The 144,179-nt window shown below is 41.3% G+C and overlaps 1 protein-coding gene across 1 annotated transcript; it reads left to right on the forward strand.

Moving 5' to 3' along the window:
- The first annotated feature begins 3,843 nt into the window (after positions 1 to 3,843).
- On the forward strand, positions 3,844 to 71,744 carry ICE1 (interactor of little elongation complex ELL subunit 1). The gene is made up of 19 exons (XM_054488136.2): positions 3,844 to 4,176; positions 17,477 to 17,535; positions 18,138 to 18,172; positions 20,958 to 20,976; positions 22,259 to 22,370; positions 24,331 to 24,407; positions 25,458 to 25,495; positions 28,629 to 28,711; positions 28,924 to 28,963; positions 29,044 to 29,100; positions 35,742 to 35,828; positions 38,541 to 38,950; positions 41,635 to 46,422; positions 47,540 to 47,708; positions 50,018 to 50,178; positions 54,723 to 54,913; positions 57,139 to 57,245; positions 68,230 to 68,328; positions 70,686 to 71,744. The coding sequence occupies exons 1-19, from the start codon at positions 4,093 to 4,095 to the stop codon at positions 70,865 to 70,867; spliced, it is 6,798 nt and encodes a 2,265-aa protein (XP_054344111.1). The 5' UTR covers positions 3,844 to 4,092; the 3' UTR covers positions 70,868 to 71,744.
- Positions 71,745 to 144,179: the final 72,435 nt, after the last annotated feature.

Raw genomic sequence — 144,179 nt, forward strand, 5'->3', positions numbered from 1 at the left:
GAGTTAGGTGGGACATGCCCTCGCCAACTGCTCTACACAGAATCCCCTCCTCAACACGTGTCACCTCTGAGCACCTGCCTTCTTCTTCCTCCAATCCTGGAAGCTACAGGAAGCTTCTCATGTGACCAACTGTTACAGCCTCCAGGTGTTCACAAATCCAAACTCTTACAGCCGCCAGGTGTTCACAAACCCGCAAGGCAGAGGGGGCTTGTCCTCCTTTACAGAGGGCGACTGCAATGTGAAAGTTGTGAAAGTCCTTTCAAATGTTGCTTTATCTTTTTTTTTTTTTTTTACTTTTCTCAATCAGCTTTCTCAGGTTGAAGAAAATTTTGCTTTAATAATCATATCAGTTTTGCTTTCTATTTCAAACTAATTGTTTCAAAAGTAAATTTTTTTTGTCCAGTTTCTAAGTAACATCAGTGTTTCGGGAAGAAGCAACATGTTTATTCTCTGGCTTCAAATCACTTTGAGGGTAAGAGCTGAGGCTGTGAGCAAACTGCTGATGTCTGAGGACAAGTCGAAACCCTACCACTATAACCCCGAGTATTGAGAAAAACTGGAGCAAAGACAGCTTAGGACTAAGCCTGGTGAAACGTGTGTGGGCGGATAGCAAAGTGGTTCCCACAAGACGCCTTCCACCCCAGGATGCCCCAGAGGATGGACTTTCCCCTTGATAAGAAAGTTCGGTTAAGTCCTAATAGCGTCGGAAATGCTATGTATGTGGAAAACACACAGGGAAAGACAGACATCTTGTGGGCATATGGTAGCATTACATCACAGGTCTGGAAATTAATACCTAATAATCAGATCATATCATTGAATAACACACTGTTAGTCACAAACAATTCCATCAAACATCTCTCCAACTTTTAAAAGAAAAAAAATGAACACATAGTTCATTTTTCTTATGGTTAAATGCATCAATTAAAAGCATAGCCTTGAACTTCTAAAGAATAGATAGCTTTCCATTTTGAGTTCTCCTTGGTTTCTAGACCATATCTATTAGCCATTTCAGTGGAGGTATATGTTAATAAACTAAATCAACAGTTACCTCTCAATGATGCTAATTCCAGAGCTTTCGTTTCAAGCAGATACCAAGTATCTAAGAGGTAATGAGCGTGTGGAGTGAGAAGTGAGACTTTTTGAGTTGGATCCTCCGAACAGCTGGCTGGATTCGACAGGCACTGGGAATCCCAAGACCAGAGTCTGCAATGCAGACATTCCTCCGGGTCTTAGGGCTTCTCTGGCAGAAAAACAACAAGTTTATCTTGGAAGTTTGACAGGAAAAATGCTTTTAAAGAAAAAGCAAATCATCTTTTTCCTATGAGTCAGCTGAAGATATATTTATCTCCTTTCCAAAATGGATATCACCATCAATAAATTATTAATAACTATTCTTTGTCTAGTGAATCCTATAGAGTGAGTCCTATCCTTGTCACTTTTTACTTAAATTACAGTTGGTCCTCTGTAAGGAAACACCAGCACAAATAGGTCATTTGCGTAAGAATTTAAAGACAGATGTGTGGTTCCAAAGCCATAGTTCACCACTTGCAGTATACACACTTGCTTGTTTCCATCGTGATGAAAAAACAGGTGTGGCCCATCATGCGGGAAAGAGAAAAAATGTAATTCTGACCATTCCTCAATTAGTGGCCTACTACATTTTCATTATGACCAATAATCACACCTGTTTTTGTACAGCCTGCATGCTAAGAATGACTTTTACTCTTTAAGTTTCTTAAATAAACAGAAGATGACAAATAGGTGGCACAGACCGGTGTGACCTACAAAGCCTAAAATATTTACCATGTGGCTCTTCAGAGTCTGCCTATCCCTGCATTACATAAACAAGACTCGTTTTCATTAGATGTCTTGAGAACTGGCTTTGAGAAAGGTAGAAGAAAATACACTTTTATTAACATTTTTGAAGGGAAATATTTGTTGTTTCTTATCTTCAATTATTTGCAGTACATTTGATTCCTTCTGACTTTCATTTAACATCTACTATGCAGCACTTTGCAGCATTTAAAGGGAAGACTCATCTCTAAGACATAAAAATCACTATCATCCAACTCAAAATGTGATGTTACTAAAAATTACTCCGTGCTAAGGGGCTTTTTTGCCCCTTAGGTGGCAGATCCTTGGGGTTGTGGAGGTAAACCACGGACCCTGGAGGAGCAGGTAGGATTTCTACACCTAGAGCTAGAAGGAAGCGTGTTCCAGGTGAGGGGAAAACACTAGCAAGGGTGCACAGACAGGGAGACAGCAGTGAGAATTCCAAGTGCCCCTAATCATAAAAGTGCGTCATGGTTGTGGGTGGATGGGTGTAGAGGGAGAGAGAGCTGGTGTCTTCTCCAGTAAGGTACTTTGGAAAAACACACATTTAAGTAACTGTACATAAAAGGGAAGTAATGGTGAAGACAAATTTGTCTGGGATCAGACGCTAGCACCGGGACGATCATGATCCCTACAGATCTTTCTTTAATACCTGCTGCCCCTTTCCCTAATGGGTCACATGGTCTGTCTTCCACTGTATAGCTGCGTCCCGCTATGGATCTGCTCACTTCCCTTTTCTTTTTTAACCTTACCCTTGTTTTCTGCCCACCTGTCTCTAAGAAAAGCTGAGACGTCTATAACCGGCAGGTCCTCAGTTAGGTACACGCCGGTCTTGCTTGGGTGTCAACGACAGGAAACTTAGCTATCCCTGGATGTCTGCCTCCGCCACTCCACAGCAGGTGGTATCCAGAGTGTGTAAGCAAGGTCAGGGTTGCGAAATTGGGGAAGAAAACTCAAGAGAAAAATGCAGACTGCTTTTTTTGGAAGGGGTGTTTTCAGTTGCAATTTCCATACTGAGGAGCTAGAAATTGGCTGGTAAGGTCTAGACATTAACTAAACGTGCATTCCTCCTCTTGAATTTGGACTTTATAAGGAATCTGGATTTTATAACCACACGATGGAAGCTGCGAGAGGCTTCTGAACAAGGTACTGATGGCGACCAGCTGTGATGACTAAAAAGACGATTCTGGTGGTAGTGGATACGGTGGCTGGAGATAAGAAAAACCTCGGTTCAAACGAGATCTGAATTTACCCACTAACTACTGCCACGAGGAATTTATTCCTTTATCTTTCCGTTTTCTCTCTCTCCCGAGAGGTGTCAAAAACAGGACTTGAAGGTGGCAGGATAATGGCCAAATGGGTGGACAAGGTGGCGAACGATTCAACCAGGCTCTGGGCTTGGAGCATGGTGGGCGGTGGCGCCCACACCTGGGCCTGGGAACCCGCCGCTCGGGCATTACGGGCTGCCGCGGCGACCGGCGTGGACACATGACCGAGGAGCGAGAGGTCAGAAGACAAGGGGACTGTTACAGGAGCAGGGCAACCGCCAGTGGCTGCTAAGGCCGTGCAACTGGCGCCGAAGCACACGATCTCCGCCCGCCCCGCAGCGCGTCGAGAACTGTAGTCCCTCCCTCTCCTGCTCCCAGGCCCAGGACGGGCTCCGGGACAGCGCCTATCCCTCTAGTTGTAAATCACGCACTTTCCTGTCCTGGACGCCGGGTCCTTCCACTTCTCAGGCGTCTGGAGCTTACGTCACGGGCGGGTCACCGCCCACATAGCGGAGGCCTTTAGGTGTCTATGGAAAGCCTGTCGTACAGCAAGGTGGCAATAAAGGATCGACCCTTAACAGTGGAAGGAATGCAACTTCGATCCCTCGACTCCTATTGGCTGCTCCTCTGTGGGCGTCTCCCCCGCCGCATAGCACAGCGCCTCTCCCGGTGTTGCTCAGGCAGCGCCTTAGGCAGCCCCGCGCCCAGGGGAGGGGCGGGGCGAGCCAGGGCGGGGCGGGGCCCTGACTGGACTGCGTCGCGCTCGGGGGCCGCGCCGGGTAGCGTTTCTTTTTAGTGCCTGAGGCAGCTCTGGCTCTGAGAGCCTTTTGCTAGCCCCACGGGGACCTCTGTGCACGGATGGACCCGCCCGGACCTGGCGGGAAGCGGCCTGGCAGGCGGCGGCCCCGGCGGCATCAGCAGAGACAGGACGGGGCCGACGCCGCGGGCCCCTGAGGCGTGCGTGTCCACCGGGCCCGGCGGCGGCACCATGATGCCGGGCGAGACCCATTCGGCGGCGCCCGGGACGGCGGCGGACCTGTCGCGATGTCAGGGCTGCGCCTCTCTGCAGCAGGTGCGGCACCTCCCGGGGCCGCGGGCGCGGGGGGCGACTCGGCCCGGCCGGCCAGGAGCGCAGGGATGTGGGATCCGGCCGCGCGGGCTGTGCCTCAGTGCGCTGGTCTCCTTTCCCAACCGTAGCTCTTGCTCGCTCGTCTCTCTGCTCTCTTTTTCCTACATGAGTTTTGGGGACGGCTTCCTTGGCTTTATTTAAGCTTGAAACCCAGAGTTCATTGACTGGAATGCGCGGGTGTAACGGTGGGGGTGGAGTGAGCGAGTTCTGGAGGGCCCCCCACCTTCCCTACCCGGCCTCGGAGCTCCCTAGGGCTGACTCCCTAGGTCTGTGAGGGACAGGTGAGACGCCGAGGGCAGTTATCTCCCTGAGGATAACGCTTTGGTCTTCTGGCCCATCCTGAGTATTTGTTGTTTGGAGGCAGAATTTTACGTGACATGTGGGTTGTCTGAGTCATTAGACTCTAAGAGTCTGGGGAGGCATTTCAGCTTATAGCAGATGTGCCATCCCGAGGCTAATTTTTTAAAAAGCAAGCCAAGTAATTGGTCAAGTAGCTTGTCAGTTGTTTGATAAAAGTAGTTTATTAAAGGCATGCAGAGACTGGAGGTTTCTAACAGTGGCGTGGGCTCTTCTTTAGAGTGACATAAGGGAGAATTGCTAGAGTGTGGCTCCAGATCTTATGGGGTGGTACTTGGGCAATAGTGCCCCTTATTGCCCACGACTCTCCTAGCTGCCTGATGTCGGGGGTCTCTTTTAACTTCCTACTATCGCGGTTTCAGTGATAAAACGGAACTCACCAGCACCTCATCACCTACTCTGCCTAGTGTTCTAGGAACTACGGACATTGTGGTGAACAAAATAGGATCTCTCATAAGTAAGATGCATATGTGTGAATAAGGCCTCAAAAGATTTTAGGTGTTAGAAAATAAAGGAGGATGTTGGAATATTGGTCTTGTCTCTTAGCTAGGGTAGTCAGGTAGGGAATTTTTCAGTCAGTAACTTTCAGATATTTGAATAATGAGAAGGATCGGGCTGTCAGAAGAGATGTGGGAAGAGCTTTCTGGATAGAGGGATTAACAGGTGGAAAGGTTCCTGTGGTGAGAAGGAGCAGGGTGTCTTTGATGAGCAGAACATGGTATGGTTGGCATGAGCGTAGTGCACACAGAAGATGGTTGATGAGACCAGACGGGAGTGCAGGCTAGGTGGGCCATGCCGAGAGACTTGGTTTGCATTTTAAGTGCAATATCGGTGAACCGATTGCGAACATTTTAAGTGTTGAAGGAAGGGGAGGAAGGAAATGTGCTGCTTTTGTGAGTAGAAGGAGAACTAGTAGATCATTGCCTTCACTGAGCTGCATTGTGTAGGTATCTCATAACGCCCGCCCCCCCCCCGCCCCCCCCCCCCCGCCACCACCCCAGGAACGTGATTGGAGTTCTCTCGAATCTTTAATGCATTGTATTATTCGAGCCAATTCGCTCAACAAATATTTATTGATCACCTGCCGTATTTTAGACACTGCAATTATGGCATTAGGGGAGAAAAAGACAAAAATTCTTGATCTCTTGGAGCTTCCATTCTAGCAGGGTGGCAGGATAAATGAAACAAATGTGTTATGTTAGAGGGTAATGTGAAGACGTTGTTGATGAATTGAACAGAGATGGGGAGGGAATGAATGGGTGAGGACTAGGCCAGTGACTGTTGGAATTTAAGTAGGGAGTCCTGGAACGTTTATATTGGAGCAAAGGTGAGAGAATAATAAGCTCTGTTGAAATCTTGGAAGCAAAGTCTCCCATACAGTGGAAACATCAGATGTGAAGAACTGTAGCAGGAGCTGGCTTGGTGTGCTTGGGAAGAGCAAGAAGGCCAGTGAAGCTGGAGCGGAGTGAATGCTGGGAGGCAGGAAGGAGGAGGGCCTGATTGTGTGGGCTCCTGTAGACCATTGTTGGGGTTTGGGCGATGGAAATGGTGAGTCATTGGAGGCTTTTGTGCAGAAGAACTACTGATGTGAACTGTGCTTTTCAGTCATGGATCTGTTATGGTTAAATTTAGCAGCTGTATCCTTCTGGTTGCTTAGGCCAGAAACTAGATGGCATCCTTGATGCAGCTCTTTTTTTCTCACAACCTGTATCCAGTTTATCAGATTGTGTCTGCTCTGCCTTCATTATTCACCCACTTTTCAACATCTCCACTGCTTCCACCGTGGTGTGAACTACTCTAATGTATGGCCTAGAGTTTGAATCTCCTTCCTTCTACCCTTGCCACATTTCCCGCTGTGGGTTCTCAGAACATCAATAAGAGTAATCCTAGATCCAGGGGTCTGCAAACTTTTTCTGTAAGGAGCAAGATCACAAGTATTTAGGCTTTGGGGACTTGCTCAGAACTGCTCAGCTCTGCCATTTTCATGTGAAAGCAGCTGTAGACAATTCATAAAGAAATGAGTATGCCTGTGTTCCATTAAAACATAAACACTGGAGTTGGGCCTCAGTTTACAGGGTTCTTCTCTAGGTCAGGACACTATTGCATTTGGATTTTCTGTGGCCTGGAATTGGATTACCTTTTTAGGGGAAAGTTATGAGTAGAGTCTCTGGAGGAATTCTGTAGTTGTGCAAAGTGAGTCTAGAAAAATAGGTTCCTGGCAGTTTATAGAGAACCTTGAATGGTAACCGTGATAAATTCTTGTACTTGTTTCTGTCAATGTTACGGGATGGTGAAAGTTTTTGCATAGTTACATTAGGGCAGTGCTTGTAGTAGAAGGAACGGTGGTATGCAGGATGGATTGGAGGGGGTGCAACTAGGTATGGTAAATTATTTTACTAATATGTAATAGTGATAACAAAAGTCTGAAGTAATTGAGGGTTCCTGGGAAGGGGAATAAAGAAGAAAAAGGTTCTGAATATGAGACAGTGTAAAGAGTGGGCAGGTCTCATGTCAGGAAATGGAAGGTCCTGAGATTTAAAACTCGAATGACCATGAGAACTGTGGTAGATATAGGAGGAAGAGGAAATCAAGATGGAAGGGACTGAAGTTGGAATGACGTCAGAACTAGGAGTGTTCATCCATTTTCAAATTTAATGTTTGTGGAACACAGTGCTTCCAAGGTGCCCTCATATCCCTCAAGGAAATAGCAGGCCAGGTTAGATGTGCACTTTGTTCAGTGTAAGAATTTTATTTGGGCCGGGAGCAGTGGCTCATGCCTGTAATCCCAACACTTTGGGAGGCCAAGGCAGTGGATCACAAGGTCAGGAGTTCAAGAACAGCTTGGCCAAGATGGTGACACCCCGTCTCTACGAAAAATACAAAAATTAGCCAGGCATGGTGGCATGCACCTGTAATCCCAGCTACTCAGGAGGCTGAGGCAGGAGAATTGCTTGAACCTGGGAGGCCAAGATTGCAGTGGCCAAGATGGTGCCACCACTGCACTGCAGCTTGGGTGACAGAGCAAGACTCCGTTTCAAAAAAAAAAAAAAAAAGCTTATTTGACAGAAGGGAGGTGCGAGGATAGGAAAATGGGGCATTATGTTCTGTCACTTAAAGGAATCTTTGAAACCATGAGGCCAATTTATGGGAATACATGCTATCATTAGAGTCAGTGACGGAAAACCAACTAGCTGATGTGTGGCCTTTGATGAAGGGGAACATGGAATGGTGAGGAAAGGAGAAACAGATAAAGTGTGTTAGAGGTTTAAACAGGGACTGTGTTCCAGAGGGAATCAAGAGTTCCAGAGGGAACTAAGATCGGAAAGAATGACAATTAAGGCAAAGCAATTCTTTTGGTCAATTAGTAGATAACCGCGTTTTGGAAATAATTTTCTGCGTGTATAATAACTACGTCAAGTTCTGTATTTCAATTAAACTTTCCTGTGAGAGAGAAACTAAAGAGGTACAGAGAGAAGATATTCTGCGCTATAGTTTTAGCTTTTTGATCATGCAGAGAATTTACAAGTGTAATATAGGAGTCAGTCTTTCCAATGGTAGGCAACCATATTGGTATTGTGACTTCGTTCTGAACTGTAATGTTAGGCTAACTTGCCTCTCTGTCTTGAATGGCGGTTTGCTTGCACTGAAAATCTTCCTTTCGTTTCTTAATCCTCCCTGTCCTTTTTTTCTTTAGTTGTTGAAGAGATAACAGTACCTTTGCAGAGATCATTATTTGATTCAGAAGTGTACAGATTGACTACGGTTTCGTGTCTTTTGCTCGTAGTCTCACAAATCACTTCGTATCTGTTTTGTTACTCTCATTGATTACAGTAGTTCATTGCTGATGCATAGCCCAATGCCCAAAGTTCTGGGTTGCAGAACTTTGGCAGTCAGATGTAACAGTGTGGGTCCTCACTCTAGTCATATTATGTATTATGTATGATTAAGTAAAGTCTTAAGTTGTGTGTGTTTAAGTCAAGCTAGTGAAGCTGACATAATCTCTTTATTCTGATGAAGGAGAGGCCCATATTTGCTGACTTCACTGCAGTGCAAAACAATTGGATTCTCCTGGGGATCCAGATGAGAGTTTGAAACACGTGATTATATTGTTCATCTCATGTATCTAGATTAGATTCAGTGAGTTTGGTGTATGGTTGTCCTTGGAACAGATTTGAGCCTGTCTGTAAACTTGTGCTGGACTCCCATTGATAATTGCTAGTGATTTAAGTGTCATCGTTTGGAACTTGAAACATTTTATTCCAGACCTATTGATTTATAAATGGTTCTTTTACAAGGAATGCTCACAAAATTGTAATTCATTCATTTACCAAACACATTTATTGAGCGTCGATGTATATGTGATGCTATCCTGTGTTTCGGAATGCAATCATGAACAGAAGAGGCGTGGAGCTCATTCTCGTTGAGGTTACAGTTAAGTAGAAAAGCAACCACAGTATATGTATAATGTAAATATTATGGTAAGGGACATATGAGGTACTCTGGGAGCATGTAGGAGGGACAACTATATAGAAATTGTGCCACCTCTCTGAAGGCTTCATAAAAGTGAATCTAAATTGAGGTCTGAAAGATGATTTGCAGTTAACTAAGAGGGAAAAGATGGAGGGAGAGTGTTGTAGACAGAACAAGTTGTGCCAGTGCCTGGAGGGGAGAAAGCAGTTGACGATAGATGAAGCACACAGTAAAGGTGGGGATAACTGAGGTGGGGCTGGAGAGACTGGGGTTTGCCTTCCCAACACCCAGAAGCCACTCTGCTTGGTTTTGGTGGGTGGGTGTGGTTGGGGCACAGTTAGAGAGAGGTGGACATTCTTGCCTTGTCGCCCTGTTCCAGTCCACGCTGTGCCAGAGGTTCTAACAGGTGAGAAGACACACTCATCTCTGCTAGATACCAGTGTAGGCTTTGATTTTAAATAACAGCAGTTAATAAACAGCAAGCACATCAGAAGTAAGTGGTTTATCAGAGAGGAGTCATGCTGAACAATTAGCCAAATCTCTCCCAGCAAAGCAATAAATGTGAGTAGTGTAATTTTTAAAAATAATTTATTTTGAAGTAATTTCAGACTTACAAGAAAGTTGCCACAATAATACAAATAATCCTGATGTTCTCAAATTCACAAATTGTTAACATGTTATTGCATTTGCTTCATCATTGTCTGCACACATACACTTTGTCTCCTGTACATGTTCCAGGGTATACTTCCTCCAGATATGAACGTTTTCCAACATAATTACCCTACACCCCTCCAAATCAGGATAGTAACATTGATGCAGCTGTAGACCTATTCAGATTTTGCTTGCTGGCCTGGGAGTGGCTTTTTGCTTTCTTACTCAAAGTCATGTCAGGAATATGTGTTATATTTTATTGTAATGTCTCTTCAGCCTCCTTCATTTAGTCTTTGTCTTTCATGTTTGTGAAAGTTTAAACAGCAGAGCCTTGCATTCCTCAGCGAACATTTTACTACTTCTGAAGACATTCTTGGTTGTCAGTGTTGGAGTCCCTAAGACCACACTCAGGTTCAGTACTCATAGGACTTAGCATATAGTTATACTCATGGCTGTGGTTTCTTACAGGGAAAGGATACAGAGTGAAATCGGTAAAGGGAAAAGGCATATGGGGCAAAGTCTAGGGAAATCAGGCACAAGCTTCTGAGAGTGTTTCCCAGTGGAGTCACACAGCACGTGCCTAATTGCTCCAGTATCGTGTTGTAACTGTACTTGTGAAGTGTTGTCTGCCAGGGAATCTCATTAGGGACCTAGTGCCTGAGTTTTTTTTTATTGGGGGCTGGTCTTGTAGGCACCCTCTGCCTAGCAAGCACCAAGATTCCAGACTCCCACAAGGAAAGCAGGTGTTGAGCATAAACCATACATGATGAGCCAGTTTCATCAGTTTGGGGAATGATGGGAAGGAACTCTCCAGAAATCCGAGTCCCCAGGTGATAGCCAATGGCCCGCCTTGCAAGCAGGTCTTGCTAAGGATCGTGTTCTCAGGCCTGCTGTGTTAATTGTTTGCTACACACACACCTTGGGGCTTGGGGAGTGCTACAGCCAGCTGGTAGAGGCCAGGGATTCTGCCGAACATCCTGTCTTCCTTCTAGCCCAAGATGTCAGTAGTGCTGAAGTTAAGAAACTGTCTTCTCTTATGTATTTACTGATTTGTTTGAGCAGACTACATATCCCGTTATCATCTGTATTTGTTTGCTATATTATCTATATACTTACTGCCTTAGCATAACCATTTTCCCGACTGCATTGGCCGTGTCTTCTGTCATGTCCTCTCAGCCGGTAGGCCTGCTAGTTTGCTCCTTGCCCTGTGTGCTCAGCCAGGTGTGATTCTACTTCCCCAAGAAAGGAAGGAATCATGGGCATCAACATTCACAGTGACAATTCAGGAGGGTATTGTATGGATAAAGTTAAAATTGTCTGCTAGAGGGGAGAAGTAAATGGGAAACAAAAAGTCTTGAGTAAGAGAGTGGGCTGCTCTGGGAATTGTGTTAGTGAATTAGTGTAGCTTAAGAAATCACCCAGAAGGCAAAGAAAAACAAAAGATGGTAGTTATGAGAGAAAAGAGGAGAGAATTGAAAATAAGCCTGAACTTTCCAATAGACTATGTAATAGAAGCTCTAGAAGAGGAGAGCAGGGCTGCTAGGAGAAAGCGATAATCAAGGAAACAACCCTTAGTATCTCCTGGAGAGGAAGAACACCTTGAACCTCACTTCTTCCATAGCAGCTGGACCTGTGCAGGATGAATGTGGGTCAGAAGAGCCTGAGCGCCCTTCACCCAGGCACACCCTGCTCACTTTCACAATTGCGAGGTTCATTATTTAGAGGCCTTGGTTTCAGCCAACATAAATGACATTTGAATCTGATTGGAGGAAAAAAATGTTTTATCAGAGTATTACAATATCTGACCACAGATAATACAGTATCTGACCAAATTTGAGCTGATACGCAGCAGGGCCTTGGGAAATAATGTTAGTCAGAGACTAGAATGCTATCGGGTAACTGAGAAATCTTTGTTGTCTCATTATACTGTTTTGTGATCTTGTTTTTTTTTTTTTAATCACAGTTAAATATAAAAAGGCAGCTAGATAAATATACAAGAGTTAAGACAACAAGTCAGCAGCCTCCAGCCCCACTCATCCCTGCTTTCCAAGAGAGAACCATTTTTAATTGCTTCCACTGTGTATTTTACAATGAACTTTCCTGTTGTTAAATAGTAGACTCATTGCTGACTTTGGGAGGTGAGGATTCAGCTCTCTTACTGCCCCATACTCCATCATGCCTAAGCATATCTCTTCTCTCTCCATTTGTTCAGTATAGTTATGATTTCAGTTAGATCAGTATTTGAAGTTGACATTATTAGGACTGTGTTATTTGAAGCTAGGCTGTGGTGTTTTCTGCATGGTTTCTTGTTTTCCCTGATAATGATTGTATCTTTAATTCAGTTTTTCATCCTGAAGATATTAGTGAGTGCTTACTACTATGCCAGGGACTGGATTGAACACTTTATATGGTGCATCTTATTTAATCCTGATAGTATGCCAGTTATTTAAACTCTTTGTGCTTCAGTTTCTCCATCTGTAAAACTGATGAAATAGTTTCGAGGCAGGGGAGAGGTTAAATAAATTTGCCCAAGGTCACTCAGCAGAAAGTGGGAGTGGAATAGGAATGTGAATCTGACTGTGACTCTGGAGCCTGAGGTTTCTTCGGGGTCTCTGCCTAAGTACTTGGCAACTCAAAATGACAATCTGGAAGCATGGGAAAGATGAGCTAGGGTACCAAAGAACTCAAATGAGAATGGGAGAAAAAAGAGGAAGAATCACTTTTATTTTAGAAAAAATAGTAGTTTAAATGCATGTCCAAAAATAATTGCATTCCCTTGCAAGTCTCTTCCAGTTTGGTATAAATACTTGAATGTTTTCAGTCTTTCATTTTCTTCTCCCTTTGAGCTTCGGGGCCTACTCTCATCTGGTACACAGCAGCATTCTGAGGGCTCTCTTCACCCCCATCTCCATTCTGAAGGACCGTGTTCACATCTTTCAGTACCCCCTGAGAAAGGATGTCTGGGAAGTAAGTTTGTAGAGACTTTGCAGATTTGAAAATATTTATTGTGTAGAATTTTATCTTGGAATTACTTGCCCTTTGCCATTTCGAAGGCTTGCTTTCTAGGTCTCTAGTTTTTCGTGTTGCTGTTGAAGTCTGAAGCCGTTCTATCCCCAATTCTTTGTGTATCACTTGATGCCTTTTATTTTGCTCTTGGGATTCTTGTAGGGTCTTTGCTTTGTCTCCAGTGGTCTGAAATTTTGTGTTCTTGTTTCATGGTTTGAATCCTGTTGAAGTCCATATTCCAGGCCCTTTCAATTAGAAATTTCTAGATTTGCTTCTGGGAACTTTTCTTGAATACCAGTATTTTTTTTTAATTAGGTCTCCATCTTCGCCTTATTCTTTATGTGAAACTCTTATTGTTGGGTATGTGGGGCCTCTTGTGTTGATACCCTATTTGTTTTTATTTATTTTCCTTCTTTCTCATGTCTGGGTTTTTATTTTCTGGGTCCTTTTGTTTTTTAACTTTATGGTCAAATATTTTGAGTCTGATTGAAATATAATTTACATATAAAATTCTGTCTTTTATTGTATACAATTCAGTTCAATTCACAGAGTTGTGCGGACATCACCACTACATAGTCCTAAAACATTTTCATCCTCCATCTTCCCCAAAGAAACCCTATACTAGTTACTCGTCATTTCCTGTCTCTGTACTCTTCCTCCAGTCTCTGGCAGCCACTGGATTACTTTTGGCTCTGTTATGGAAAATTCATATGAATGGACTCTAGAATACACCTGGACTTTTGTAACTGGCTTTTTTCACTTAGCATAATGTTTCAAGGTTGGTCCATGTTGTAGCATGTATCATTCGTTTGTTTTCATTGTCAAACAATTCTTGTTGTATGGATATATGACATTGTGTGAATCACTTCATCCTTTGATGGACATTTAATTTGTGTTCACTTTTTGGCTAGTTTGAATAGTGCTGCTATAAATATCAGTGTGTAAGTTTGCCGTGAACTCTGTTTTCACTTCATACCTAGGAATGGGACTGTTGGATCGTTGGGTAACTATTTAACATTTTGAGGAACTGCAAAACTGGTTTCCACAGCAGCTACCCCATTTTGTGTTCCCACCAGCAATGTATGAGGAATGTATTCAGTTTCTCCACATCATCATCAACACTTGTTATTGTCTGTCTTTTAATTTTAGTTATTCTAGAGTGTTCATTTTTAATTTTTAAGTTTTTTCAATTTTAAGAGCTCTGAATATTCCTTTCAAAAATAACTTGTTTCGCAAATATTATTTGTCTCATTCTATTAATAAACATTTTTTAAGTTTTCTTTTCAGTTTTTGTTTACTTCGGATTGCTTTTGCTTGTTTTAGCCTCTTTCACATTGCAGGTCTGTCTCATGTTCGGAAATCCTTGCAAAGAGTGAGTAGCGGATACACTGAGGATGTGGGGCTTCTGGACCCTGAGTGTCAAGGCAGGACAGTCTGGTTGGGCCATTTATTGATTGAAGAATATCTAGTGTCATTACCTTTAGATGTTATCTCTAAGAAGGTATTTCCCTTCTTCTTCCTGGAAGACAGAAAGACTACACTGTTTGGAAGCCTAATGAAGAGAGACAGACAGCCAGTCTTAGACCACTGTGCTTAGGTTTATTTAATCCTTGTGCTTTTGACATAGTACACCTGCCCCAAGGGTCCCTGGTATTACAGAGACCTTCAAAAAGCAAACCTCCTTCTGCTGGATGGGGGAGGAGTGATTTCTCTGAGGCATGGTGGATGGTTGGGGATTGGGATTAAATACTTATGAGAAGGTTTGCAACTAGTGCTTGTTTTAGTTCCATCCCCCTTCACCTTCTCAAAAGAACCCGTGTTACTGATTCTCAAGCTTGTTGAAGTTTTGCAGTATAAATGGAGTTGGTTTTCACTTTTCCCCACTGCTGGCTTTCTTGGGTGCTAAATCAGCACTCTTGAGTCTGCTTTCCAGTTTCCGTTTGTCTTTTATCCTCTTGTCATCCTTGTTGGTTTTGCCTTTTGAAAAAAAAATTTTTGACTGTAGTTTTAGCTGATTTTAGGGAGGGAAATAAAAGCAAATGCATGCATCCACCGTCTCTGCCCAGAAGTCTGGATTAGGGCCCACTCTAGTCCAGTATGACCTCATCTTAACCTGATCATATCTGTAAAGACCCTATTTCTAAATAAGGTCATTCTGAAATACTGGGAGTTAGGACTTCAGCATGTCTTTTGTGGGGCAGGTCATGATTTAACGCTTAACAGATGGTGACCCAACAATTCTGTACCTAGCAAAGTGTTATTCATGCATGAGAGGTGTTCCTAGTTTACTCCCTCCTTACAGTTTTTAGCAAGGGAAAGGCATCCTAGTAATTTTAGTGCAAAAATGGTATAGGCATATCACTTATGAACATAGATGAAAAAAAAAAAACCTAAGTAGGATATTGGGGAATTGAATCCTCAGTGTGTTTAAATAGTATTAACATAGTATTCAATTACTTTTATCCCCAGGAATGTAAGGCTGCTTTATCATTAGAAAATCTATTATAGTTCACTGAAATTAATAAATAAAGGGAGAAAAATAATATTCAAACTAAATAGATACAGAAATTTATTTGATGAAGTTTGATACCTATACATGAAAATCTTTTAGGAGACTGTGTGTAGAAGTTTCATAACGTGATTAAAGGATATCAACCAATAACCTGGAACAGAGCAAATTTAATTAACTAATTCCAACTTTTAAGACAAAGACACCTGTTATTACCCTTACTATTCAATATTGTGCTGAAGCCTTAGTTTAGGAAGGAGGGCAAATGAAATGTAGGCATGAGTAAAGGTAGGAAAAAATTATCAGTGAATGTTACAACTATTCACATAACACACCCAAGAGAATCTGCAGATAAATTATTCACTGCTGGATTTACTTTGCATATATTTTATTTAGATCTTTTGTGTATATGTTTATAAGTGACGTTATAGCAAAAACAGCAACATAAAGATAGTACTCATGCTAGTGGTAAAAACAAATTAACCTTGGGTGTAAAAGCTAACCAGGATGTAGAAAACATCCTTCAGGAATGCATAGAGGAAAAATAGAAAAAATTACCACTGTATGTGTTTTGATTTTATTATATGCTGCCAAAATGCTCTTCAAGTATTACCACCCATAGTATGAATTTTATTTTCCTTACATCCTTACCAATATGTTTATTTCAGTCTAGCCTAGTGGATGAAAAGTAAATTTTTGTTATTTTAGTTTTGCATTTCCTGATATGAAAAAGGTGGAATACCTTTTTTAAAAAATGTCTGTTGTCTATTCCAAATTCTTAATCTGTGAATTGACAGTTTATATCCTTTACCTTTTTCAGTGTAAACCTCTGAAATGCATAAGTCTGGTCCAGCAGTACCAGTATTTGGACTTTATTCTCAGGAAAAATAGAACTGTTTGACAAAGGAATGGGCAAGGAAATTCATGGCATGCTGTCTGTAAAGACTGGAAAAGGACCTAAACCTCCCTCAACAACAATTTGATAGATGGAGTACATCCCAAAATATATTTTATATATGTGGTGGCAGTTCTGAAAGTTGAAAGTTAAAAACACACTAAGTGATTTTTGACAGATGGTGAGATTACAAGAGAAACTGCATTTGACTTTATTTTAATGTGTAGATGTTTTAACAGATATGTAACATAACTGAGAAGAAAAGGCAGACATTATCATAAAGGGAAATATTACTGTAACTATCAAAATCATTTGGATTATCTGGAAAACTATTGGGATAATCAGTGAAAATTGAACATAGTTTGGATAATTTCAAAGTATTACTTGGTGTAATTATTACTTATGAAAGGCTATTGTGGTCATGTTTAAAAGTAAGTCCTTATTTCTGAAGTATTTAGTGATGGAAAAAGGAGACATTAAAGGAAAGAAGTTAATGAAAAGAAAAAATTAGCTCATTTTAAAATCTTAGGAACATTTCAACAGTGTAACTAAGGATGTGTTTCCTTTTGGGTTGATAGCAGTAATTTAGAGCCAAATTTGTGGGGTTTTTTTGTTGTTTTTTTTTTGAGATGGAATCTCACTCAGTCACTGGAGTGCAGTGGCACGATCTCAGCTCACTGCAACCTCTGCCTCTCAGGTTCAAGTGATTCTCCTGCCTCAGCCTCCTGAGTAGCTAGGATTACAGGTGCCCACCACCACACCTGGCTAAATTTAGTATTTTTAGTAGAGACAGGGTTTCACCTTGTTGGTCAGGCTGACCTTGAACTCCTGACCTCAGGTAATCCACCTGCCTCAGCCTCCCAAAGTGCTGGGATTATAGGCATGAGTCACCGCGCCCGGCCTAGATCCTTATATATTTTTTCACTTAATCTTAGTCCATTTTAATATTTCTATTCATCTCCCCCGTGGTTTCTTTTTTGTTGTTATTTTTTATGATTTATGTCTCTTTTGGGGTAGCCTTAAATCCTCTCAGAAACAATGCAGGGTAAAGATCGACGATTAATAGCAAACTAAAAATAGTTAATATTTATTGAGCTCTGTGACTAATTGTACACAGTAAAAGCATATTTACAACTAACTACCTTGCTGTTAAAGGAGTACTATCATTCAGATAAACAAGTTTAGAGAGAGGCAGCATGGGCTCAGATTGTGCTCTACACAATATAAATAATACATTAACATTTCTATGTTTATGTAATTATTAAAATTCTTAGATATGATAATGTTACAGACAATAATTACATTTAAAGTAATTGATAAAAACAAACAGCTGACTGTGGCTTTTTTTCTTTCAGAATTTGAATGAATATGTTGAAGCATTAATTACCTTGAAACAAAAAATTATCAATACAGAGTAAGTATATTTGCATGTTGTTTGGCAGAACTTTGTAAACCTGACAAACTGGCTGAAGCAGGCGGTGCTTTTAGGCCCCCAGGGCTGGAATGAACACTAGAGTTTCTCCTTTGGAGGCCTACATGGTACTGATTATAATTCCCCGTGAGCTTTGGGACTTGAACCTTTTGTTACAGGTTCACAGGCCTTTAAAACAAAGCTCGTGGGTTAGTAGGAAGTTGTTTTTACCCAACTGGACTTTTTAAAAAATCTGTTTTCTATCTTCAAAGCCTTCTTAGCTTTACTGCTGGACCTCAAACCTCCTAACAGTATTTTATAGCCATGGTGTGAGATTTCCTATTTTTTTGTTTTCAGCTTTGTAATAGTCTCATGAATGTACGAGCCAAGATACTACTCAGATCAAAAGGATTCTAAATAAAAGGCTTATATATCAATGTGATGCTTTTGAGAAATTTAGGGTGATATAGCCATTAATTTAGCATGCATTTGTTTCAGGAAATCTAGGAAGTCTAGAGGGTGCCTTGCATGGTTTGAAACATAATTTTAACATAGTATATTTTCTAAATTAAAAAGTAACCTAATTTTTCTTTTCTTTTTTGCAGTAATTTGTTAACAGAATATCAGAAGAAATGTGATGATATCCTTTTACTGGCTTTTTCTGTTGAGTTTTGGAACTAACTTATGTTTAATTCCTGAAAGAGATGTGAAAATTGTTCCTCCTAGGCCTTTTGGAAGATAGTACTTAACAGGCTTCAGTAGGCTTCAGTAGAGAGCATGTCTCACAAGCACAGTAAACAGACAGTCCTTTTATTCTTAATCCATGTTTAATGATGAGTGTTAAAAATGAGATTATTTTTCTTGTTGATTGTGATTTTCTTAACGTCTCATAAGCTTTTTAGTGGATGGGTTTCTCTTAATTTGTGCTGAGGATGTAGCATGTTTTTTAGGTTTACGAATAATGTGAAACTGAATGTGATACTTGCTGAATGTTATTTTTGAATCTGCAAGAAGTACAGTATGGGAAATTCAAAATGTTGGGCAATTGACTTTCATTAATCATTTTTGTGATTTACAGGGAAATGTGTGTGTATATATGTATCTCCAAAATCATATAGAAATAGCATTGCTGTATATTCACGAACGCTGTTGGGCAGTCAGAAGACAATTCTTGGCCTTACAGTCACCATTTGTTCGATAGCCATTTAATGAGTTCGGTTGTGGAGTTAGTGTCTGGTCAGCTATTTTTTTAGCAGTGGGAAAAAGATGTGTGTAATTGATTCTTCCATGTCTTGCAGTGGTAACACCTTGATTTAAATCTCTCCTGTAAAAACATAAAGTTTCTCATAAAAGTAAACATACGTATTCCTTTAGGGAGTCCCTGAAATTTAGCTTCATGTTCGATGTCAGGACAGATTCAGCTGTTCAGCTTTGGCAATAACTTGAGGCCTGCTTCAATATTATTTGTGTCATACCTGAACTTATATGTCATCATCATTTATTTGTGTTGGTACCGTCTGTACTAGTTGATTCTCACGCTGCTATAAAGGACTGCCCGAGACTGGGTAATGCATAAAGGAAAGAGGTTTAATTGACTCAGAGTTGTGCATGGCTGGGAGGCCCCAGGAAACTTACAGTCATGGCAGAAGGGGAAGCAGACACATCCTTCACATGGTGGCAGGAGAGAGAAGTGCAGAGCGAAGCGGGGAAAAGCCCCTTATAAAACCATCAGATCTCATGGGAACTCACTCATTATCAGGAGAACAGCACGGGGGGACTGCCCCCGTGATCTAATCACCTCCACAAGGTTCCACCCCAGCACCTGGGAATCACAGCTCGGTTTGCAATTCCAGATGAGATTTTGGGTGGGGACACAGCCAGAGCATATATCATCATTTCTAATTTGTGTGAAAATCGTAAAATTAAGAGCTATCCTTTAGATTTATTTTTACTATCTGAATTTTTACATTCAAAAATAAAGGTCATTGGAAATCTTCTCATGTGCCTTATTTGTTAAAACCGTCAGTCCATTTAACTATACGTGCATATTATGGCAGAAATGGTATCTTCAATTGTTAGTGAAAGGTGTATGGAAACAATTATCACAACTTTTAGAAGGCGAAATAGGGAAATAGATGGGCAGTTCCAGTATTAGGAGACTATGTGTTCATTGTATCATTCTCGGAAAAAATATGCACACTCTTTGAGTTAACTTATACATGTAACCTAGCAGAGAAATAATTGTTTTACTTTTCTAAAGGTTGGCCAGAAAAATTTTAAAACAAAAATTATCAGAATTCCTTTTCAATGGATAAAACTTTTGATTATTCCTGGATTTTAGAAGTTCATTCTGTAATATGATATTTGGCTTCATTGTCAGCTACAGATAGATACATACCTTTAAAAAAATATGTTTCACATTTGCTCCAAGTATGCATTTGTTGTGCCTCAAGTATGCAGTTGTTTGCTCTGCAACTTGAAGTGCCGATGTCACAGATTTAACATGGCTTTTAAAAATATAATTTGATTCCTTTTGCTACTAAAGTAGCAGTGCATTTTCCCATTTTTTTCAAGATGGGAAAGTTATTTCTTCAATAATTGCACTATGATAATTCAGTATTTCAGCTCTTTTTTGTGTAATTCTGACCACTTTATTATCACCTCTTTCTAAATGGCAGGAAATGTATTTTATTTCATCAGGTATTTTTTGAACTTTCCTATTTTGCAAAGATTACTGTAATTTAGGATGAATAAAATACAGTTCTTGGTCTTCAGAAACCTTCAGAAACTTACATTCTAATGGAGGATGCACCCGTTTTTATGAACGTACGTGTGCTATATTGTGATAAAAATACAGGAATTCCTGGGAGATGAAACATAAAGGAATTGTTTTTTGCTATCTTAGAATATTTTACTAGCAGTATGAGATGGTAAAAAAAGGTTATCAAATTATATAAATTGTAAAAAATGAGAGTTTTGTAGATTTTATGATCTGTTTTCTACAAAGCATGGTTATATATGGTTTTTGTAAGTACATAACTTTTGTTGGAATTATTCTCTGCACTATTTGAAAAATGAAGGACAGGTTGTTTGGGGATTCCGCTATATAGAGAAATCAAGGTATTTTCTATTAGTTGCATATTGCTTTGTCTTTCTTCTTTTAATTCTAATCATACATTTATTCACAGAACTCTAGAGAAACAGATATTTTGACTTTTGATACATGTTATGGTAAATGGAAATAACTCAGTAAAAAGACTTACCACTGTGTTTTAGATTGCATTTTGAATATAGTTTTCTAGTATTTATGATCTTGCCTGTATATATGTTGAACACAAATTATTGAAGATAATTGTAAAGTGAGTTTTATCTCCAGAGAAGTATCAGAAGATAAAATTCTCAGAGTTTTCTTTAATAAGTTTTACAGCTGCAGTTTGCAAGAAGGTGAGCCACCCTGTTTTCATAGTTTATGATACCACCTGTTTGAGTAGTTGATCTGAGATAGACATTTATTGGAGCAGATTTTAAGCAGCTTTGAGCAAAATGTACATAGGATTGACTCATAATATAGAATGCTGCTTTGATGCTCATAGTAAAATAAGACTCAAGTTTTCCTACTATTAAATTTTTCAGATGAATTTGTTACTAAGGTCTTGAATTACAACTGGGTGTTTCACTTTTCTGTAACTTTTACTGACTGCATTGCCATTGAAGTGAAGCTTATTGCTGTCAAATTAACTGTTGTTTACATGGTTCACACTTTAATGTGGTTGTTTATCTTCTGTTACTTTAAACAGTTGAAAATAGGCCTACATAAAATTTTGGGAATGTTTCATTCTCTGATTGGATTCATCACCCAGAAGAAGGCGAAACGTGGTTATAAACAAAGCCATAAAATTGCCTGTCACTTAAATTGAATAAATGGGTATGAGCTCAGGACTCAAGATTGGAACAGCCAGATTCTCAGCCAGGCTGTTTGAGTGATTTTTACTGTAAAGTATTCTTCAGCAAATTAAGAATCTACTTGTTTGTCACAGGGCTTTTTGGTAGACTTTTATCAGAAATAGATTACTAGGCTGGCTGCAATGGCTCATGCCCATAATCCCACCACTTTGGGAGGCCAAATTATAATAATAGTAATAGTACTATTTACTAATAAATAGTAATAGTACTAGTAATTAAACAGTAATTAAATAGTAATAGTACTATTTAATGGTAAATAGTACTATTTAATAGTAAATAGTACTATTTAATAGTAAAATTTTTATACTGTTAAATTTTTTTTTTAATTAGCCAGCTGTGGTGGCACTTAAATAGTAAATAGTACTGCTTAATGGTAAAATATTTTTTAAATTAGCCAGGCGTAGTGGCACATACCTGTAGTCCCAGCTGCTTAAGAGGCTGAGGCAGGAAGATCACTTGAGCCTGGGAGGTTGAGGCTGCAGTGAGCCGTGGTGGTGCCACTATACTCCAGCCATTATATTCCGGCCCAGGAGACAGAGTGAGACCCTGACTAACAAAAATATGAAAAGAAAAAAAAAATACTATGCCTAAGAAATAAAGGCAATGTGAAGATCATGTTGGTGTACAGAGAAATGCATTTAAGAAGATTTTTTCATCCTTTTTTTTGTTCCAAGTTAGAAATAAAATCTGAAATTATAAGCACATACATTTAATAATTCATTATAGATACTTTTCTGTAATAATGTTAATTCATTGTCTTTAGAGAGAATAGTAATCTGCATCACCAAGTGGAAGAGATGCTTCAAAAAATTTCTCCTCTACAGAAATGTCAGGAAGAACTGGGATCTTTAAAAGCAGAGCTAGAAGAGAAAAAGGTATGAACAATAATTTTCTGTGAAGATTTACGGTCAATAAATTAGGATCAGCTTATTCAGTATAATTGGGACAAGGGGGCTTTTGATGTGTTAAAGGAAATAAAGGCTAGTCAAGACTCCCAGTGTATTATTAGCTTTAGAGAACGTTGAACTAACTGCTTAGTACCTTAGTCTTTACAGTGATTATTAGCTCTGCGATACTGTGTTAGTTGCTTATACTTTTTGAGAGGGTCAGCAGAAAACGCTTCTCACTATGAATTTGTGTGGTTTTATGTGTTCTGCATTAATTGATTTTTATACCTTTGTTTTTTGCTTAAATGTAAAATAACATGCAAAAATTCAAACTTTAAATGTAGAGGAATCGTTGTACATAAGAGAGAGGGAGCAGGAGAGAATTTTATTTCTTCAGTGGCTCTGGCCTAGCTTTGGAGAGCCCAGTGGTGAATGAAGCGTGGCGTGTAGGGCTTCTGCTCTGGTATGAGTTAAGATGTCCTTTAAAGAACCTACTCTCAGAATTCATAAACTAGTCAATATTTTAAGCAATGTCTGTATACTTTACCTCTGTAACCCTAACAGCTTTGTTTGGTCCCTTTTTTAAAAAATCTCTTTTTATTTCTTTTTTTTTGGCAATCGTGTATAGTCTCTTGTGGTTTCTCATTGTCTGTGAGAGGTACACAAAAATGAGTCTTTCAATAATGCTTTTATAAGTAAGCGTTCAGGTTAGGGGTTATTTCTTTTAGGGTGTGTTTGATCTTTTTGGGTGATACTTATTAAGCTGAGATGGAGCATTGGGAGAAGATGCCCACTTCAGATATGAAAATCTGATACATATGTCTTTTCATGGAAGCTCTTCTTCTTTTCAAAGTCAAGTTGCAGTAAAACAGTTTGTTAAAAATGCTGTAAACTCGCTTTTCTATGTAAATTGTTGTTTACTCCCTACATGAATCTTAGAATTCATAGCTTTTACAGATAAAAACATTAAAGTCCATAGATTTAAGTGGTTTGCCTGAGCCAAGTAGCAGCCACCTGGAATGATCCTCCCTTCTTAACCTCTTCTCTGTAGGCGCTTCTCACGGTAGTGTTTGTGCCTCTCAGTCTTCCTCAATTTGTGCTATTTTAGTGGTGACACGTAGCTGTCTGAGGTCTTATGTGCTTTAATAGTACATACTTATTTTCCTCTTTATAGAAATTCTTACTATATGTGTAACTATGCTGTCAAAGTTAAACAAACAATCACAGTGTTCAATGACCTCTATTTGGTTATATAATCTTTTCAGCCATATTTGAGAAGAATCATGAACATTGGAGTCAGACCTTAATGATAACCCTCATTAGTTGTTCGGTTACTGTCTTTGGAAGAGTAAGTCAGCCTGTCAAACCCTGAGATTCCTCATTTGTAAAAAAGGAATAATGAAACTGTTGAGATTAAAGAAATCTCTCAGAGCTGTTGAGATTAAAGAAATGTATATTTATCATACCCTGCTAGAACTCTCAATAACAGTGTCTTTCCCATTTTATAGTAGCTGCTAGGGTGTATATATTAGTGTTCACACATTTTCGCCAGTTGTCATTAAGTATAATGATTCATTTTATATTTTTCCGTAGCAATACCATTAGCTCATATTTATTATGCTCTAATATTTCTTCAGGATATATTGAATTTTAATGAGTTGAGGCAAAAATATTAGCTGTTTGATATTTAAACCAATTATGAAGGTTTAGAATTGCAGTAAAATTAGTATATTGTTTTTAAGTTTTATAGTTTTTGTTTGATTATATTGTTAGTCATATTTCATCTATTAAGAATCTGGTTACCTCTATTAAAATATTCAGTGAATATTTTTTCTGCCTAATATCTGTTTATTTGGTTAATAGTTTATCAAAGTCAAAGCAAGTTATGACCAATGGTCAGTGACTTTCATTTTGACAATATCTGTTTTTTTTTTTTTTTTTTTTAAAGAGTTCTTTAAAGTTGTATCAGGATACTCATCAGGAATATGCTCGTGTAAAGGAAGAATGCTTGAAGAGTGATGCTCAGTGAGTAGTTACTAAATTACTATAGAAATACGGTTTTCAGTTTTGAAAATACGTAATTCTTAAGTCAATAGTGTTTTTTTTTTTTACAGTCTTTGGATTTCTTGGCCATAATTAGCTGCATGGTCTTGAACTAGTTAGTCTCTCAACCTTGGTTTCCACATCTGTAAACTGGAAGTTATATCTACTTTGAAGGGTCATAAGGAACATTAAATAAATTGTCATATGTTAAAGGGCTGCACAAAGAAAGAACTCCATAAAGGTGTTTGTCTCTGTATGTATATGCATTATATATGCATGCACATGTGTCTGTGTGTGTCTAAAGGTGTTTGTCTATGTATATAATGCATTATGTACGCATTCACTTGTGTCTGTGTGTCAGAACATAATGACTGACCCCTTGCTTTGTGCCAGTGCTTTAACCGATAGCGTGTGGAATGGGTGTCTTTGTTACTATTCATAAAAAGCGCTGTTCAAAAGCATCCCATTGATCGTTGAGGTTCATACTATAGTCATGTTATTCACAACAAATGTGAGCTATACATAAAACAGTTGAATGTAGATGTAATGAAGCAGTGACTCAGAGAGTTACCCACCTTTTCAGACTCTCAGAAATCCATCTTAAAGCAAGTGCAGCTCTTCAGCCACTGCTTCCCATACGGTGGTGCTGTGACCGCTGTTAACGCTATGCACGCTCCTGAAGAGTAACCTTAACTCATTAGACTCTGGACTGACTCTTAGAGACCATCTAGAAACTTAGCTAGTCTCATGAATGATGCCACTGCAGTTCAGGAAGGGTCCCAGATGTACTTATGGCAGAAATTTGACAGGCCCATGGCATGTGTTTCAAGTGGAAAGAACACAATTTTTTAATCCACTGTAAAGATATTTCATACTAAATAGTATATTATTCTCTCTTAGGATACTAGTTCAGACTGAACATTTGTTATACAAATATTTGTAATTTAAAAAATATGTGCCACAAATTATAAGAGCATATTTTTTCCTGTTCTACTCTTTCTTGCCATTTAACTTATACAATTTCGTTATTAGGAAGAAGAAACTAGAAGCTAAGGTGAAAAAGCTGCAAGGTAAGTGGCACTATTGTTACCTGAAGTTTTCGGTCAGTACAAAAGTCATTGGTAACTGTATGAGGAGGTACTTCTTGATCAAATAGGTGAATTGTTATGGTTTTTGATGGTACATCCATGGATGACTGCATCAAGGGGTCTATTAGAAAGAAGTGTGAATACTACACTCCTCTCAGTTACCAAATGGTAACATACAGATGGAATGTGGCAAATCTCCGAAATGTTACTGCACTCAAAGTAATCGCAGCCCATACTTTTGCTATAAAAAGCAGTAATTAATGAAAGAATTTAATTTGGAAAGTTGAATCTCATAGGGCTTTTTCTTTTTTTCTTAATGAAATAAGTAGCTGGTAGAAAGGGTGGCTACTTTTAGTACCAAGAAACTTGTATTTAGATAGTTATAACACACATACAGAGATTTCGATGAACTTTTGTACATTAGGGATTGTCCAGTTTGTACCTGATCCTCACCCATGCCCCGCCCTCTTGTTACGGGTTCTAGCCTACAGTGAGTAGTTACGAGTGCAGAGGGACCATGCGAGAATCTAAGCCCTCACATTTCAGCTAATAACCTTTCAGGAACCGGTAGGGACTGAACTCAAGATCTTTTTATTTGCTTTTTCCTCCCTTCATTGTGTGGTTGGGACACAGACCTAATACCAAGTAGAGACAAAGGGGCTCTGCCAGATCCATCCTGCACACGATCTTCCTGTCATTCCAGCCTGGACTGCAGCGGGCATCTTACCTGCTGTGGGTTTCGGTTTCTGACCCATTGTCTTGCTAGTGCTCTGCTTCAGAGATGTTTTATGTTCATTTAGAGTATGAAGTAAGAGTTTGAATTTAGTTACATCTGGGCACATAGAATAATAGTTGCTGAAAGTATTTCTAGTCACTAATTTATCTTGATTGAACCAAATTTTTTGGACTGAAACTCTAAATATTTCAGTAACAATTTTTCCTCTGATTTGATTATTGCATGAATACTGACAATATGGCAGTAAGAATGATATTTTGTGTTCTAAGTATTGGCGTCTCTTGTAAGAATATGGAGATAAGTGTCTACTGTATTTAAACAATTTTTTTTTTAATTTTTAAACTTTTTAAATTTTTTATTTGTCATATTTTATTTTATGAGATAGAGTCTCTCTCTGTCACCCAGGCTGAACAGGTGGTGCAATCTTGGCTCACTGCAACCCCTGCCTTCTGAGTTTAAGAGTTTCTCCCACATCACCCTCCTGAGCATCTGGGACTACAGGCACGCACCACCAAACCTAGCTAATTTTTGTATTTTTTGGTACAGACGGGCTTTCACCATGTTGGCCAGACTGGTCTCGAACTCCTGACCTCAAGTGATCTGCCCGCCTCAGCTTCCCAAAGTGCTAGGATTACAGGTGTGAGCCACTGCACCCAGTCACATTTTTTATTTAAAAAAGAATTTTTTTTTTTTTTTTGAGAGGAAGTCTCGTTCTGTCGCCTAGACTGGAGTGCAGTGGCGTGATCTCGGCTCTCTACAACCTCTGTCTCCCGGGTTCTGCTTCAGCCTCCTGAGTAGCTGGGCCTATGTGTCATGTGCCACCACGCCTGGCTAACTTTTTTATATTTTTAGTAGAGATGGGGTTTCACCATGTTGGCCAGGCTGGTCTTGAACTCCTAACCTCAGGTGATCCGCCTGCCTCGGCCTCCCAAAGTGCTGGGATTACAGGCGTGAGCCACCGCGCCTGGCCCACTTCTTTTATTTTTTAGAGACAGGTCTCACTCTGTTGCCTAGGCTGGAGTGCAGTGGCAAAATCATAGCTCACTGTAACTCTGCCTTCAAGTGATCCTCCAGCCTCAGCCTCCAGAGTAGATGGGACTATAGGTGTGTGCTACCACACCTGCCTTTTAAATTTTTTGTAGAGATAGGGTTGCCCAGGCTGGTCTTGAACTCCTTGGCTTGAGTGATTCTCCTGCCTCAGCCTCCCAAAGTGCTGATATTACAGGTCTGAGCCACTGTGCCCAGCTAAGGAAATTATTATTATTTTTTTGAGACAGGGTCTCACTCTGTCACCTAGGCTGGAGTACAGTGGTGCAGTCATGGCTTACTGCAGCCTCAACCTCCCAGACTCAGGTGATTATTCCACCTCCTGAGTAGCTGGGAACTACAGGTGTGCACCACGACACCCGACTAATTTCGACTAATTTTTTGTAGAGACAGAGTTCCACTATGTTGCCCAGGCTGGTCTTGAACTTCTGGGCTCAAGAGACCTGCTCATCCTCCCAAAGTGCTGGGATCACAGTCGTGAGCCACTGCAAGGAAACATTTTTAAAGAAATCTGAAGTGCCAGTGAGACTATATGTACAGGTTTTAGAACAGACTTTCTGTGAAGCAAAATGTCACCTTTATTTTTCATGTATAAAAAGTATTTTTTCTAGTAAAAAAAATTTATCGGTGTGACTTGATTACTGAGAAAAAAAAAATCCAAACTTGTTAGAGGAGTCAGGACAGGATTGTTACTGAGGTGTTTCATGGAGTTTTAGTTAGTAATTGTATATGAGCATATTTATGTAAAATCAGTACTGGTCAGATTCTTAATAGTATGTCTGGACCATTTGAGGCTTCAGAACCAAAAATGAGAATGAAGGATTACCTAAAATAGATCTCTAATAAAGGTCCTAGGGATTATGTTTAGCTAACTTGTTGAAGAGAATTCCAGGGAAGAATAACCATATCTATAATAAGCATTGAGAAAATCGCCTCTCCCCTCCCTAATAAAGATGCTATATTCTGAGATAAAATCGCATTTCTAAAATTTCTAAGACTTTAAGGTTGCCAGTGATTGAAATGGGACGGCAACTCCCTTTTATGCCTTGAATTCTTCCTTAACTAGGAGTTGGGATTGCTGTGCCTGGTTTGGAAAGAATTCTTCAGGCCTGCGCTAGTTCTGTGGTTTAAATGACAGTTAAAGAAAAAAGTATATTGCATTCAGCCGTGACGATAAAATATTGAAGGAGCAATGGCTTTTTACAAAATTTATTTCACAGTTTTAAGAAATGAGAAAAACTTGTAATAGATAAGATTTTCAGTATTTCATTAACCACAGTAGTAAAGTCAGTAAATTATTTTTCTCTCCCTGTTGCTTCATTGGACTTAAAGAGGCTGCTGTCAAGCAAACTCAGGACTTCAAGCAACTGAGAAATGAAAAGAAAATACTTGAAAAGGAATTTAAGAAGACACAGGTACTAGATGAAAGCAGCATACACACACCTTAAGTACGTGGCTCCAGGGTCTCTGTAGTGTCTCTGTGTTGTAACTCACATAGGAGTCAAGCATGAGGCCCCCTGGCGAAAACAGTCCCAGCTGCCTGTTAAGTTGCACCTGTTTTACATTTGGTCTAGAATGGCTGCACTTCTTATTCAGCATAAACACTATTAATGTTTCGTTTTCACAGGAAAGGCTTGACGAATTTTCTAAACAGAAAAATGAAAAGGGTGAGTATTCAGTTAATGCGTACATAAATTTCTTTTTGATATGTAGTATTTTATTAACTGTTTTTTCCCCATGCTTTTAGAGTTGAGACATATTGGAACACAAATTTCAAGTGATTCATATGGAAGCATAGATAAAAGTGAGTATATTGCAACTTTTGTTTTAATGTTGTGTATTGCTCTTAGTGGGTTGTGAGGCTGTGTTTTGCTCCTACATATAATTGTGAAAGTTCCAGGGCTTAGCAGATGTTTCGTTTTAGTAGAAGTCATATATTATTGTGTCTTCATTAGATCCAAATATAATCAGCTTATTGTCTTATAAAATAATACAGTGAATAAAAGAGTCAAAAATCAATATTGTTTGGGATAGGAAAACTAGTTGGAGATATAATGTCTGCTTTTTTCAATTAATGAATACAGATTTTTTCTCTGGATTATAATTTATCAAATTAATTTATTAAATTTCCTAGGTACCAAGTATATAAGAAAATGTTAAAGTCAGGCAGGAAAACTGTAGAGTTAAAGCCTTATAGTATATTATATAGTAAAGCCCTATAGTATAGACAGAAAAGTTTAGGGAAGGCCCACAATTGCAAAGGAAAGTGGTGGTCGTGGAAAAAGGGGATGTAATACAAATGTGGACACACACCGCATTACTGAGCACCGCATCTCGTAGGTGAGAAGCATTAACTGTAGAAGGTGAGAAATGAGAATTTTCACTTTAATCCTTCCATTTTTTGTGTGGCTCTGCCATTTACTTTCCTTTTTTTGTATTTTCATTTTCCTTTTAAAAATGGAAATATGAATTTGAATTTCTGCTCTATCTCACAGGTTTTTTGTGGGGATGCATTTAAAATGTTTAATTAGTAAATAATGGTATTTCATCTCACTAATGTGTTATTTTTTCTCCAAGTGGAAATTATTAAAAACATTTAAATTGTGTGCAGGTGTATGGTGTCTCTTTTAGAAGTCACATTTACCTTTTTTTCTTTAATTTTTAAAAAAAATTCAGAGTACAAGTTCATGTTTTCCTTGGTGTAAGGCTTTAACAGTTCCCACCTTTCAGCTGCCTGGGCATTGGTTGCTCACCTACCACTATCACTAGATATGATTCCATGTGCTTTTGACTAGATTCTTCATCTCTTGTGTATGGAAAGTGAGACTTTAAGTAATAGTTATTGCTGAGAGAAATAGAAGACGTGACAACATTTGTTTTCCCATTCAGTAGTCAGCGGTTGAATGGAATTATCTTCGTTTTTGGACTGACAGATTTGTTTTACAATTCAGCTATTCCCAAGCCTTACTGTTCAAAGCAGAACCCTTCTGTCCTCTTTCTGTAGTTGCTCTCTATCCCTACATTCTGTTGTATTTTTTTCAAATGACTTATTACTATCTCAAGCAAAATTGTTTTATGTTTTGTTTCTATCTACCCTCTTAATCAGGGCAGGGATATGTCTGTTGTATATTTTACTTTTCCCAAATACATAAAGTTTTTGGCAATCTGCTGGTTAGTTAGCTGTGGACCTTGATGGGTTTATCCTTACTTCTTAAGTGTATTGTTAACACTAATACTTGACTTACGGAAAAGATTTGCAAAGTAAGCACCAGAGTATTAGGTTGACTTCACTTTACAAAAAAAGGCTGTCTGAGTGCCACTTTGCCTTTCTTTTCTTTCAAATTCCAACAAAAATTTTCGAGCAGAAAAAAAAAACAAAAACAGCAGCAACTCCTGGATAGTTACAAAGATTACCATCAGTAGAAGAAATGAGGAAGATGCACAGCAGATAGTATCAATTGGTGATGAAACCCGCAATTGCAGAGAAAATAGCAGCTCTCACAAAGTAAGTTTTCATTGCAGAAGCTGCGAGTTTCCCCAAATCAGAGATGGCAGGGAGTGGGAGAAGGAGCAGGACATTAGCATTTTGCCAGGTAATTGATTAAAGGGTGAAAGGAATGCCAACCTTCTGGTTTCAAAAACTGTTTCTGGCCTTTGCTCATAAACTGTGGCCCCAGTTTCGTTTTCTAAAGTTTTAGCTATGACATTGGAGCTCCTCAGAGTGGGCGTGGATATCAGAAAATTGGGTAATTATGGCCACTTGAAGGGCTAGCCCCTCCTGTTCCCAGAAAACAAGATGTTTATATACTCCATGTAAACCCTCACAACTGCATCCACTTTCCACTGCTTCCCCTGTAAGGCAGGGTCCCACAGATTTATGAAATGAGAATCTACATTTACTGCTAAAGGAATAGCACTAAAAATGTAGGCTGAAGAAATATACTTTGTCTACCAAAGATGTTCTGCCTAAACTCTCATCTAAAACTTAGAGAAAAAGCAGTGAGAAAAAAGAGAAAAGCAACAGACGCAAGAAGACTGAGAGAAACAGTTTTTAATTATGAATGAGAAGGAAATGCTGAAAACTGATTACATTTCCTTTAGAGAAAATCTAAGAACATGTCCATAGCCTGCTGCTATGAAATTGAACCAGCTGGGGATCTTGAAAATTAAAAATCCAATTGCATAAATAAAATAAACCCAGTAGAAAGGTGGAAATACTGGATGAACAAATAAAAGATCAATTAAGTTGATCCTAGAGACTGAATCCTAGGCGGTTGAGAACATCATACAAAGGGACAAACAAATTAAAGATATTAGAGAAAATAACAAGATTTCGAGGATAGAGCCAGATGTTTCAATATGCATCTCCCAGGACTTCTCAGAGGGGAGAACAGAAACATAAGGAAAGGAGGTGATCAAGAGATGACAGAAGGGAACTTTCCTGAGCAGAGAACACATGGAATATTCATATTCATAGGGGCCACCAAGTGTTGAGTGTGATTTTTGTGTACAGTCTCCATCTCTGACACCTTCGTAGGAAATATATCTAAAATCAAATGAAACAGACTGAATATTAGAGGGATGGATAAAAATATTCGAAGCAATGCTGACATTAAAGCAGTCATGTAAGGTAAAAAATAATAAAAGCTTAGAAATGAATTTACATGATTGAAATGTTGATTAAAAGTATAGTTTGCCAAGAAGATACTGCTAGTATGTACCTAAGAGTGTGAAACGATGTCAAGCAATACTCTTGGAAATCTAGGGGGACTGGCCAAATTTATTTTCGTCGTGAGAGACTTCACAATGTGTTTTAGAAAGAGAGAGCAAAAGCAGACAAGGGATGGAATTGGAATCACAGTTCCAAATGGATAATTTATATACAACTCTTTGTAAACCACACACCTGGAGTTTGTTAAAATACTTTTCAAACATATAAAAGTTGACTAGTAAGTGAACAATAAAAAATACCTACAATTTAATATGAGCTTTTAATAAAAATCCCCCTCCCTCTGCAAAAACAAAACCTGCAAAACTTACCTAATAACTCACATAAGACACACAAAAAACGTCTCTTTGGTAACAGAGAAGATAAGAACTGAAATACTAAACTGTTTTGAAAGTAAACAGTAGGGCAATATTTATTAAAATCTTTAAGATGTAGCCAATTCCTTCACTATTCAAAGGAATATGTTAAGGCCTTACGTGATACATTGTCACTTTAGAAAATAAATAGGGAGAATGAAGTGTTTAACTGAAGGAAAAAATTGATGAAAATGCAAACTTAATGAAATAGGAAACAAAGCAATTGATTTAGGACAATTAAATCTGATAGCTGGTTCTTTGTAATGCTAGTGAAACCAACAACTCTTTGGTAAACTTTGATTAAACAAACAAACAAAAGAAGGAAAAACAGCACCAGGATTGAGAAACAGGTAAAACTACAGTCGAGAAATTTCGTAATTCACAAGTTCATATTCAGATGTGAAAATGTAAGTAGAATGGTCCATTTTCAAGGAAAACATGCTCAAATTGACTCAGAACAATTGCTGCAAACCTGAACAAAAAATAGGAAGAAATTTTTAACAATAGTTAAAGATCTAACACCATAATAAATCCAGATAATTTATAGGTGAGCTTTGTAAACGTTCAGTGAAAAACTAGTGTCTCTATTAATTTTTTTGTTTCAGAACTTAGAAAATAAGGAATGTTTCCATTTTATTCTCTTAGGCTAGCATAATGCTGTACCAAAATCAAATAGCATGTACACATGTTCTCAAGATTCAGGACTCTTGTGTTGTTAATATAGCTGCAAAAATACTAAATAAAATTTTAAGAAATTAAATCCACAAATAATTTAAGAGTACAGACAAATCATGCTTGAAGATTTATCTCAAGAATACTACAGCTGGGTCAGAGAATGTTGTGATCATCTCAATTCAGCACTTAGTCCCAATTTCAAAAAATTGATGAGGTAATAGAAAAAAATTTTAACTTGAGAAAGGTGGAACATTCAAAGTATAGTTATTACTGTCAAAAACAAGGCAAGCATGCTTTTTGTTTGTTCCATTTTTTTTTTTTTTTTTGTACTGGAGGCCTGAACCAGTGCAACAGAATAAATGCCGAAGAGTAGGATCTGTGAATACTAATGAAGAAAAGTTGAAATTGTCATTATTTCAGGTGATACTACTAATGTAGAGAATTTAAAAGACTCAGCTAAAGTTGGAATTAGAAGTAATAGAGCTTGGTAAAGTGCTGGCATATACAATGAACATATACATTGTACCGTTATTAACCTGTTAGAAAAGGAATGGAATAAGAACAACCCATTCTGAAGTGGCACCTGAACCAGCAGATGTCTAAGAAAAGACCTGAAAGCAGTATACAGTGTTTCTGAGGAAAACTGAAACATTCCTTAAAAGCGTTAAGGAAGACCTGAGTACATAAACATGTTTCTGGATGAGAAGGTTCAAAGCATAAAGATGTAAAATTTCCCTAAATGTATTTATAAATATACAGAAATATTCAAAGTCCCATAAAGGTTTTCTGTGGAAGAGGACAAGCAGATGGTTTATAGGGAAAAGTGTATGTTCAGAATAATACAATTTTTCAACAGGAAAAAACTGAATAAGGATTATGCTCTAACAGATATTCAATAACCTACCCTGATTAAAGAAGTGTGGTATGGATACAGAAAATGACAAAGCAATGAAGTAGAAAATAAATTTCATAAATAAACATGTAAGTCCTTAAATATTCATACATGCCTTAGAGTTTGATAAAGGAAGAATTTTAAAGGATTAGGGAAAGTTGTGCAATTCACTTTAAGGAGGTGTTATCTTCACAACTAAGTATGAAGTTAACGCTGAAGATTTTTTTTCTGCTTTGTTGGGAATAGAGTGCTTTTATTTATTTATTTTTTTGGGTCAGATTAGCAGTAATGAATGCTCAGTTACAAAGGCATAGCTCTGGGTGATAGCCTCCATAAGAATGGAAAAGTAACTTTTTTTCTTTTTTTTTAAGGTTCCTTGTTTGCTGCTTTGGGTATACGTAATAAGCAGGGATCCTGGTCAGGTCATTTAAGCAAAGGGGATTACAGTATTTGGAAGCAGGCTTTTGGGTAGGTTATATCACAATGTAGATAAGCTACTCGATCACAGAATTTTGGAACTGAAAAATGGATATGGCTCACACACAGTGGCAATCAGAAGGTTGTTTTGGCTCAGGAGAGTTGGCAGTGTCCAGCCTTTCACACTTACCTGTGAACTGTCCTCCACAGTTGTCCTGTCCCGTTTCTGTGGACTTCAGTTTTTGGAGCAGTGCAGTCTGCCAGCTTAAGTAGAGCTCATCTCTTACAAAATCTGTGATTCCCTGAGACATTTGGGTTTTTAAAGTTTGATCTTTTAAGCTTCTCTTGAACTAGATTAAAGATTTCACTAATATCAGTAAATGCTTAAGGTTAATTAAAAAACTTGAGTTCAAGGAAACGCTAATAAAACTTTTGAGATGGCCTGAAAGTTGTATACATATACTTAAGCTACTTTTAGTTGAATTTTAATTCGTATGGGTTGTCTTTTAGTGCACATTTCACCACAAGCTATTCATAGTTATATTTTCATAAATGCTTTTTGCTTTAGAAGGTTTTGAAATTTGTGTTAATGTAGAAAAGCTTTAAAACCATAGTATAATATTCTTAATGTTACATTTATTTCATTAGGGCTGTCTTAGTTACAGCATCCCTTGGCCTTTCAATTTGAATTACTGGTTCTTAACTATTTTAGGAATTTACATCTCTTTGAAAATGTGTAAAAATTCCAAAGGTTTTACTTTCCTTATAAAAGTATGTGCTTCTCTGTCTGCTCGTGTGTGTGATGATCGGTTCCTATCCATATGTTCATATGCACACATTCCCGTACCGTCTCCCCTCAAGTCCATTGATGGATTATCTGTAATCCCTGAACTCCCCAGGTTAATTACAGCATGGTTAAGTCTAACCTCTTATAACTGAGGGATGCTTCTCTACTCCTTGTAAAATACATAGAGCCCAGATCCCTTATCAGTTATTAACTGTGCTTCCTTCCCCCATCTCAAAGCACTCTCTGGTGAAGATATGTGGGCCAAAGATTCATTTGTCCCATGCATATATAAAGAGGTAATAAAAGCCTTTAGCAGCAAGTACACATGGTCTTTTGAATCCCCTGCCTCTGCCACCAAATTTTTTTTAGAAAAAGCAAACAAATGTACCTTCAGCCTTCAATTTTTAGCTAAAGTATTGCAGACCTTTTTATCAATAACTGACTGTATTATGTGCAATGGTTGAGTTTGGGGAAGATGTTTATCTAATTTTCTAAGTCCCTAATAAACCCTGATTTCACAGAAGTATGTTTTGGCCTTGTGTACAGTGAGCCAAATGACGTGACTTTAATGCTTTACTCTGTTTCACAGGAAAAGTAAAACTGCTTCTGAAGGAACTCTGGCTCTGTGTAAACACAACACACAGACTACCTGGTGAAGGCAGCAGATGTGTCCCAGGTGAGAGAGAAGCTTACAGAAACGGATTTCATATGTGAAAGTAGAGAGGTTAACCATAGGCATAGCAGCCGTTAGTTTTTAATAGCTCCTGATTCTAACATTGAAAGAATGAAGTAAACTAGAATGAGTACTTTTAATTATACAAAACTCGTTTCCCTTCAGTGTGAATGTTAATCCCAGTAAATACGTTTAGCTTTCATCAGAGAACCTTCAAAAAAAACGAGAAGGTCAAGTAGCAGAGGCATACCTGGCAGGTGGAGAGGGGATACTTGAAGGATGCAGTTTCTTCTGAATCATTTCATGAATTTGATCAATCTGTGAGCACTTTAGCTTCGTTTATTTTTAGTGTAATTTATCAGTTCCTTTGGTTGAACATCTTGACTCTCAGAGTATCATGGGGGCATTCTAGCACATTCCCAGTTACAGTCGATTTAGCTATCCTGAGTAGAAGGGGAGAAGATAGCTGTCTTGTATAAGATTAAAGTGCTTCTTATTTAACTTTTTGTCATTTTACTAATTTCTTATGATTAGCTGCTGTAAATTCACAGGTCATTGAGGTTCTAAATCTATGGAAACCTCCACCTTATTTTCCTCTCAGGCTTCTAAAGACAGTTTCCTTGGAAAAAATGTTAAGGGACAAGTTACTGATTCTTATATGGTAGATTCAGAACTTGTCGAGTGTACGGAGGCATATTTGATGGGGTTTCTTTAGATGTTTCCCTCGGTTCACCTGCCAGGTACCCATTGGTGTTAACCACATGGTGCCCTCAACTCTTAAATTGGTCACCTCAGTTTATAATTTATCAATTCATCTGTTTAGGCAGAAGCAACCGGGGGATGCTTTTTGGCCTTCTATATCAATTAGCATTCTATTTTAAGCATTTGATTTTATGTTGTCAAGCTGTTATTAAAAGAGCTGTTCTTCATTTCATAATCTAATGTTTGCACTTAAAAATATGCTTTTGAGGGGTAAATATATTACGTTAATTTTTCCAAAGTAGAAGGGAAAACATGGTATCTTTGGAATCTTATTATACCATAAGACATATTCTTTTGTTTTAACTTTTTATTTTCATATGAGGATGGTTATAAAAATAGTTCAGAGAATCCCCATGGATCCCTTAGCAGATTGCAGGATTTTTAACATTTTCAGTTACCAATGATCAAAACCAGGACATTTGGTACAACCCTATTAACTAAACTGTGAATTCCACAGTTTTCCCCAGGTATCCTCCTTTCCTTCCAGGATGCAGTACAGGAACCCACGTTGCCTTTAGTAGTCATCTTGCTTTCTCCTCCTCCAGTCCAAAAGTTCCTGTTTTTTTTTTTTTTTTTTTTTATCTCTCATGTCTTTTACACTTTGGGAGAATATTATTTTGTAGAATAATTTTGTAGAAAGCCCATTGTTTTGGCTTATCTGATGTTTTCTCATATCAGATTGAGGTTGTGTATTTGTGGCAAGAACGTCACAGTGGTGATGTTTCTCTTTGCTCAGGGAGTTGTTCTAGGGATAGGTGATGTGGATATGTATTATCGCTGGGCTCTAACCTTGATCACTTGGGTAAGGTGGTATCTGCAAGTTTTTATGTTGTAAAGTTACTCTTTTTTTCCTAATGAATCAACTTGAGAAAGATTCTTTAATGTTGTGCAAATATTCTGTTTCTTTCCAGTTGTCACCTGCTGATTTTAGCCTACAGCAGTGGATCTTGCCTGCTATAATTACTGCTTTAGTGTTTGCCAAATAGTGATTTTTTATTTGTCTCATTTCATCTGCATTCATTAATTGGAATTCTTACGTAAGGAAGAGCTGTTCCTTATCTACCGTTTATTACTTGTTTACATCAGTATAGTCTCATAGATATTTATTGTATTCGTAAATAATAATTCATTGCTATCCTTTTAGCTTTGGTGGGAGCTTCTTCAGATTGGCTCTGGGCCCTTCATAAATACTCCATTTTTTTTGAGTTGTTTACTTCTGGTACCGCAAGATGTTTCCATCTCTGCTTGGATTTTCCCTTCCCAGCTGTATAATCAACCGCTTATCCAAGGAGCCCTGGATCCTCTATAAAACTTACTTTTAAAGCTGGCAAATATAATAAATGGTTATGGAATCAAATGTTTTTGTTAATAATTAGTACACCTGAAGTTCACCAAAATCAAGACGAGGATTAGGTTTTTATAGGAACTTTTCTGTTGCATTATCATACTGAGTATTCATAGACCTCATCAGATCTTTCAGTTAGAGAGCATTGTACAGATTTGGCCATGGGTAGGCTTGATATTAGTTGATTTCAAATCACTTTTTGGACAGAAAATAGTGTTCTGTATCAACCTATAGGCACAAAGTTGTTTCTCTGCCAGATTCTGCTGTTTGTATGGGAGGATTCACCCAGAGACCGAGTGAGCCAGCAAGGCCCGTTTTCATGGCTGTGGATGCCTTTCCAGCTGTGTCATCCATCCACCCACCGGTCCGTCTCACCTGTCTGTCTCACTTTTCTTACTGCAAGGCTAGCATACTTGTATGAAATGTATTGATTTTCTAGGATAATGTTTAGAAAGCGATTGGTTGCCTTTTAAAAAACGTTTCTGCTTACTTGAACTTAATATTTCAAGCATTTTGAACTGTTGTAATAAGGTTTCTTTTTTTTTTTTTTTTTTTAAGTTTTCTTGATATTGTAAATACCTGATACCTCCTTTTGTTCCCCCACACAGAAAAACCTGCCAAAGCAATCACCAGCTCCAGAGTGCCTGGGGAAGATGGTACGCTACCTCCAACACAAGGCAGCCCTCTCAGGACCTCAAATGTGCAGACATGCCTCACAAAACTGTCCATGGAGATAAAGGAGGACTTTTTATGTCAAAATGTGGAAAAACAGAGCTCCAGTGGAACAAATTGTAGTTCTGACCATGTTTTTAATGAGAATGGAAATCTTGAGGTTTTAGTACAAAGTCATCATGACGGTGGCAGCACTGAATTTGTTGATCATGATCATTTTTTTGATGAAGATCTTCAAGCTGCAATTGACTTCTTCAAACTTCCCCCTCCTCTTCTGTCGCCAGTGCCCTCGCCCCCTCCGATGTCATCACCACACCTGGGTTCCTTACCTTCTTCATTTGCACCTGTGAGTTTTGCTCTCTGAATTTGAATTACCAAGTGGGTACATTGTCTATCCTAATATGTCCTTGATGCTCAAAGGATATTAGTGATATTCTTGCACAGATTATTCATTTTAGCCAATTTTGTTAGGGGGTAACATGAGGATTTTAAAAAGCATGCCACTACCCTTTGGATCAACATATATGATATGAATTTTTTCACTTTGTATTAGGGTTGCATTTTGGTAGTCTTTATCCACAGCCAAATTACAAGTTTTCTATAGGAAGGCTGTGTCTTAATTGTTTTTATCTCTTGATATGGAATGACTGAATTAAACACATATTTGTATACGTGGAGTTATATAGTGACAGGAAAATCCATGTATATAGCATCCATGCCCCTTAACCTGGTGTAGCCGAGTTCTCTACCTTTATTTGATGAATTCATCATCTTTTGTGTTTGCTGAATGGTTTATAGTAGTTTCTTAGGAAGTTAGTCTTTATGAAGCAGATGTATATGTTTTTGGCTTAAGGAGCAGATATATGTTTTGCTCCTGGAATCAGTTTCTTTCTTTATGAAAACACCATGTGTGCCTGTTACGTTCCAGGGACCAGGCTAGACACTGGGTGTGCAGAGGTGACGAAAGATGCCATTGCCTCTCAGTGGGCTTCATTGTGTGGAGGTGGGAGCAGTAAAGGAGCAAACAGATTCATTGCTGTGTAGAGCCCTGCAGTGGTGGAAAACACGCGGCTTGGGAGGATAAAGAAAAGCAGCTCAGTCCTGAATGGAGGCCAGGGCAGGTTGGGGGACAGGCAGGATTCTTCTGAAGATTTGATCCCCACACTGAGTTTTAAGGCGTGAGTAGGGGTGCTTCAGGTGGAGGAGCTGTTCTCACAAGAATGTAGAAGCAAGGGTGAGCTCTGTGTGTGGTAGATTCATGCAGGTGACACTGGGAAAGGCCATGTGCATCCTCCCAGGGAGTTCCCACTTTATCCTGAAGTGGGGAATCTTTGATGAATCCAAAGACATAGACTGAAAGATAGATTTTTATTTGAAAGTTTCATTTCAATATGAATGAGTAGGGAGTGGGGGGATAGTCAGAAAATAGACAAGACCACAGGCAGGGTAGCGGCTTAATAAGCAGCTCACTTAAAATTTTTTTTTTTTTTTTTTGAGACAGAGTCTCACTCTGTTGCCCAGACTGGAGCACAGTGGCGTGATCTCAGCTCACTGCAAGCTCCGCCTCCCGGGTTCACGCCATTCTCCTGCCTCAGCCTCCTGAGTAGCTGGGACTACAGGCACCTGCCACCACGCCCGGCTAATTTTTTTGCATTTTCAGTAGAGATGGGGTTTCACCGTGTTAGCCAGGATGGTCTCGATCTCCTGACCTTGTGATCTGCCTGCCTCAGCCTCCCAAAGTGCTGGGATTACAGATGTGAGCCACTGCGTCTGGCCACAGCTCACTTAATTCTTGATACCTGAACCTAAGTTGTGGCATTGGTGTTAAAGAGGTGGGAACTGGTTTGAAAAATGTTACGAGGTCAAATTAGCAGCATTTGGTGACATTTTTAATGTGGCAGGGGAGATGGAGGAGTCAAAGATGTTGAAAAATAGCAAATATAAGAAGAGACCCTGTTTGGGAGAATAATGTATAGAATGTTAGGTATGAGGTATGCATGTACACAGGCGAGATACTGGAGGGAGGCTGTGGTGGTGCACAGACGTTCAGGACCTGCCAGCACTTGAGTGCAGCGGAAGTCATGCAGCTCTGATGTCATCCAGTAAGAGTATGGAAGAGGAGAAGATGGAGTCCCAGTCAGGACCCTGGGGAACCATCCCTATGTAAGTGACAAGTAGAAGAAGTGTGAGGAAAGGAGATTGAAAACAAGGGCAGAATAGATGAAAGCCAGGAGATGGTGGTACTCTGGAGTTCAAGAGGAAAGAATTCTTTCAGTAGGAGCAAGTTGATGTCAGCAGCTGTTAATCTTCACCAGTTCACTGTTCTCTAACAGAATAGAGACAAGGTGGTTGATGCCGTCAGTGCACGCCAAGTGGGCCACATGCTCTAGGCAGTTAACTCAGGAGGAGACGAGTTGGGGGTCAGTGAAAGGTTCTGGAGCAGAGGTGGCTGGAGAACAGGCTGGGAGGGAGAAAGCGTTGTAAGGGTAGCACAGGTGTGGTTGATGACATCAGTCAGGCTGTGAGGACATGTTGGGGAGGAGATATGTGGTGGGAGATACCCACAAGACTGCACCCCTCCCCCACTGCACAAGGCTGTACCGGGCACAAGTCAGACACACCAGAGAGAGAGGAAATAGAGAGTTGTGAAGCCAGAGGCCAGCAACCTGGGTCAGAGCCTTTGTTACTAGATGATGGGGAAGTAACAGTGTGCAAGTAGGAATGTTTGAAAGTTAAGAGAAACATAACCCTGTGTAGAGTGGGGTGTGGCACTTGGAAGCATGTCTGTTATTGGGGGAGGTGTCTCTGCGGGGTGCTGGGCACCCTTAAGGAGAGAGCAGAACAGTGTTGGACCAAAGCTGGAGAACTCCCCACCCACCACAGAGATTCCAGGCCCTAGCCTGCCCCTGCTCAAATGTGATTGTAAAGATTCTTCAGGAAACATGTACTTTTAAAAAATAATGCACTTAATTGATAGTCATGTTAATCTGTTGAATTAGTGTTTGACAAGTATAATTCATATTTTTAAAGGAAACCTACTTTGGAGAGTATACAGATTCCAGCGATAATGACTCAGTCCAGCTTAGAAATTCTGCTGAGTCTGTTTCAGAAGATGATACAACTGAATCACATTATTTTGGCTCATTGAGAAAAAATAAAGGAAGTGGTACAGGGGAGGAAAAGCCCAAATCACACGAAGCTATCCAAGCTCTGAATACATGGGAAGTAAATAAAGTGACAACTGCTGGACTGGAGACTTTCACAGCAACACTGAGAGAATCTTCTGCCACACACTCCTTAGTTGGTGAAAAACACTGGACCACAGCATCTCGATCCATGAGTGATAGAAAAAGAGACATTTTACATGAGACAAAAACACAGATGGAGGTTAGGGAAATAGATAAGTCAGTGCAAACTGAGAAGACCATTCATAAACTCACTCGAGGTCTGTGCGTTGAGAGATTGTCTGCCAGCCCTGCACAAGAGAAGGAAGCTGCCCCTGGGAAGTCTGAGTTGTGTTCTTCTCCTCTTGGCAAAAGGCCATTAAATGAACTCATGGAATCTGAAGGAAAAACCCTATTGTCTAAAATGATAGGATCGCCCAAATCAGAGTTTACTAAGTGGACACGAATTAATGAAATCACTTCTGAACCAGACCGTATCACAGTTTCTGGCCATTTTCACAGACTATCTAGAGAATTGGAAAAGGAAAAAGAAGATACTCAAGGGTTCACTTTAGGAGAATCGCCTGAATCAGAAGATGATGACTCAGGTGATGGCATGGATGTAGCAGGGCTTGACGTTGAAACCAGTTTTTCTTCCTCTTCTACCTTGGTAGCATTGTCTGTTGGCAGTAATCCCCAGTCTTCTTCTGGGTTAGACTGTGGTAATGATACAGATATTACTACTAAAGTATTCTCTACTGAACCGCATCATTCAGAACATAAACTGCAAACTAAAACTTTAAACACATTACATCTGCAGTCTGAGCCACCGGAGTGTTCTGTAGGAGGAAACAACTTGGAGAATAGCTTGTGTGCCTTGAACCCTGAATTGGGAGCATCTAATTTTAATGATCAGAAGAGCAGTGGGATAGAATATACAAAAGTAGTAAAAGGCTTGACCAAAATACATTCACCTCCTCGGTCAGTATTTATGAAAGCAACAAAAGATGGGCAATGTGAAAGTCAAGATCCAAGAATTGAGCTCACACTAAATAAGCCAGATTTCACATCATTAATAGGTTCTCAGGCTGCCTTGATCAAGAGTGGTTTGGGTTTTGTTAAAAGTACTTCATGGCACCATAGTGATTTATTAAGGAAAGGTAGCGAAGAAAGTCTGAGAGCCAAATCAGAACATGAACAGAAGACTAGCCATCAGTTACAAAAGGCAATGCCATGCCTACAAAGTAGAGGACCAACACCCAAGCCTGATCTTCTTAGAGAAAATAACAATCCTGTAGAATTCAAGACCACTGCATCGGTGTTGCCTAATCAAGTATCAGTTATCACAAAACAGACAAGACCTGAAAAGGTTCAGAGTGCCAAATTGGAACACTTGAGGCCACATAGGGATGAGCCTACTTTAGTAACAGAAAATAGTGGCAACAAAACTGGTATGTCAACTATAGCAAAATGTGATGGGGAAAGAGATGATACAACACAAAACATCATGGAGGTGGCTGCTGTGAAAAGCATTTCACCAGAAGTTTCTGCCTCTAGGAGAAAATTAGATTTTAATTCTCCAGGTGGTTCTTCACCAGTAGAAAATTCTGATTGTTCCACAAATAGCAGATTATCTTTCTCTTCTGAAAACATCCTCATCCAAAACCAAGACATTGTGAGAGAAGCTGCAGTGCAGGGAGATGGGCAGAAGCAAAGGCAGCCTCGGACCACAGATCTGGACTCCAGTGGGACACATGGCAGTGAGGTGCTTCCAGCCACAGAAGTGACCATGTCAGGAGGTTTTTCTGTTGAAGAAACCAGCTGTGGAGACACAGGGAGATCTGGTGGTGAGGCCCTGGCTGTTGCAAATGATTCTACTAGCACACCACAAAATGCTAACGGACTTTGGAAATTGAAATCTATAACTCCCGGTGGTGCTTTGCCTGAGTGTTTTGGTACCACAGACACTACTTTTTCTTCAGCATTTTGCAGAAAACATGGAGAGACACAGGATACCTCCCAAAGTAGCCTGCCTGGTACCTTACATTGTTACACAGGCATTCGAGAGGGGGGAGACGACACTGAGGTAGAGAGTGAGGCATTTAGCTGCAGTGAGGGGAGCGAACAGCAAGATGCTCCTGATGACCCACAGAAAAATTTAGGAGATACAGATGCTGGTGTAGCCGAGGTGAGACCTTCCTTAGAGGTAGGTTATTTGACGTCAGCTCTGCAAGATTTTAACATAAGTACTTTTTCTGAGCTGGATAGACTTTCCACATCAGAGGTTGTGATGTTTCTTGAGAGCTGCCAGTTAGGGGATTATAGTTCAGGGGACTCTGTTTCTGAATGTTCTAGTAAAGGAACCTTAAGTAAAGAAATGAACAAAGAATTAAAGGCAAGTGAAATAGGAGAAAAATACAGAAAGCAACCCTGTGAGGAAGAAACACTTGGAACCTGTGAAGAGTGGATTGAATCAGAGGAAGATGATTATTCGTTAAAAAATACAAGTCAGCTCACTCAGTGTTCTTTGGAAACTCTGTCTGAGGTTCTGACCAAGATTAGGCAAGAACTTCAAACAAATTCCGAAGATTGCAATGGTAAAGATACTGGCAGTTTATTGCTCTTAAATATAAATAACAGCATGACCACTGAGAATTTAAAAGAGAAAAGTCCATTTCGGGAAACGACTGGCTCCTCATCACATGCTTCAGAACCAACCCCACAAGCAGCTGCCTTGGACACTGAGGGCAGCTCTCCCATCAGCGGTAGGCCTCAGAATGAAAACACTCAGAGCAGACCAGAGGCCAGTTCAGATGCAGGCAGGCAAACCGATGGTGGGGAAGAAGACCTGCCAGAACCTGTGGAGCCATCAGCCTTGTGCTCTGACTCTGTAATGGAGCCATTGATAGAGCAAAGTTCTAACTGTGAGGCCGAAACAACATTTCAGTGTCAGATAGCAACAGTGACCTCAGAAGTTATAAACGTACTTATAAATAAGGATCAGAATCTGGTCATTGAAAAGGGGGACAACTGGACAATCATCAGTGGTGTGGCTGTCCTGCCACATGTGGACCAGGTCGCACTGTGTGACATTCCTGGAGACATCCCTATTTCTCAGGATCAAGGAGAGCTGGAAGCCGGTTGCATCCCAGTGACTTCTGCTGAGAAGTCCCCAGAGGCCAGTCACACTGGCCCTGCATTTCAGGAGGCTCCATGTGGCAATAATCTTTCATGTCCCCAAGAGGATGTTTCAAGCAGTGGTCAGAGCACCAACTTTGATAAGAGTCGTTTGCGAAATAGACCCGTTAAACCTAGTATATGGATTAGTTCTCAAATCTATGATCAAAACTTCGAGACTCAGATTGTTGCGTCTGATCACACATATTATAACTCAAAACTAGAGCCATCTGGCAAAAATAAGAATCGATCAAAGATTTCAAACAAAGATCAGTCAAACAAACCAGTAAAAACTTCAGCGTCGAGCAGAGGTGAAACTCATCAGAGTGAAGTTGCTCAGTCATTTTCAGGGGAAAAAGCTAATACAAAAACTCAAAGAAGCCAAACTCAGACCATTTTAGCAAATGCTGATACATCCACTCCTACAGATTGTTCTCCTGACACACTGAGTAAAATACGGCAAGAGGTGGGGCCTCCTTTGCCGCCTCTGCTTGCTCCTCTGATAGCTACACCTCCAAGGACTTCACAGCCACTCTCTCCACTGATATCGAGTTCTAGTCCTTCCTCACCAACCTCTCCTGTCGGCCAGATTTCTCCCTTATGTGAAACCCCAGTGCCTCCTGTCATGTCTCCGTGGCCAGAGGACCCCAGACATGCCTCTCCTCCAGATCCTTCTCCATCTCCATCTGCAGTTTCAGCCAGTGAGAGGGTAGTGCCGTCTCCTCTGCAGTTCTGTGCGGCCACACCGAAGCACGCACTTCCTGTGCCTGGCCGACTGCCACCCTGTGCATCTGGCCATGCCGCTGTGGGAGGGCCTCAGGAGAATTCTGTGAAAATCCTTGACACCATGTACCCAGAGTTATCTGCCAGGGCCCGGACCCTCAACATCCTCAAAGGGAATATTCAACTCACACGAGGTCCACCTGCTGACTGTAAGAATTTACCGGGACCTGCCAGTGCTATGATAGGATTCAAAACGATCACTTCAGCAGCAACTGCTTTTGTCAAAACTGGGAGCAGCTCTGGTGGTGACTGTAACGAAGACAAGTCAAGAGATTTGGGGACTCAGCAGGATTCAAGCGGGAAAAGAACACTGTCAACGTCTACACTGAGAAGTGCTAAGAGACTGCGCCTAGACACTGGGTCCCCAGAACCAGAAACCAGGGGAGTCACTGCAGAAGGAATCCACAAGAACCTCCCAAGGAGCCTCCCTCCAGCTGAAGTTGCAACAACAGATGAGGAAAGAAGTTGTTCTAGTCCAGCCATCAGTGCAGTTTCACAGTTGCCTTTAAGCCCAAAAGAAACTGTGGAGTCCCATGATAAAGCCATAGCTAATGCCCTGAAGAAAATTGCAGAGTTTTCTTTTGATCTGTTACCTGTCATTCGTAGTCATGTATATGTGGGAAATATCTCCAAAAAGCCCGTAATGAGAGATCAAGAGAAAGAAGTTGTTTATGAATTTAGCACAACAAAAAAGGTATGTGGCTGCTCTTTTCTAAGTGCATTAGGGATTACATGTCCTCAAAGACAGATGCTGTTTACTGTCAGCAAAATGTGTAGATGACCATGAACAAAAGTTTTACTTCAAGGATAAGAGTTATCCATGTAAACATTACGACTATATTTCTAGCCAGCATTTTACAGATTTAAAATACGATAAGATGCTGGAGATTTGGTCATTTCTATTCATTAAATTGCTTAAAATTTTTTTAAAGTGTCTGTCAGGACTAAAATTACATATATCCACTTGATCCTGGCATGTTTAGAGGCTTAAAATTATTTTCTTCAAAGCTTTAAATTATCACATAATTTTTCTTTTCCTTGAGTTTTTGTTACAAATCAAACAGGAGCAAATGCTTGGTGTCAAGAGAGGGAAAAAAGGGATGGTTTAAATTTAAATACGTAGTTTATTAGGACTTTTATAGTTCTATATTTTCTAAATATCCACTGGTACCTTGCTTGGATGACTTCTAGTGCTAGACAGATCACACTTAGTGCTTATCTGCATATACTTGGAGTCATTTTGGCATAAACATTTATTTTTTTAGATTGCTTACTTGCAGAAAGCATAAGGAGTTCCATAAGTCACTTTGAAAGGAAATGAATGCATATATCAAATTATCATGTAATGCTCCTCTTAGGACGAAAAGTGTTACTTAGTATTTTAAATTTAAACAGTATATAGAGTAAATTAGAGTTTAGAAAACAAGAATGAGAGTAGAATTATATACTGTATTTCATACACTCACATACGCAGATTACATAAGGCAAAACCCAAGAAATTATGATTATTTGACTAGTGGTAGTGACAGTATGTAGCTAGGTCTTTTGAGACTTGCATTCTGGCATCTGCAGCATTTACCAACCATAGGAAACAGACAGGTGTGGGGATTTCTTCAATGCCCCCGACCTCGATTCTCATGATTTACCATGCTAGGTAAGTTCTTACCAGTTACTACTGTGCTCTACCTTCTGATAGCGCAAGTTTTATTTTTTTCAATGGATACTTAAGTTTTGTAACTTTTAGATAATCTTTGATAGGCTAAAGATAAATATGAGTGTACATTGCCTTTTTAATTTTTTTTTCAATCCAGCATTTAGCAGAGTGCTTGCTTCACTCTATTCTCTCAGAACTAAAAATTCAGAAGATATCTATGGACCACAATTACATTCACGCCCTCTGCAGGGTGTATGTGGGTATTTGTCGGCAACTTGGAGACTTGGAAAGAGCTCGTTTGTTTTGCTACAGCCTACTTAAAGAAGGTATGCTTAGATTGTGACAATTTTGTATTGAAAATATACGATTGCCTTTTTCCCTTAAACTGGAGTCTAAATTTTCAGCTCTGATTAGTGTGTGTCTTTTAAAATAATGTTATGTTTTGTCCATTGAATAGCTTTAGCTATACCCAGCTGCACCTGGTCTTTAGTAGGGCTTACTTGTATCAGCACTATATTTCCACTTGTAAATAAATGAGTATCTCTCATTACTGTGTATTTGTTCTGTGCTCTGTGCAGCTGCTTTAGAATTAGATATAGTTGCCTTAAAATATGGGATACTTTAAGTGACAAGCCAAACTGCTGTACCACTAGGTGGAAAGGGCAGCAACTTTAAGATGGAATTGTAAGCTGATGAAAAGAAGTAGATGAGAGAAAGCTGAAAGGAGATGGTGACATGAGGGTTGTCCTTTGATTTCTCTTTTCTCTTTACTATTTCTTCTATCCCTACTAGTGGATCAGACTGGGAATCATTCTTTGCTGTATCAAATTATCAGTATTTTTAAATCATATGATATACAAATGAAACCTAGTATCATATCCGTTTTATCTCAGTGGTAAACATTTACCATCTTTGACTAACATGTTTATGGGGCTTATAAATCAGGATAATTGAGTATATCCATCACTTTTTACTGTTGTGAACGAAGCTGCTAAGTGTTTCATTTGCCCACTTCATTTCTTTGTTTACTCTTTCAGTCATTCATTCAACAGATCATTATGGAGTGAATGTTAGGATTTCTGTGATGATTAAAATCAGATGGAGGTACACTTGTCCAGTGGGACTGACAGCCCATAGTCACATCACAAACACACACATGAAGTTCAGCAGTTGGCAGGTGGTGGGACGGAACGGGTGTGGGCTCGGCCAAGACCACGATGGATTTCTTCTTCTTCCTCAACCACAGCAAGCCCATTCTTAGCTCAAGCTTTTGTGCTGACAGCTTTCTTGCTCTGTTTCCCTCAACTCTTGTGTTTCACTCCATTAATTTCGCATACCTTCCTAGTCATCCTGGATCGCTTATTTTTCTTTATTTGCCTTCATGGCACTTACCACTTCTTAAAGACTAAATATTTTGTTTGCTGTCTCTCTGCTCCTCTAGCTTGTATACTCTGTAAGGAGAGAATTTATTTGTCTTGTTTCTACTCTGAAGTGTCACCAGATAAACATAGGATTCAAAAATTAACAGATCAGGTTTAGTGCAGTGAGTTTGTGCTTTGAGCTATCTATTCTTAGATGTGTCAATGATAGATAAAGCAGAACAAGAAAACTAAAAAGATGTGATTGTACAGCAAACAGGATAAAAATCTTTACTTTGGAAGGCTGTTTGACAGTTTCTTATGAAATTAAAACATTCATTTATCCTATGGCTCAGAAATTCCACTCAGGCACTTATGCAGCAGAAACACAGAGTTAGATCATGACATCATTACATAAACTAGCACACAGATGTAACATCTTGACTCATAGGAGCCCATAACTGGAAACAAATGTCCATCAGCCAGTGAATGGAAAACATTTTGATATATCAAGCAGTTAAATACTACTTGGCTATACAAAGAAATAGACTACCAATGTGTGCAACAACACGGATGAATGTCGAAAACAACATGCTGAGTAGGGAAGCCAGACAGAAGAAAGTACCTACTTCACAAATCCATTAATAAATATTTGAGAAAAGGCAAACTAATGTATAGTGACAATAGATCAGGGCTTCTCTGTATCTGGGGTGAGGTAATTCACTGCAGAGCACGAGAGCGAGAGAAGTTTTGGAATGATGATATTGACTGTTGTGGTGGTGGTTTCGTGGATTTAATCATTTGTCCAAATTCATTGAACTTTATACTTTAAAAGAGTGTATTTTATTGTCTGTAGACTACACTTCAATTAATTTTTAAAAAAGAGACAAAGTCAGAGTGTAGGAGAAAGTATTTACAACAAAAGAATTGTCATCTAGAATTTATTTTAAAAAATTCTTCAAATCAGAAGCTTTATGTGTTCAATGAGTAAATGTAATGCATAAAAACCTATGTAATGTAATGTAAAACCTATGTAATGCATAAAAATTGGCTGTAATGACACATACCAAATGGGAGAATTCTGAGACCAAGGAAGTTGGAGAACGGATTTTGGAAATGACTGTGACTGGAGTCTCATCTGGGCTCCCCATTTACAGCTTCCTCCATTGCAGGATGCCTGCAAGGCACCAGTGAAATTAATACAATTTGTTCTTAATTTGCAATTTATTCACTTGATCATACATTAAAGATTTATTGTATTATTTTATTTCTCATAGATTTTCCGGAGTCTGAAAAATTAACTTTGTTTATTGCAAACATGTGGCATGATATATTTCTCTCTCAATCGGTGATTAATAAAGCAATGCAGTTAGTTGCCAGGCAACGTGCTAAAGGAGAGGTTCTGAACTGCTTGAGAGCTTTTCTTAATTGGGAAAAGGTGAGCTTTATTTCTATTTCTTACAGTACCTTACTTTTAGATACTATGTAAATGTTATTATTTTGTTGTGTATTTAGTTTTCTATTAGTTCATAGGCATTTTCTTCTTTCTAGATCTTTTAAAATTTAATCAGTTTAGCCTGAGCTTATCCATTTTGTTCATTAAGTATGCATGAGACATTGAAGGAAGAATAGTAGACCAAAGGATTGTGTTGATTAACAGTTTGTTTTATACACTAATTTATGACTGATGAAACCCACACATAGGTATATATGTTTAAAAGTCTCAGAGAAGCTACAAAATTATTTGGCTCTTCAATAGATACTTAGGTAAAAATATATATATTTCAGTTTTTTCCTATTAGGATTTTAAAAATCTAATATGCTTTATTTTTCTTTCCAGTTGATAGAATTTGTTTTTATGCTAACTACTTTGTTCCCGTGTTATCTTTTATTATTATTTTTAGTTATTGATAAGTTAAAGTAAGTGTCTAGATGGGTGTTCTTTCATCATTTTATTTCATTCATTCATTTTATCTAATGAGAGTCTAACTACCAGTAGCAAACTTCAAGAAGAGGTACTGAAGCCAGTGATACTGATTTTTAAATTTTATTTTCTATTTTTAATGAGCATGTATTTCCTTTTCTAAAAACTACCCTTGGCTTATGTGTGGAGCAGAATTTTATATGCTCTTCTGCCTTTTTTTATTATTACTTTTGATGTTAGTATTTGTTAGGCTTTTATTTTTTTATAAAACGTAAAGGAAAGAGCTTTTGGTGGTCAAAAGTTAGGTAAATATTAAAAAGCAAGTTTGTAATGATCTCTTCATCAATCTATCTAGACACAACAGAGTAGATCATGTGAGGTATTGTCATAAAGTCTAGTTGGTCATTTTGTGTCAGGAGGGACATCCCGACTCCTACCAGTGGATACCAGCAACTACATATATATCTGCTCCAGAGGGCTGCCAGCCTCCAGAGAGTTACCTGCTTCTGGAAGGTTACCTGCCTCCAGAGAGTTACCTGCTTTGAGGGTTACTGCCTTCAGAGGGTTACCTGTTCCCAGAGAGTTACCTGCCTTGAGCATTACCTGCCCCAAGAGAGTTAACTGTTCCCAGAGAGTTACCTGTTCACAGAGTTACTTGCCTCCAGAGTATTACCTGCCTCCAGAGAGTTACCCGTTCCCAGAGGGTTACCTGCCTACAGGGGGTTACCTGTTCCTAGAGAGTTACTGTGTCTGGAGAGTTACTTGCCTTTAGAGGGTTACCCACCTTCAGAATGTTATTTGTCCAGCCTGCTCCTGCTGTCACTCGGGTCTTTCCGCTTGCACACTAGAGCCCATCTCCTTTCACCTGTTCAGAATTAAGCAGGATATGGTTAAAAAGACATTACTTATGAAGAACATAACATTTTATTAAATGTATTTGCTAAATATTGTATCAAATAAAAATACATAGTCAAAACTTTAAGAAAGGTGAGAAATACTTGGAGAATAAAACCACATTATATTACAGGATTTCCAAATACTCGCTTACAGAATTAAACATTTGGTAAACAAGAATGAGGACATAGTACAGTTCATTAATTTAAAAAGTAAACGTGTATGAAGAATATGTATTTTTTATATATCTATGACACATTTGCACAAATGAATGATGAATTGGCCACATGAAAACATTAATTTCTAAAAGCAAAGATTTCACACCCAAAATTCTCTGGTAATAATTCAGTAAAATTTAACAGAAAAAAAATTCAAAATATTTACATTTACTTTGAAATTGAGATATACATTCTTAGACAATCTGGGAACAAATAAAATATGAAAAGTAAAATCACAGTCTTAAAAGTCAATGAAAAGGTAAACTCAGAATCAAAGATCTCTAGCTTTTTTGGAAAACATGTACTCATTAAAGTATCTTAAATGTCTTAGTTGTTTAGCAGAAAATAAATGAAGTTAACTGCTACTCATCTTCAACATTAGAAATATGACAAGGGAACCAGAGGAAAAGAATAAATTTTAAGAGATAATAGTAATGAAGTGGAAAAGAAACAGAAACACATAGAAGACAAAAATACTACCTTTAAAAAATGCCAGCAACATAGATAGCTGACAGTGCAGATCAGCAAAAACAGAGAAAAGCAAAAATAGTGAAGATTTGAAATGGGAAAGTAGACATATAGGATACAGAATGAGAAGACTACTACCTGCAGTCCTATAGCAGCAGATTTGGAAACAGGGTGATTTCCTGGCAAAATAAAAATGATGAATATTGGCTTTGGGGTAGAAAACTTGAAAAGACTGGTTGAAAAGATGATTAAAACTTTTCTATACAAAGACATGTATAGATTCTACCTGAGTTTTAATCTAATCTTTAAAGAACCAAGTAACTGTAATCTATTTTAAGCATGAGGAAAAATTGAAAGCCTCTGTTCATTTCTAATAATAAAACCCAATTTAAAATGCTATAAGAAAGAGAAAAAAGCCAGTTTTTAGTGAGTCACTTAGATGTAAAAAGTGTCACTAAACAGCAGATTTCAGTAGTGTATTCAAAGAATAATACTTTATAACTAAATAGAGTTTATCCTGATAAAACAAGGAGAATTCAGAATCAGAAAATCAATACATTACTAAATTAAAGAAGAAACCCCCATGGGATTATTCCTAGACTAGGAAATAGAAGGAAACTTATTAAATATGATACTGCTAGTTAACAAGAAATCAGTAGTATTATCTTCAGTGTAAAATTTGAAATTATTGCAGCTTTTAAAATCATGAGTTAGGGATTCCTGCTGTAACCATGATGGGAAGTATTTCCCTGGGTTGGGTTCTTCAAGGTGGTTCTTCCTCCAACTTATTCTGGTGGAGTTGATAAAATCTTAAAGGATGCTCTATATGTAGAAGTGACTTCCTGGTTTAAATTACTGCTGAATTTTAAAGTTGTAAATTTATAAACCTTTTAAAAAAGCATTTAAATTCATGAGTCATGTTTCATTTCTAAATCAATTAATTGTTAACAAAGTAAGAATGTGTTTACTTTGGCCATTGATGAATGTTAGTTAACTCATGTATTTAACAGATTAACATTTCCTAAATAATCTTATTTACAAATTTCAGATTATCTTAAAACTTTAAACGTATTCATAAACTTAAGATGTATTCTTCAGAAACACTTAAAGTAGGCCTTCAAATCTAATAAGCATAATTTTCTAAGCACTTAAGCAACTCTTGAATGTAGAACATGAGTTGTAATAAATATTCAATGTTTACAAACTTAATTACATTCTGTTAAACACGTCTAATTAAAATTATGATTCTAATACCAAATACTTCAATTACAGCCACACCTTAAACATAGGAGATTCTCAGCACTTTATGGAGCGTGTATTGTATACATGCAGATTATCCCATGTTCACAATTACTGCAAAATGTAAAATAGGTACTCAAAAAAGTGAATATATGGATTTGATTTCTTTCATGTCAAAATTTATTTCTGCATCTGCTCAGGTTGTGAAGTCACTGATTTTTCTAAGTGGGAAATATTTACCATACTGGCTGAGTTTTGGTTATCAGGTGTATTACTTTGAACCATGATTTGGCTATGGATTATCTTATAGAAACCTTGAGACTTAGAACCTTTCAGGATATATATGGCTAAGCTACAGGTTCACTTGTTGAGTCCTTCTAGTAATAAAGCAAATTTCCAAGCCCAAGGCTTTTCTTGTATTAAGTATATTGAGTATTATATGTGTATTATTTTTATAATGAAACTCATGCAGTGCTGGTGGAAACGTGAAAAGGCATGACTACTTTGCAAAATTGTTGGGCACCATCTTATAAAGTTAAGCCATTTCTTAGCCAGAGGCCCAGGAGTTCCACTCTTAGGTATTTTCAAGAGAAGTGAAATTTACATCCTCACAAAGGCTTGCACATGAATATTCGTAGCAGCATTAACAGTAGTCAAAAATGAATTGATAAACAGTAATATGTCCATATAATTGGTTATTACTCAGCAGTAAAAAGAAGTTCAAACTACTCTTTCATGCAACACTATGGATAAATATCACAACACATTATACACAGGTGTGAAAAAAGCCAGAAATAAGAATCTATTACTGTCTGATTCAGTTTTATGAATTTCTCGAAAAGGCAGACTGATACTCGATGTCAGAAAAATAATAGAATTTAAATAATTTTTAAAGGTTTATTTTTATAATTATAACTAGCTTTCTAACTTTAATTATCTAATTTGAGTTGATGAAACTGTGAAACTGTGCTTTCCTATCTGGATTACAGGTAAGCTCTTTTCTACCTGATTGGATCCTGCATCCTGCCTATATTGCTTTTTAATCTGGCTCATCCAACTACCGTTGTGTAATCATTCTGTGACTAAGATAAACATGGTTCCTTAGTCAAACTGTTTTAAAAAGGTATTTCAGATTAAATGATTAGTCATCGAATGCTTATTATAGTCTTTTAGAGAACTAAGGTAAGATGCATTCTATTTGAAACTCCAGATTTTATTTTATTTCTTTTCATTTGCTAGAATGCCCCGGTAGATGTTGGCTTCATGGTTTCTAAGCTGCTTTTGACCATACAGTTATGTCCAAAAACAGAATTTCAATCTAGTGAAAAATTTGGTGAAGACCTAAGTGATAACACTTGGGAATACATATTTGCCATTGATCTGCTCTGCTGCCATCAGAAATGGATCTGGACGCATGATAACATCATAAGGTTAGTTATTTTACTAATTTAAATAAAGATGTGTTATTGTAAGGTTGAATTGTTGAACACTGAATTATGGCTTGAATCGTTTTTGTCGTTTAAGCGTGTAAGGCAGATGAAACATTTACAAATGACACTGTTTTTATTTTATAAGAGTTAATAAAACTACCCTTAAGATACCTTCATCACGGCCGGGCATGGTGGCTCACTCCTGTAATCCCAGCACTTTGGGAGGCCGAGGTGGGCAGATCACGAGGTCAGGAGATCGAGACCACCCTGGCTAACATGATGAAATCCTGTCTCTACTAAAAATACAAAAAATTAGCTGGGCGTGGTGGTGGACGCCTGTAGTCTCAGTTACTTAGGAGGCTGAGGCAGGAGAATGGTGTGAGCTCGGGAGGCAGAGCTTGCAGTGAGCGGAGATTGTGCCAATGCACTCCAGCCTGGGTGACAGAGTAAGACTTCATCTCAAAAAAAAAAAAAAACAAAAAAACTACCTTCATCCCTATCACATTTTCTTGCTTTATTTTTCTATAGTACCTGTCACTAGTTTTTGTGCAATTCTGCTATTATCATCTGTCTCCCCAATAGAAATGACTCTGGAGGGGCGGAGGGTGGCCTTGTTTGGCTTGTGGCGTATCCCTAGCATGCAGAACAGTGCCCACACAAGGGGAGCACCTGGCGAATGTATGTTGAATGAAATTAATTATCATTATCGTAACATACAGATGCTCACAAAACCTAAAGGGAAGAGAAATATTCAGAATTATAAATTAGCAGCTTCTGTCACCTGGGAGAAAATTAAGCTCTCAGACATTCATTGTATGTAGTAAATTAACTTTTCTCTGTGCATCTATAATTCTGGCACTAGCTTTGTACCATCTCTGAGAGAATGGAGAAAACTGTCACTCAAATAATTTTTCTGTAGGTCTTAATTTTCTTGTGGAACCCTGGCTGAGAAAGGCTGGTTTAAGGGAGTTGGTGACATTAAAAAGGATGCATCAAAGGTTTGATAATCCATATCCTTGAGATACTTGAAGCTGTGGAAATTACCTTGTCCATGGATCCATGTGTGTCCAAGGATGTCTGTTACTCTTGTTCATCATCTTGACACTAAGGGAAGATTAGACATCTGAATGTCAAACAGTAAGGAATCAAATCATGGCACTCCTCTATGAGATGATAGCTATATTAAAACACATAGCTATGAATGAATTACTATGTATTGACATGGAAAAGTATTTCCCAGTCTGTTAACTAAATAAGAAAATGACAGAACAGTCTGTCCAGTGCCAGTCTGTATAATGATGTGTCAGGGCCTGCTGTGGGCCTCAGCTTTCTGAATCCTCATGGGAACCCATGAGGCAGGGCCCTGCTGGCCCCAGTTATGCATGAAGAGACCAGGGCCGGTGCCCGTCAAAGATGCTTGGTCCATGATCCCTGCACTCGTGAAGACATCATCAAACATGAGGATCTCCACCTGAGCAACTGCCAACCCTGCTCCCTTCCTCAGCACTGGTGGCTCTCTCCAGGTTGTTTACATCCATAGAGAGTGGGGAGTATCTAGAAGAAAAGCCAGAATTAGAAGAGTAGTAATGATCTGAGACTGAGTTTGGAATGCTTTTAATTATCATTTTTCTTTTGTCTACATTAAAGTTTTCTAGTGATTCTTTAAGAATGCCATGAAAGAAGTAGATAGATTTTTGAAAAAACAGATGACAAAGAGGAATTGGCACTGTTTTCAGTCAGTGGAAAGTTTCTTTTATCCATCTAAAGTGTTATTTGATTACTGAAGTTACAATTTTCCTCTGGCTTAGCTCCTTTTGGTTTACATGCACAGCTTTATTTGTCTGTGATCCTGCCGGGTAACTTGGCTTCTAAAACACAGGGGCTGCTTTTGCACCTGGAGAGTCCAAGTGAAAACTCAGGCTCTACCACTTCGTAGTTCTGGGACACTGGGGATGCTGTTCAGCTTCTCTGTCCAAAGCCTTGTTCAGAAGAGTTAGAACAAGATGCAAGCGCTGAATTTGCAGCCACGTTTAAGCTAGCATGGGTACAACTATGCTCTTGGAGAAGATGTGAGCATCCAGTATCTGTTCTCACTTGAACTCACAATGTTAGATCCTCAGCAGTTACCCTCTTTCACTTATTGCTTAAGGATCATTTATAAGATAAATCATTAGTATTATTTGAGTGATGATGAGCATACATCTTTTCATGTCGTTGTTTTATAGTAAGGAGCTGTGGCCTGTGATGGATAAGTGGATAAAATACAGAAAAGGACATGCGAACATTGCGTATACTCCTGATATTATTATAGCCTCAATACTGAGGCTGATTGGTAAGTTGTCTGTTTTATTATTGTTTTTTTCTTGTTATTGATATCTTGATGGAAGGGTAGGGGGTAACTGTATAATAATGTATGCTGACTTTGAAAATTTCTGATTTTACAACCATCAGAGTAGATACTTTTGTACTTAAGTCATTCTCCTTTCTCTCTCCTTGTAAATTAGTGTTTTATTCATCTTTTTCAGAGATTAAGATTTTTCATGTTAGTACATTTTAGTTACAATTGAGTTCTTTTTAGATGCTAATACTAATATACATAAAGACTAGGATATATAAGTTGCTATAAATTATACTGTAGTTTCATTTGGTTTCTAAAATAAGGATTGTATTAAGCCATTCTTGCATTGCTATATAAAACTACCTGAGATGGGATGATTTATAAAGAGGTTTCATTGGCTTCCAGTTCTGCAGGCTTTATAGGAAGTAGAATGCTGGCACCTGCTTGGCTTCTGGGGAAGCCTTAGGGAGCTTTCAATCATGGTTGAAGGTGATGGGGGAACAGATACATCACATATGGAAAGCAGGAGCAAGTGAGGGGTAGCGGGGAGGGGTCACACACTTTTAAATGACCAAATCTCCTGTGAACTCAGAGCAACAGCTTGCTCACCACAAGGATGGCCCAAGGCATTCATGAGGGATCCGTGCCCATGATCCAGACACCTCCCACCAGGCCCCACCTCCAGCACTGGGGATTACAATTCAACGTGAGATTTGGGCGGGGACAGATACACAAACTATATGGAGGATATCTTCATACCACCTGCCCCAATTTTTTCATACTTGCTTGTTAAGGGTCACTTAAGTGTATTACAGAAATTAAACGATTGTTTAAAAATATTTTAAATGAGACATGGATCCTTCTTAATTTCATATTTAAAGAGGACCTCAATGGCCATTTGGTTCTGCTTCCTTATTTGCTACAAATCGTTAGTTTTTATTTTTACTTATCTCCTATGAATCTTTATTTTTATTTTCATTTTTACTTATTTTTTTCTTCTGTCTTGTCTTCAACAAGCTGCTGTCCAGGCCCTGCAGAATTATCAGTGATAAGATCTATTAATTAGAAAGATCTCTTAGACACAAAAAACCCTTCAAAAAAATCAATGAATCCAGGAGCTGGGTTTTTGAAAAGATTAACAAAATAGACCACTAGCCAGACTAATAAAGAAGAAAAGAGATAAGAATCAAATAGACACAATAAAAAATGATAAAGGGGTTATCACCACTGATTCCACAGAAATATAAACTGCCATCAGAGAATACTGTAAACACCTCTATGCAAATAAACTAGAAAATCTAGAAGAAATGGATAAGTTCCTGGACACACACACTCTCCCAAGACTAAACCAGAAAGAAGTCAAATCCCTGAATAGACCAATAACAAGTTCTGAAATTGAGGCAGTGATTAACAGCCTACAAACCAAAAAAGCCCAGGACCAGACAGATTCACAGCCAGATTTTACCAGAGGTACAAAGAGGAGCTGGTACCATTCCTTCTGAAACTATTCCAAACAATAGAAAAAGAAGGAATCCTCCCTAACTCATTTTATGGGGCCAGCATCATCCTGATATCAAAACCTGGCAGAGACAAAACAGAAAAAGAAAATTTCAGGCCAACATCTTCAATGAACATCGATGCGAAAATCCTCAATAAAATACTGGCAAACCAAATCCAGCAGCATATCAAAAAGCTTATCCACCACGATCAAGTCAGCTTCACCCCTGGGATGCAAGGCTGGTTCAACATATGCAAATCAATAAGCCTAATCCATCACATAAACAGAACCAGTGACAAAAATCACATGATAATAGATACTGAAAAGGCCTTCAATAAAATTCAACATCCCTTCATGCTAAAAACTCTCAAACTAGGTATTGATGGAACATAACATAATTAGAGCTATTTATGACAAATCTACAGCCAGTATCATACTGAATGGGCAAAAGCTGGAAGCATTCCCTTTGAAAACTAGCACAAGGCAAGGATGCCCTCTCTCACCACTCGTGTTCAACATCGTATTGGAAGTTCTGGCCAGGCCAATCAGGCAAGAGAAAGAAATAAATAGGAAGAGAGGAAGTCAAACTGTCTTTGCAGATGACATGATTGTATATTTAGAAAACCCCATCGTCTCAGCCCAAACACTCCTTAAGCTGATACGCAACTTCAGCAAAGTCTCAGGATACAAAATCGATGTGCAAAAATCACAAGCATTCCTATATATCAATAATAGACAAGCATAGAGCTAAATCATGTGTGAACTCCCATTCATAATTGCTACAAAGAGAATAAAATGCCTAGTAATAAAACTTACAAGGGATGTGAAGGACCTCTTCAAGGAGAACTACAAACCACTGCTCAAGGAAAAAGGACACAAATGGAAAAATATTTCATGCTCATGAATAGGAAGAATCAATATCGTGAAAATAACCATACTGCCCAAAGTAATTAATAGATTCAATGCTATTTCCATCAAGCTACCACTGACTTTCTTTGCAGAATTAGAAAAAACTACTTTAAATTTCATATGGAGCCAGAAAAAAGCCCATATAGCCAACACAGTTGTAAGCAAAAAGAACAAAGCTGGAAGTGTTGCAGTAGACTTCAAACTATACTAAAAGGCTACAGAAACCAAAACAGCATGATACTGGTACCAAAACAGACATATAGACCAATGGAGCAGAACAGAGACCTCAGAAATAACCACACATCTACAGCCATCATCATGATCTTCAACAAACCTGATAAAAACAAGCAACAGGAAAAGGATTCCCTATTTATTAAATGGTGCTGGGAAAACTGGCTAGCCGTATGCACAAAACTGAAATTGGACCCCTTCCTTACACCTTATACAAAAATTAACTCAAGATGGCTTAAAGACTTAAATGTAAAACCCAAAACCTTAAAAACCCTAAAAGAAAAACTAGGCAATACCATTCAGGACATAGGCATGGGCAAAGACTTCATGACTAAAACGAAAACGCCAAAAGCAATTGCAACAAAAACCTGAATTGACAAATGGGATCTCATTAAACTAAAGAGCTTCTGCACAGCAAAAGAAACTACCGTCAGAATGAACAAGCATCCTACAGAATGGGAGAAATTTTTTGCAATCTATCCGTCTGACAAAGGTCCAATATCCAGAATCTACAAGGAATGTAAACAAATTTACAGGAAAAAACAACCCTATCAAAAAGTGGACAAAGGATACGAACAGACACTTCTCAAAAGAAGACATTTATATGGCCAACAAACATGAAAAAAAGCTCATCATTCACTGGTTATTAGAGAAACAGAAATCAAAACCACTATGAGGTACCATCTCATGCCAGTTAGGATGGTGATCATTAAAAAGTCAGGAAACAACAGATGCTGGTGAGGCTGTGGAGAAATAGGAATGCTTCTACACTGTTGGTGGGAGGGTAAATTAGTTCAAGCATTGTGGAAGACAGTGTGGTGATTCTCAAGGATCTAGAACCAGAAATACCATTTGACCCAGCAATCTCACACTAGTGGGTATATACCCAAAGAATTATAAATCATTCTACTGTAAAGACTCATGCACACATATGTTTATTGCAGCACTATTTACAATAGCAAAGACTTGGAACCAACCCACATGCCCATCAGTGATAGACTGGATAAAGAAAATGTGGCACATAATATACCATGGAATACTATGTAGCCATACAAATGAGTTATGTCCTTTGCAGGGACATGGATGAAGCCGGAAGCCATCATTCTCAGCAAACTAACACAAACAGAAAACCAAGCACTGCATGTTCTCACTCATAAGTGGGAGTTGAACAGTGAAAACACATGGACACGGGAACATCACACACCGGGGCCTGTCGGGGCGTAGGGGGTAAGGGGAGGGAGAGCATTAGGACAAATACCTGTGGGACTTAAAACGTAGATGATGGGTTGATAGGTGCAGCAAACCATCATGGCACATGTATACCTGTGTAACAAACCTGCACATTCTGCATGTGTATCCCAGAACTTAAAAAAGAAAGCTCTCTTAATTTTGACCTGACTTCTCTATCTGTAGCACGTATTCTTTCCCCCTGGGGAATATAAAACAAGCTTCATCCAATTTCTGCATTATGGCCCTTAGATACTTCGAAGATAATTATGACTTTTAAGTATCTTTGGATTTTTCTTTTTTTCTTTTTTTTGAGATGGAGTCTGGTTCTGTTGCCCAGGGTGGAATGCAGTGGCGCAATCTCGGCTCACTGCAAGCTCCGCCTCCCGGGTTTGCGCCATTCTCCTGCCTCAGCCTCCCGAGTAGCTGGGACTACAGGCGCCCGCCACCACGCCCGGCTAATTTTTGTATTTTTAGTAGAGATGGGATTTCATCATGTTAGCCAGGATGGTCTCGATCTCCTGACCTCGTGATCCACCCGCCTCGGCTTCCCAAAGTGCTGGGATTACAGGCGTGAGCCACCGCGCCCGGCCGGATTTTTCTTAATTAAAACTCACAGATAGCATCATTCGAAATAAGGTTAGTGTTTGAGAATTGGTTATATAAGTCAGTCTAAAAATAGATCACAGTAGGAAATACCCTATGAATTTTGTTACTGTATCGGCAAATTTGCATTCCTCCTCTGTGTGTACTTTGCATGCAAATATAGCAACATTGCCCTAAGTAAATAAAATGGTTCTAGACAAAAACCTGGTTACAAAGTAGACACCAGATTTAACTGGAAATAACCATTAATACACTTGGAGATAAGTTACCAAACAAGAGGGTAGGAGAACCAAATGATTGCCAAAGACTACGAATTTGGAGGAGATACATCAGAAGATAAGCAGAGGCACAGAAGTGGAAATGAAACTATGCCATGTGGTGTACAGGTTCAAAACTGTTTTGCTGAATTCCTCAGTTCAAGATACCCTCAAGAACAATTTCCATTCTAGCTGTGGAGCACTAGGGAACACAGGAGGGTCAGTGATGGCATTCTCCATAGTTAGGTGACATCCGTGTATCTGGAAATGCTGATTTCAGTAGCAGCTTCTCTTACGAATTCAGGAAAAAATGCTCATGCTTTTGACTCATTCTAAATTGTGAAATCTTTTTGAGAGTTAAAAAAAATTAGAAGAGATGTCTTAAGATGTAAATAAATATGTTATCCTAGATAATCTGTGGAATTTTCAAAACAATATGGTATTTTTTTAAGTCACACTTTAAAATATGGTGTTTTTTTGTTCTTGTTTTACTGATTGTGTTTCTGTATTGGTTAATCTGGAGAGGAAATAAGAGTGAAGATTGTGTTTTTTGTGGTCAGCAGCCTCATACAACAGCGGAAGCAGCCTCTTTGCGTTTATAGAGGAGGGTCAACTGTACCTGTGATTTATCTTGGTGTCTTCTCCAGTGTGTCTTCTAACTAGTGTTTATCTTCTGGGGTTACCAAATTTGGCTGGCCATCCAAATTGCCAGAGAAGCTTTTTAAAAAACATAGATTCTCAGGCTCCATCTTCCAAGGTTCTGATAGCGTTAGAGTAGTGTCTGCAAAGCTCTGTAGGCATGCTAATGAAATAATGGGTTCGGAAAAGAATGATTGCCATAAATAAAATAGTATACACAGTCATTCACCGCATAACAATGTTTTCATCAGCAGTGGAGCACATACCAGAAGGTGATCTCGGAAGATGATAATACCTTGTTTTCCTGTACCCTTTCTATGTTTAGATACACAAATGCTTACCGAAGTGTTATAGTTGCCTCCAGTATTCGGTATAGGAACATGCTGTACAGATTTGTAGCCTATGAGTAGGCTACACCATATAGCCTAGGTGTGTAGTGTCTACTCCATCAGTGTTTGTGCAAGTGTACTCTAGGATAATGTTTGTCTAAGGACAGAATCTCCTAAAAGATGAATTTCTTAAAATGTGGTCTCCTGGCTAAGCGACCTGTGACTGTACTTTACCTTTCATTTAGATGTCACAAAACTCTTTTAAAGAAAACTATTTAAGATTATATACTTTCAAATATGTACCTTAAAATATGTGAATTAAGAATATGTTAATAGTTTATTTAAAAAGAAGGATGTGTAATTGTAGGGATAAAATATGGCTTGTAATTGTATTCAAATCAAGTCTAGTTTATTCTTTGAATCTAAAATTCTGGCTGTTGAGAGCCAAATAATTTATGACTATTTAATAATATGTATTATTTAGAGTAATATATGCATACTTATACAATTAAGAGTGATATACAATACAATTATATGTTATAGAGAATAAGAATAATGTGTAATTAACATAATATATAATTGACAGTACCATGTACTAAAATGCTTATAAACATATAAAAGCAGTTCAGAGGATGGATAATTAGCGTAATGTTGAAGTAGGATCAAAGTCAGGAAGAATAAGCCCTTCTCAGGTCTGCCGATGAAGTCGTGTGCATGAGCAAGATGGGTGTGGGGAGGCTGGAGCACAGCCTAGCGGGCTGCCACGTGTGCACAGGTGCGCCAGCGCAGGAGAGGAGCAGCAGAACCTGGTCCTGCCTGTCCTTTTCGTGCCGTGGCACTATACGCAGGAGATGGGACTCAGAGCCAGGCCATTGCTGGGTGACAAGGATAGTAGTGTGGGCTGAGGGCAAGGGGTGAAAGTGAGTGAGGCCTGCTGTTTAGGCCTGGCAGATTTCTCAGAGGTGACATTAACACCTCAACCCCCCAACACACACACACACACACACACACACACACACACACACTCATCTGGATTGGGAGTTTGAATTGTTACTAAGGAGAAACTGTTAGTGAACTTTCTTGCCATTTCTGAATCTGACCTTGACTGAAAAATTGAGTAAAAAATCAAGTTGGTAGGCTGTGATTTAATAATATTAACTTAAGTCACACACTGATCTTCATAAAATAAAGGAATTGTCTTTATTCTTTTTTTGTTGTTTTTCTGAGACGGAGTTTCGCTCTTGTTGCCCAGGCTGGAGTGCAATGGCGTGATCTTGGCTCACTGCAACCTCCACCTCCCAGGTTCAAGCGATTCTCCTGTCTCAGCCTCCCGAGTAGCTGGGATTACAGGCATGTGCCACCATGCCTGGCTAATTTTTTATTGGTTTTTTTTAGTAGAGACAGAGTTTCTCCATGTTGGTCAGGCTGGTCTCGAACTCCTGGCCTCAGGTGATCCTCCTGCCTTGGCCTCCCAAAGTGCTGGGATTACAGGCATGAGCCACTGTGCCCGGCCTCTGTCTATTCTTAATTCAAAATTTGCACATCCTATTAATGAGATTTTTACTCCATGGACAGTAAAACAAGCTTTATATCAGTGAGACTTGCATTGTCTAACGTTGGATTCAGGTGTGAGCATTGCTAACAGCAAATGGTCACAGGATTAGTACACGGGGTTTACTCCAACCTACCTTAATGATAAACTATTAAAGAGCATTCTGTGGAATGCTTGAATTGCTCCAGAGTCACAGAAATGTGGTGGAGAATAGAAACTGATCTCACTGCAGTGCTCAGTTCTTGGCAGAGCTGAGGCCTAGAAAGATTAAGCCCTTGTCTGAGGCCATCCAGTGGAAAGGTAGCAAAGTTGGGACAGAAATTTGCCTACCACTGGATTCAGTGGAGTGTAAATCTGTAGAATACCACCTTTCTGCTCCAAAGAGCTTATAAAATCCGGAATAATTTGCCCCTCCTGGTATTAACTGGAACCTAGAGCTAGGAAAACACTGTGTCACATGTCAGGTTTCTGCATGTCTGACTGAAGTAGCCATTATTCAGTGATTTCTATCTGTTCTCTTGGCAAATCTGTCAGCTTTCCTTTGAAATTGTGTCAGCTCACCCTTCCTTTGCAAACTTGCATCCAGAATCTTAAATGAAAACCCTGCTGTCTCTATCTTCTAATAGTGTTTACCGTGCCGTCTCTATCTTCTAATAGTGTTTACCCTGCCGTCTCTATCTTCTAATAGTGTTTACCCTGCCGTCTCTATCTTCTAATAGTGTTTACTCTGCCGTCTCTATCTTCTAATAGTGTTTACCCTGCCGTCTCTATCTTCTAATAGTGTTTACCCTGCCGTCTCTATCTTCTAATAGTGTTTACCCTGCCGTCTCTATCTTCTAATAGTGTTTACTCTGCCGTCTCTATCTTCTAATAGTGTTTACCCTGCCGTCTCTGTCTTCTAATAGTGTTTACCTTGCCGTCTCTGTCTTCTAATAGTGTTTACCCTGCCGTCTCTATCTTCTAATAGTGTTTACTGGAAGAGTCTGCCTGTAGACTTACTTTCTGTGTAGGCCTCAGCTCTGCTGGGGCTCCCTTGACAGTGCTAGGGATTGCATTGTCATGGACGTTGAGATTAGCTCCACATTTCTTATTTGTATTCTAATACAGCTGGATGGCCCTGGGCGTCCTCACATACCTTCTGTGGGGGAGCTCTTTCTCCATCATAGCCGATCTGTCATCTCTGTCAGGTCGTCGTATATTGAGTCTTTTTCCCCAAATCATCTACTAGACTCATGATTTCCTCTTACTTTACTCCCTAACCCCATTAATTTAAGTTGCTTATAAAACTGAATTTCATTAAGCGCTTTTAATTGAAAGGGAGAGCCCTTATAACATGATTATATATTTCCTGGGAACGCATGCACATCCCGTGATTGAAGAATACCATAGCTGTGTTAGATACACATCCCTTTCTCTGCTATTAGTCATACATTTAATATCCGTGGTGGATTGTTTCAGAGGACAGATCCAGTGGTATGCTGGTAGCAGTTTAATCAGATTGCAAAGAGATATTTGAAAGTGGTCAGTGACCTGAAATTTCTGATTTCTGAAGTAAATTACTTTTCAGTTTCCTAGGCTCCCTAGAAATTATTCAGATATTTACAATGTCATCTTAAATTGGGAGTTATCCTGATATTCTTTGATCTGTAATCATTTACTGAGCATCTGCTGTGTATCACAATATTCAGGCTGCAAGTACCTAGCACTAAGCTAGTTCCTGTAGAGGATACAAAGTAATGCAAATTACTTAAGCGCCCCATGCCTCAGCTTCTCCGCATTTAAAATAGAGATGAAACTCATATGCTGGATTCACATATAGACCTGTGGGACGTTTGTAGTATTGAGAGAGAATGTGAACACAGAACGCTGAGCATACAATATGATACTGTTGTAAAACCACATCCAAGATATGTTCCGCAATCCTCCTACTTAGGAGTCAAAAGAAGATGAGGATTTGCCTGGATGGAGGGAGCAGGATTCCACTTTGAAGCAAGTTCTCATTCATAGGAGAGCTCCTGGAGTAAGGGAAGGCTGCGAGTGTAGGGGAATGGGGGGAATGATGCCATCCTGCTTGCTTTAGCCTTTAGGGAATTTGGTTGCCCTGTGATCTCCATCCTTGGATCTTTGGTTCTCATGCCTGTTAGTTATTATTGAGAACCCTCAAAGAACTTTCGTTACTCCAGGTTATATCTATCTGTATTTACTGTGTTAGTAATTAAAAACTCAGAAATTGTTCATTTAGTTATTCATTTAAAATGAACAGTAATGAACCCATAAATGATGTTTTTAATGAAAGGTAACTGTATTTCCAAAACAAACAAAAAGTAATGAGAATCGCATTGCCTTGTTGCAGACCTTTGTACTGTCTGGTTTGATATCAGATGGCTGATTTTTCATTATCTGTTCTGCATTCATTCTCGTGTGTTTTTCATATCCATGAGACTGAATATATGAAGAAAACCCATTCTCATACAAATACATAGTTGATGGAGGGCAGAATCTTTTATTAGCCTTTTCAAATACGGATATTCTTTTTTGATGCTACAATAAAACTCAACAATAGTAATTTCTTAAAGGTTACTTGAAGTGTGAAATCTGAAATGCTGTCAGTGAGCTTTTTGTACCTTGTTACACTAAAATCTATTGAGCTAGCTTAAATGTTGAAGGGATCCTTTTGCCCACTTACGATTTTGTAACCTGCATTATTCACTTGGAAAATAATTGATTGACATAGATCTTCGAAATGTCAACAATACCCAAAAATCACATTTAATATCACCAATCTCATCACAGAAAAGTCTTAAATATTGTAAAGCTGTCAAGCTCAGGAGAGGTGGTGAAAATTGTTCCAAACTTTTAATTTTGCTTAAAAGCTCAGATGTTATTGACCACAAGGATAAAGTTCATTTAAGTTACAGGTTCACTTTGTTTATTGTTGAAAATAATCTGTGTTGTTCCAGTTAGCCATAGTTTGTCAGTTCTTTCAATCAAAGGTGGTGTCCTATGAGAAAAAAGCACCTAATTTCACTTACAAGACAAACAATTGGATAAGTGCATTTCTTCACAACAACCAGTGTACTCAGTGTATGGGGGAGTGCTTCCTGTGCCGTCTACAGCATGTTACAGAGTTCTGTGCTTAGGGGTCCAGGTTTAGTGAGAGTAATTGTGACTAAGTAAAATTGGCTTTTTGACTGTGAGCACCTGGCAGTGGAGAATAACTCCCATTTAGCGAGGTGCCACTGTCTTGACTTGCACTCACAGTCCGGTAGTTTGATCTGCTGTGACTTTTGCACCATCAGACCACATGTCAGCACTGGGAGGAAGGCACTTAACTTCTTAGCATTGTTGTGAAGTAGTTTGACTTAGAGGACTCTAAGGTTTCTGCAGACTACACTTGAGAATTACTACTCTGTGGTATAATACCAGTTGCCAAAGTGTCAGACCAAAAATACATATTTTGATGCGACCATAGTCCTATCTTTGATCTGTTAACTTAACAGAAGTCAGGCATTTCACATTGGCCCTACTGAAACCATTCTTTCTTCTAAATTCTATTTATTCCATTGTACTTGGAAAGCAACACATTGTACATCATCTGGTATAGGTGAATGCAAGAAGAAATGATGAGGCATTTTGATCACCTCTTGTAAGAGAAATGGACCTTTAAATTCTTAGGAAAAGTTAATCAACATTTAACTGGACTGTTTACATTTTGTTTTGTTTCCCCTAGGTCGTTTAGGCCAATTGGGTTTGAAAGAAGGATTTCCATCTGCTGTGAAAAATATTAGTTCGGTTATCGGTATGTTTATACAGCATGCTCACGATGAAGGTAAAACTTAGATCTATTAAAATTACTTTTAAGTAACTTGTGTTTCTCATAGTTAAACCTTTTTTGGGGTCCTTACTGTGTGCTGTGCTCTGTGCTTCGCTCGCTGCCTCATAGATTAGGGAATATTTGCAAAACATTCCAGCATTAATATTGGAATGTATGTGTGGATTTTGTGGTGGTATTTGATTACTTAAATGAAAGTCATTTGCCCTGTTGGGCACTGCTTTCCTAAGGAAGAAGAAACTCTCTTCTCTTCCTGCGGCTAACATTCTGCCTCTAAAACTCTGTACTGTATGATCCCTGACAAGTGACTTAACCTGGGCTCTCTGCGAGGCCTGCTGGGTGGAGCTGTGTGTTGACGGGATGAAATCTGTGATGCACAGTGAGATGCCAGGTATCACAAAGTACTTAGCATCGTCGGGAGAGAGCTTGGAAACCTGGAAACCTTGTGAGCAAGGCTTCGTAGTGGGGATTTCTGTTATCATTTACATGTTGCATAGCATGTAATTTTCTCTCTTGTGGGAGAAGCTTAACTCAAAGTAACTCTTATAAGGGATGAATCTAGTTTTTTTTTGAATATTGTATAATCAAGGAATAATACAGTTAAGCAAGCAATATGCCATCAGAAATACACAGAGTTACATTTTAAATACTGTATAACACCCAATATGATCTTAACATGGTAGGTTGTCTTCAGCTTTCAGTGGGAGACTGTATATTGAGCTTCATGAGAAGAGTGTTTCTCATTAAGCTGCTTTCTCTGAAATACCTTCTTTAACTTTAGGATAGCCGCTGAAGTGGTGCACATTTCTTCCATATTACAGTGTACTTTTTTACAATTGAGGTTGTATATTGACATAAAAGAAAGTAGCCAGAATAATGGCTAATGAGTTGTCTTGCCAGCAGATGCAGTTTACTCTGATACTACAGTGGGTGTAACCTAGAAGCTGTGGTAATCCTCGTCCCCATGAGGGAGAAGGAGGAGCTGATGTTGGGGCCTGCTATAGATTAGACCTTGTGCATGGCACTGCCCCACAGCCTAACGGGATCCCCAAGACAGCCATCTGAGTGGATGGCATTGTCCTTCTTGTATACAGGAGGAAACCAAAGCTCAGAGAGAAGAGTGATTTGCTGAAGGTGAGGCTAGGAAGTGCCATCCCTGCTGTTTGCCCAGGTCTGTCCCTCTCTAGAGCTAGCTCTTTAAATAGCGCCACGTGCTCTTATTTATTAAAATTCTTTTTAACCTCTTGTGTTTCTCTTACTGTTAAACTTTTTTATTTGTTTGAGTCATGGCCTTACTATATATCCGGTGCTCTGTGCTTTCTCATTGCTTGTAGCTTATGGGGGGAAGTAATTTTAAGATCTGCAGTTCTGCCTGCTTTTCAGCATTAATGTTTGAATGTGTGGGCTTTTGTATTATTTGAAATAGTGCTAGTTTGCCCTGTTGGAGAAAACTGAGATACACATTGAGTATATTTTATTTGAAATGCTTGGGACCAGAAGTGGTTTAGACTTCAGATTTTCTTGGATTTTGGAGTATTTCTTTTATATTTACGAGTTGAGCTTCCCTAATCAGAAAATCAGAATGCTCCAGTGAGTATTTCCTTTGTGGGTCATGTTGGTGCTCCAAAAGTTTCAGCTTCGGAGCATTTTGGATTTCAGATTTTTGGAGTAGGAATACAGTACAACCTCCAACTTTAACTCCTAAATTGTTTAACCTAAATTATTTAAGTAAATTAAATTTTAACTAAATTAAATTTTAATAACTCTGAAATAAACTTACCTTAAAAGAGAACTGTGATATTATATACTGTAATGTATAACCTAGCTATAATCCAGAATCATACACTATACTGTGGTTTTTTAAAGTATGGTATGGTACAAAAACAGTTTTTCATTATATCTCATTTTATTATGTTTTTTCATTTCCAAAGTCCATTTATAAATGCTTTCCGTGGATATCTCATAGAGTCATATGTTTAATGAATGGTTTAGGATCACATTTTATTAAAACTTAAATATGGGAGTGTGATCCTTCCAGAACTGTTTTGGGAAGCTCAGTGGTGGCCGTGGGTGACTGGGATCTTGGAGGCCCTCTCCCTTTTAAAAACACACAAACAGTCCTCAGAACACTGCTGGGGCCAGGAAACTACAGACAGCTACTGTCTGGCTTTTCTTCTTTTTTATTTGTGGACAGATCTTAGATGAATTTTTTTATTGTGGGTTTTCTTATATTTAATTTTCATTGCTGGCAGAAAGCATTCTGTATTTGGATAGTATTCCAGTAGGTTACATCACTAAAATTTTGAATAACAGATATTTTCTTGTTTTATGACTGATTTGAAATTTCTTTTCAGATATACCATGGGGTATACAGTTAGCAGCCGTGTATGCTCTTTGTGACTTGAGTCCCAGCAATCCAGCAGAAATTTCCAAGATCCTGGAAGCTTGGCGGAGAGAGGCCTCCAAAAGCGTTCCGTCTGCGATTGTCAGCTGTCTAGAGGAAGTCAGTGCCCTGAGCACAGAGGAGTTTGGCTGACCCGGGATGCCACTGAGGCTTGAGAAGTGCCTTGACACATTTTGAACACAAATAGTTTGATCAGCTTTCAGAATACAAAGGGAGGTTTAAAAACGAAAGACATAAAATAGAACAGACCAGAGGCTCTCCTTATTGTTTGGCAAGGAGGCAGGAGAAACAAGCAGTCGCATAGTCGTTTTTCCCTCCATTTCATACATTTCACTTAAGGCTGTTGTGATCTGTGACATATGGGTTATATTATTGTGTCTTTGTCAAACAACAAAAACTTGAACTTAGCCCTTTTTTTGCTGCAGAAAGTGTCCTTTTAGTGGCTTCTTAAAACTGAGTGGCATTTTATAATGAACTTACAAATATAAAAACATGATTTGGTTCCTGAGCTGTTGTTGTTGGACTTGTGCTCCAATGAGTGACTAGGAAAAAATAAATTGGCAAAAACCTAGAGTTTTCTGCTATCTCAGCTGGAAATGAGCTGCAAAAGTTTTTCTCAAGATGTAGTACGTAATTGATCAGAGCAAAACATGGAGAGCCCTTAGCAGAAACCCACTTTAATGCATTTTCTTCATATCCCTAAAGTTCCTTAAAAATATGTGACAATGTATCAGGAAGAGGAGAACTGAAGAGTAGAAGTTCCCTTGCAGATTTTTTTATCAGTGACATGTAATGAGCAATTCACAGATGAGTGCAGGCAGAGCTCTGTGTGCCGTGTACATATGGACCGTGCTATGATGTGTCTCACATTGGATGATATTCCACTTTGGGAATTTTAGTATTTGTATATAGAAAATGGGTTTAATAACTCACCATGGTTTTGGTTTGTCTTATATTCGTTATTTCTTAAAACTCTTGTATGTGTTTTTATAATAAAAAATAAAAGTAAGCCATGGATATCACTGTTCTGATTATTAGAGTGAAACTGGGTGTTACTTCTGCTCTACCAAGGGTGAAGAAGACATCTAACCAAAGATAGAAGAAAATGGTCATTCCTAAGGAGACCTGCCTTCTGGTGATAGAAACATTGCATTACCCGGCTTTGAGTATTTACGGAGATGCTCTTTAGTGATAGCAGATGCCAGATAATTAAGTGCTTACAGGCCCTCATGATTGGATTTTTTGTTTAATTACAACTGCTGCCCTTTAACAATTGCATTTGGCAACAATTTTGTTACTCCTTCCTTAAGTAATTATAACAGGCATAACTGAAATTTTTAAATCACTTGGTTGTCCTTTGGGAAGCTTTGTGTTGATAGTCATTCTTACTACCAATATGTCGAACATATTCTCTCTGCCAGGTGCCTTGCTGGGAGGAGCTAGTCACATGGCATTTGGGTAGAGGAAAATCCTAAACGAGTGGTCACCCAGTATATACAACAATCATAAATTGGGGAAATAGCAACAAAGAAAACCCGGAGCTTTGCATATGGAGTAGCAGGGTAGATGCCTCTTTCCAAATCGCGGTCAAAGAGGATCTCTCTGAGGAGGTAACGTTACAAGGACCTGGATGGAGGGACCCAGACTTGAAAGCAGGCAGGAGGAATGTCCCTGCTGGGGCAGCCCTGCAAGGCAACAATCCCATGAGTGCCAGAAGGAGTCTGCTGGAGCCAAAACTCCTGTCGTGTGTCCATGAGATCAGGTTAGATAACTGCCAGTCACTCAAGACAGCTGGGAGCACTTTCATGCTGAGTGGCATCCGAGGCTCCAGGGAGATTGAGCAGAGGTGTCACATGCGATAGTTCACCGGGGCTGTTCTGAGGAAAAGTGATGTGAGGAGGGCAAGAGGTGAAGTGGAGAGACCTGTTAGGAGGCGACTGCAACAGGTGGAGCTGGGAGCTGACGGTGCTGAGGGTGCAGATGGTAAAGGGCAGATGGACTGCACGTCCATGGGGGTGGAATAGATGCTGTGTTCACGAAGTCCCGGGGCGGAATCAGGGAAGACGCCCAGGTTACTGAGTTGAGCACCTGGAGTTGGGGATAGATGCACAGATTTAGGAATTACAGGTGGTAGGAATCGCGACTCTTGAGCTTTCCATTTGGGACATGGGAACCATAAGACCTCCAAGTGGAGGTGGCAGGGAACCTTTACAGGAAAAACTCTATAGAAGGGATGTCACAGAGCTTTGGAAGTTGATAGCACATGGAGACTACTTAAAGCTCTTTGTGTGTATTTCTGCGTTCACCCAGGGAGAAAAATAACATCCCCCCAGTCCCTCCTATAATCTGAAGTACCATGGGAGAGGGAGAAGATGAGAGACAGGGCAGGAGGTGGTGTGGGAGGAAACTTGTCGGTCATATATCGTCCAGGCACTTGGCTACCGATGTGGCTGGAAGCTGCAAGGTCAGGTGAGGTGAGTGACCTTGGTGAGTATCTCCCACATAGTGATGGGCTTGGAATGGGTGGCACAGGGAGTAGGAAGTATGGAAGAGAGAAGAACAGGGCGTGGTCCACTGAGTTTGTGGAAATTGTGCTTAGTGAGTGGATTTGTCAGGTAGTTCAAACATGTTATACCTCAGCAGTCGTATGTGTTTTTAATTAGTGGAGAGGAGGTGCACTGTCGTTTATTAGCACTGGTGCTAACTTTTGCTTGCCATACTTGTTCCTTGAGTTTACTTGGCAGCATCCATCCACTCCACATGAACTGATGATGATAAATAGGCTTGAAGTTGCCCATGGTACTGTGTTATCCCCAGAGAGTGGAAAGGTTTTAAGTTGTTATTAATTTCTAGTACCCAAACAGAACATTATTGTAACGTTTTATTACTTGAACCAAAACAAAAACAAAAAAAACCAAAACTGTAAACACAAAAATAAATGAACACTTTTCAGCCTGGAGTTAGGCGAGGCTTTCAATTGGTGCTTGGCGGCTCAAGCTGGTTCCCCTGCAGCTTGATAAGCCTTTCAGTGCAGAGGTAAGCAGGAGACACTGAACCAGGCTGCGCTGGGCAACGGCAGAGATCCTCGGAGCGTCTGCACATGATGGTATTTGCGCGGGAAGCCAGGGCAGCAGAGAAGAGGGTGAGAATGCTCAAGAGAGTGTGGACAGAGCGCAAGATGATTACACACTTCAGAGTGTCATTTTTCACAGAGAAGGTACTCTGTTACATTGTTTAATTTGTTTTTTAAAATAGGATGTGGCAGTATAATTCAGCAAGTTCAATATTTAAGGAACATGAAATAGAAATAAATTCATACCTGGACTCGGGAAGAATTGCACTGTAGCCATTAGAGGGCACTGTAGACTCACCCATGAACAAACCATCCGGAAGACAAAGGGAACCTTAACTGGAGAGGTCGTCTGGGTGCAGAATTTTGCGCTCTGAGAGCCTTTCTATCAGGGAAGCATTTCCATTCATGTTTGAGGTGTTCCTTGCACTTCCTAAGGCCATTATTAATAAGTAAATGGGGAAAACGTGTGGATAGAATAACATGTAAAATTCGTGTTTAAGAGCATATTTCAAAAAAGAAAAAAGCAAATACTTAAGTGCTTTGATCAAAAAACAAAACAGCAACAAGAAAGGAAGGAAGGAAGAGAGAAAGAAGAAAAGAGAAAAAGGAAAAGAAAGAAAGGAAAGAAAGAAGAAAGAAAAAGAAAAAGAAAGGAAAGAAAGAAAGAAAGGGAGGGAGGCAGGGAGGGAGGAAGGAAGGAAGGAAAGAAAAAAGCAAGTGGCCAGGTGCGTGATTGGTAGTGTCAGTGAAGTGAATGGCAGGTTGTGTCGCTCTCCTCTGATGAACTGGTGGGCAAAGAAACTAGTCAATTAAGTCATCCTGCCCACATTTAACATTACTTTTTTCAAACATCCCTGACACATTATCTTGTGTAGAACCATATTACAAAGAATTTGTAGTGGGAATAGAGCTCACACCTGTAAATCTAATCAACCACCCTCATTAAGACTTAGGATGCAACAATGTTTCAATGAGGGGTGTTCAAAAAATCTAGGAGAAAGTTGAAAAAGTCAGATCTATAAACTTGTAAATGCTTTCCTCTCTTGCTTGCTTCCATCTACCTGACGCTTTCTCAAGGAAATTCAGAGTGCATAATTGTGAAACAAGAAGTTCATTTTCTTGCCCCTCTAAGGGGAATTTTGAGGAATTAAAGCGCCCTCACTATATTGCAGTCAGTTTGTTTTGCACAACTAAATAGGTTCTGATGACAGAGGCAAAAACAGAAGTGTGAGTGAAGAGCCATAAAAATGATATAATTCAGTTTTCTATGAAAATGAATGCTTTTGCTTGCTTTCATGAAGAACTTTGTGTTTTTGTGAAGGAAATGGAATGCCTTGGCTCAGGCCACCTTGCCTTCCAAAAGCGCACACAAGATGTGTCTCATCAGGGTGTCAAGGTGCCAGCGTTCACCCTGGAGCCCAGCCGTCACCAGCCATTCTCTAATTGCACCTTTCACGGGGCCTGTCGGCAGTGGGGAGCCTAAATCACACCTGGCTTCTTAGGACTGGAGAATCTAGAGCTTCACCGAAAACCCCTGAGTTTGAAACTCCGGGGGTGCCTCCCGGTGACATGGATGCCCCCAGCAGTTGGGTAGACACTGCCCAGTAAGTACTCTGAGCTTGCGGCCTGCTCTGTTCTGCACCCGAGGTCTGCCCACCCTCCCCCTGCCTGAGCGGCCTCTGCCTTCTCAGCTGCTTTCTGTCTTCAGAGGGTCACAGCTCTGGTCTCTAGATGGCTTTCCCCACTGTCCCATCCCTTGATCCATTTCCATGGAAATTTGGAAAAAAGAGAAGGTAAGCTGTTCACTGCCTTCCACCACCTTGAACTGAATCCAATCCCTAGTTGGTTTTTTTTTTTTTTAATTTTTCCCATAGTCTTTAAGAATATTACTTTTTCCTTAACAGTCATCAGTTGCTGCTCTGAGATAACGTCACCCTAAATTACGAGTACACAACTGAAACACAATCTCAAAAGGGAAGGCGAGGAGCTGAGAATGTAAACCCTCAACTACCAGACCTTCCACAGCCATAAACGGACCCTCCAAAGTATTGTTTTTCTGTGTTAATTATTGTTATACTATATCCATTTTAATAGTTTCACTTGTAATGCAATATGTACTATCCTTGAATAGCCTCCTCTTACCTGTGTATTATTGTATGCATGTAGCAAATTAAACATTGAAACGGGTCGACACTGGAATGTCCTCTCCCTGTCGCCCAGGCCCTGTTCTCCCGGGGCTGCAACTGACTGGCGGGTCTTTGGCTGCCCTAGCAGGGATGCCTGGGCAGGTGGAGGTCTCAGGGCTGGGGACACCGCCTTCGTAGCCCCGCCCTGGCGGCCCCGCCCGTAGCCTGAGGCCCTGAGGCCCAGCGGCCCCGCCCCCGGAGCTCCGCCCCCGCAGCCCCGCCTCTGCAATCCTGGTACCAGAGGCTCCGAACCGGCAGCTCAGGCCCAGCCTCCGCAGCGCCGTCTCTGCAGCCCCGCCCCCGCAGCCCCACCTCCGAACCCGCAGCCCCGCCTCCGAACCCGCAGCCCCGCCTCCGAACCCGCAGCCCCGCCTCCGAACCTGCAGCCCCGCCTCCGAACCCGCAGCCCCGCCTCCGTCTCTGCAGCCTCGCCCCGCAGCTCTGCCCGCAGGTGCCTAACAGTGACCTCGCCGTGCTGCACTCCCTGCGCGTTAGTCACTTCCAGTCGTCGCAGAGGTGGATAAAACTTGAGGTGCCTCCTTCTGCCCTCTTCAGCTACTTTTTCCTGCCAGTGCATACTCGGGCCCTGTGCGTGCGCTTCCACTGGGGAAGTTGTCCCCTGGGGCGGAAGGGTCGAGGCCCCCGTGGGCTTCAGGTTACTTGGGGAAGCTCGTGACCCTTGGAAGCGAAGCTGCTGGGAAGGCTGCGGGAAGGGTCGCTGGCGCGGGACTTAGGATTTGGGATGCAGGAGCTTCCTCTAGGGGCTCGTCTCCTCGCTCGCCGCCAGGGACCGGGCGCTCAGGCCTGAGGCCCCTGTGCGCCAGATCCTCCACGGCGGCTGTGCTGGAACCCCACACTTGCTGGACGTGTGTGCCGGGATCCCCGAGTGCAAGCCAACACCAGCGAGATTGTTAAAACTATCCTTGATAAAAATGTAGCAAAACCTCAAATAAAGTAAACATTTTGATTTTTGAATAATAGTCACATTTAGAATGTTGCAACAGTTTTGTAAGAAAATAACACCTAGAAATGTTTCAGGAGTTGGAGTTCAGAGGCGAAAGCATGTTTGTGATGAGGTAACCTGAGTCTCTGTGTCTTCGCATCCTGCTGTGCCCCACCATGTTTCGAAGGAGGATTGCAGAGTCACTGACCCTGTGGGATGGCCAAACTGCACATGCCCAGCGCTCTGCCCGCCCCAGGGCACCTCTTCCAGCTGCCAAGGAACCTGCTCCCACCCTGAGCACTCGCAGATAATCCAAGACTCTCTATATCTTAATAGAAAACCACAGTCACATTGGCAAACGTTTGGACAACCCAGATCTGATCTCCAGAAAGGAGAGCCCCGCGCACCCCCTGCTCAGGAAGACTTGGCTCTGTGTGTGTGTGAAAGTGTGCAGCTGTGAGGAGAAAGCCCTTCCTGGCCTGTTGGCCTGTATTTTTCAGACCACTACTTTTCCTTTGGTTAAAAAAAAAAAAAAAAAAAAGTCTCTGGAGGAAGATGATAGAGTCCTTTATTAAAAGGCATTTAGCCTACAGGAATGTCTTCTGCTAAATGAGGTTCTCTGTCAGCCCTACAGCTGCCTCAGACATAAAAAAGGTGGATGGGGAAGGCTCCAGCATCCTTAGCCTATCGAGCACGTGATCCTGAGCCACCCCAGCCATTCCAGGACGCTCCCATTAGTTACTCAGAGGCTGTTCATAAGCTTCTCTTTCAAATCACCCCTCGTGTCCTGGGAAGAAGGGGAAATGGTCTACAAGGCGGAAGAACCTACAAATTGTAGGATGTTTACTTAATCCAGGGCCTTGTTAGTGTGGAAACACATCTGTAAATGCAGAATTGAGCTCACAATGCCCTGGCAGCAGCGATGCTCTTTAGAGCTGTGTCGCTGTGTTCCCGGAGACGTATTCGCCAGGGAGGAGAAAACCAAACAGGACCCTGTGCTTACCTTAAAATGCAAAAGTGCTTTATGAAACAATGAGCTTCTCTTGCAGGTCATTCTCCAGAATGCCAATTACATACTTATTCTTCCTGCTTGAGAAACGGGAAACGTATTCTGTTGTCCAGGAGAGCCATCTGCATTGTGGTTGCTGCACCTTCATAGAAGGAGGGACATTGTGACTTACAGTCAAAAAGTTCCAACAACTTTTGTTCTGAATTTCTGTAACTGAGGGCCATCCTTTATTTGCATATTGAAAATCTGTTTGTTAAGTCTGCAGTGGAGCAGAAAATAGAATTTTTAAAGCACTCTCTCCTGACCTTTTCTATTTCGTATTTTTTAAGAGACAGAAATGTAACCCCATCACATTGGCAATCATCCGGAATAATGTTTTAAATGCATCCTTGTGTTTGTAAAACTTGCTTAGTGATGAGAAAGTAAGTTTTCTGGATTTTGATGCAGTTTTGAAGTGCAGCATGTTAACTTCTAAATAGAAGCACTGGCATTGGAGAAACTAAAGTAACGTGAATATAATTGTAGGAACTATAAGCTTACTTTAATTTTTTTCTGGCTTTCTTTAGCTCTACGTACCTATTTTTTAATGCACTTAAGAAAAAAGCTATGCAATTGTGAAGGGTTTTTATTTATTATTATTATTCACAGGTTGAGCTTTATTTTGTCTTTCACCTGACAATTCTTTTCATTTAAATTCCACAATGTGCCTGAGTGAGCAGAGAGAAAGGAGTCAGGGAGACAGAAGTCTTCAAACTAAAACAAACAAACAAACAAACAAACAAAAAACATGCTATGCCTGGCTCCCCAAGTTGATTTTTTGGTTACTGTTATTACTAACCCCATACAAGTGTTTTTAGTGGGAAATAATATTGATTCAGTTCCCCGGCTCTGGTGCACACGCGAGGCCTGCAGCCGCCTGTCCTCCCCAGCAGGGAGAGCTCTGCACTTTGATCATGAACCCTGGCTCTCAAAACGGTTCTTTCGTATGGAAGCCCTCCTTCTTCAGACCAAGCACAGACTTAGGAAAGAAAAGAAACAAAAGGTGTATTTCAAATCCACCCAATGTCATCCTTTTTCAAACATGTTCCTCGTGTATATTTTAAAGGGGCCGTTTCCACAGAAGCAAAGGCTGCATGAGCCAGTGGCGGCAAGGCTTCTAAAGCGCTTGTGAGGGGACTTCCAATAAAGAGCTTTACAGGCAGTGTTGAGAAATCAGACACTTTTTGAATGTTGCAACAGTTTTGTAAGAAAACAACACCTAGAAATGTTTCAGGAGTTGGAGTTCAGAGGCAAAAGCATGTTTGTGATCAGGTAACCTGAGTCTCTGTGTCTTCGCATCCTGCTGTGCCCCACCGTGTTTCGAAGGAGGGTTGCAGAGTCACTCACCCTGTGGGATGGCCAAACTGCACATGCTCAGCGCTCTGCCCGCCCCAGGGCACCTCTTCCAGCTGCCAAGGAACCTGCTCCCACCCTGAGCACTCGCATATAATCCAAGACTCTCTATATCTTAATAGAAAACCACAGTCACATTGGCAAACGTTTGGACAACCCAGATCTGATCTCCAGAAAGGAGAGCCCCGCGCACCGCCTGCTCAGGAAGACTTGGCTGTGTGTGTGAAAGTGTGCAGCTGTGAGGAGAAAGCCCTTCCTGGCCTGTTGCCCTGTATTTTTCAGACCACTACTTTTCCTTTGGTTAAAAAAAAAAAAAAAGTCTCTGGAGAAAGATGATACAGTCCTTTATTAAAAGGCGTTTAGCCTACAGGAATGTCTGTATTATTGTGATTGTGATTATTAAAAAATAATCGCAATATAACTTGCCTGGAATTGTTGTTGTTGAAAACGGCTAGGAATACTTGCATGTCTTTCAGATTGAGGTGGAAAGGGGAGCACCTATATTTTCTCATGGCTTCATGGGGCTCCTTGCACCCCTGGTACTTGTCTTTTGTCTTGGTGTAGCAATTATGAAACAAGACAAGTGTATCATAAATCATATTTTTATAAGAGTCATCCCCAAATTTTTGGTAGAGCTTAAAACTTTTTTTCTACACAAAATACAGCGCTCCCAAGAAATGTCCATTCAGATAATGAGAATTTGACCTCACAAGACATTTCCACTCAAAAGACATTTCTTGGGCCGGGTGCGTTGGCTCACGCCTGTAATCCCAGCACTTTGGGAGGCTGAGGCTGGTAGATCACCTGAGTTCAGGAGTTTGAGACCAGCCTGACCAACATGGTGAAACCCGTCTCTACTAAAAATATGAAAAATTAGCCAGGCGTGGTGGTGCATGCCTGTAATCTCAGCTACTCAGGTTCAAGCTACTCAATTGCTTGAACCTGGGAGGTGGAGGTTGCAGTGAGCCAAGACCACGCCACTGCACTCCAGCCTGGGTGACAGAGCAAGACTCTGTCTCAAAAAAAAAAAACCAAAAAACAAAAAACTAAAAACTGCAAAATGACATTTCTTTGCATTAACAAATCCACACTGCGTTTTGGTATTCTGCAAAGGTCCTGGTGGTTTGTTAGTTGATAGAATTAGCAATCTTTCACTACTGAGATGAAGTAATTTTGATTGCTTTCTTTTGCCTTTATCTTTTATTTTCATTTTGTTTTATGGGGGATGGAATGGGCAGGGATTTACATGAAATTTTGAAGTTTAAACATAGATATTACAATATTGTTTGTTAATTATTGAAGTAATGCCATGCCACTAATTTTAACTAATTAGGCATTACAAAAATCTTTGCTTGATAAAGAGTTTTTCAGAACTAACTTGGTTTTTCTTTTAAACCAAGGAATACTCAATCTCCGTCTTCCTTAGAACATGCTTGAAAATCAGATATTACTATCATTATATCTGCTTCTAAAGCTGAGGCACAGGCAGGCTAAGTGACCTTAACATCAACGAAAATGCAGACTTGTGAAAAGCACTAAGTAGATTCTCTAAACCTGCCTGCTGATTCCAATATCCTCATGAAGTATTCAATGGCCTAAGATAAAATGTGTTTCCTATCTCCCAGACCCTGTGTTTTCACCATCTTAAGCTGGGGAAAGAAACGACAAAAAGTGGCAGAAAGATTAGACTTGGTTTATAGTCACTTCCATCATCTCTTGGAAGAAGAAAGATGCTGGTTACCTTGGGCCTGTAGAGCAGGACCCGGAAATTGACCACATGAGGCACGTTTGTGCGGGAAAAGCAAAAGCACTGTGTTTTCGGCTGCCTGGGGACCTGGGCACCAGGCACAGTGCTCAGAGCAGCCATTCCGAGGCAGATTTCACTGTGCACAGTCTATGGCATAAGAGCTATGCTGCAAGAGCCGGTGAGTGGCAGGCAGAAGTTGCAAACTAGGTCTCTCTGCCTGTTTTCTGGAGCCTGCCTTTTTCCTGGGTGCATTGCACCTTCTCACTGCCATATTGTATGCATTCACACGTGAGGTTCTTCTTTTTCTGCAAGAAAAAACAAAACATATTAAGGATTTCAAGATTATATCCACCTTATTAAATAGATTTTACCCCCAGATAATTTCACAACGTTTTAATATAATTCCAGATTTGATTAAACACTTCCCTTCTCAGTTCTGAAACTTGCATGGACTTAGTCAACCAAAATGTTTTCTCACAAAACCTCAAAGAACAGTTGACACACACCATTTCTAGTGGTCATATAAAAAGATAATTATATATATATTTCTACCTATTGATTCACTTAAAATTAGAAATAATTGCTAAGCATTTTAAGAAAATTATTAGGACTAGTTTGAAATTTAATTTGGGTAGAAGTCAGTTTGCAGGAATGATACATTTACTTTTAAATTTAGTCATATTCGTATTCAGGTCAACATTTACAGTGACCAAAGTAAAGACTAATATAAAAATCATTTTAACAGAATATTTTTAAAACAGAATATTTTTACAGTTGCAATGGACCAGGGTCCTGAGGAAAGAGCAGGCTTCCCCTGTTGACGTTCTGCAAGGTGGACCTGCAGAGGACTGCCTGGCTTCCTTGTCTCAGAAGGGCAAATGTCTTCACCTCGCTTAGATGAAGCCTGAAATGTGCTTTAAATCCATAATCCCTGGGTACTCCTGGAAACCACAAACCTGCCCACTCATTGTCAGTAGAGCCCAGTAGAAGTCAAAAATAAAGAGAGGGTTTCTGCAGAATTGTAGACGAATAGCACAATTAAGATGCTGACTAAAATATATATATTTTTAACTTTTAATTTTTGAGATGAAGTCTCACTCTGTCGCCCAGTTTGGAGTGCAGTGGTGCGATCTCAGCTCACTGCAACCTCCGCCTCCTGGGCTCCAGTGATTCTCCTGCCTCAGTCTCTTGAGTACCTGGGACTACAGGTGCCTGTCACCATGCCTAGCTAATTTTTGTATTTTTTAGTAGAGATGGGGTTTCACCATATTGGCCAGGCTGGTCTCGAACTCCAGACCTTGTGATCTGCCCACCTCGGCCTCCCAAAGTGCTGGGATTACAGGCATGTACTAAAATATTTTTAATGCACAGTTGAGCTAGCAGCAAATAAAGGAATCTCTTCAAAGTGAGAAAGGACAAGAAAGCTTAACTCCCCTGGAGAAAGGAGCACTGAAACCATTTGCCCTAGATTTGAACAGGGTGGGATGTAGACAGTCTCGAGTGGGATGCAGATGGAAGGTTACAGGCCACATAGAAGGGCAATGGAGACAAAGTCTGGGGCCAGAATTAGGGGATGTCATATCAGTGACAGCCCCACCCCAAAAAGCCAAGTCTCACATAGGGAGATATCTTGGGGGTAAGCCAAATAAAAAAGCCCCAAAGAGGAAGAAGGTAGGGATGCTAACCTACCTTCAACCTAACTGTGGGTGGATCAGAGAAAAAAGCACACACAAACAACAATATCTCCCAGGAGAATTTCTATCCAAAGGCCTGCTCTCATGAATTTGGGACAGGAATATATACTGCTAGTGGGCTCAATTCCCCCAAAATGTGTTTTCAGTGATCCCAGGTTAGAAGTACCATCGAGAACCTGCAAAGGCAGTTGCAAATCTTCACTAGAGGGAAGTTATTTTGATTCCAGTCCTTAAAAGATCCCCACACATGAAGTTCCAAGGATCATGAATTCATACTCCTACCCACACAGTCCTAAGCAGATGAGAAATAAAAGAACAAATAAAACATCATGAGAGAATTTCCAGTAACAACAAACTGTGCTTAGAGTCAGACTTACAGAATTTGTGTATATTTTATTTATCACATTTAGAATGTCTAAAATATGTGTATTTAATATGCTTAAGAAATAAGAGAGGAATGTAAAAGTATGACAAAAGGATAAGAGATTACAAAAATTTACCAAATTTGAACAAGAACAAAATGGAGCTTTTAACAACAGGAACATACACACGAACATAAATATTTCAAAGTATAAAGCCAGGAAACAAAGATAAAAGCAGATTAGTTACAAATGATGAGATAATTTATGTAAGATTTGTCTGAAAACGCCCAGAAAACAGCACAGGGAGACACAGTGACAGACAATAGAAAGTAAGAGGCATGGAAGATTTCTCTTATGTTTGGAATGTAGAAAATAACAAGAGACTATTATTTTAATGTAATAACCCAAGCAAGATGTAAGAAGCCACAAAATCATAGTCTTTCTAAACTAACCAGAGAGCTGAAGATTAAAAAAAAAAACCCATATATGAATTAAATTCTAGAAAATAGCAGAGAAGACAGATGTATTTTATCTCTGTCTTCATTAGAACATGCTTGAAAATCAGATATTATTATCATTGTGTCTGCTTCTAAAGCTGAGGCACAGGTAGGCTAAGTGACCTTAACTTCAATGAAAATATGGACTTGTAAGAAGCACTGAGTAGATTCTCAAAATCTGCCTGCTGATTCCAATGTCCTCATGAAGTATCTAATGGCCTAAGATAAAATCTCTTTCTTTTCTGAGAAGGGAAGAGATTCTTATTCTTCTTGTAAACACAAGAGAAAAAGAAATCTGCCGTAGATGGGGATAAAGATGAATTGGGATGAACTTTAGTAAAGGTGCAGTGGCATATATGGCTGACAGATTAGAATTCTGAGGCTCCCCAATAATAGAATATGCCTCCCCCACAGGCTTTCCTCAAATGCTCGGGAACAGTATGTGTGATGGTTAATATTAGGTGTCAATGTGACTGGATTGAAGGATGCCTAGATGGCTGGTAAAGTATTGTATCTGGGTGTGTCTGTGAGGGTGTTGCCAGAAGAGACTGACATTTGAGTCAGTGGACTGGGAGATGAAGACTCTCCCTCCATGTAGGTGGGCACCATCCCATTGGCTGCCAGCATGGCTGGAACCAAGCAGGAGGAGGAAGGTGGGATAGGCTGGCTTGCTGGGTGTTCTGGTTTCCTTCTTTTTCCTGTGCTGGATGCTTCCTTCTGCTCCTCCTGCCCTTGGACATCAGACTCCAGGTTCTTCAGCCTTTGAACTCTGGGACTTGCACCAGTGGCTTGGCAGAGACTCTCAGACCCTCATGCACAGACTGAAGGCTGCACTGTTGGCTTTCCTGGTTTTGACGCTTTAGGACTCAGACTGAGCCACTGCCAGCTTCTCTCTTCCCCAGCTTGCAGATGGCCTGTTGTGAGACTTTGCCTTGTGATCGTGCGAGCCAATTCTCCCTAAAAAAACCAAACCAAACCAAAACAACAACAAAAAAACCCCACTCCCTTTTATATGTACATATATGCTGTTAGTTCTGTCCCTCTGGAGAATCCTGACTAATACAGTATACCAGAGCCTGCGGTGGAGACCAGATAGAGACCTGGAGATTCCCCTGAGGTCCCAGGTACCTTCTCCCAGACCAAGGCAACACCTACTAAAGGAGGAGAGAAGCAGAGCCTGAGATCTGTGATAAATCAACCCAAGGCACTCTCCATTTTCAGTTCCCAAGAGCCGGGCATAAACAAGAGACCTGAGAGAATCCTCCTCTCTTAAAAAAAAAAAACCAAAAAAACCTCAGGCTTTCAACCAACAATGGCTACAGGTGGGGCAGAAAAGATGAAAGAAACTCCTCCAGGGCATTCCAGACAGAGCAAGAGCTCCATGTGGATCCAAAAGCCTGGGCTGGACTGGAGAGCAAAGAAGATTCTCCAACAATGTACAAACCATCACGTGAGTTTTAAATCAGAGAGAGATCTCTCATGATTTGAAAAACTGGTGATTTGGGTGACATGAAAAACTTTGGGGAACTTGGCTAGTGCTCAGAAACCCACACACTGCAGAATGGAAAATCCTGAGCCCACTTGCAAAATATTTGAACCTAGTAGTAAACTGAAGCAAGCTTAACTTGCCAAATAGCTCAGACACAGCTTAACTGCAAAATACGTCCATTCAGTGACATGAAAGCAGTGCCTGACATAAGAAGGGAAATCTTGTGCACTTTGAGCTCTGCTGTTCTGATGTCTTACAATAAAGAATGGAACAGTTCATAGCTAGACATACAGATGGGCCAGATGTTGACATTATTTGATAGGGGCTTTAACTAAAAGTGTGCTAAATAATATTTTGGAAAAAGTGTACAGCATGTAGGAAGAGATGCCGAATATCACCAGAGACATGGAAGCTGTGAAAGAGAATGGAGTGGAAGTGCTACACAGGAGAAATACAATATCAGAAATAAGTACTTTATTGGATTTCATAATAGAGTGACTTAGCAGAGGAAAGAATCAGTGAACTTGAGGACAAGTTATTAGAAAGTATCCAAGCTGAAATACAAAGTAAAAAAATGACAAATAAAAAATAAACATAAAAAGACCAAAAAAAAAAAAAAAAAAACGCCAGAAAACCCAGAATAGGTGATGATGTCTTTCTTTGTGAGACAATATCAAATGACCCAACATACATATAATTGGGCTCCAGGAAGAAGAGAAAATGAAGAAGAATAAATATTTAATATGATATTTGCTGAGAATAGTTTAAAATTGATAGAAGACATAAACTTACAAATCTAAAACAATGAGAAAACACCAATCAGGAGAAATACAAAGTACCTAAGCACATCATAGCTAATTGTGACCACCAAAATTAAACAGCAGAGTTTCAAAATGAGCCAGATAAAAGATGCACATTATGTACAGGAGAACAAAGATAAGTGCAGTCACTGACTTCTCACCAGACTTAATAGTGGCCAGAAACAACAGACAGGTATCCTCAAAGAGCTGAAAGGACACATGAGAGCATGCATGCACACACATGTGTACAAATAACCACCAACCTTGAATTCCACATCTTGCAGAAATAGCCTTCAAAAATGAAGATAAGCCAATCTCAAAATATCAAGTACTGTATAATTTCATTTTTGAAATGAGAAAATTATAGAAAGAGAAGACAGATTCATGGTTACCGGGGTCATGGATGGATGTAGGGAGGAGACAGTTAAGTGTTTCTAAAAAAGGGCAACATGAGAGATCCTGGAGGTGATGGAACTGTTCTATATCTTGACTGTATCAATGTCTATACCTGATTATGATATTGTACTATAATTTTGTAAGTTGTCTTCATTGGAGGAGACTCAGTAAAAAATACGTGGGATCTTTATGCATTTCTTACAATTGTATGTGAATCTACTATTATCTCAAAAAGGAGATTAATTTTAAAATGAAGGGAAAATAAATACATTTTCAAGAGATAAAAGCTAAGAGAATTTCTCTCCATTAGACCTTCTCTTTAAGAAATACTACAATTGACTATGTGCAGTGGCTCATGCCTGTAATCTCAACACTTTGGGAGGCTGAGGCAGGCAGTCACTTGAGGTCAGGAGTTCAATATCAGCCCAGCCAACATGGTGAAACTGTGTCTCCACAAAAAATACAAAAATTAGCTGGGCATGGTGGTGTGTAGCTGTAGTCCCAGCTACTCGGGAGGCTGCAGCATGAGAATCACTTGAACCCAGGAGGCAGAGGTTGCAGTGAGTCACAATCATGCCACTGCATTCCAGCCTGAGCGACAGAGGGAGACCCTGTCTCAAAAGGAAAAAAAAAAAAAGAAAGAAATACTACGATAATTGTCTCAGGCTGAAGAAAAATTATAACAGATTTAACCCTGAACCTGTAAGATGCAATGAAAAGCACCAAAAAAGGGTACATATTTGTATAAATATAAAAAACCTTATAAATTTGTGTATGAGGGAGAAAAAGAGAGTATGTTTATTCTTTAAACTGTGCATATATATCCATGAATGGTAAATTTCATAATTTAAAAAAAGGAAAGAGAGAAAAATATCAAGGGAGGCAATACCATCTGGAGAATGTCTGTCACATGTGCTGTGCTACACACAGGGGGGGGATGAAAATAAACTTCTATTTTGACAGCAAGGAAACCGACAGTGATAAATAAATGTGGTTAGTAAGTCAAAGTAGTCCCAAGTAGAGGAAGTGGAAAAGCAAGAGGAGGCGGTGAATTTCATGAGTTTCTCTAACCCTCTCAGGTGTACTAAAGCCAGTTTTCAAATCTCGTATTAACAGCCAAATGGAAGCAAGTGTATATTGCTACTCTATTACAGTTGCCCCTGAACAATATGGGTTTGAACCCCGCAGACTTTCTTTTGCCTCTGCCACCCCTAAGACAACCAGACAACTTATCTTCTCCCTCTTCCTCCTCCTCAGCATACTCAAGAAAATACAACCAGGATGAAGACCTTTGTGAAGATCTGCTTCCACATAATGAAAAGTAAATACATTTTCTCTTCCTTATGATTTTCAATAACATTTTCTGTTTTCTAGATTACTTTATTGTAACAATACAGTATATAATACACACAATATAGAAAACCTGGATTAATTAACTCTGTTATTGGTAAGGCTTTCAGTCAACAGGCTATTAGTAGCTAAATTTGGGGGGAGTAAAAAATTTTGGACTGTGTAGAGGGTTGGTGCCCTTAACCCCACATTGTTCAATGTTCAAGAGTCAACTGTAATCAATATTTTGTAATTCATATTTTAAAATGTGCCTTATGTGAGATCCATCTATAAAAAGAACTTGATCACTAATATACTGCATACAAAATCAATCTGAGATGAATTATGGACCCAAATGTAAAATGTAAAACAATCATAAAACTTCTAGAAGAAAACACAGAAGATTATGTCTGTGATCTTGGGGCAAGCAAAGATTTTTTAGGAGACAAAAAACATGCTCATAAAATTAAAAAATGATTAATTATACTTCATCAAGATAAAACAATCTGGCCAGGCGCAGCGGCTCATGCTTGCAATCTTAGCACTTTGGGAGGCCGGAGTGGGTGGATTGCTTGAGCTGAAAAAATACAAAAATTAGCCAGGCATGTGGATTGCTCCTGTACTCTCAGCTGCTTGGGGGATTGAGGTGGGGGATCGCTTGAGCCCAGAAAGCAGAGGTTGCAGTAAGCCAAGGTCATACCACTGCACTCCAGCATGGGTGACAGAATGAGACCCTGTCTCAAAAAAAATAAAATCTTCATCACAAAACATTATCAACAAAATAAACAGATAAGTCACAAACTGTGAGAATGTATTCATAAGGAAGAGAATTTTTACCCAAATTACATGAAGAACTTCTAAAACTCAGTGATAATAAGACAAAGAACACAATTTAAAAAGAGAAAAAAGCAAAGAGGCTGTTCACAAAAGAAGACGTAGAAATGGTGAATAAGCACATGAAAACCTGCTCAACTTCATCAACCATCAAGAAAATACACACTAGACACCCCAGGAACTCCTACCGCATGCTGCCCTAGAAGACCTGCAATGCCCAAGGCTGACTGCAGCAGGTGCTGGGAGGAATGCAGAGCCCTGGCATGCTTATCTGCTGCTGGCAGGGGTGGAAAATGGTACAGCCACTTTGGCAAACTGTCTGTCCTCTCCTAAAATAACATACTTCTATCCTACGACCCAGTGATTTCATTCCCGGGTATTTGTCAAAAATAAATGCAATATATCCATAAAAGTTCCTTTACAAAAAAGACTTTTATAATAGTCAAATCTGGATTGTTTAATCAACACGTGGGTAAAGTATGCTTTGCTCATGCACTTGGATAGCACTCAGCACACAATATGCATAAGTCTCAAGAGTAACAGGCTAATAGGAGTACAGCAAACACAGAAGTGTACGTCCCAGGAAATTTAATCCATACAAACTTGGAGAAATAAGCACGAGAGACCGAAGGTGACAGAAATCTGATCAGTGCAGGCTTTGCAGTGGAGGACTCACGGGAAGGAGAACTAGGTGCCTTTCTGGGACGCGGAAGATGCTCTGTGTCTTGACAGGCATCGTAAGTTACACCTGAGATCTGAGCACTTCCGTGTATAAATTGCACTAAAATTAAAGTTTCCCTTGGCTGCATTTGCATAATTATGTCACCCCCAAGGCCGAGGGAGCATGGCAGGAAACCACCGTGGTCCTTGGAGATTCCTCAATAAAACCTTCTAGGAGGAAAAAGGGCAGAATCTGAGAGCAACGCAAGAACCACTAGCTCTGTCTGTCCCTCCCTCTTCCCTCTGCAGTTCCCCATGCTGGGAGCTCTTGTGGTTCCAGGACAGCAGCTGATGGACCCCGAGGACTGGCTGCTTTTTTGGGGAAAATCACTGTTCTTGCCCTATGGAAGTTCTAGAAACAAGGCAATCTATGCCAGCTAGGATGATTAATTTTAGGTATCAACTTGCCTGGCCTTTGATGTATGGTAGTTCGGTCCAACACCAGTTTACATGTTGCTCTGAAGGTCTTGTCCAGATGTGATTAACATCTATAATCAGTTCACTCTAACTGAGATGACCCTCAATGATGTGGGTGAGCCCCATCCAATCAGTGGAAGGCCGGAAGCACAAAGATGGAGGTTTCCCAAAGAAGAAGAAATTCTGCCTGAAGACTACAATATGGAAACTTGAGTTTCCAGCCTGCTGCCCTGTGGAATTTGGACTCAAGATGGCAATATCAACTCTTCCCTAAATTTCCAGATTCTGATGCCTGCCATATGGATTGCAGACTTGCCAACCTCCACAAACATGTAAGACAATTCCTTAAAATTTCCCTCTCTTTGTCTGTCTATCTGTCTGTCTATCCATCCACCCATGCATCCATCATCTGTATTGTATTAGTCAGGGTTCTCCAGAGACACAGACCCACCGAACCCATGTGGGGATCCGTCCTCCTGGCTCTGTGTCTCTGGAGAACCATTGCTAGTGCACACCAGCTCTGTTTTCCTCTGCACCCACGCAGCATCCCAATTTGGAGGAAGCAGGTGGCCCAGTGTGAAAGGTCATTTATCTGAAAGGAAACATTCCTGAAGTGACTGATGAGTGTGCCTTTCAGCTGGCATATTTGGGGACAGGGGCACTCATATTTCTGAGTCCAGATTCCCTAAAATGGGATGCTGTATTGCTCATCACATAACTCTTCATGATGGACCTGTTCATTATTTTCTCAATGAAAAATAGTGGTTGGCTGCAAAATTGTGAAGTTGCAATCTCTCTCCATCTCAGGGTATATGGGCTTTTTAATCACATGGGCCCTTTTTCTTTTCAAGGGCAATTATGTTGTTGATTACTCCACTGTGAGCTCAGCAGTGAGGGAAGGTCAAGTTCCCAAAGTCATATTCGGATTATTTCCTTGGTTGTGACTGGAAGCCCAAAGTTAGTCCACACCAACACAAGCCCAAGCTCATGGCCCCACTCACACTCAGGGCTGCTCCTCCCCTCCCCTTCCCTCCCCCGCCCCAGGATTTATTAAGCTCTTGCTTCTGTGTCCCCAAATCAGAAATTCCTCTCAGTAGTCATACCATGGCCTCTTCCAAGGTCCCTGTCCTCCTTCTCTCAAGGAAAGTGCGGAACTGGTTGCAGAACCCCACATGGCTCCAGCTGCAGCCGGCCACCCTCAGTGTGTCAGACCGTGGGGTTGAATGAAGAGAACTGCATCCAGACTGGGACAGGCCACAGGTTCTGGAACAGAAGGGACATCAGAGTGGGGCTGAGGGGGAAGAGGGCGGGAGGAGCAGCTCTCTCATTCTTCTCAGGGACATTTAATTGTCCTGCTGTGGACTGTGATGAACCCACCTTCCTCTGTCCTCCATCACTTTACCCCTGCTTTTTCCACTCCCCTTGTCTCTTCTTCCCTCCTTTACAAAGTCATGGAGAGATGAGGGGTCCGGGTGGCGCCAGGAAGGCTCATCCATCTCCTAACACCCCTCACTCTCAGCGCTGACACTACGAAAGCCTGCAGCCTCATGCTAGCCGTGAATCCATGTCCTCTGCTGATCTGATCGGGAGTGTGTTTATGTCACTGTCTCTACAAAGCAAATGACCACCTGGATTTTACCCATTGCTCTGGGTTGCCTGTTTGACAGGGCCCTTGGGGAAGACACCCCCCACTCTCCAACTCTGCCTGTGAATACCCCCCACTGGCTGCAGGGCCTTTGGGCACACCCTTGCTGCTCCACCCCTAGGACTTTGCAGACATTCCAGAGCCAGGGATTCCCTTCTCCTCTTTCTCTTGGACAAGCACTGAGCTTTCCCCCCACAGCCTAGGGTCTGCCCCTCTTTTCAGCTTTCCTCTCGCCCTTTCTTAGGGAGGCTCGCTGTCTGCCTTCCGCTTCCACCCAGGCAGGTGCTGCACCCCTCGGTTCTGCAAGAAGACTCTACACACTTCCTTCATTGACTTCTGCTCCTTCCGGCCGGCTATCACCTGGACCCTCCTGGACTGAGCTTTTGCCTAAGAACTTTCCAAAAACCACACAAAATAGTGAATGGCAGTTTCTCCAATAACAATTCCAAATTATCTGAAAATAGCAAACCATGGCTAATTTCTTATGAACAATAATACTCTTCTTCTCTATGGCTGAAAGGGACGTGCCAAGCATAGATGTGTGAGAGGCCACAGATGCATAGCCTGAGCTGAGGGGGAAATGCGGAAAGACTCCGGGCTGATGTACGGCTCAGTTCAAACAGTCAGCATGGAAGGTAATTGCTATCTGTTTTCCTGAGATTGGAAAGTTGCTTGCAATACGGGTAGGTAAAAAGAATCAAATATAATAGAACTGAATAACTTTTCAGTACTAGAATAAAGTCAATATGTTGCAAGTAATTTCAGAAGCAACAGCAGCTTCCAAGAATAACTATTTATCAGGATGGGCACTTACGCATGTTTAGGGATCCTGTGGAATAATTTAGTGGCGTTTGGTCTACAGTTCATTCATTTTGCTGTTCCTGAGCCTCCATTCCACACGTGGCAAAGTGCTCACAGGTGCTGGCATGGAAGGATTCCCTCCCCAGCTAGAAACTTACATTTAGGGATGATCACCTGTTACAAAATTATGTTTACATTTAAAGAGCCAATATTCTATCACGATTGTAAACACAGATGGAGAGCAAGGGAAGCCACCATTTATTAACCAATTGCCTGTGCTAGCTCTGTTCTTGTGACCTGATGGACTGTGCAGGGTCGTAGTTAGGCAAGGGAGGTTGTCCTGGGGCCAGGTCGCTGAGTATGCAGTGGGCCAGGTCCCACTCTGCAGCCCCTAAGGGCCTCACCCATAATTTGACCTTGAAGAGAAACCTCTTCAAGTCTCTCTGCCTTACTCTTCTCTTCTGTGAAACAAGGAGGACAACAGAACCACCCTCACAGGTGAACGAAGAATTGGAGATATTGAACGTAAAAGTGCACAGCACAATATCAAGGATACAGGAAATGGGCAATAAATGCTGGCTTCTCTATGCTTTATTCTCACAAGCCCATGAGATAGACCTGAGTGCTTGAAACCCATCCTGCACTCCCCAGAAGGCAAAGCCTGGGCAAGGCTGCCCAGCTCCAAGTGGGGGCCCTGGAATTAAACCCTACTTTGCTGCTCTGTCCTCTGCTTGAACTGCCCCCTTCCCTACCTAATCACAGGTCCCATCCTTAAGGGCAAACATCTGCCGAGCTGCAGAGTGGGACCCACTACTTAGGTCCCTTGTGGGGTTAGCCCAGGACCCTTGCACCAGGCAAACACCTTCTGTGGTTCCAGCCAAATGGTATTAAAAGCCACCACGGTGTTTTCAGTTGTTTTCAAAGACCCTCAGCAGAAACCAGGGCTTTCCAAATGGGGAGTGCTTGTCTCTGTGGAAGGAAAGCATGTTGGAAAACACCAGCAATCTTTTCAAAGGGCAGCTGGACATGAGAGGTCACTTTCTGTTCCTTTGCAGTCTCGATGTAAACAAGAGAATTCTTCAGAAAATGATGTGGAAGGTTGTCCCCAGATCCCCTGAGATCTTACAAAATGTTATATTTTTCACGTGACTGAGTTAGATTTACTACAAGAACTGAAGGTGGAAGAATTCACACAGGGACACATGACAGTTACAAGGAAGCGATGGCCCCGGGTCGCAGGCCCAGAGCTGGCCCTCCGGCTGCCCTCAGCACTGCACAGAATCCTGGGGAGCAGGGACACAGGAGATGAGGCAGGGCATGGACCCCGTGGCCTGAGGGCCAGCGGCTGTGGGATAACAATGCTTTGAAACCGTGTCATGTGGCATTTGTGTGACTTCTCTCCGCATCAGGCTACCCTCACGAGTGGCTGGATTTACCCAGGGCCAGTGCTTTGAAAGTGGAGAGATGAATCACTTTTTGTTATATTGTTGTGCTCATGAAGTAGAATAACACATAGGAAATCACCATGCACGTGGTAGATGAGTAGACAAATAAAAGTGAGTTTGGGTAATGGACAAACCACACCTGAGGTATCGATGTTGCTTATTCTATAAACTTAGAATACTCAATGTGTCCATTTCCTGGCGAAGCAGAATACAAAATTGCGAGATGTGAGTAACAAGTACTTGAATGTGATGTGGGGGCACATTAGATTTCTTTCTGCAAGTCCAGTAACTTCAAGAACCGTGAATAACATAGGCTCTCAATGCCAATGCAGAAGACAGCCTGAATGAAATGAACTATTTTACCATCTGTTATTCTCTGGTCCTCTTGTTTAGGAGACTTAATTGGTGCTTTGTCCTGTATTGTTCTTGGAAAAACCAAGTAGCTGATGATATCAGTTTCAACCGTGTGACGCATTTTTAATCAGATATTTACTTACATTAATGTGCTACTGCCAAAACCAAGGCTCACATAAACCAGATGTTTTTTACCACGAGCCTTTGGTATCTGGGGGAAAAAAAAATAGGACAGTACAGCATGCTGGCCATTAAACAGAGGGAATTTCAAGGAAAACTATCTTTATAATGTTGTTTTGAATATTCCCATAAATTTCTTAAGTTTTAGGAGCTACATTTGCCTAAAAAAGTGTAAATGATAGTTATTTTGGAAAATAATGGTAAGGATATTTGAATCTGTTTGGCCAAATTCATTCTTATTCCAGATTTTTTTAATAATATTTTTTTCTAATGCTATTGATCTAAAGCTTGTGTTCTAACTTCTAGCCATCCTCTGAGGGAACCACGGGTGATAAACAAGGTGGAATTCCATCATATTGATGCCACTGGTCAAGACTGTTTTTCCTACTTTCTTTTTTTTTAAATTTTCTTTTTTAGGGGATGGGAGCAGAGTCTCACTCTGTTGCCCAGGCTGGAGTGCAGTGGCTCACTGCTACCTCCACCTCCTGGGTTCAAGCAGTTGTCCTGTCTCAGCCTCCTGAGTGGCTGGGACTACAGGTGCACACCACCATGCACGGCTAATTTTTGTACTTTTAGTACAAATGGGGTTTCACCATGTTGGCCAGGCCGGTCTTGAACTCCTGACCCCAGGTGATCTGCCCACCTTGGCCTCCCAAAGTGCTGGGATTACAGGTGTGAGCCGCCATGGCTGGCTTGTTTTTTCTGTTTCTTAATGACTCTCGTCTGGTCTTTCCAATACCCTGGTCTAATTCTGAGATCCGTGCATTTGCTTGGAGTTTCTCCCCTGCTTTTGGCTCTCCTCCCTGCCTTCACGCATGTGGGCCTCGCCACGGGCTCCGTGTCTCCCTTTCCTGGCATTGCTCCATCTCTGTTTTGCTCTGCCTTACTCTTTGCCTCCCCAAGGCTTGACGACCATTCCTTTGCATTTCTCTCTTCTTCTAAGGAATAATTTATCTGTTTTTAGACCTGGTGCTATGATGAACCTCTTATTCCAGCCACCCTTCTTGTCACTCCACATCTACCTGAATTTGTGAGATAAATAAAGCTATGAGTTTTATGCTTCAAGTCAATATTTTTCTTAATTATCTGTTTAAGTTTAGCTGGAGAGGGTACAGTGATACAAGCAGGCTCATATATTATTGGTGTCACCATGAGTTGTTATAACTTTTTGAAAAGAGATTTGGCAATATGCCTCAAGAGACTTAAGTCATTAATCCTCTTTAACCCAGTAATTGAACTTCTGAAAATCTATCATGTGAAACAAACTCCAACTCGAGCATAAAATCACACACAAAGATATTTATAACAGCATTATTCATAATTGTCCCAAATGCAAAATAATCTAAACATCCCCTAATAGTAAAATGTCCTGTAATAGTGAAATAATCTTTAAAATGGCAGTAAATAAACCAAAATATTATAATGAGAAAAATATTTGTGTCAAATTGAGTGACTGGTAAAATGGAAGACCTGTGTAAGGACTTCCTTGGGATTGAGGAGTCTGTCTGGAAATGGATGGGTAGGTGGGGCTCTGGACAAGTTCGAGGGGCGTGGCTGACAGTGGTGTAGAGGGTTGTGGTTACCAAGGGCTGTGGAAGTGGCCTGAGCTGAGTGGTGCAGGGCAGCAGGCGTCTCATTATGCTCCCAAACGGTGTGAGCCAGGAAATTATACAGAGCACAGCAGGAGCACAGGGGCCTCATTCGGAAAGATGAACGGCTGGCATGACCTGAGACTGGGCCCTGGAACCATCTGGAAGCTTCTTCACTCAGATGTGTGGTGCCTGGGCTGGGATGACTCGGTACCAGCCTCCACTCCCATTGCTGAGCAAGTGTGAGCACATGGCATCTCCAAGTGACCTGGGCTGGGTCTCAAGAAGGAGCGTTCCAAAAGCCAGTGCTGCTCAAGGCCACATGGAGGCTGCATGGCTGTGTATGGCCTCACTTCAGGAGCCCTAGGGCATCATCACCTCCACCCACCACATTGCTTGATTGATTTAAGGGGAGAGGACATGGACCCAGTCCCTTGAAGGGAGGAGTGTTAAAGAAGTTGTGACTTTTTTATTTGAATCCCCACATTGGGAAAGGGGTAACATTCAATTTGACTTTTATCTATGAAGACCTAAGCACCAAGGCCCAGGTGGATGGAGCAGACATCACCGATGAGAGTGCCCATGGATCAGGAAACTTTAGAAATTCATCATGGAGCTAAAGTCTCTTTTCCTCTGCCCAGTGCCCATGTATTCAGTAAGAGGAGAACTCATGACACAAAGGGGCTTTAATGTCAAACGCTTGATGCAGTGTGCTCTCAGATCTGCATTCCTTTTCTCCACAACCTCACCAGCATCTGCTGTTGTTTGACTGTTGAAAAGGGAACACTTCTACACTCTTGGTGGGAGTGTAAATTAGTTCAGCCATCATGGAAAGTAGCGTGGTGATTTCTCGAAGAACTTAAAACAGAATTATCATTCTACCCAGCAATCTCATGACTGGCTGTATACCCCAGTGAATATAAATTTTTCGACCACAGAGACACATGCACGCATATGTTCATTGCAGCACTATTTACAATAGCAAATATATGGAATCAAGCTGAATGCCTAGCGACAGTAGACTGAATAAAGAAAATATGTTACATATACGCCATGGAATACTACACAGGTGTAAGACAGAACGAGATCATGTCCTTTTTGCAGCAACATGAATGGAGCTGGAGACCATAATCTTAGGCAGATGCAGGAACAGAAAATCAAATACCACATGTTCTCACTTATGAATGGGAGTGAAACACTGAGTCTACATGGACACAAAGAAGGGAAAGACAGACACTGGGGCCTCCTGGAGGGTGGAGGGTGGAAGGAGGAAGAGGATCGAAAAACTACCTTTGGGTACTATGCTTAGTACCTGCGTGATGAAATAATCTGTACACCAAACCCTTATGAGACACAATTTACCTGTATAACAAACCAGTACATGTACCCCCGAACCTAAATAAAGGTTACAAAATAGAAAATAAATAAACAATGAAAAGAAACATTTTAATTTTGGGAAAAACAAGACCTTGATTCCAGGACAGCTATTGAGTAAAACAGCCCATCTTGGATAGTCTGGAAATATTTCCATTTAAAGTTGGATGAATTTGCATCAGATTCTTGGTTTCTATGATTCATTCACAGAAGTCATTTTCTCTTTTCCTGACCTTTGAAGATTTATAACCAGAAATTAAAATCCATGCCACGATTCTTGAGATGAATTGTTTTACTATTGAATGCTCATTACATACAATCCCTGAAAGGGTCCAGGAAATGGACCTGCATATATTATAGACATAGTTTGTTGGTATCTATCTGAGGATTCCAGGAAAAAAATAATATAAAGGATCAGTCAATACATGAAATTTTGAAAGAAATATTTCTCCCTTTTTTGCCTCTGAATTTGAGAGCAAATTATAAGTATTTTAGAAATGAAATTCATGGTCATTCAGTAATCATTCAGAATGTTTATTTCCAAATCTCTTGATTCCATGTTCTCCCATGATATTGTAACTGCCCAGTGGGTTCACCTTGCCCGCTGCCTAGACAGAGCCGATTTATCAAGAGAGGGGGACATAATCCTAAGCAGATGCAAGAACTGAAAACCAATAGACAAAGAGTAATTCATACAGAGCCAGCTGTTTGGGGGACGGAAGTTTTATTATTACTCAAATCGGTCTCCTCAGAGCTCCTAGCTTAGGGGTTTTTCAAAGGCAGTTTGGGAGAATAGGTTGGGGTGGCCAGGTAACAGGTGCTTGCTACTGATTGGTTGGGGCAGAGATGAAATCACAGGCGGTGGAAGCTGTCCTCCTGCAGGCTGAATTGCTTCTGGGTGGGGCCACAGGAGTGGGGTTGGTGGGTCCAAGTGGAGCCATGGGTGTCAGACATGCAAAAAAACACTGAAAAGATATCTCAAAAGGCCAATCTTAGGCTCTAGAATACTGATATTATTTGCAGGAGCAGTTAGGTCAGTTGTATGTGGCTGACAATCCTTTCTGTCTGCACCTTAGCAGGGTTCAGGTTCCTCTGCTCCTTCTAGCCTGGCAGCCTCTCATTAGCTGGGGAGGGCTATTATCATTTAAACTATGAACTAAATGTCTCCCAAAGCTAGCCCAGGAATAATCAAGGGCAGCTGGGGGTGGTGAGGAGACTAAAGCTAGGAGTGGGGTTGAGCTAGATCAGATCTACCCCATTGTCACAACCTTCTTGCCGATTATAATTTTGGAAAGGCAGTTTCAATATTTTCTTTGAGTCTTTCCAATAGCGTGTATCTTATCCTGTCTTGGATTACTGTTTTTGTCCACTTATCTAACTCATTATATGCTAGCTCAAATATGCTTAAATGATATTCTATACAGTTAGTATAGGGCTCAGGTAAATGTTTGTTTAACTGAATTAAACTCCCGTTTTCCTGCCTTCTTTTTCGATAGGCACAATGATCAGCAGCTAAAGTTTTCAATGATGAAGGCGTCTTTTATTTCCTCATATGCTTGCAACATTAACTACTTATGTTAAGTCCACTTCTAATATTAAGTTAATCTATATTCATAACCATGCATAACTTTATCTTTTACTTATGTTTTATAAAATATTCCAAATGACATGTTTAATTTTTTATCATGAGTGGACAGGATCATTTCTGTTGGGAGGCTTCTTTGTGTTTTTTGAGAGCAATGCTATAAATATTTTTGTCTAGTTCATTTGTTTAACGATTCTCTGATTACTGGGAACTGACTTGTCCTTCTTTCAACCGTTGGAAAGTTGAGTAGGAATCGCAGCAGTGGTTGTCATAGGTGTTAGAACCAGAGTGACTCCATTTTGAGTGAGGGCTGGAAAATGAAACTGAGACTCCATTTTGAGTGAGGGCTGGAAAATGAAACTGGACTTTATTTTGAGTGAGGGCTAGAAAATGAAACTGAGACTTGCTAGGCTGCATTCTCAGAAAGTTAGGCATTCCGAGGCTCTAGATGTTTAAGGTTAAGGGGACAAATTAATAATGTTTACTAAACAGACCCAAACTTGGGAGTGTCCTGGACATCAAAGGCATTCCTAATTTTGCTTTAAAGATAATAGTGTTGAATCTTGGAAAATATAGTAGTTAAGAAAATTAATCCTTTATCACAAATCCTTGTAGCAGAGCACATCTCCCCATAGATACAAGCATTGTACCTAGGGTGGACGTGTTCCTCCTCTTACTTTCAGGAACATCCTACTCTCTCTATGGAGTAGCTGTCCTTTCACCACTTTACTTTCCTAATAAACTTGCTTTGACTTTGCACTGTGGACTCGCCCTGAATTCTTTCTTGCGTGAGATCCAAGAACCCTCTCTTGGGGTCTGGATCGGAAACATTTCCTGTAACACGGTTACCGAGGACCTGTGGATGATGTGGACAAATGGACAAATCCTGTTACATTCACTGCTGCCACTTTCTCACCTGTAAAATGGGATTTATAATACCTGTCTTATCTACATCATGAAGTTGTTTTGGGAAAAAGTGAAAAAGTAACGATGTACTTTGACATGCCCTAGCACATTCTGGAATGATTATGATTATACGCTTCTTCTAAGGAGAGAAGTGGCAAACGCACAAGCCCCGTGCTGTGGCTGTGGCTGACCCCACTCCTCACAGTGACTTTCTCCTGGACCTTAATTCAGCCTCAGAAGCTTTCTCAACACAGTGCCAAGAGATTAAATTTGGCACAGGAGGTAAATTTGCTTTAGAGAGCATGTTTTAGGCGACCCAAGAGATGTTCAATATGATTGAGCTGAAATACTCTATGCAGAGGGTATTTGCAAAAAATACTGGCTCCCTGGCTTCTTCCCTGCCCTTGACCACACACGTCTACGAGCACATCTCTGTTCACTCACACAGAGGCCAGTCCCTCAACCTCACTGTCTGCTTTTTACAAAAAGCTTCCCCTTCTTGCCCTTTCTCCCTGCCGTGAGACCCAACCTTCCCTCTCAGGCTCATTGATGGAGTCCAGAGTGCAGACACAGCCTGGGGTCAGAGGGAGCATGCACAGGAGGCTTCTGAGCAAGGTTTCATCTCCTACTCATGCTCCTAGCTGAATCTCCAGAGGAAATGGATTATAAATAAGTCTCTGTAAGATTGACTTGCTTGATTACATTTCTCTAATCTGTCATTTTGCTTTTTAAATTTAAATTCTTTTTTTTCCCCCCGAAAACACATTATTACATTTGTGGTTAGGTTGTACATCTTGAAACCCTTTATTCTGCCCCAACCACTACTTGAAACTTATAATTCAGCAACCTGGCATGCTTTCACGAGAAGTGGAAATTTTCTAAGAACACAATGTGTTGGTGGATATATCCTGAGAGAGATTTCCTAGTTAAAAAAAATTAACTCCAAAGGCCCTCTATGACAGAAAGGGGTAGAATTTTTTCTTTTTCTTTTTTTTTTTGAGATGGAGTTTTGCTCTTGTTGCCCAGGCTGGAGTGCAATGGCGCAATTTCAGCTCACCGCAACCTCCGCCTCCCGGGTTCAAGCGATCTCTTTCCTCAGCCTCCTGAGTAGCTGGGATTACGGGCATGCACCACCACATCTGGCTAATTTTGTGTTTTTAGTAAAAACGGAATTCTCCATGTTGGCCAGGCTGGTCTCGAACTCCTGACCTCAGGTGATCCACCCACCTCAGCCTCCCAAAGTGCTGGGATGATAGGTGTGAGCCACCGCGCCTGGCCAGAAAGTGGTAGAAATTTCAAAACCAAAGAAAAGTTTGTTAAGGAGGTTAACACAAGAGTAACATTCTTAAGAGAACGTACTAACACAATGCACTAAGTCATTTGCCATTTGCCCAGTGAAATTAGTCTTTTCTCCTATGTCTTTTCAGGTGTCTGCCACAGACTGCTGGGCTTTGGAAGCAAATAAGAGAATCTCTGCAAAATTACTGTAAGCAATTAAGAAGAGATTTCTAATTCTGTTAATGGGAGACTAGATAATGAAGACCAGTCTTTCTACCAGGAACAATTAGAAAAACTGAACATAACATAAAAAAAAAAAAAAAAGCTTATCTATCTGTTTAAAACTTTGGAGAACTTCCAAGACAGCAAGAACTCGAAGGCCAACTGATGTGGTTTGGTGCTGTATCCCCACCCAAATCTGACATTGAATTGTAGTTCCCATAATCCCCATGTGTCATGGGAGGCACCCAGTGGGAGGTAATTTAGTCATGGGGGCAGTTACCCTCATGTATTCTCATGATAGTGAGGGAGTTCTCATGAGATCGGATGGTTTTATAAGGAGCTTCTCCCCCTTTTGCTTGGCATTTCTTGCTGCCACCATGTGAAGAAGGACATGTTTGTTTCCCCTTCCACCAAGGTTGTAAGTTTCCTGAGGCTTCTCCAGCTCTGCAGAACTGGAGTCCATTAAACCTCTTTCCTTTATAACTTGCCCAATCTCAGATATTTCTTCTTAGCAGCGTGAGAACATACTAATACAGTAAATTGGTACCGAGGTAGTGGGATGCTGCTGTAAAGATAGTCAAAAATGTGGAAGTGACTTTGGAACTGGGTAACAGGCAGAGGTTGGAACAATTTGGAGGGCTCAGAAGAAAACAGGAACAATTTGGAGGGCTCAGAAGAAAAGTTTGAAGCTCCCTAGAGATTTGTTGAATGGCTTTGACCAAAATACTGATAGTGATATCAGCAGTGAAGCCCAGGCTGAGGTGAGCTCAGATGGAGATGAAGAACTTGTTGGGAACTGGAATAAAGGTGACTCTTGCTATGTTTCAGCAAAGAGACTGGCGGCATTTTGCCCCTGCCCTAGAAATCTGTGAAACTGAACTTGAGAGAGATGATCTAGGGTATCTGGCAGAAGAAATTTCTAAGCAGTGAAGCATTTAAGAGGAAGCAGAGCTTAGAAGTTTTGAAAATTTGCAGCCTGATGATGTGATAGAAAAGAAAAATCAATTTTCGGGAGAGAAATTCAAGCCAACTATAGAAATTTGCATGAGTAATGAGGAACCGAATGTTAATCACTAAGACGTTGGAGAAAATGTCTTCAGGGCATGTCAGAGACCTTTGCAGCAGCTCCTCCCATCACAAGCCTGGAGGCCTATGAGGAAAAAATGGTTTTGTGGGCTGGACCCAGGGTCCTCTCTGCTGTGTGCAGCCTAGAGACTTGGTGCCCTGCATCCCAGCAGCTCCAGCCATGGCTAACAGGTGACCAAGGTACAGTTCAGGACATGGTTTCAGAGGGTGCAAACCCCAAGCCTTGGCAGCTACCAGTGTTGTTGAGCCTGTGGGTGCATGGAAGTCAAGAACTGAGGTTTGGGAACCTCTGCCTAAATTTCAGAGGATGTATGGCAATGCCTGGATATCTAGGCAGAAGTTTGCTGCAAGGACAGAGCCCTCATGGAGAACCTCTGTTAGTGCAGTGCAGAAGAGAAATGTGGGGTTGGAGCCCCCACTCAGAGTCCTCACTGAGGCACTGCCTAGTGGAGCTGTGAGAAGATGGCCACTGTCCTTCAGGACCCAGAATGGTAGATCCACCAATAGCTTGCACCATGCACCTGGAAAAGCTGTAAGCACTCAACACCAGCCTGAGGAGGCAGCCAGGTGTGTGTGTCGGGGGGTGTACCCTGCAAAGCAACAGGGCTGGAGCTACTCAAGGTTGTGGGAGCCCACCTCTTGCACCAGCATGGTCTGGATGTGACAAGGAATCAAAGGAGATCATTTTGGAGCTTTAAGGTTTGGCTGCCCCACTGTATTTCAGACTTGATGGGGCCTGTAGCCCCTTTGTTTTGGCCAATTTCTCCCGTTTGGAATGGGTGTATTTACCTAATGCTTTTACCCCCATAGCATCTAGGAAGTAACTAACTTGCTTTTGATTTTACAGGCTCATAGGCAGGAGGGACTTCCCTTGTCTCAGATGAGACTTTGGACTTGGACTTTTGGGTTAATGCTGGAATGAGTTAAGACTTTGGGGGACTGTTGGAAAGGAATGATTGTGCTTGGAAATGGGAGAACATGAGATTTGGGCAGGGCCACGGTGGAATGATATGGTTTAGCTCTGTGTCCCCACCCAAATCTCACCTTGAATTGCAGTTCCCATAATCCCCTTGCGTCATGGGAGGGACCCAGTGGGAGGTAATTTAATCATGGGGGCAGTTACTCTCATGTTGTTCTCATGATAGCGAGTGATTTTTCATGAGATCTGATGGTTTTATAAGGGGTTTCCCCCTTTTCACTCGGCACTTCTTGCTGCAGCCATGTGAAGAAGAACGTATTTGCTTCCCCTTCCGCCATGATTGTAAGTTTCCTGAGGTCTCCCCAGTGCTGCAGAACTGGAGTCAATTAAACCTCTTTCCTTTATAAATTGCCCAATCTTGGGTATTTCTTCATAGAAGTGTGAGAATGGACTAATACCCCAAGATTCTGAGTAGGTGATTACAGTGAAGAAACCCTGACATTAGGTGCCACTTTTTCCTTCAGGGCATTTGTAGTAACCAAATTTTGAGAATCTGAACAGAGCTCTCAGCGGCTCCCAGACCTGGAAAAACAAATATCAGATATCAGAGACCACTGTGAAAAAGAGGTGCTGGGAAATACCCCATGCTTTCAGTTGGAAATCTTGCAGAATAACATGTAAGAGTAAGGATTAACCATAAATGGAACAGGCCCCAGAGAGACTGAAGCCCAGCTGGGAACCAGCTTAGTCCTCTTTTGGATTAAGGTCATGTAGCCCTACCCTGACTCCCCTTCTAAAGCAAAAGTAAGTGTTCCCTAGAGAATGATAGCGTAGATCAGTCCCTCACATGATTTCTAAATTTCCATACATAATGTACTAAATAAAGTTAAAAATAACAGATAAAAACAGATAAGAATAGACCAAAACCAAACAGAAAATACTAGACAACAGGAACAGAAGTGCAGGAAATCCAGATATCAAAATTATCAGAAATAGACTTTAAAGTAACTATGATTAATATGCTCAAGAATTAAAAGTCAAGTTGGAGAATTTCACCAGAGAAAAAGAGAATAGGTAAAACAAAATGAAAAGAATGAACCATAGAAAAAATAAATGATGAAAAATGTGGCAAAGAATAAAGAGAAATATTGACAAAAATGAAAGATCTGACATTCATAGAATTGAGTTCCCAAAGGTGAGAAAACAGTCAATGGCAGTCTTCAAAGAGATAATGGCTGAAGATTTTCTTTTTTAAAAAATATTTACCCAAAATAAAATAAAAATATTTATTTTATTTTATTTTAAAAACTTTTATTTTAGGTTCAGGGGTACATGTGCAGTTTTGTTTTATAGGTAAACTCATTTCATGGGGGTTGTTGTATAGATTCTTTAATCACCAAGGCACCAAGACTAGTACCCAAAAATTATTTTTTCTGAGCCTCTCCCTCTTCCCACCCTCCACTCTTAGGTAAGCCCCAGTGTGTGTTGCTCCCTTGTTTGTGTCCATGTGTTCTCATCATTTGTCTCCCATTTATAAGTGAGAACATGCAATATTTGGTTTTTCTGTTCCTGAATTAGTTTGCTAAGGATAATGGCCTCCAGCTTCAACCATGTTCCTGCAAAGGACATGCTCTTGTTCCTTTTTATGCCTGCATAGTATTCCATGGTATATATATACCACATTTTCTTTATCCAATCTGCCATCGATGGGCATTTTGGTTGCTTTCATGTCTTCGCTATGTAGAATAGTGCTGCAATGAACATATGCATGCATGTGTCTTTATGAGAACTATTTATATTCTTTGAGTATATAGCCAGTGATAGGATTGCTGGGTCAAATAATAGTTCTGTTTTTAGCTCTTTGAGGAATCACCATACTGCTTTTCATGATAGTTGAAATAATTTGCACTCTTACCAACAGTGTATAAGCATTCCCTTTTCTCCACAACCTCACCAGCATTTGTTATTTTTTGATTTTTTAAAATTATTTTTAATTTTTTAATTTCTTTTTTTTTTTTTTTTGAGATGGAATCTAAGCTCTGTTGCCCAGGCTGGAATGCAGTGGCACGATCTCGGCTCACTGCAAGCTCCCCTCCCGGGTTCATGCCATTCTCCTGCCTCAGCCTTTCAAGTAGCTGGGACTACAGGCACCCGCTACCATGCCTGGCTAATTTTTTGTATTTTTAGTAGAGACGGGGTTTCACCATGTCAGCCAGGATGGTCTCAATCTCCTGACCTCATGATCCGCCTGCCTTGGCCTCCCAAAGTGCTGGGATTACAGGCATGAGCCACCGTGCCCAGCCTTGACTTTTTAATAATAATCATTCTGACTGATATGAGATAATTATCTCATTGTGGTTTTGATTTGCATTTCTCTAATGATCAGTGACGTTGAGCCTTTTTTTCATATGCTTGTTAGTCGCACGTATGTCTTCTTTTGAGAAGTATCCATTCATGTCCTTTGTCCACTTTTTAATGCACTTTTTTATGTAAATTTGTTTTAAGTTCCTTATAGGTGCTAGATATTAGACTTTTGTCAGATGCATAGTTTGCAAATATTTCCTCCCATCCTGTAGGTTGTCTGTTTACTTTTTTGATAGTTTCTTTTGCTGTGCAGAAGCTCTTAAGTTTAATTAGATCTCATTTGTCAATTTTTGCTTTTGTTGTGATTGGTTTTGGTGTCTTCATCATGAAATCTTTGCCAGTACCTATATCCAGAATGGTATTGCCTAGGTTGTCTTCCAGGGCTTTTATGGTTTTAGGTTTTACATTTAAGTCTTTAATCCATCTTGAGTTAATTTTTGTATATGGTGTAAAGAAGGGGTCTAGTTTCAATCTTCTGCATATGGCTAACCAGTTATTCCAGCACCATTTATTGAATAGGGAGTCCTTTCTCCATTGCTTGTTTATGCCAACTTTGTTGAAGATCAGATAGTTGTAGGTGTGGGACCTTATTTCTGGGCTCTCTATTCTGTTCCATTGGTCTATGTTTCTTTTTTTTGTGCCAGTACCTTGCTGTCTTGGTTACTGAAAAATGGCTGAGAATTTTCAAAAACCAATGCAAGACATCAATTCCCAGACACAAGAAGCTCCTTAGCAATTATCACTTTGTGATATTTATCAAGCTGTATACCCCTCAACTCTGATTTTCCTATGTGTAGGTCATGCCGTAATAAATTATTAAAAATAAACAACTGCAAAGCACTGGAAAAAGGAATAACTAATGGTGAATAATAAAAGCAAAATGATTCAAAGTGGTATGCATGATACAGTGGCATGGAAACTCTAGGGCAGATGTAAGATATAATGGCTATATGTCAAATGGTTTTTTTTTTGTTTTTTTTGAGACAGGGTCTTTCTCCATCATCCAGGCTGGATTGCAGTGGTGTGATCATGGCTCACTGCAGCCTCAGATTCCTGGGCTTAAGCAATCCTCTGCCTCAGCCTCCAGAGAAGCTGGGACTACAGACAGGCATGTGCCACCATGCCTGGCTAATTTTTTTTTTTTAATTTTGTAGAGATGAGGGTCTTGCTGTGTTGAGCAGTTTTGTTTTAAACTCCTGGCATCAAGTAATCTCCCAGTTTCGGCCTCCCAAATTGCTGGGATTACAGGCATAAGCCACAGTGCCTGGCCTAAAATGCAATTCTTTATCAAGTAGTGGAAAGATTAATGGCTTTCAAGTCAGCTAGATTGAGATTTAAATCACAAGTAGGTATCTCACTAGCTCTGTGACCTTGGGCAAGTAACTTAACTCAATTTCTTATCTTAAAGAAAGACTAATATTTCTCAATCCATAAACTGAAGTCCCTTGTTCCTCTCTGTCTGCATCTCACTTCCTTGGCAAGGCCCCAGTCCTCTGGCCATGCTGCCCCTTCCCCTGTGCAGTGGGAGGCTGGACAGAACACCATTGCGCTGACTCTGCTCTTGTTAAATTTGTGACCACTGACCTCAAATGGGCCCTGAGAGCTGCCCGGCCATCATGTTATATGTATAGATCACTGTCTCACACCTTCTCCTCTCTCGAAACCTGCGTCAACTCTTCCTTCATCCTTGTATCAGCTGATTTATTTGCTTCTTTAGTTTCATGGAGGAAATCAGAGTGATCAGAAAAGAATTGCTGCCAGCTCCCTCCCCGTCATCCACCCACCTCCCCCAGCTGTGCCGACTTCTCCATTTCCTCTCCTGTTACTAAGGATAAATCCTATCCCCTCTCAGCTTCTCAAGGACATCACTCTGGTGATTCTCCCCTCTCTCCTTCGTGATCAATTTCTCCCTCCCTATTGGGTCATTTCCATCAGCAAATGAACATGCCATTATTTCTTTCCGTGTTGCAAAATGACCTTCCTTTCTTTCCACTTTTCATTGCTGCAGCTGCCCTCATTTTGCTCTCAGTGTGACTCAAATCAGGCCTTTGTTCCTACCGCTCCTGGGATCTCTGGTCAAGGATATAACCCCAAGGTTATATCCAGGGGTTAATTCTAAGTGTTCCTCCTTCCCCCAGCAGCAATGCCCACAGCTGGTCCTCCTTTTTTGTGAAGCAGCCTCTTTACTTGGCTCCCAGAACACACAAGTGGCTTTTCCCCTTTGGTCTCCTTTGCAGGGTTCCTTCTCTGTTTTCTTTAAACCTTGATATACCTCAGGTTCTATCCTTGAATGTCTTTCTTTCTCTATCCATGCTTTAAGTCTCCTGGTTTTAAATATCCTAGGTTTGCTGTTGCTTCTCAATTTACATATCTAGCCATGATCAACATCCTGAACTCCAGACTACTGTATCTAACTTCCCATACAGCATTTTCCATTTTAAGCCTAACAGGTGTCTGAAATTTGCTATGTCTGATCTAAAATTTGCTACGTCCGGAATAAAACTCCTGATCATCCTCTTGCAACCTGTTCCACTTGCTCTTGTTATGACAGTAAATGGCAGCTCCATCCTTCCAGCCCCCCAGGGTCAAGACCATGGAGTGATTGTTCAGTGCTTTCTCTCGCCCTCTCTGTCCTGGTTCTCAGTATATCCTGAGAGCTGTACCCCAACCCGTATCCCAAATCCAGCCACACCTCCCCAGGCCCACCTCTACAGCCCTGGGCTGAGCAAGCATTTCTGTCACTTAGGCTTGTGCAGTGCCTGCCTGGTCTTCCTTCTGTCCCTTGCTCCTCACCCATTTCAGCCCAGCAGCCAGGAGAGTGTTAAAACATAAACCAGGTCACGCCCTTCCTTGGCTGTTGCACCTATGCATTTCGTGTCTCACTTGGAATGAACGCAGGTGTTCTAACGTTGAACCACGATGCTCTGCAGTCCCCATGCCCTCCCTGACTTCATTGTCTGTGACTCTTTCCTGCCTGACTCTTCTCCAGCTTCTCCAGCCCTGAGTCTCTCTGCTGGTCCTCAGCCCTGCCAGCTCTGCTCATGCCTTGGGACCTGGGCTCCACTCTCCCATCTGCCAGGGATGCCCCCCCGGGACGGCATCAAGGCCGCCTCCACCCGCTTCTCCTTCCGTCTCCACGTGTCCTCCCCTCTCAGTGACACTTCCCTGCCTACTGGTTCTCTTTCCCTGTTTTGCTTTTCTCCTGCCCATCTTCGCCGTGTAATACATGATGGAGGTTTAAATTTATGTTGTTTATCATCTCCCCTCTCCTGCTAAAACAAGAAATTCATCAGGATGGGCCTTTCCTCTGGTTGGCTGCAGGCTGGAATTCCAGGGAGAGTGCAGCACACAGCAGCTGCTCGGGGAGCGTGTGTTGAGGGATGAAGGGTGGCTGCAAAGTCCTGGCCTTAGAAGGCACCCATGGGGTTCCCTCCTCTCCACTCTCCATTTCTGCTCACAGCATATCCACAGGAGCTGAGTATGGTGGGCTACAGTGACTGATGGTCCTGACTCAGCACTTCCCCCATCCCGACCCCAGAAGGAAGTGTGGCAAGCACCAGTGTCCAGCCTGTGTCATGGCAGCAGTGGCTCTGTGGGGAGGTCGGGGACGCAGTGTCAGCAGACACTCAGTGGCCGAGCCGGGACTCTAGTGGCCAAATTGGCAAACTGAGAAATGAAACGTGTTTCCCTCAGGCTGTTGAGCAGGGCCTCCTCACTGCCAGCACCGTTCTGCTCACCGAAGGTGGTGACCTGGGATATGACGTCGAGGGCTTCTCTCCAGAAACATCAGAGTGGTTGGGGCCATGGAGCCCACCTCATGTGACCTTTGGGCGTGGGCTGGTGCCCTCTGCAGGAGAAAATCCTTCCTCCACTCTGTGCCCAGGATTGCAGCTGACCCCTTGACCCATGCACACTGTGGGCCTTTGTCCACATTGGAAGCAAAGCCTGCTTTGGTCTACATGGACATTTTCTAGTTAAAAATTTAATAGAGCCTCAAGGTGCTACAATTAAACATGGTCCAGCCTTTTCATTTCACCTGCAGGAAACTGAGGCCCAGAGAGGTGACAAGGTGCCCAGTGCGAAGAGGACCCATAGAGCTTGGCTTCAGTGCCCGAGCAACTGACTGCCTTTCCATGTCCTTAGGGTGCTGCTCCTGGCTGTCTCCCTGCTTTTTCTAGAAAGCAGGTGCATGCAGTGTGGGTGGTGTGAGATGCAGCTCCTCGGGAAGTTGATGGCATCTCCTGCACTACTGCACCTGCCACAGGAGCCGCCTCCCCAGCCCGCCTGAACTAGCGGGTGTTTGAGGCTCAGCATGCCGAGACCATGTGGTCACTGACACCTGGGGCCAGCAACCAGCGGGCAGCCCAGCGAGCCAGGAGCTCCAGCTGTGGTCCTGGGCCCCCACCTGCAGCTCTGGGGCAGGCTGGATCCAACTCCCTTCACTGGCACCGGCTTCTGCGGCAGCCTTTCCTGCCTTAGAGAGCACTTGGCCAGTGGCATGTTCTCCATGCATGGGGAGAGGGGAGGGGTCTGCAGCTGAAATGGCAGCTCTGTTAGTAAGTGGATATTGTGGCTGTTGGAAACAATGCTGATGGGGAGTGCCCAAAGCTGGCCATATTTAGGGGATTCAGGTGTAGAAGGCATTGTGTGAACATTGCAGGATCAAACAGTTGGCTGCAGACCTCAGCTCTGCCCTTGACTTCCTCATCGTGCACCTGAGGGTGTCACTCCACCTTGCTCAGCCGCAGTTTCCTCATTTGCAACAGGTAATGACGGGCCTACCTCTGGGCTGTTGTGAGATTTCACTAACCTGACCAAGGTGTGTGCTCAGGCCTTTGCGACTTTGTGACATTACCCTGCAGTCATGAACACGTAATCACTGGAAGCTGATTTTGGTATCTATTATTGCACATTGGCAAAGACTGTCTCTTTGACCAAACTTTGGACAGGTGCCTCTGAGCATTCTTTTCCACCAGCCCTGTCCTCAGGCTGTCTTAACAAAGAACCCTGCTAAGCCGGCCCCCACGGTGATACCTGATCCCCCCCACCCCCCTGCACTGAGCGAGGATCCAGGTAAGCTGGCTTAGCAGGTACTCCCTACCCTGATGTCTCCTCTTACTAATCTCCATCCACCGACTGAGCCCCTGGCACTGCTCCTTGGCCGCAGAGCCCCACCTGGTTTTGTACTTTGAGCAGAGCTCAGCTCCATACTGAAATCTCCTTTCCCTGGTTGCAGCAGCACTGAATAGAATCTGTCTTTAGCCCTGTAGACTGTGTCCAGCTCGGTTTCTCCTTGACAAATGCCAGGTCCTGCTTTCTCTTCAGTTGTTCTTCCAGGAATTCTGTGCACATTGGAAACACCGTAGAAGCACAAACTGGGGAAAAGAGAAAAGAGAGAGGTGGGCGGCCTTCCTAATTCACAAAGGAGCAAACAGCGCTTTTCCTGGATGGCTGTTCGTGTTGTATGATCATCCGAATACTGTACAAAATTTGGGCTGTGGACAGGGGCAGCCTCAGGGGCAGCCTTCTACCTGAGCCTGGAGACTCCTTCTTCAGGATGAGGAGACGGGGGTGGTGGGAGGCAGGGAGGCTAGGGGCTGGGGAAGCTGATGGAAGATGCTGTCTCTTACATAGAGTGCATGAAGGAGTCACCCACGGCTTCACTCAGACTAAAGCTGTTCATCCCAGACCAAGTCTACTTCCTTTGTGAAGAGCTCTGAGGTGCCAGGGGCCTCCCTCCACTGTCTGCACTCACTCAAGGTGGAGGCTGTGGTGGGCACGGACTGGGGGAGGTGGGGCAGGCATGGCCAGGACATAGTCTGCACTGGCACAGCTTTCACCCAGGGAGTTCTCCATCTTAGATGACTATTTTGTTTTGAAATATAGATTTGTTCCTCCCCAAAGTCTAAAGCCAGGCGCTGTTTAGCCTGTGGCAGAATCTCCTTTAGCTGCTCTGTGGCACCTCAGTCTGAGGGCTCTGGGGAACCCTGACCTGAGAACACTGCAGCTCCAGGTGCAGATGGGCACCTCCGTCTTCTGAGAGGAAAGGGGCTGAGAGTATGTGGCCAGGACTGGCTGCGGTTTCTTGACTGTTCTGGATAGTCAATCTTCTCACTTGGAAAAACAAAAGATACCATCAGAAATAGTAGACACTTTTCTCTGAGAATCTCAGCCTCCAAACGTAGAAACATTGCCTCCTCTGTGAAATTGTTTGGTCATTGACCCTTGTGATGGTGTGTGAGGGTGGAGGGCTAGGGAGGGGAAGAGATGCTGCCATTCACACACCTTTATGCTCTGTGCACGGTCAGTGTGAGGGTCTTGTTAGCAGCTAGGAATGCCAAGATGCGGCAGAAGCTCTGCAGGTGCCGACAGCCGAGGGGAGAAGCAGACGGACAGACGTTTCCACCTGGCTGTGCCGTGGGCCGTGATGAAAGGTGCCCTGGTTCTGAGAACCCTGAGGCAGCCACACGGCCCAGCTTGGGTCAGGGCAGGAGCGAGGAGAGGCTTCCTGCAATCAGCCCCGCATGTGGTCTGATGACAGTGAAGCAAGAGCAAAAGCAAGAGCATTCCAGCCCTCACTCTCGAAATAAAGACAAAGGATCAAAAGCATACGAAATGAAACACGCTGCCCTGGGCTTGGGTCTCCACATGTCCCGGATCATTAGTGTGATTTTGGGTGTTGTTCCAGATGAGGCGAGAGGTGGTAGGCAGGGCCTGGTTTGGGAGAACAGTGAGAATCAGGCTCAGAGGCTCAGACTCTCCAGCTGCAGCAGGAGCCTCCGCTCCCGAGCAGGTGAGGGAGGTGAGCAGGTCTCTGCTTTGAGAGGACCCTCCAGCTGCATTGCAGAGGACAGACAATGGACAGCAAAGAAGGGAGGCTGAGGGGCCCATCAGGACCTCAGCCAAGGCCAGGCTGTATGAAAGGGAGAGAAGATGGAGAAATAGGTGTGATACTCACCAGACCACTGTGGGGGGATGGGCATAGAACCAGGGCAGTGCCCACGGAGGATGAGGAGGCCGACTTAAGCTGGCTCGCTGCTTCCACAGGTGGGTGCTGTCAGTGGAATTGGGTCTTCCAGAAAGATCTGTTGAAGTCCTAACTCCCAGTACCTGTGAATGCAGCCATGTTTGGAAATAGACCTTTGCAGATGGGATCGAGTTAAAAATGAGGCCATACTGGATTAGCGTGGGCCTTAATCCAAGAACTGGTGTCCTCATAAGGAGAGACGCAAAGGGAGCAGGAGGCACAGGGAGAATGCCAGGGGACGGCGGGCAGTGATCTGCATGATGCAGCCATGAGCCAAGGAAGGCCAGGATGGCTGGGAGCAGCGGAAGCCAAGAGCCAAGGGCTCTTCCCCAGGGCCTTTAGGGACACTGACTGCACCTGGATGGCATAGTTCTGGCCTCCAGAGCTGCGAGAAGATAAGTTTCTGCAATTTTAGCCTCTGAGTTTGTGGAACTTTATTCCAGCAGCAGCAGGGAACTAATACATTTAGCTTGGAACAGCAAAGAAAAGGCATGAAAGGAGGAAGGTGTAGGGGTTCCGGGAAGCCTCACGCACAGGGAAATGCAGCAGGGCTGCATTCAAGGCTGGGTAGAGAGGGCTGTGGGTGACAGAGAAGCTGTGGGGAGAACAGGGAGATGTATGGAAGTGATAACAGAGGCAGCGGTGGCCTTAGACATGAGGTGAAAATTCCAGAATCTCCACTAAATGCCATTTACCATCAGTGAAGGACATCCCCGGCCTTTGAAAATCCAGGCTTGATGATGAAAGACATGTGGCTTTCCGGAAGCCCTCTTGAGAATGAAAGGAAGGCATCCATGTCAAGGTTGACAGAACGCATGGAGCTGCACAGCAGAAGGAGTCACTGTCTGTCAGTTCCGATGCCCCAGTGACCTCCCTTGAGGATGTGTTGTTTAATCCACTGCCACAGCTTCTTCCATTCACAGATTCAGAGGGTACTCAGATGCTCTATGATTGTGAGTTCCTGGAAGGGAGCTGAGTCTGGGAATCCATTCTCTAGATGACTAAGGGGCTGTGGACTAGTTTCCTAGGACTGATATAACAAAGTGCCACAAACTTTATGGTTTAAAACCAAGGAAATGGGATTCTCTCATAGTTCTGGAGGTTGGAAGTCCAAATCAAGGTGTGGGCAGGGCCATACGATCTCTGAGGCCTCCAAGGAGGGGCTTCTTGCCTCCTCCTGTTTTGGGGGATCACTGGTGGCTCATGGCATTCCTTGGCTTCTAGACACATCACTCCAATCTCTGTCTCTGTCCACACGTGACATTCTTCTCTGTGTGTCTCTGTGTCTGTTTTCCCTTTTTATTAGAACACCAGTCTTTGGGTTAGGACCCAGCCTAATGCAACATGACCCCATCTTAACTAATTACATCTGCAAACACCCTATTTTAAAACAAGATTATATTCTGAGGTTCATGGTGGACAAGAATTTCAGGGAGACACTCTTCAGCCTGGAAGAGACCTCATAAGTATTTAACTTCTCAAGTTCCCATCTTGAGTCCTGACATCCCTCTGCTCCGCTCACCTTGCTGGTCTAATTTGCCCATTTTGTAATTAAGATGTTCTTAAGTGTCTGCTCTAGTAGAGGCCTTGTAAAAGGGGTTTCTTTTGTACTATCCAGTTCCATGTCCACCTTTCCTACCAAGGACAAAAGCTGAATTAAAAATTGCATTTCACTTGTAAAAAAAAATACTTCCATAAGGCGTGAATGGCTTTGGTGGTAAGAGTCATTTGAGGATGGTAAAATGTGAGTATATACCTAGAAGTGGAAAAAAAAGAGAGAATGGCAAAACAACTAAAGAGATGGCAAAGTTATGTCTGCACCCATGCAAACCAGTTTTGAAAAAGTAAAATTATTCATGAGCAATCAGTAACTTGGAAACATGGGGGGTTTTGGGGTCTAATTGGGTGTAGAAATCACATTAGAAACCCAGTGACAATATATGTTTTCTATATATTACCTATCTTTTATAGAGTCATGAAACCTCATCTGTCACAGGAGTAGAGAAAAAAAAAAGTCATGAAACCTGAATATTTTAGGAACTTGAATGCTTTTTCTTAGCAACCTCATTGAACACATAACCTCTCTCCCCTGCTTGGTATGAAAGATGTGCTGGCTCTGCTCTGCTTCCGCCTGGAACGGAGTTTCTTTGTGGGCATTTGTCTTTCAGGTTTCTTCCTGAGAGCACTCACAGAGGCTGGCATGTTCCTTATTGTTTTTTAAGCACCATTATCCATTTGCATCTAACATCCATTGCTGTTGTGTTGGATCTACTAGGCACCGGCCACTTAAGCCTTTAAGTGTGGCTAGAACGTCTTCTCTGACAGAAGGAAAACCTACCATATCAATTCCGCAGATGATGGGTTTTGCTGTTCTATTCATCTTGCTGTGTTTACACGTTTTAGTAATTGTTTTGTTTATATTTCTCCTACAGACATGTTCTCGTGTTTATAATGCAGAGCCACATCTTTTCTTGGCAGCCTTAGAGCTTGGTGGTCCTGCATTCAGCATCCACCAGCATCGCCTTCCAGGGGCTGTGTGACAGTGGCGGTTCCTGCATTCCAGCAGGATTTGTCCTTGCCTTTCTTTTCTGTACTGATTCAAAAAAACAGAACTATTCAAGTATTTTATTGTGAAATTAAGAACATATAGCTTGCTTTTTTTCAAGAATGTTCTCTTTTCAAAGGAACGTAAGATTAAGGTGCACACATCTGCAGTCTGTAAAAGGCCTTGAGGATACATCTTTTCAATAAAAAAGATTGTCTTTTTATTTGCTTTGATTAAAAACAGCAGCATTCCCTGCTGCCAAATAACTCACCTGGGTTTCATCTCACTCATCACTATGAATGAGCGGAACAGGCATGCATCACAATGAGCTTCATTCAAAACATCAAGGCAAAAGAGTCCCAAAAAGGCTCCCTGTGGGGTGCGAGTGGGTTGCACGTTCAAGATCACAGGCAGCCAGTTTCTTAACATCTTTATTCTCAGCCATCTGGTCAGACTGCCTCCGGGGACGAGGAGGCCCTCCTGCTCTGTATCCCTTGAGCATACAGCTACGCATCCAGGCTTGTCCATGGTGGGTCTGGATCACGCAGTGCACAGCTGCTGTTGACATGCATCCCTGCCATTTCATGTGGTCAGAGAGAGAGAACATGCCACTTTACCAGAACTTCTATGATGGGCATGGTCAGGTGCATTCTGTTCCAAAGGTCTCAGGTGGAACACTCAAAGGTGTGGGAGTTAAAATTTTTTTTAAAAAGAAGACAGAGGCAACTTACCCATTCCAGAATGATGTTGTTAATGGTGGTGGTGATGATAATGTTGGTGTTGATGGTGATGACAATATTGGCAGTGGTGGTGGAGAGGATGATGATGATGATGATGGTGGTGGTGATGATGATTATGGTAGGGAAGACAGTGATAGTGATGATAGTGGTGATGATGATGATGGTGATGGCAATGATGGTGGTGATGATGATGAAGATAATCATGGTGACAGTAATACAGACAATGATGGTAATGATGATGGTGATGATAGTGATGATGATGATGATGATGATGATGGTAATGGTAATGGTGATGGTTATAACTATCATTTATAGAGTTTACTGTCTTTGAGACGCCTCCCTCTTATTTAATGTAATGTGAGTCTCAAGTCCTGGGATGCACTTACTATTATTAGCATGATTTGAAGACCTGGGAACTCTCCTTGGTGGAGTCTCACTCTTCTTGTTTGGGACAATTCTTTTGGTAAGCCATCATATGGCCTCTTGGAAGGGCCTGCCATGTTCCTCTCCTTGCATGTGTAGTGGTGAACTCAGGACTCCATCTGAGTCATATGATCCCATGAGGTACAGAAGTAGAGAGTGAAGACAAACATGTTTAGGAGTGGATGAAAGTAGATATTTTTTTAAAAGGGCGTAATGTCCCAGCCTTTGCCAGAGGCATGACAGTGCCTTATGCAACCAAAGGAAATGGGCATTCTCAGAGTTACTGGTGAAGACTGATGCAAGAATATCATTGCTGATCGTAATTGTACTGTTTTGTGAACTGGGCAGAGCTTCTACTGACAGGCCAAAAAGAAAGAAAGAAAGAAGCACACGCTCAGGTCAGTGATTCTCCAGAAGACCTCAGCAGACCCAGCGCTACGTATTTGCTCTCAGCCTAGTGCCATGAGATGCATTCTGTCTCCTTACGTCACCTCTCTGAAGACATCCTCAGTTACTCAAGATCTCAGAAGTGCCGAATGTTGGATATCTTCTAAGAAAGTGTGTGAACCACCTGATTTCTCATCAGATACCTGTTTTTCTGTGGTTCCTCCACTCCCATTCCCAATGGGAGTTCTGCACATACAACCACCTACATTTTATTTAAAATTTATATTAATAAAACTCTATAACTGTAACATTTTATGCTTTTAAGAATGATGAAATAGTCTATATTTTATCTTCCAGTTTAAAATATCTGCTAATACAACATAGTTTAATGGTTGACCTGGGTCTGAACTATAGATATTCTGACTTCAAATTCAATGTTATTTTTTTCTACTTCTTGGGAGCTGCTTTATGTATAGTTCAACATGGCCCTTCTCTGGCAGAGGTCAAGAGTCCACCTTTTTGAAGTACCTGGGATTCCCTTATCAGGTGCTGGTTTCTGGGCCAAAAGACCTACCTGGTCTATGATTAATATGTGGCAGGCCCTTGGTGAATGACTTCAAGAAGGGCCTCTTTCTTCACAGTTGGCCTGCCCTTACTCCCATGGAATAGCAGTATGCTTTTTTATGCTCAAGGTTCCATTTATTTATTCCATAAACTTTTGTACCTTTTAGGACACCAAGCACAGCTACCATAAACAGAATCTATTTTAACCAAACATATCAAAATCTAGCCCAGAGGCTAAGTTCAAGGAAACTTATTTCCAACTTCAGCTACCAAATTTTAAAGTTCTTATGCTTTCAAGTTTGGCGTATAAAAGTACACTATTTTTTCTTTTCGGGGTGAAATATAATACAGGTACACAAAATGCACAAATCACTAGTTACAGCCAATCAACTGTTGGCACTTGAATATCCTTATTACCGATACTTAGACCAAGGTACAGAACATTGTCAGGACCCCAGAGTGTGGCTCAGGCTGCCCCCAGTAATTGTGACCCACCACGTGATTTCCAACTTCTTAAATCAGCTTTGCTTGTTTTGAATTTTGCAAAGGTGGAATCACATAGTATAATTCCCTCATTACTGGTTTTTTTCATTCAGCTCCACTTGTGAGATTCAGCCACATTGTAGCAGATAGCTATGGTCTGTTCATTTTCGTTGCTTCATGATAGTTGTGTTAGTTTTCCACCATTTATTTCACATTCCACTATGGATGAACATTATAATTGTTTTCAGCTGTTGGCTATTTTGAATAATGCTGCCACAAATATTCTCATCCATGTCTCTTGGTGCATTTGTGCATGCATTTCCTTTGGGTATAGACCAAAGAGTATAATTTTTGGGTCGTAAGGTAGGCATTCATTCAAAATCAGTAGATAATATCAAACAATTTTCAAAGCAGTTGTGATATTGCTTGTTACCATCAATCTTTCAATTCATCCATTTTGGATGGTGTGTCATGGTATTCTATTGTGGCCTTAGTTAAAATATTTCCCTAGATGCCTAAAAAAATTAAACAAATTTTATGTGTTCATTAACCATTTATTTAGATGTGCTCTTTTGTGAAATATCTATTCAAGTTGTAGGGGAAGAATAATTCCCATAGGTGCTTAGTTGGAATGGACTCTGTAACAAAAGGCAGATTAAGAAGAGAAAAACAAACAGAAGTGCATTTCACATGTACCTGGGAAGTACCCACGGAATGAGCAGTTCTCAAAGATGTGGCTTTGAATTCCAGCTTATGTGGCATCTGCAACAAAGGACAGTAAATTTTTAGAGCAGTGACCAGACAAAGGGACAGTCCATTGGTCTCCAGAGACTGCAACTTGGAGGAAGGCAGATAACTGTCAGATAAAGGCAGCTGGTGAGGCTTGCTCATGCAGAGTCCTCCAGGGCCATCTCCAGGCAGATAAGGATCTACGTTGTTGTCAGTGGGTAACTTTTTTTCTTGCTGGTAGAAGGGCTGGGCAGGATCCCCTTTGTCTTTGTAATCTATGTCCAGCTTTTAGGCAAATAGAGCGCGGAGAACTTCTCTGTTTCTGCTTCTTCTTAATCGCCTTCAGCTCAACAACTCTTCATATATTGGGGTCCATGTTCTGCTCTCCCACCAAGTCTCTTGCCTGCTTTTCTCTATAGGGTTGTCTTTTTCTTGTTGATTTCTAGGGTTTCTGGACGCTAGTCCTTTGGAGGTTGTCTGTGATGTAAAGATCTTTTGCTATTCCGAGGCTTGCCTTGTCACTCGCTTATTAGTGTCTTTTTTGATGAACGCACTTTCTTAAATTTAACACAGCTCTGTTAGTCTTTTCATTTACATCTTTTCCAAGGTCATGAAGATATTCTATGTCATTCTCTAGAACTTTTTTTGCTTTATGTTTCACAGGTAGGTCTTTAATCCACCTGGAATTGATTTTATGTCCTGTGATTCATTTACTTCCCTATGGGTGTCAGCACCATTTACTGGTGAGATCTTTATATCCTCATTGTGTTTCAGGGCCACCTTCGTGGTTCAGCAAATGAACATATGTAGTTGCTAATGCCAGTTTCCAAAGAGGTTATCCCATTTTTATAAGATTGTTTGTCCTTATGTCAGTACCAGAGTGTCTTAATTATGGTCTAGTAAGTCTTGATGTCTGGAAGAGATGTTCTTCTTCCTTGTTTTTCTCCTTAATATTGCCCCTTTTTATTGAATTGGTGAAGTATTTTTTTATAATAATTATTTCATTTCTTCTTCTCCTTCTTCTTCTTCTTTTTTTTTTTTTTTTTTTTTTTTTGAGACAATCTTGCACTGTCACTGGGCTGGAGTGCAATGGCACTCACTGCAACCTCTGCCTCCCAGGTTCAAACAATTCTCCTGCCTCAGCCTCCCTAGTAGCAGGGATTACAGGTGCCCACCACCACATCTGGCTAATTTTTTGTATTTTTAGTAGAGATGGGGTTTCACTATGTTGGCCAGGCTGGTCTCGAACTCCTGACCCCATGATCCATCCTCCTCGACCTCCCAAAGTGCTGGGATTATAGGTGCGAGCCACTGCACCCTGCCTAATTATTTAATTTGTTAGTCTTAGTTGGTTCAGGCTGCTGTAGCAAGCTTACCATTGACTGGGTGGCTTAAATAGCAAACATTTAATTCACACAGTTCTGGGGCCTGGAGATCTGAGATCAGGCTGCTAGCATGGTTGGGTTTGGAGTGAGGGTCTTCTTCTGGGCTCACAGATGGCTACTTTCTTACAGTGCCTTCACATGGCACTGCCCTCACAGAGGGAGAGATTGGGGGGCTGGGGAAGAGAGAGACATGCTCCTTATGTAAGAACACTTATCACGAGGGCTCCACCCTCCTGATCTAATCACCTCTCAGAGGGCCCGCCTCCTAGTACCATCTCATTGGAGATCACTGGGGGTTCAGGTTTCAACATAGACATTTTTTGGACACAGACATTCCGTCCATTACTTGGTCGTTATACACTCTTCTAAAACCAGTGATCCTACTAAGAGAACATAACAGGTGTCCTTGACCTACCAAGTCAAATATACATAAGTAGGTTCACTCCTTTGCACTCAGTGCAGGAAATTCAGGCTGCCCTAACTCCATTTAGCTTCCTCCTAACTAATGTATTATTATTGCCGTTTATTTTAATTCTGCATTATTATAGTTGTAATCGACAATACTGTTTAGATTTATTCACATATTTCAAGCTTCACCTCTCTTCCTTCTTCAGGTTTTCGCAGCAGTCATTTTCCCTGCAGATGAATACATTTCCTTGAGCATTTTCTTCAGTGTGGTTCCAATGCTGACACATTCTGTCAATTTTGTTTGTCCCAATGTGTCTTAATTTTACTTTCGTCTTTGAGATATATTTTTCTAGAACCTAACTAAATTTAAAATCTTGGTTTTTTTTTGAATTTGAAGATATCTTTTTATTCTCTTCTGGTTTTTATATCATTTCTAGTGAGACATTTGTTTTAAGTCTTATGGAGACCACTTTGAAAGTAATTTGCTTTTTTTCTCTGCTTGCTTTTTCTTTTGTTTTTAGGGATTTTTCCATCCTGTGTCTAGGTGTGGTGTTTTGCATTTATCTTTTTTGGGGTTTGTAGAACTTCTTGAATATGTGGCTTGAGGGCTTCCATCGATTTTGGAACATTATTATTTTTTGCCTCTTTATTTTTCTCTTGTTTTTCTGGAAATTCAGTTATAAGTAATGTAGACCTTCTTACCACATCTCTGCATCTCTTCTGTTCTTTCTGTAATTCTCATTACATTGTCTGGATAATTCTTTCTGACCTATCTCAGTTTAATAATTTCATCTTCAGCTTTTTATAATTTTCTCTGAAATCCATTAACATGCTGTTATTGCAGTCCTAGAACATCCACTTGGATTTGAAAAAACAGTTTCTGGTTCTCTACAGGAATTCTCAGTGTAGCCTTTATTTCCCTAAATGTATTAACCCTTGCTATTTTGAAGTCTGTATCTGATAATGCCATTATCTGACTCACTTACGGGTGTACTATTTCTCTTCATTTTAAATAATTTTTTCTTACCTCCTTATGCATAATAATTTTAGACTGGGCATAGGCATTGTATCTGAAAACTTGTAGAGCTAATTTGAGTCTCTGGATAATGCCATCTTTCTACACAGAGGGTTTCAATTGGCTGCCAGAGGGTAACTAGGCTAGGGGAGTTCGAAGGCCAGGATTACTTTGACTCCTCAGGGGTCGGCATGGCTCAAAGCTTGGATACTGGTTTTGTCTGAGAGTCAGTGTGTTTCTGGTTACTCTTAATTCTGTACTATAACTCTTTTTTGTCCCAGCCTAAATCATAGGTGCTTACCAGAGCCACCGTCTGTACCTGAAGTGCCTTAAATTCCAGTTTCTGTCTCTGTCTCTGGGAATCTGTCAAGAGCTCCGTTCCTCTTCACTTGTTCTGCAGCTTATTTCAGAATAAAGAGAAGCTTTTCGGGGTAAAATTGGCCCACATGCCAGAAACACCTGTCTATGTTTTATTTTTCTCTCAAACCTTGGCTGGGTAACTTTTTATTACTATATTAGCTTTCTGACACCTTTAAATACATTTAAACAATGTTTTCTCAGATTTTCTTCTTGTTCACATTGAGGAGGATTCATCTGATATTAGCAGAGGTGGAACTCATCTATATAGCAATATCTTAACCGCATATTAGATAAATCTATTTCACAAGAATGTTGTACATATGCACGGGAAAGTATTAGGACCCACCCATGTAGCTAAGGTCCTGAGACCCTGCCCCTCTCCCATCAGCCGTCTCCTCCATGGCTGTGATTGTGCTAAAAAAGATAGTGCTCACATAACAATGCCATCCTTTTGCTCTGAAATGTTCACAGCGTTGGGACATCTGCCCACTTTGATGTTTTCCTGTTATTAACTGCCTATGAGATCAGCATGGAGACTGTCATGCCTTAGACACTGCGTGGACCACCTGGATGTTCCACCTGTGTTCCCACCTGCCCTAGAACGTGCAGTCCTGGCCACCACCACCCCTTCCTCCTTGAAGATGGCCTTCTTGCTCAGGTTTCATCACAGCCCTCATCCAAGCCTGCCTTGGTTGCAGTGCACATGGCAGCTGATGATTTGTAACCATGCTGGTTCACTGTTACAGCTGTCATTTGCTAGACCATTACCGTGTGCCTGACACTGCCATTAAGTGCTTTCCTTATAGGTCTCAAATACTTCTCACATCATTCAGCAATTTCATCTTTCTATGTCCACTTTACAGATGAGGAAATAGCCCCAGGAGATTAATTTGATTGCCCAAGATTATACAGGAAGACTGTGGAGGAGCCCAGGAGTGGACTCCGGTTGGGCTGACTCCAAAACCTGTGCTTCTGAGCCTTGTGCCTTACTGCTTTGTTTAAGCATTTTGTGCAAAGAGAATCACCTCAGTTTCTAGAAAAGACAATTTAGGGACAGACAGGGACTCATCCCCATGTATGAGCAATGTTCAACACTATCTACTTTGATTTTATTTAATAGCACTTTAGTCAAGGAAACCCAAACATATTATCACCTGCAGGTAGACAAGTAGTACATTTTATAGACTGTCTTTACTGCTTTTTATTTGTTGATTTGTTTTTATTTTTTGGATTTCTTTTTGCTTGAAGATGGATAATTTCAAACTACCTGGATAAATTTTACCTCTGTATATGTGTGTATAGTCATGTACCATAGTATGACATTTCAGTCAACAACAAACCACATACAGGAGGATGAGCTCATAAGATTATAACACGATTTTTTTACTGTACCTTTTCTATGTTTGGATATATTTAAATACACAAATGCTTATCACTGGGTTGCAATTGCCTACAGTATTCAGTATAGTCACCTGCTGTATAGGTTTGTAGCCCAGGAGTGATACACTCTTCCCTGTAGCCTAGGTGTGTAGTGGGCTGTACCATCAAGGTTTGTGTAAGTCCACTGTATGATGTTCACACAACAATGAAATCACCAAATGACCCATGTCTCAGAACATATCCCAGTTGCTAAGTAACACATGACTGTGTATGTGATGGGTAATTTTATGTGTCAATTTGTCTAGATCATGGTACCCGGTTGTTGGTCAACCCCAAAATGTTGCTGTGAGCCTGTTTTTCAGATGTGATTCGTATTTAATCAGTATTCCTGAAACTGTAAAACTACTAGAAGAAAATAGGGGAAAGTTCCACAAGATTGTTCTGGGCAATGGTTTTCTGGATATGACCGCAAAAGCCCAGGCAACAAAAGTAAAAAATAGATAAATGGGATTAGATCAAAGTAGAAGTCCCTGTACAGCAAAGGAAACAATTAACAAAGAGGTAACCCACAGTATGGTATGGTAGAAAATGTTTGTAAACCATACATCTGATAAAGGGTTAATATCCAAAATATACAAGGAATCCAACACCTCAACAGTAAGAAGACAAAAAACCTGATTAAAAAGTTGGCGAAGGACTTGAACAGACATTTCTCCAAAGAAGACGTACAGATGTCCAATAGATTCATGAAAATTGCTCAACATCTCCAGTCATCAGGGGGATGCAAATTAAAGCCACAAGGAACTATCACCTCACCCTTGTTAGTATGGCTATAATCAAAAAGACGAACGATCACAAGTATTGGTGAGAACTCAGAGAAAAGAGAATCCTGGTACGCTGTTACTGGGGGAGTAAATGAGTGCAGCCATTATGGAAAATAGTATGGAAGTGCCTCAAAAAACTAAAAATAGAACTACCATGTGATTTAGCAATCCCGCTTCTGGGTATCTATCCAAAGGACTTGAAATCAGGATCTAAAAGAGACATCTGCACGCCCGTGTTCACTGCAGCCTTATTTACATAGCCAAGAGTGAATGAATTAATTCATTCTTGAATGAATGTAAGTTTCCATTGGACCAAGAAGAAAGACAATGTGGTGCACTACACAATGGAATATTATTCAGCCTTAAATAAGGAAGAAGGTAATTCTGTCATTTGCAACAAAATGGATGAACCTGGAGAACATTAGGCTAAGTGAAATAAGCCAGGCAGAGAAAGACAAGTACTATGTGATCTCACTTACATGTGGGACTAAAACAGCTAAACTCATAGAAAGAGAGTGTAGGACAGTGGTCACCAGAGCCTCAGTGGCAGGAAAGTGAATGGAGAGATGTTGGTGAAAGGGTGCAAAGTTTGGAATAAGTTTTCCAGATCTATTGCCCAGCAAGGTGACTATTGTCAATAAGAATGTATTGTGTATTTCAAAATAGCTAAGAGTAAATTTCAAACATCTTACCATAAAAATGATAAGTGAGATGTTGAACATGTTTATTAGCTTGATTGAATCATTCCACGATATATGTAAATCAAAACATCATATTGCACCCCACAAATGTATATAATTATGATTTTTCCCATTAAAAAACAAAAATATTTATTAATTATTTATTAATAATTAATTATTAATTAATATTTATTAATTATTAAATCAGTAGACTTAGAGAAAAATAAATTACCCTCTATAATATGGGTGGGGCTTATCCAATCAGTGGAGGCCTTAGTTGGAAAAGACTGACCTCTCTCAGAAAAAGAGGGAATTCTACCTCTCTATTGCCTTTGGACTTGAGCTGCAGCATCACCTCCTCCCTGGATCCCCTGCTTACTGGCCTGTCCTGCACATTTCAGACTTGCCAGCACCTACAAATGAGTGAGGCAATTCCTCCTTAAAATAAATCTCTACTTCTATCTCTATTTCTATCTCTATCTCTATATGTATGTGTGTGTGTGTGTGTGTGTGTGTGTATACACACATTACACATCCTATTGGTCTGTTTCTGTGGAGAACCCTGCCTAATGTATTTGTGTGAATGAGTGTTTCATTTGTGAGTAGATTATTGGGTCTCAAGCCTTTGTAGACATACTCACATTTAATGCTGCTCATGTCCTGGGGAAAGTCTCTGTGAGCAGAGCATGATTTTCTGTGGGCCATTAGAAACAGTGTTCTAGTAGCCCACTATTGAACACTGGAACAGTTTTCCAAAATCTCAATGCATAGTATTATTTTTAAATGGTGAAAAATACTCTGTGGAGCACATGCAAGAATGCTGTACAATAGAATGGTTTCCGAAGCAATGTAGAAGAACTACATGAACTCATGGAATCATGAAAACTTTAAGTGAAGAGAAAAACTAAGGTTCTGGCACCAATCCCTCTCATTTGGAACTGAGAAAATGAGGAACCAATTAGGGCTTGGGACTTACTCAAGACCTCTCTGGAGGGGACTTCATTTCTGACGCTCCCAAAGTAGTCTGTGGGCCTGAAGGCCTCCTGTGTGATGGAAGCTGCCCAGAGCTGCAAAGCTCCCTGAACAGGGCCTGCAGGGGCTGCAGGGGCTCTGGTGGCTTCAGGAGTATGGAGGACCAGGCCACAGATGGTGGCCACCCACTGCTGTAGGCTGTAGTGAAGACCAGGGGTTGGGTGAGTAGACGAGGGTGGTTCTGGATCCTTCAGTCACATCACTATGGATTGAGGGTATAACATTAAGCAACATTTAAAATTTAGCTCCTCACACTAAATACCTAATCATAAAAAAAGAGCATGATTTAGAATTTATGCCATGATGTTTAACTATGGTTTGGATACATGAAAACCACTATTGGGAAAATAGCCATCTGTAGACGAATAATTAGTGTGTGCACTTATCATGAACAAAAATTCTGCTAGAATTCTGAACCCAAGGAATTCTTGGAGGTAAGAAAAAGCCCCTGGATAAGGAGGAAACTCACTGTTATTGGATATCTTGCCTAGGTCACGCACTCTATAGTAATGATTGCATGTCGTTTTCACAAAAACTCAAAGAAATAGGTATTATTATACCTGCTTAGAGATTGTGAAAATTAAACTCAACTGGTTTAAGGAATCCAGCCAGGTTCTTTGAGCTGGTGAAGGTAGCTCATTCCCACTCAACTTTAGGCATGCTAAAAGTAGGCCATCTACCATCTCTTCACTATCACAGGGGTAGGGACACTTCTCATGTAAAGGACCAGACAGCACAGTGTTTAGGCTTTGTGGACCATACAGTGTCTGCTCGACTATCCAACACTGCCATTGTAACAAGAAGGCAGCCTTGTATTATGTAAGCAATATATCAATGAATGAACTTGGCTGTGTTCCAGTAAAACCTTATTTATAAGAAGAGGAGGTGGGTTGAATTTGGTTTACCGTCTGCAGTTTGCTGACCCGGATCTATCACCTTGTCCTTGAGGATGGTTGACTTAGCTGATGGGCTTTTATCCATCACTGTGTGAATATATATTATGTACATGTGAATGTTGGATAAACTCAAGCTCATTAATAATGACATTGTTAGTGTCCAGCCAACACTGTGTTGACGGTTGAGAATATGATGCTTTTACTCACTTAAGTCTTACATTGAACAGATTGCTTTTTTGTATTAGTCCATTCTCACACTGCCATAAATATACTACCTGCAAGATGTCAGTGGATCTACCTTTCTGGGGTCTGAAAGATGGTGGCCCTCTTTTCACAGCTCCACTAGGCAGTGCCCCAGTGGGGACTCTGTGTGGCAGCTCCAACCCCACATTTCCCTTCTGCACTGCCCTAGCAGAGGCTCTCCATGAGGGTTCTGCCCCCACAAAAAACTTCTGCCTGGACATCCAGTTCCAAAGTCACTTCCACATTTTCAGGTTATCTTTATAGCAGTGCCCCACTCTGCTGGTACCAATTCTCTATTATTAGTCTATTCTCACATTGCTATAAAGATACTACCTGAGACTGGGTAAGTTATAAATAAAAGAGGTTTAATTGACTCACAGTTCTGCATGCCTGGGGAGACCTCAGGAAACTTATGTGGTGGAAGGTGAAGGAGAAGCAAGCAAGCACCTTCTTCACATGGTGTCAGGAGAGAGAGAGAGAAGGGGTGGCTGCCAACCACTTATAAACCATGAGCTCTGGTGAGAACTCACTCACTGTCATGAGAACAGCATGGGGGAAACTGTTCCTGTGATTCAGTCATGTCCCACCAGGTCCCACCCTTGAAACATGTGGATAACAATTCGAGATGAGATTTGGGTGGGGACACACAGCCAAACAATATCACTTTTCCCTTCAGTTGAGGCATCAGCATTGCACTGGACTTCTCAGAATATGAAGTCATTCTAGTAGGGTTCCAAGTATCTTTATTTTCAAAGTAATTTGTCTTTCAGATGTTCAGTGTGAATTCTGTAGGGCAGGATTCTCCTGAATGTTGGACAAGGATGGGGAGTAAGTGCTTTTCTGACTGACAACCATTGCAGCTGTCATGACGGGCTAGGAGATGCCTGGTTTGGCAATACAGAATGTGCAGCAAAATTAGACAGGCCGCCCAGGGGACACGACAGATAGGGATGGAAGCAGTATTGAAACAACCAGATGGACAGGATGAAGCACTTGATCTTCTACAGCATCTCTCTCTCTTTTTTTTAATCTCTTTAAAAGGCTGGGTGAAGAGGGAGTGGGGCCACCATCAGCACCATCAGGCAAGCAGACTATGAAATCAATGTTTCAGGCACCTTCATGTGTTGGCACCTAAGCCAAACCTTAGTTTGGCTGCTGTTTGTCTTTGGAGTCAGACAGGAAAGAGATTAATAGAAGAACAATGTTATTTCACTGTTTGGATGTGAGAAAACCAGCAAGTTTCCAACATCGTGTTTTACCCAGCTTGGATTTCCCTACCCTCAGTGTAATGATGGTCCTTTGAAGCAAAACAGGATGGGTCGCCCCTCACGCGGAGCCCTTGTGCATGCATTGTTCTCAGTGACAAAAGGAGGCTTAGAGGTTAGTGTAGACGCCATTGTGCAGAACCAGCCACTGCCCTGGAAGGCAATCAACATTCATCAGGGAGAGGATGCATGCACCCCTACTTAGGGGGAAAGCCCACCTTTCCAGCTGTCTGCAAGGTCCTGGTTGGTCTGACTTTGCTCTCTACAGCTGGAATTCTCAGATGTGAGGTGTGGACTTGTTGAGGTATGGATTCTTTATTTTATTTTATTATTTTATTTTATTTTATTTTTTTGAGGTAGAGTTTTACTTTGTTGCCTAGGCTGGAGTGCAGTGGCACGATCTCAGCTCACTGCAACTTCTGCCTCCTGGGTTCAAGCCATTCTCATGCCTCAGCCTCCCAAGTAGCTGGGATTATAAATGCCACCATGCCTGGTTACTTTTGTATTTTTCGTAGAAACAGGGTTTCACCATGTTGGCCAGGCTGGTCTCGAACTCCTGACCTTAAGTGATCTGCCTGCTTCGGCTTCCCAAAGTGCTGGGATTACACTGCACCTGGCTTCTTTTTAATGGCAGCAGCGGCAGTGTGATAACTCTTTCCTATTCACAAGCCACACTTTCAAGAAGCTTTGGAAGCACATTGTAAATCATGGGGAAACGTTCACATTTCAATGACTTCCATTTTGAAGGAGACATCTGTCTTTGGTTTAGGAGCTCATCAGAAGATTTCTATAAATAGTAATATCAGGAACAAGAGAGTAAATAAAGTTATGCACTAACACTGACTCAGTGATTCACAATGCACAGAGTTAGACTCGAGATTGGTGTTGGTTGGGGTTGGCTTTTATTATTATTATTATTAATATTTTTAGACAGAGTCTCGCTGTCGCCCAGGCTGGAGTTCAGTGGTGCAATCTCGGCTCACTGCAAGCTCCGTCTCCCGGGTTCTCGCCATTCTCCTGCCTCAGCCTTCCGAGTAGATGGGACTACAGGCGCCCACCACCACGCCCGCCTAATTTTTTGTATTTTTAGTAGAGATGGGGTTTCACCATGTTAGCCAGGATGGTCTCGATCTCCTGACCTCGTGATCCACCCACCTCGGCCTCCCAAAGTGCTGGGATTACAGGCGTGAGCCACCGCGCCCAGCCGGTGTTGGCTTTTAAAAGGAAAGCAGAGGCTGCACGCAGTGGCTCACGCCTGTAATCCCACCACTTTGGGAGGCCGACGTGGGCAGATCAGGAGTTCAGGAAATCGAGACCATCCTGGCTAACACCGTGAAACCCCGTCTCTACTAAAAATACAAAAAAAAAAAAAATCAGCCAGGCATGGTGGGGGGCGCCTGTAGTCCCAGCTACTCGGGAGGCTGAGGCAGGAGAATGGTGTGAACTTGGGAGGCAGAGCTTGCAGTGAGCCGAGATTGCGCCACTGCACTCCAGCCTGGGCAACAGAGCTCCAACTCAAAAAAAAAAAAAAAAAAAAAAAAGGAAAGCAGAAAGGTTATGGGGCTCTATGTCTGGGTACATGCATGCATTTGCATACATTCTGTAGTTGTGCAGGTGTTACAGATTAAATTGTTTCTCCCCAAATTCATATGTTGGAATTCTAACCCCCAGTACCTCAGACTGTCATTATCTGGAAGCAGGGTTATTGCAGGTGTGTTAGTTAAGATGAAGCCTCACTGGAGTAGGGTGGGCTCTTAACCAATATGACTGGCACCCTGATAAATGGGGAATCTGGACACGAGTACATGGATACAGGGCGAATGCTGTGTGAACATGAAGGCAGACACAACAGTGACACTCCCACCAAGGTGCTCTGCTAAGAGAGCCCTGGCAAACTTTTCCAGGGCACTCTGTATATTATATACCCATCTTTATATACATGTTATAGACATGTGTGTGTGCAGCATACATGTACGCACGCATTAAATGTGTCTTCCAAATGTATAAAGAAGATCAGTCATGCCCCTACCCATACTCCAAAGTCCTTGTAGCCTTCCCTCTTCACAGGCCCAAGAGCAGTCTGGGATTATAGGCAACCTGTAGTAGTCCATTTTCACTCTGCTGATAAAGACATATCCGAGACTGGACAATTTACAAAAACAAAAACAAAAAACAAAAAAACAAAAAACAAAACAAGTTTATTGGACTTACAGTTTGAAATGGCCGGAAAGACCTCACAATCATGGTAGAAGACAAGGAGGAGCAAATCACATCTTACATGGATGGTGGCAGGCAAAGAGGGAGCTTCTGTAGGGAAACTCCTGTTTTTAAAACCATCAGATCTCATGAGACTTATTCACTATCATGAGAACAGCATGGGAAAGACCTGCCCCCATGATTCAATCATCTCACACTTGTGGGTCCCTCCCACAACATGTGGAAATTATGGGAGCTACAAGATAAGATTTGGGGGGGGACACAGAGCCAAACCATATCACAACCCCAGCTGACACACTTGCCCTTCTTTTTCTGTTCCCATCTGATGCTGAAGGCGCCCTGCTGTTACTTCTCAATGGTCTGCTTCCCATCCTTTGGTCATATCTGAAGAGCCCTGGTGGGACGTAAGCAGACTTCTGTATATTGACCTGTGCAAAGTCTTTGGGAACTCTGCTGAACACTGTCTCCACCAGTTAAGAAGTGAATATTTGATCCCAGTCTTAAAAATATTCAGGTTCCTAAGGAGGAAGCAACATCAGGAACAGGAACAATTTTGATCAGGAACAATTTCTATTCTCTCCCTCCTCCCAACTTCCATCCTCCAGTAGGCCATTGTGTGTTGTTCCCCTCTGTGTGTCCATGTGTTCTTGTCATTTAGCTCCTACTTATAAGTGAAAATGTGCTGTATTTGGTTTTCTGTTCCTGCATTATATTTCTAAGGATAATGGCCTCCAGCTCCACCAATATTCCTGCAAAGGACATGATTTTGTTCTTTTTTATGGCTGCATAGTATCCCATGATATATATGTACCACATTTTCTTTATCCATTCCACCATTGATGGGTGTACTCGATGCAAATAATCCCTGTTGTGTGCTCTTAATCAGGGGTCCCAACCTCTGGGCCATGGACCAGTACTGGGCCATGGCCTGTAAGGAACCAGGCCACACAGCAGGAGGTGAGTGGCAGGTGAGTGAGCATTACTGCCTGAGCTCCACCTCCTGTCAGATAAGTGGTGGCATTACATTCTCATAGGAGCTCAAACCCCACTGTGAAATGTGCATGAAGGATCTAGGTTGCACATTTCTAGTGGGATAGTTTTATCTTGAAACCATTCCCCCTTCTCTGTCCATGGGAAAATTGTCTCTCATGAAACTGGTCCCTTATGCCAAAAAGGCTGGGGACCGCTGTTCATAAGCATATGAGTCTGGCATTAATAGACTGCCTCTGCTTACATGACAGTGTGATTAGCACAGCCCAGGTGCAGTGTACAGCTCTCTATAACTCTGTGTGTGTATCCAGGTAAGCATGCAGTTGTACATCAGAGAAGCCTAGGAAGAGGTATATGTTATTTGGACCTTTATATTTTAATAGTTTTATTTTCTTTTTCAGTTTCAGTAAAGCCTTCTGCTGTATGTGAACATTTATGAAAAAATGCACTCGAGCATCTAGAGTCATTTTAAGATGGAAATTACTTTTCTTCATAGTTGGACAGCTTCAAGTTGTATATGGTGATTTTTATATCCTGTGTCCAAACAAAGAAGAAAATAATCCATCCTTCCAAAACCCAAGACCATGTCCATGTGCATTGGAGGCACAAGACTGAATGAGAGAAACCGCGTTAAAGTCAGATTCCACGGGCATGTCTGTCCGCTTTTGCAAAGAACATGTTGGTGGAAACATGTCCCATGTGTCAGTGGTTAGTTACCCTGATTCTTTGAATTTAATGGTGGGGCTGGCAAAGAAAGCTGGAGCACTTGGGAAGCCTGAAGCCTGCCCTTCCTGGCAGCATCAGAAAGCAAGGGGAGATGTTGGTGTACAGGCAAAAGTCAGCTCTCAACACAGGTGATGGAGGACTGTGTATGCTGCCAGGGATAAAGAATCCAGGAGGGGCCTGAAGATGGATGGAACCAATGAAATGAATCATCCCAGGTCTATCATCTCTTGTCTGGAAATATCCTAGCCCATTCCTACCATCCTTTTGTTTAAACCACCTCCTTCTCTGAATGGCTGTGCCTTTTCCTTCTTGTCTTCTGATCATGCACGGACTCTGGCTCCCAGCTTGACCTGAGCCTTTGCAGGAAGCACACTAAGATTTGGGTAACTCAGTTGCTGTTACTTGCTCCACGTGCTGTCCACCATGCTACGTGCTGATCTAGCAGGTGACATTGTGCTCTGCCTCTTCGCCAGGGCTCTCTAGAGACACGGTTTTGACTCCAGGCCTGGAGGAAACATCAATACCAGAGGTGGATGTATGCATGGAGGAGGAAGGTCTTGGATTCCCACGGAGTAGATGGTCATCTGTGCCACAGGTTGGTGTTGGCCATGATCACACCAAGTCTCACTGAGTCACAATAAGAGGAAGCTACACAGAGAAATAACAAGTGAGAATGGCAGGAGAGTGCCTGGTTAATGACAGGGAGTGGCGTTTGTTCAATGGCACACATTCATTTATCCCAGTTTAAAACCGTGCTACTGATCTGCAAGGAAAGGAAGCTACTGAACTTCCCATCCACAAACACCTGCTGCACTGATACTTTTTGCTGCTTGCTTAACTTTGTTTTTCCTAGTCAGTAGATCCAGAATAGAAGGCAGTACCCCTTCCCTTTTATTCAAAAGAATTCATTTAATCAGGACTTCTAAAGTGAAGTTTTCCTAAAAACTTCAAAAAATACTCATTTTAAATTTTTGTGGGTACATAGTATGTATATATATATAAATATTTATGGGGTACATGAGATATTTTGAATAGGCATACAATGCATAATGATCACATCAGGTAAACAGTGAATCCATCACCTCAAGCATTTATCCTTTGTGTTACAAACAATCCAATTACACTCTATCAGTAATTTTAAAATGTACAATTATTTTTGACTATAGTCACCCGGTTGTGCCAGCATATGCTAGGTCTTATTCATTCTTTGTTACTATGTTTTCGTACCCATTAACCATCCCCCTGCCACTTCTCCCACCACCCTTCTCAGCCTCTGGTAACCATCCTTCTACTTTCTATCTGCATGAGTTCAATGGTTTTAGTTTTTATCACCCACAAATAAGTGAGGACATGCAAAGTTTATCTTTCTGCCAAGATGTGTTTTTAAATTGAGGTAAAATTCATGTAACATAAAATTTACCATGTTAGCAACCTTACAGTATACAATCTACTGGATTTTAATACTTTCCTTATGCGCTGTGCACTATCACCTCTACCTAGATCCCGAACATTTCACCCCCGACGAAAATGAAACAATGCGCCCATCAGTAGACACTCTTCTTTCTGTCCCTGGCAAGCGCTAATCTATTCCTGTCTCAATTGACTTGTGAATTCTGGACACTTCATGGAAGTGCAGTCATACAGTATGTGGCCCTGATGTGGGGTTTCTTTCACTCGGCGCAGCAACTTCAAGCTTCTTTCATGCTGCAGCATGTGTTAATACTTCATTCCTTTTAATGGCAAAATAAATCCCGTTATCTGGATCCACTGCGTTTTGTTTACCCATCATTGCTTGATGTACTTTGGGACTGTTTCCACCATTTGGTTATAGCGATACACTAAATACCTTTCTTTTGTTATTTTTGCCACACATCTTCAAAAATAGACAACTCATTCTTCTGAGCACATCCCAGAATACATGTTCTCAGTAGATTCTTGTCCAGGATTAAATAATGGCCTTTATTTTCTTAGTATCCTTTTTGACAACTGGGATAAGGCAGCCAGAAGGTAACTGACTTCTATCAAGTTATGGAGCACATCGTACAGAGGCGAATGTAGGCCTTTCCAATTCTTGTCCCCAAATGGACTTGTGTGACTCTGCTGAGGTTAATTCTTTGCAGCATGCCCGTTCCTCATGCATGCACAAAGTTCTGGAACTCTCCCCTGCTGCATGTTGCTGTGTAATTGTGGCCTAACTTATCCAGCATGAGCATGAAGACTATGCCTCAGCAGAGATCAGGGCCACAGCAGGCAGCCTTACACACCCATGTTTAGATGTGCAGAAGCTGGGAGCCTGTGTTTGCGAGAAGGAAGACAGGCTTAGGATTGGGGTGAGAAATACCTGTCATTGCAGAGGAGGTGTCCAATAGTCTGATTCATGGCTGTCCCTCAATTAATCATGGTTTCTCAACTGCTGCTCTATTGACATTTTGGACTAGATAATTGTCCTGGGTGTTCCCTTGTGCTTTATAGGATGTTTGCAGCATGCTGGCCTGCACTCACTGGATGCCGATAGCACCACTCTGCCTTTCTCTCCCCATCATGATCATCTAAAGTCTCTGTCCAGGCATTGCCAAATGTCCCTTGGTGAGGGGCAAAAATCATTCTTTCTTGAGAACCACTGGATCAGATAAAATTAAACAGACTTTCTATTCCTCAGACTCTAAGCCTGGTGCTTGATGGGAATGTGGGGACAGATAACGCCCAAGGAAATTACAGGAGTAAGAGGGTTATCTGGAGCAGGGAAACATGCCAGGTAAGATGCGTGTTTGCTTGGGTTCGGGATTTTCTTATCTGGGGACTGAGTGGCTGATTACAGGCTCAGGGTTCATTACTCCCAAATTGCCCGTCTGTCACTGCTCTTTAGAGGAGTTTTCATTTGAAATCTGTTTCTGGTTGTTGCTCTCTTTGAAGAGAAGAGTGAATGAGGTCACAGGGATTAATGGCTGCTAAAAGCCATTCTGTTTCAATATTTCTCCAAGGAAAACTAATCGTCATGTTTTCTGAACGCAAAACTCTGAAATAAAGATATGGGGAGTAGCAGGCCCTCTCCAATCAGACAGGCTTGGGAAAGTTTCCCCTACCAAAATAGAGCCGCTTTTAACAAAGTGGAGTGGAGAGAAGGTGCAAGAGGGAGCTCCCAGGCACCTGCCTGGAACCTGCCTCATCACAAGAAAAGCCTGCTGTCCCACATGCCACATGTGGCCCATGCCTTTTAGCAGAACCTTTCTCAAGAGCCTCCTGGAGACTTCAGGACTCTGGACAGGCCACCTGCTAAAGGACACTGACCTCAGCAGCGGTGTCTCCACCAAGAAAGGAACAGTGAGCAATGAACAGCACCGATTCCTACACTGAGCCTCTGTGACCTGTGGACTTTGCTTCAAAATAGCTTGTGTGGGCTTCCTTTTGTCCATAAAAGCTTCCCCTTTGTCCTGGCCCCCTTGCTATGACTGTGATCATCGTAGCATGCACATCCCAAGTTGTGACTCCCTCCACTATTTCCAAATAAACTTTCCGCTTGGAAAGTTGGTCTGGTACTCATTTTAGGTTGACTGTCCATGTAGAAATCTTTCCATGAACCTCCACGCCCTTTTTCCAAAACCTCCCTGGCAGGAAGTTAAAATAGGAAAATAAGGGCTACCAGCAGAATCATTTAACCCAGCATTATACAATTTTAATCAAAGTCTTTGATGTGAGCGTTGCCTCTGCCAGGTAATGCTAAGGGTGGCATTACACGTTTCAATGTGCAATTAACGTTTTCCTCTGCGGTGGTGTTTTGCATGATGAGTCTGTGAGGGTGGGGGTGGGGGTGGGAGTTCTGCACAGTTCTCTTCCATAAAGCTCTCTCTCCTTCACGCGGTCGCTTTGGCAGTTTCCCTTATTACCTGCTGTGTGTGCTGTTCTCCTTTTGACTTTCGATATCTGTGCTTTCAACCAACTCATTCTGAACTATGTTCCCCTTCATCAGCTGTTATCTTTCCTCACCTCCGTGCAGCCTGGGAACTGCTGTGAAATCCAGCTCTGTTTTCCCACCCCAAACTTTCCTGTTTTGACTCCTTTCCAGGAGAGTCTTTCCCATTCATTTCCTTCTGTGATGTGTAAACACTGCCTCTGCTGCAAGTCACTCAACCACCTCCCTCTGCTCTGCTTCACATCTGGGCTCTTAAACGTTTGTGGGCCCTTGTCTTTTTCACATTAGCCAATGAGCCAGCAGGAGTGAGGAGACCTGGGTTAAGTCTACCTTCTACCACTAAAGAGCTCTGTGTCCTTGCTCAGGCCACGGGTGGCTCTACCACACTGTTTCATTATAAAAGCATACCAAATGCTGTCTTTCCCTGTGGTATGCTTATGAGATTATGAGATGATCATATTTAAAATGCTTGGTGAAGTTAAAGTAAAAATGGAAAGTTGTGTCTCTATTTCTTTCTACTTACCTTATTTGCTGAGTTCATCACAGACTTCTCCTTCTATCACTCTCTGTAGCATATTTTTTAATCCTATTCGATCCTGGCATCTTTTACATTTCTCCTGGTTTCCAATTTCTCATGTGCTCCGGGTAGTGTCCTTCCCCCCACCCACCCCGCCCAATTAACCATCTCTTGGCAAAGGAGGCACATCACCAGTCCCTCCCACAGGCCAGACCTTGCTGTGAGCACTTTATATGTGTTTTCTTTTTTTCAATTTTTAATTTTATTTTTCCATAAGTTCTTGGGGTACAGGTGGTATTTGGTTACATGAATAAGTTCTTTAGTGGTGATTTGTGAGATTTTGGTGTGCCCATTGCCCGAGCAGTATACACTGCACCCAATTTGTAGTCTTTTATCCCTTGCCCCCCTCTCTTGCTTCCCCCTCAGTCCCCAAAGTCCATTGTATCATTCCTATGCCTTTGCATCCTCATAGCTTAGCTCCCACATATCAGTGAGAACATACAATGTTTGGTTTTTCCATTCCTGAGTTTATACTTAGAATAATAGTCTCCAATCTCATCTAGGTCCCTGCAAATGTGGATAAAGAAACTGTGGTATATATATACAATGGAATACTACTGAGCCATAAAAAGGAATGAATTAAGGTCCTTTAAAGGGTATGAAAGTACATGTAAGTTTCAGGGTCTCTTTCCTCTGAGATGCCTCTGGTACTGATGGCTCAGCTGGAACCAGGGCTCCTCCAGCAAGTGTCTGCTTGACTGAAATAGGCAGCCTCCCTTCTGTGTGGGAAACTCCTACCTACCTGGCCTCTTCTCACCTTCTCCCCAGTGGGATCATCACGCAAGGAAGTTAACGGCCAAAAGCCACACACTGGCCAGGCTGATCTTGAACTCCTAACCTCAGGTGATCTGCCTGCCTTGGCCTCCCAAAGTGCTGGGATTACAGGCATGAGCCACCACACCCGGTCTGAGCTAACCTTTTTTAATCTTTGGGATGAAGAAGGAAAATGATAGCATTACAAGTTCTGATGTTCAATTAATTTTAAAACAGTGAAAAGAAGGAGAGTTGATATTCAACAAAGTTGTAGATAGAAGGAGAGAAGACACAATTATTCATGGGGTACAATTCGGGTAAAGAGAGAGGAGAGTGCAGGAACCGGGCAGGCTCTTCCAGGCTGGAGAGACGATAAACTGCCAGAGCTGTTCTGGAAAGGAATTTGGCAGTAGCTACAAAAGTCAGGGAATTTTGGATATCTTTTGACTCAGTGATTCAACTTCTAGGAAGGTATCTGAGGAATAATTGTAGGTAGGCTAATTCGTTAAGCTACAAATGTGTTTACAATGGTGCTGTTGACAACAAAGAAATATGGAAAAGCTAAACATAAAACTTCTCGCTTATTGGGATGTTAAGTCTTGCAGAAGTTATTTCATTTATTAAGTAAAACAAAAAAGTTTCAAAAGCAGTATATGCAGCTTTAGTAATCAAAACAGAGTGATATTGGTATAAAAATAGACATATAGACCAATGGAACAGGATTGAGAGTCCAGAAACAAAGCCATATGTCTATGGCTGATTGATTTTCAACAAAGATGCCAAGAACATTCAATGGAGAAAAAGCAGTTTCTTCAATAAGTTGGGCTGGGACAACTGGATATCCACAAGCAAAAGAATGTAGCTGGACCCCTACTTCACACCGTATACAAAAACTAACTCAAAATGGATCAATTACTGAAATACCAAAGCTAAAACCATAAAAATCTTAGAAGAAAACTTAAGGGTAAATCTTCATAATTTTAGATTTGGCATGAACAACAAGAGAAACAGATAAATTGAACTTTATAAAAAATAAAAACCGTGTATCAAAGCACATTATGAAAGACAGAAAAGGCAATGTACGGAATGGAGGCAACTATTTACAAATCATCTATTTGATAAGGACCTAGCATCCAGAATATATAAAGAACACTTAGAAGTCAACAACAAGAAGACAAACAAGCCAATTAAAAAAAAAATGGTGAAGTACTCAAACAGACATTTCTCCAAAGAAAATATACAAATGCCAAAACCACATGGAAGGATAGCCAACATCATTTTTCATCAGGGAAATGCAAATCGGAACCAGAATGAGTTATCACTTTATACCCTCTAGCATGGTCATATCTTTTTTTTCAAAAAAAGGAAAATAACAAGTGTTTGTGAGAATGTGGAGAAATTGTAACTCTTGCACATTGTTAGTGGGACTATAAAATGGTTTAGCCTCTTTGGAAAACAGTTTGGTGATTCTTCAAAAGTTAAACATAAAATTACCATATGACCCTACAATTTCACTCCTAGGTGTAGATTTAAAATAATCGAAAATAAACACTCAACAAGTACATGTCTATAACCATAAGTACATGTGTAATAACCAAAAGACAGCAACAGCCGAAATGTCCATGAACAGATAAAGTGTGCTATGGTCATAAAATGGTATATTATTTAGCTATAAAATGGAATAAAGTACTGATCCATGCTACAATATGAATGAACCTACACGACATTATGCTAAGGGAAAGAAGTAAGACATAAAATGCCACTTATTGTATAATTCTCTTCATGTGAACTAGCCAGAATAGGTAAGTCCATGGAGACAGATTGCAGATTGGTGGAGGCCAGAGGCTAGTGTGGGGGAAGAATGGGGAGAAACTACTTAATGGGTAAGGGATTTTACTTGGAAGTGATGAAAATGTTTTGGAAATAGAGGTGTGGGTTGCCTAAGAAATGTACTAAATGCCACTGAATGTTTCACTTTAAAATGGTTAATTTTATGTTACGCAAAGTTCGCCTCAAAATTATTTTTTCAAAAAAGCAGCTTATGTAATATCTCATTTTTTGTGAAAAATACATACAGGAAAAGGCGGAAAGAGCAGCACTCATTTAAAAATCTGCTAATGGTGGTCATGTCCAGGTGGCACAAGAGGGCACAACCCTGGTGCTGGAGCCTGGTCCAGAGTGGCTCAGTCACTTCTAGCTGTGTGACCCTGGGCAAGCTACTTGTCCTCTCTGTCTCATAGACTTGACATGAGGGTTAAATGAGATAATGCAGCACTCAGCACATATCAGTAACGGTTAGTTATTATTATTTTTAAAGGCATTTTGACTTGTCTTAGTTTATTTGCATTTTCTAAATTCTCGACAATCAAAAAGGTTTTATTGCAATATCTAGCAGAAATCCAGACTTGAAGAGAGGACCGGATTCAGACTCCCCTGTGTGTGATTGGAGGAAGGTATGTATTTTGAACAAATATGGGATATTGCATGAGCTACTTAAAAAAAATACCTTTGTGGTGGAGCCCTGAGCTCTGCAAAACCAGGGCAGAGATAGAGAGGGGCTATGGAGTCAGTGTGATGTGATATAAAGAAGAGAATTGCGAAACAGAGCTTCTATCAATCCACACACACAAGCTTTTAGTATTAATGTGCAATGTTAAATGCTGAGAAATTACAGCTATTAAATAAAGACTCTCTAATGGGGCTTCCTTGTCTGGAAGGCCCCACCCTCCCTACTCTCTGCCTCCTCCTACCCATCCCACAGATCCATGCTGGGATTTTGGAGCCTCCTTAATTAGGGTCCCCTGGGACATTATCTCTTAGCAATTCCCACTTTCCCTTCCCAGCTGTTATAACAGATCTTCATTATGTATCAAGAACAAATGCATCAGGTATATTTAATGAATGGCTCTCCATGAGGCAAGTGTGCTGGATATTTTGTTCACTGTGTTTCCCCAGTTCCTAGTAGGAAGCCTGGCATACGGGAAGGATGTAGTAAATATTTTTTGAATAATCAGAATGACCAGATAGGTATAGTTCAATAATCATTACCAGACAATCGGCTTCCATTTCCATCGATTCCATTAGACTATTCTTCACAGGACAGTCCCACAGGAGGGTAAGCAGTATGGACATTAGTACTGGTGCCGTTGTAGGGGATCAGCACAGAATCCTACAATCACTTGGGGAAACACAGGCCCCCTTTTCCGTACTCCATCTGCTTTTGTTTGGTTCTCTTTTCCATCCTGGTCACTGCTTTTCACTGTACACCCTACCTGTTCTCTGGGATGCTAGTGAAGTGTCACTGGGCCACACGGTATCTTTTATACATAAAGAACAACAGAAGATGGTTTGATTCTGTTTTGTTCCTTAGTGCTTTTTGTACCTACTAGTCGTCCAGCACAACAATATGTGGAAATAATCTTTAGTAAGTTCTTGGGTATCTCCTCTTCAGCATGGTAGCTCTTCCTCCAAATACAAAAGCCATAACTTAAATTTCCAAACTCATGTGATCACAGGTTCCAGCTGATGCTAAAACTCTAAGTCAGAGCCTGTCATGCAAGGCCTGCGATTCTGAATCTGAAAATATTTTCAGGTGATTTTCATGATCGGACAAGTCTAGGAAATGCTTGCTTAAATAAACAGTGCAACTAGCAAGCTATTTTAGAACTTTAGAAGTTGCTGCTTACAAGGGAATCCAATCATGGATATGGAGGCTGGAGCTATGCCTTCCACCTTCCTGCTTGGTTTCTCCAAGCACCTTCCTTCCTGGAGCTTGAACTAAAGGAAACAAAGGTTTAGTCTCTAGTAATGCCTCTTCTGCACTCTGCCACACCCCAAAGAAGTAGAGAACCTGGCAAAACTCAAAACTCAAGACATCATTTGCTCTTGGATGAAGAAATGGCATCAGAAAGGGGTGTGCTCAAAGTGTATAATTTTATTCAAGACACAGTTACTGGCAAACATGCCCACATGAGTCTACTGCCCTATAAGCTTGCCTGATTCCATTCCAGTTTACTGTACTTGATTAATATCTACCTGGAAGCCTCCTTTCCTGGTGCAAAGAGAAACACAGCATCTGTGAAAAGCAGACTGGGAAGCATTTCTTTAGCGACTTAACATTTAGGATGCTGGATGCTCAGATTATATGCAGCCCTCAGAAAAGAAAGATGCAATTCAGTTGTGAAGGAGGTATTTTAAAACCATTTGCTAAAATGTCACTGGAATTTGTAGTTGAACCCAGTGAACAGCTGGAGATGCTGTAGCAAGTGACAGTGTTGCGTCCATCTCTGATTGTTTCTAACATCACTGCAGTGGACAATGACAGGGTGAAACGCTGTGCTGATCCATCAGTAGGTAGACTTTCTTGGCATACTGGGGATACCACCAAGACACTTTATTTGGCTTGGTTCCTGTTCTGGGGGTCGGAATTTCTCCAGCAGCTGGGTGTCACTCTCTGATCCTGTGTTTTTATTGGAATGCATTTGCTTGGTTGGTCTTAGTTCAGTGAAGCTGAGCTCCAGCTACACTGCTCCACATATCTATCGGTTCCTAGAAACACCTGGTCCTGGGACCTGCTCCACTGGTAAGAGATGAGACAGTGAAACAGGTTCTCACATGAAATAGCCTCAGCTCACCTATCAAATGTGGGTGGTTGCCGGCTCATATGTGGAAAGAAGACCTCCCCAAGGATAAGGAGACAATAGAGGTAGTGCAATGAAGACCCTTAAACCCTGATTTTTCCCTTCCATACTGTTATTTGGAAATGAGTCACTAAGTCCAGCTCATAATCAAAAAGATTGGTGGGTTGGAGAAGGCCCACTGATCCCAGAGGGGAAGCGTCTACAAGGGTGATATTCAGAATCAACACTTGCTTTGTTGGTTTTCTCCATGATGTATAAGTCCAGTTTTAATTAACTTTTTTTGGATAATCCTGGAGTCTTTTTACTCAGGTTAAAGAAAAATCACCCAATTAGGGATTTTTAATTTTCATTTTCCTGACATCTGAAGTGTTGGATAGATACTATGACCACTTCCTCCTTCTGGAAAGTGTATCTTGTGTCCCAGTCTCTGAAACGCTTCTCCGGGACTTTTGGTTAGTGATCTCAATTCTCACCGGCAGCCCCTCACCCCACGTGCCACATTTCCTGACCCATGGAGAGGCGCCTGCAGCATCCCCTGCCCAGCCCAGCTCAGCTGCTCCTCTTCTCATCTTCTCCCCAAGGAACTGTCACCCGTTAACATCCCTGGTTTTATACATTGATTTTCCAAGCTACAGTCATTTTTATTTTCCTTCTTTTTCTTACCCTCCAGATTAATTTACCACCGAGTCTTATACAGCAGGTCCTTGAGGAACGACATTTAGTTCAACGTTTTGCAATAATGTTGCTGAGGAAAAACTCAGTTCTGGCCGGGGCCACCACCGGCAGAGTTGGCACACTCTCCCCAGGTCTGTGTGCGGTTTCCCCATGTACTCTGGTTTCCTTCCACATAGAAAGCCGTGCCCGTTAGGCGAACTGGCATGACTCCCTAGTCTCTGCCTGGTCTCTACATGGCTGTGTCTGAGCTGCCCTGTGACGGGACAACATCCTGTCCAGGCTGGTGCCCACTTTGCACCCTGAGCTGCTGGAATAGGTTCTGGCCACCCGCCACTCTGAACTGGAGTAAGTGGGTTGGAAAATGAATGAATGAATGAATGAAAATTGTTGTAAAATAAAAACCCATAAAGTCTACGATAATCATTCAAATGTGCAACAATACACCATACAATACGAGAGGGCGCTGGGTGAGCCCCCACGTCTGTGACCGTTTGTGTTTGAGCTGCACGATGGCAGGGGGTTCCTGGCACTGCTCTCTTTGCAAACATTCATTGCTGGATCTACCGCAGCAGGACTATGGCTGCTGCCACTCATCGGTTCACCAAAAATTGAGTAAATAATTCTCCTACTTGTTTTCATTAATCTTTCTTAAACGTATGCATAGCTCACATTTATGCCAGTGCTTAATGTTAGACGTGTTTTGGGTCTTTAGTTAGCAGTTTGGTAGTTTTTTTGTGATCAGAAATATGCCATCTCAACTCTTGTTTACATCAATTACTTATTGTAAAATTGATTTTGTTATATGTCGTTTCGCTCAAAGTCCCAATTTCCAATAACCTATGGATGAGATTGAGAACTTACTGTAGATTTATGTTTTTTTTTTTCTTTTCCATTTCTAATACCTTACTGTGCAATAATGGATGGGACATTGTCTTTGGGGTCAGACAGATCCATGCACAAATTCTGTGTTTTCTCTGGCCTCTATATGTCTCTGTTATACTTGACTTTTATATATCTGTGTCCTGGTCTCTAACATGACAATCAAGCACATAGCTTTTAGAGTTGTGAGGATGAAGGAAGGGGCCCCAGGAAGGGCCTGCTGGAGTGTCCAGCTCTGGGGGCCTTGGACATGCTCATGTCCAGCCTGGGGATCTCCTCCATGCCTTTCTCTCCTAACCCTGCCCCTATTGGTCCTGCTCCATGTCAGCCCACACCGTGTAAGAAGCCATCCCTGCGATGATATCTACCCTGCATGTTGCACCCGCTTCACAGCTTTCTGAGTCCAAACATGTTTGGGGGTTCAAAGCCACCCTGGCTGGTCCCCATGATCATGTCCTGTCTCATCTGCCATCTCCCGAACATCCCAGGCCCTGCTCCTTCCTGTCAGCCTTATTCCTGGTGCTCTCTGGGCCGCCTCCTCACAGCCCAGCTTCACATTCCATGGAAGACACAACAACTCCTCCCTCTGCCAGCGGAGCCTCGGCTGCCCTCTAGGGCCTGCTGTGGCCCTGCTCTCCCCGGTCTCTGTGGCTCCTGGGGACCCTGGCACTCTCTGCACCCCCAGCCTGGAGGGCAGATGGCCAGCATGCGGGAGGAGTGTGCAAACCAACATCATCCATGGAGGTGGACAGTGAGCCAGGCCCTGCTTTCTGTGTGGACCCAGGACTGTGGAACAATCACGCTGTCCTTAAAAGTCAAACAGTGCCTTTTCTCTTGACTAACCCTCCAAGTGGGGTTTTGAGAGAAATAAAAAAAAAAATCACCCCTTTGAACCATATTAAACAAGCCAGGTCTCTCTGAGTTTGAAAGAAAACCAGGACACTGGAAGGAGGTCACCGTGGGGCACTGAAGTTCCTGCAAGGACCCCTTAGGGGCTGGGAACATGAGTTCCCGAGCAGTGAGCTGCCTCTGGTGTAGTCAACTGTAGAATGTCC

This window comes from Pongo pygmaeus, chromosome 4, assembly GCF_028885625.2.
Source record: "Pongo pygmaeus isolate AG05252 chromosome 4, NHGRI_mPonPyg2-v2.0_pri, whole genome shotgun sequence".
NCBI classification, from domain to species: Eukaryota; Metazoa; Chordata; class Mammalia; order Primates; family Hominidae; genus Pongo; species Pongo pygmaeus.

Bases quoted from the DNA above. Each gene is read 5' to 3' on its own strand.
- ICE1 (XM_054488136.2), top strand. From the start codon at position 4,093: ATGATGCCGGGCGAGACCCATTCGGCGGCGCCCGGGACGGCGGCGGAC. The intron at 17,536-18,137 runs GTAAGTATATTT...TCTTTTTTGCAG, and splicing joins CAAAAAATTATCAATACAGA to TAATTTGTTAACAGAATATC. The intron at 47,709-50,017 runs GTATGCTTAGAT...TATTTCTCATAG, and splicing joins CTACAGCCTACTTAAAGAAG to ATTTTCCGGAGTCTGAAAAA.